Source organism: Notamacropus eugenii, chromosome 4 (assembly GCF_028372415.1).
Source record: "Notamacropus eugenii isolate mMacEug1 chromosome 4, mMacEug1.pri_v2, whole genome shotgun sequence".
Classification (NCBI taxonomy): Eukaryota; Metazoa; Chordata; class Mammalia; order Diprotodontia; family Macropodidae; genus Notamacropus; species Notamacropus eugenii.
The window spans coordinates 405,284,749-405,428,927 of record NC_092875.1 but is presented as its reverse complement, the minus strand read 5'-3'; the positions used below and the strand labels follow the sequence as shown (position 1 = coordinate 405,428,927).

Here is a 144,179-nt window from a genome sequence, read left to right as displayed (position 1 = left end):
TCAGATCTGAGGTTAAAGGTCATCTAATTTCAGAAAATCCCTCTATCCTCTGAGAGGCAGAGTAATGAGTGACAAATGAAATGTAAATGTATCCCCCAAGAATGGCAATAGTCTTGCTTTAATCCATAGTATTTCCTCCACAAATGCCACACCTTCAGGCTTTATCATTTCTTCAAGTTCTCCCTAAGGATAAAAATAAGGATTTTATAATTTCCAAATTTTCAAATTCATAACCTAGACTGTGTTTTATGTTTGGTGACAAAGAGAAAAAGAAATGAGAAGAATGTGGGTTATATCAGAATGCTCTTCATTCATACCAGGCATTATTTGTCTATTGATTGGAAGGAAGGAGCCATGGAAGAATACTCCTCAACAGTCCTTTGTGGTCATCTGCCTACATGCCCTACAAATGCCAAGCATTCTTTTTTGCAGATGCATCTGAGGACAACTTTGGTGTCTCCTTGTGGCCTGGAGGTGACCCTGGGTCTTCCAAGGCTAAGCCAGCAGGGCACAAGATCTGGCATGTCCTACCAAGCTGGAAAGGCTGGGAATACCAGCCTGGCAATGCACTGTGTTTGTTGTCCGCTCAGTTCAGACAGGTTTCAAACCAAAAGACAGATCCCCAGGTAAGAGATGGGTTTGGTCCAAAGAACTCCTAGAAGCATCTCCTAAGGTTTGTGGAGACCCCATGAGGGGAGAGAATAGCCAAATAAATGAAAACTTTTATCTTTTCAAGTACTGAATAACTTGAAGTACCAGAAGAGAGAAACGGGGAGTAGGCGTATCTAGACCTGAAATTTTGTTGGTGGAGGGAACTTCCCAGTGAGGAAACAACTTATTACAAAACAAGTGAACAGCTCTTTTGTAGTCTATTTTTCTATGAGGTATGCCTAAGGTATTGAGATTCTTGCCCAGAATCACACAGCAAATATGTAGCAAAGGGAGAGGACTAGGAGGCAGCTCAGTGGATGGTAGCTGCCTCTCATTTGAAATATTAACATTCATAAAATAGGATCCTTTTACATTTTCTACAGTTAAGGGAGAAGAAACAGAAGAATGAAGAGGGGATTGGAGGAAAGGAAAGAGGATGAGAAACAGAAAGCTATTATACCTATCTCCAGTTAAGATCTAACCTGAAACTAATTAACCCTGTCCCACTGGAAATTGTTAATTATATCACAGGTTAGCATCTTAGTTTTCTCTCTCATAAATGACAGCATGTTGCCAGAAAACTTGAACATTACTGACTCGTTTCTTTTTACCTCCCGAATCCCACCAATAAAACCCCTTTCTGTCAATGTGACCTGCTTTACCCAGATTAAGGAAATATCTGGCTAATTTGGCATAGGCTCAGGAGCACATTATTAACTAATGGCTTTTGGAGCTCTGCTGGGTTTGGGTTTAGCTTTGTTTGGGAAAAGTCATGATAGTTTACAATTCCGAGGAATGAAAGGATTAGTGAGTTCTAACTTGGCTAGAGGTAGAATCTCCCACCCTCATGGACACTCATGAACCTAGTGCCAGAATAAACCAGGTAAACTAAAAGCACTTCCCTGAACCCAATCCTCCTTTAACCCAGGCTCTCATTGACATTCAACCACTGCTACCTGGATACTGGATGCCTTTAAGTGTCTAGACTTGAGGTACCAAGTCAATGAGGGCAAACCAAAAATCCAGACCTAGAAAGGGGAAAGTGAACCCTACTCCTGCATTGAAAGGATATCACAAGTGAAAACTAGTAAAGCAAAGGAATCCTCTAAGACTATATTCGTAACAGTTGGGAGGCCCTGCTCCCCAGCTCTGCTTGTACTGGTTTACGTTTTCTTTGTATGATGCACAGACATGCGTACGAATGAATAGCTTTCTAATTAATAGAATTATATTTTGTCTTTTTTTACTTTTATGGTTAAATCTTCCTAATAACATTATAAGTTAAAAACAAAGCCTAGAGGACCTAAAAATAATATCGTGTGTATTGAAAAAAATTTAAATTGCAACTCACTACCATTAGATATACCTGTGGCATGAAACAGGTAAAGAAAGAACTGTTAAAGATTTAATTTTCTTTAAAATATAACTTGCAGATATTTTGCACAAACAAAATCAATGCACCTAAGATAAGAAGGGAAGTGGGGAAAACACCTTTTTATCAGTTTTCTCAGAAAAGGGTTTGGTATCTAAGACACAGAGACAACTAACAGAAATAAAGACCAAAAACCATTTCCCAATAGATAAGTGACTAAAAGGATGTGAATAAGCAGTTCTCAAAAGATGAATTGCAAATAATTTGTAACCACATAAGAGAATGTTCCAGATGGCTAACAATAATACAAACAAAAATCAAAGTAACCCTGAGTTTACACCCAGTAAATAGGGAAAGATGTCAAAAGATGGAAATAGTGTTAGAAGGGTTGTGGAAAGACAGACAAACTAATGCATTGTTGGTAGAATTGTGGATTGGTACAACTATTCTAGAAAACAATTATGTAAATAATGTGGCTGTTATAATTATCATATTCAAATATCTCACATCTAGGCCCCTGAGTGGTCAATGATAAAAAGAAAGGTTCTACGTACAGCAAACTATTTATAGCATACTTTTTTTAGTAGCAAAGAACAGGAAATAAAGAACCCACGGATCGTAGAATGGCTAAACAAATTGTGGCATATGAACATAATGGAATTTTACTGGGCTACAAGCCATGATGATTGAGACAGCTAGGTAATGCAGTGGGACCAGAGTCAGGAAGATCTATGTTCAAATCTGGCCTCAGACACTTACTAGCTGTATGATCCTGGGCAAGTCACTTAACCCTGCTTGCCTCAGTTTTTCATCTACATAATGAGATGGCGAAGGAAATGGCAAACCATCCCAACATCTTTGTCAGGAATACCCGGATGGGGTCATAAAGAGTAAAACAAAACTGAAAACAACAGAACAACAGGAAGTCACATTTGATTGTATTGCCCAGCGAGGAAATTCTCTTACCAATGGAGAGCAGCATCTTCTCTGGAAAGTTGCCTTAATATTGGAAAGGGTAAAGGGGAGGGAAATTAACATTTACTAAACATCTACTATGTGTCAGGCACTGTGCCAACCACTTTATAAATATGATGTCATCTGATATTTCTTAATTGTCCAAGGTTCACACACAGCCAGTATATGTCATAGAAGGGACTTGAACCCAGGCTTTCCTGCATTAGATACTAGCATTACATCTATTACATCATCAACATTTATCACTTTTAAATTTACAATGTATTTTCTGGAAAGTTCTAGATCATGTGACCAACAAGACAGAGGACTAGACATTTTCTCTGATACTCATGACTTCTTAAACCTCTCAAAATAGGGATTATGGTTCAGAGATAAAGAAATTTCATCTCCACAGTCTAGGACAACAAGAGCCTAAATAAGATTAAAAAAAAAAAAACAGCAGAGAAGGCCAGTAACTTCCTCCCCCACTTCCCACCATGTTTCAAGCAGTAAAGTTGCACAAACCAACTGAAGGCCTTGCAAAAGATTTGAACTTCATTCCCACCTTACCTCCATGTCCCAGTGCTAATAAGATCCAAAACAGCAGAAACTTACTCAGGTTTTAATAGCAATATAGTGCTTTAAGTGCCAGAAAACTGAGAAACTTAGGAAAGAGGCAGGAAACATGCCAGGGGGCACAGTGGGCACTCTACTAAGCTTGAGGGAAAGTGTTCAGCTTCCAGCTAGGACCAATATTGTCCCCCTAGAAATCACTTGGAATAGAGACCTCAACTGGTGAACTATGAATTGCCCAGTAAGGGAGAAGACTGAGGCATTTTGAGATACAGCCCCCAGGGAAAATGCTATTATGGGGGAGGGGAGACTCAGAAAGTGAGCAACTGCAGAAAATAAGGGGAGGTGGAGAGAGACTAAAATTACTAAAGAACTCAAGAGAAAGACTTTGAGCATAAGCAGATAGACCAACAAAGAAGTCATTAACAGCAGGAGAAAGTAGATGTACAGATCTAAGAGCATCTGTTCAACCTTCTATGAATAAAATAAAAGTAAATAGATGCCGAGGAGAGTATGGAACCATCTAGTATGCTGTTCCTGAATGGTTTAATAGAGAAATAAGAATTGTGAGAACAAAAATCTGTGTCCTGCACAACAGAAATAATCGGCAGAACGGGAAGACTCAGGTTGGCAAGTCTCACCAAAGAAACAAAAGAAAAGATGATTGACTGGGAATGTAAATACGTGGAAGTGAAGGACAATCTGGAAGAAGAGAAGAAAAAAGCGTCAGAAAAGAGAGTGCTGCCCAGATTTGTTGGAGGCAAAGTGCCATCAAAGACTCTATGCCAGGTCAAGAACAGAGACTCCTAGATGGCAAACTAGAGAAATTACCCACCTGGATAATGAAGCAGTATTATTCCCCTCCTGGAATTTTTAGTGCTTTTCTTAGTGGTTATATATGTGTTATAAAAAAAAACACTGATGTGGAAAATGTAGATAATGGTGGGTTTTTTATTCTGCTTGCTGCTTATGTCCTGCTCAATTTTGTGCTCTTTCCAAGGAGTTCAAACAGAAACAGATATGAAAATAACACTGAGAAATTAAGACACTTCAGGTAATTAATTGTATTCCTAATTTTAATTTTAAATCGAATTCCTAGTCTTAGACAATTTTTACACTTGTAAGTCTCCTTGGTGAACATCATTTGAAATACTAAGCATCCAACAATAAAAAAGGGATGTAAATATGCGAATGGAAAAAAAAAATGCTCTCCATACAAGCAAAATATAATGATCGCAAAGACAAATGACATGGGGACAGCTTAAGGATAAGAGGTCTACCAGAACAACACAAGTCAAAAAAACCTAAACGCCATAATTAAGAAGTTATATAAGAAAAATACCCAGAACTTCTGAACACAGAAAACAAATTTCCAATCTAAAATATTCATCAACTACCTCCAGAAAAAAATAGGGGTTTCAACTTCCAAGATACATCATAACTGAATTTAATTCCATTGAAAAACAACAAAATCTGTTTGCCTTCTCAATGAGGGGGATGGAGAGGGAGAGTGTGAGAGAACTTGGAACTCAAAATTGTAAAAATAAAATGAAGGTTAAAAATTGTGTTTGCATGCAACTGGAAAAAATATTTAAAATTTTTTTTTTAAAAAAGAAAAGCAATAGAATCTGAAAGCAACCAGGAGAAAGATCTTCAAATATACAAGAAAGAAAATTCAAATAATACACTGTATTTTCCACACAACAAGTCTGACTTAGGTAGTAAAGGTATTGTTATTTCCATTTTATAGATGAGGAAACCACTGTGGTTCTAAAGGAATTTAGTAGGGCAGATAAGACACTTAAGTAAATATCTCTAAGATGGGGCTATACATGGTCAGCACCAGATTAATAATGCACTGTCAGTACTCTGAGTGTGCAAAGGGAAGGATCACTTCTGGCTGGGGTGATCAAAGAAGGCAATGTTTGAACTGAGCCTTGAAGAATGGACAGCATTTTGATAAAGAGATTGATTTGAAAAGGAGGGAAGAAAGGGGGGAAAGTATGGTCACAAAAGCAGAGAAGCACCGAAAATGTTCAAGGAATGGCAAAATAGTTCAGATTTAAATAAATGTAAATAATCCATCATTCCATCAATTTACTCCAGGTCTGCCCAGGATGGGCAGGCCAGATATCAACAGGCATGCTTCCTAACCAGTCTTGAATTGCCCTAAACATCCATCCAGAAGCATTAGCAGAAGCTGTCCACTTTCTGTCAAGCATTTGGAGAATTTTATAAATAAGAGTGTCTAAAGTCTAAAAAGCTTTTAGCTCCCTCTGGGCTGAGGTCCCTTTGACTTAAGAAATCTTCAACTCAAAGTATTTCCCCTCTGAGGCATGGAAATATGCTGTATCATGTGCTCAAAGACAAATCGCAATCAAACACAATGACTGTACCCCTCATTTAGACATATTATCTCTAATAATAAAAAAAAATTAGGATTTTTAACTGCTTCCTTTTCTACAGTGGCATCCCTTTATAATGCTGGTGTTAAAAGACAAGATTGTTATAAAGGACTCTGTGAATGCACTGTTTCAGGAGACATACAAGTTATAATTTAACTACACTTTAAGAAAGAAACTGTTTACCTTGTGACCATCTCGTTTTAATCGTACAGTCCTTTTCTTCAATGTATAGAGAGGTATGGTGGAAGAAATGAGACATAGTAGATTGAGAGTTGGTTCCATACCCAGGAAGACTATGGTTAAAACTCATCTTCTGAAACATCCTGGCTATCAGACCCTGGGTAGCCCACTTGACCTCCCTCTGTAATACTCTAGGACTAAATTGCAGAGAGGGAGCTTCCTCACCTGGAAAGTCTTTATAGCAATGGAATCTAAGGCCTAATCCCTATCTCTTCTATTTAAAGGCTTGTATGTACTCAGATATATTGATGAATCTTTAAGTATTTAAGGACTTATTATGTTCCAGGCTCTGCTAAATTCTAGAGACACAAAGAGAAAAGTAAAATATAGTCCCTGCCCTCAAGGGATTTATATTCTAACATGTTGTTTGTCCATTTTTGAAGAGGACCAATGACATCATGGGGTGTTGTCTTGACTTATGGGTGAATCGGATTTAAGTGAGACAGAGTTGTACAGCCATCAGACTGACTCTTTCTTCCAGTCATCGAAGTCCAATGACAAGACAAAAGCCAGGACCACTGGCAATGCTTCAGGATGCAGTGGATGACTGTTGTCTTCAATACCTAACCAAGTTCTAAGTGTTCTGTGTTGCTGCTTCAGCCTTGAGGCTTCATGACTGTTGGAACAAATTGTTCTCACAATTATTCTAATAAGAAAGACAACACATGTGTGTTTGTATGTACGTAAATATGTATATGAATACACATAATAAATACATAGGCTTAGAGACAAGACCTGTGATCCGCTAGCACAGGGAATACGCTGGAAGGGACTTTCTTTGACAATGCAAGTCAACATCTGTTGGGGTCCCCTAGACCATTTTTGGGGTACCCTAAACCCCCAACCCAAGGCTCTTGTCCTGTGACCAATGAATGAGGCGGGAGGCAGGATGGTGATCAACTCCGTTTATTCCAGCTAGCCCACATGCATATATAGACTAAATTACATAAACATTCCTAAGCATATACGTTGAACCTATCATCTAACATTTTTCCTTATATGGGTGTCTTCTTCACCGAGCATCTGGGACTACACTCAGAACTGCCACGCTGCCAACGAGGACGAGATCCTTCCTCCTAGCACCACCTAGTTCCACCCTTACCGACAAGCCCCTAGTTTACCTAGGCAGGCTCTCGGTGTAGCGTCCTGCAATGGGCAGGGGTTGGCTCTAACTTGTCCCGTTACAAACATCTCCTCTGAATCTTACAGTCTTTAAAGAAAAATGAAGGGTGAAATGACTTGCCCAGGGTCACACAGGCTAAGGTATGAGGGGCTAGTCTTAAACATAGGTCTTCCTGAATCTGAAGCTGGCTCTCTATCCATTAAATCAAAATACCTTTACAGGATATATACAAAAAGAATGTAAATTAGTTTGAGGTACCCTTGTGCACAAATGGATAAGATAATAGAGAGGGGACCTCAGAAGTAATGTTGCCCAACTCCTAAATTTTACAAATAAGGAAATTAAGACCCCAAGAGGCTAAGTAATTTATCCCAGGTCATACAAATAGTAAACATTACAGGTAGCCAACATCAGAGGTAAGATTTGAACCTATTTCCCCAGATTGTAGAGCCAGTATTCTATCCAACGTGCCACAGTGCTTCTGGTTGAGATGCATAGAACCAAAGAATTAAAAAGTCAAGGCTGGTGATACTAAGTAATGATCTGTAGAGAGGAAAAGTAAGAGGATTTTTAAGCAGGGAAGGATCCAACCCCTTCATTTTACTCTACAGCTCAGAGAATTATAGTAATTTATCCAAATTTACACAGCTAGCCAGTGGCAGTGCCGGGATTTGAACCTATGTCTTCTGATTCCAAATCTATTCTTTCTCCTCTGATCAATTAGTCAAGAAACATTTATTAAGGATCCACTATGTGCTAGGCACCGTGGTAAGTGCTAAGGATATAAAAAGAGGCAAAAGAGGTCCCTGGCCCCAAGAAGCTTACAATCTAATGAGTACAACAACGTTTGCACATATACAAAGAAGCTACATACAGAATAAACAGAAAATCTCAAAAAATTAAGAGGGGTTGGGAAAGGTTTACTATAGAAAGCAAGATTTTAGTTGGGATTTAAAGGAAGCCAGAGAGGTCAGCAGTCAGAGTGAAGGAGGAAGAGCATTCCAGGCATGGGACGGAGAGAATGTTCATGAAGAGGCAGGAGACTCAGTAATTTTCTGAAGGCCCTCTCACAAGGACTCTGTATTCCCTTCCTGACAAGGCTGTATTACCATAGAGAGGACCTGGCTCTTTTCTGGGTAGTCTGTGGGGGGGGGGACTGTAATTTTAGAAAGGACAAAAAGTAGCATTTCAGTCTGATGCCCAGAAAGCTGTCTAGTGTCCTGACCTTGTGGGAATTTGCCCAGTGGGCTCCGTGGAGGAAGTCCTACCCTGGGGCAGTGGAGGAGGAGTGGGGGAGGGGGGGAATTGGCTGGCTTGGAGGATCTATGCATGCCTTTTGATTTCTAAAAGTTATCTTGCCTAATGCCAATGGGAAACTTCCCTTTAATTGCTTGGATTTCGTTACTCGCTGACATTTCAGTGCTTAAAAACCTTAGGCTCTCTAAATTCTGGAAGGAAAAGTTGCATTGGCTCATCATCTGGTAACAACTATGAACTGTATTAAAATATGCTCCAAACTAACTGGTCTGGTCTTTTAACTACTACTATGTACAACTTCTGTGCTCCTTAACTAGCTTCCTTTGTGCATGCCCTGTATTTTCACATGCAATAGAATTCTGAAAGTGATCAATCAGTCTAACTTCCTGTTTAGTTTATTTATGTGCATATAAAATTGCTCTTTGGAAATATCAGGCAGGGTAAGACTTTTAGGACTTTTCCCTGATAAACCTAAAAAAGAATAGAGCTTTTATGTGAAATGAATCAACTATTTCCCTTTGCGGCTTTGACAGTTTAAAATGTACATGGCCACAAGGGAAAGCTTTAAATAGCACAACCTTGCACATCTGTCTCTGCTGGGACAGTTAAACATGAATGATGGGGTTTGTCTCCACATGCTTGAAAGTGAGAACCCCCATGTCTTCTGAAATGTTTTTCTGAATATTTGCATTGCTAAATGGTTGGGGGAGTTTTAATGCTTTTAAACAGAACCCAAGAAGAGTTAAAAATAAGATAAATGGATGCACAGCCTATTTTCAAGAGTTCAAATTTGAGTCTTGCCCTCATATTTTTTCCAGGCTATCAGTTCTGCAAAGGACATAAATTGAAACAAAGACCCTATACAATCTAACCTAAATGCTAGACGACAGAGTATATATTTGGCCTTCTATGAAAAAATTATTCCAGGCTGTTATATAATTAACAAAATGAATTGATCAAAAGCAGAATAGCCATTAACTGAAGGATGAATTCACCTAACAAGGATCTACAGAGCCAGTATGTATCAGAGAGAGAACTTGGATCCTCAATCTTCCTAAAACCAAAGCCAACCTGCTAACCACTAAGCCACATCCCCTCTCACGAAATCATATGGTCTGTGAAAAGCTGGATACCTACTCACTTTAGACAGGGATTATTTACTGCCTGGAAAGGAGAGAGGAAGGGGGAGGGGAATACTACCAAAAATTCTGAAATCCCAAGCTACAAATGGTTCAGACTCTTAAAAAATAAAATCATCAATCCATTAGGATGATTGAGAAGTTTATAGAGAAACTTTGCAATGGAGCAAAATTTTAAAAGTGCACTGTACCAACATTTTAAAAGAGATGGAAAGAGCTAAAAACAGAATCAGCAAACCAGTGAGGAGACACTGTCATTGTGAATGAGGCTGTCAAGATTTAAAACCCCTCTCAACAAGGGCGAAAAATGTCATGCAAGACATTCCACAGGGATCTAGGCAGACACTTCCCTTGGTATCCTCTTCCATAGTCTTTCCTGACTAGCAGATTTTAGTGAGGATATATATTATTTAAATTTTGTTTCTGCTGGGTTTTTTGTTTGTTTGTTTGTTTTAGATAAGGAAAATTCACAGCAGTGGAAAACCACCACATTCATCACTTTAGAAGTGCTTTAAAAAAACCACAACTTTCAGCTGTGTGTGGATACAGAAAAGTATATTACTGCATTTATCTCATCATGGCATTTATTTTCAGATGTTTCAACACTCTGAGTTTTAATATAGTATATTGTTCCTGAGGTATATATATCCAATAGCATATGGCAATTTTTTAAAAAGTGCTTCTTCATTGGTCACGCAGCATTACTGTTTTTTTCTGTTCATTGTCTGACTGTTGAGAACCTTGATTTAAGAACCCCGAGTCTGAGCTGGGTTGGAATTTTGTCTAACCAACCAGGGTAGTCCCAGCCCTGAATGCCCAGGAATACAAATGGGGCAATGTTTGTCGAGTCTAGTAGCTCAGCCATCTCTGCTCATAAAGAAATGCTCCAATTGTCCCTTCAGGGCAAAAATTGCCACGATGACCCATAAAACAATCAGTCGTCCATTGACTGTTATAAATAGACTTTAATACACAACCAGCTGCCTGAGAGAGTTTATAACATAGCTGACCAAAGAAACAGTGGAGAAGGGAAATGGGACAGAGATCCCACTCCAGCAGCCTATCCTGACAATGTGTGAGCCAGGCTGCCTGAAATAAAGGACAATACACACAGATTCCTTCTATTCGCTATGTGGGCAACTCTAAATTCAAGCTCAATTAAATTAAGTTCAAGCTAAAATGCAGGGAGAAGACAATGTGGCTCACATATGGGCATTTTCAGTGGATGGCATGGCATTTATTTTCATAGGTTTAAATGTTTCATTCTAACTAGTATACTGTGAGAGGAAACTTGGCATAATAAATTGAGAGCCAGCCTCCAGCCAAGAAGACGGGTTGAAGTACAGCCACTAACATTTCAAGGCTGTGTGATCCTGGGCAAAAAAGTTTAGCCTCTCAGCGTCCTAGGCAAATCTCTAGGACTATATGTTTCTGAGAAGAGGATGACCTGCTTTGGTAGATGGAGTTTCCTCACCCAGGATTTCCCTATGTCAATGAAATCTCAAATTCAGTGCCAGTCCTTATGTAAACTGTACCAGGTGCTTGAAGGGAAAAAGGGAGGTCAATTCCTTGACCTCAAGGAATTTACAATTTAGTTAGCTCAGGAATGTCCTTACATAGAATGTCTCTTAACTCTAGTGTATAAAACTCACTGCCTGTAACACTCCCCAATTAAACCAGATTAAAATCTAACTGGGAAATGTTTAATACAATTTTTAAAATACATATAGATATAAATACCAATATATATCAATAAACTATAAATAGATAATATTAATTTATAATTTTCTAAGTCAGTATGCAGCCTCATGAGGATTCATTTCTATTTGAGTTTGATATCATTGGTGTAGTAGATAGATTGCTGGCTTTGAAGTATGGAAAATTTGAGTTCAAATCCTGCCACAGACATTGTGTAACTCTGGACAAGTCACTTATCATCGCTGAGCCTTAGGTTCCTCATCTATAAAATGGGAATAATAAAACGCTATCTAAATGTTAGCTAATACTACTATAGGAATTGTGCCTTTGTTCCAGTCTGAACCAATATTTTCTAGTGTAGGATAACAAGTGGCCAATCAGAGTACTCCACTAGTATCCTCCTGATATGGAGAGAAAAGTGAGGAAGACCTCCAGAGCAAAGTAGACCCCATGTAGTGAACTTATAGGAGGACATGGACAAGTCGTACAGGATCAACAAGCAGAGATAGGTCGCTGCTTTGCTGTGATCTGCATTGCTAAAGGGGACATCCACATAGATAAGATCCCAGAGCCACCAGGGTATTTAAGTACATGTGCTAGTCATAAATATTCCTGGTCAGAGCATGTGTGGTACTAACTATTCCCACTAACAATTTGACTTTCTATCCTATTTCTACATGCTTGGAGTCAGATTCCAAACTCAGATAATACCAGTAGACACTCAGATACAATCTCAGATAAGACCATCTCCTCAAATGCCATGCATTTTAACCACAGCGATAAGAACTGGTCTAGTTTCTTTTCTCTGTCTTCTCTTTCTCATTTCCTGTTCTGGTCTCCATTATCTCTTTCCAAATTGCCTCTCTCTCCCCATTCTCTTCTATCCCTTCTGATTGCTTTCCACCCTCCAAAAGCCTGCCCTGAGTTCTAAACAGCTTACATTACCACAGCTGGAAACCCTGAGGCAAGGTAGTGAGCATCTGAAAAGTCTGACTGGGTGTGACACAGTGCAAAGGCTGGATCACAGAGCTGCCCTGTGTCCTCTCTGGCCCTGAGCTAACAGTCAGCACGGCAGCAGATAACTGAGTTCTGCCAGCTAAAAGGGCACTTAGAGCCTTTCATGACCATCCATAAAGTTGAATGTGGGAGAGCCACAACTAAAGGGAAATGTGAACACTGGTCCCAAAAAAGTCTGAGGGGAGTATGCATATACTCAGGGTCCCTCCAACCAAACTGTTCCCCCGGCATGTCCCAATTAAAGGTGTTATTTGAAGGGTGGAGATGGTATGTAGAGGAAGACACGGCATCAAATTGTAAATTTTTTTTACAGGCTACTGGGTTTAAGTGACTTGCCCAGCATCGCACAGCTAGTTAAGTGTCAAGTACCTGAGGCCAGATGTGAATGCAAGTCCTCCTCACTCCAGGGCTGGTGCTCTATGCACCGTACCACCTAGAAGCCCCCTCCTTTGGGGGGTAGGGGGGAAAGCAAGCAAAGTATAATTTAAAATTTTCATTTGTGATTTAGAATTAAAAACACCCAGAACATTCTAATTTTCCATGTTAATATGCAATATTATAAACAGCAGAACATTCATCTCCAGAGTAAACTGTGCTTTGGGAAGGAGCAGTAGATACAAGCAAAACAATTCCAGAAGTAATCATGTAGCCAGACAGCTTTTTATCAAAACCTTTCCAAAAATATTGATTATGGAGTCAGGCCACAGGAATTAATTTCTGATTCAGAAGATTTGGGTTATATAAAGACTTTGAAAATTCTCCGTCATAGATTGAGACCTGGAAGAAAACCTAGAGAACATCTAGTCCAATTTCCTCATTTTACAAAGGAGGAAACTGAGGCTCCAGAGGTAAAGTGATTTATTCAAGGTCACATAGACAATAAGCGGGGAAAGGCAGAATTGGAAACCTAGCTTTTCCTATCTCAGCACTAGCACTGTCTCTGAACGGCCTCTATTATAAAATAGACTTGAAAATGATAGCCCATTTCAAAAGAGAGTGATTGAATTATTTTGGCTGAGACTTGGCTCAAGGAGAAAGGATGCCTAAATAGGATGGTCTGAGGAGAAGAAAGTAAGTAACCAGCTTTCTAGTCATCCATCAAATATTTATGTATCATGGGTCAATCTTTGTGCCAAGTGCTGGACATACCAAGCAAAAGCAAAAGTAGCCACTGCCCTCCAGGACCTTATAGTCTAATGGAGAGACAATATGTAGATAAAGGCCACACAAGATACTTTCAGAGTTGATAGAACACAGTTTTATAGAAGAGAAAATACAGTTTGTTCAGGGAGATCAAGAAAAGTCTAGAAAGTAGCATTGATGAGTTTTGAAGGAACCTGAGGATTCTAAGAGACTGAGATGAGAAGGGTAAACATACATTCCCTCTGTTAATTATATCCTATTTATCTGCTGTGTAGTTTACTTTGTGTATATTTTTTTGCATATAGTCTCCCGGCAGGATGGTAAGCTCTTTGAGGGAAGGGACTCATTGTCTTCTGCCTCTTTTTGTATCTCCACAGTGCTTGGCTTCAGGGAAGATATTTAATAAATATTGATTGAGGCATCCAGGACAACCAGTGCAAAGCCACAAAAACCAGAGACAGAGTGTGTGAGAAACAACAAACAGACTAGTACAGGAAATTGTAGAGTGAGTAGAGAGAAGTAATGAATAGTAAGAAGGGAAAGATAAGAAGGGACTAGGTTGCAAAGAATTTAAAATACGTAAAAAAGGATGCATTTGATCCTCTGTGCTGGGTTTCTGTTGTTTTTCAGGCCTGTCTGACTCTCATGACCCTGGAAACTGAGGCAAAGAGGGTTCAGTAATTTGCCCAGGGTCACACAACTAGTAAGTGTCTGAGGCCAGATTTGAACACAGAAAGATGAGTCTTCTTGAATCCAGGACCCAGCACTCTATCCCCTGCAACACCTAACTGCCCCTTACTCTAGGAGATTACTGAGTAAGGATATGATATGGGCAGACCTACACTTTAGCAAAATGACTTTTGGTAACTACATGAAACATGGATTGAAATGGGAATAGACTTAGGGTAGGGAGGGAGGTCCAATTGCAAAGCTATTATAAGTTCAAGCAAGAGGAGATGAGAGTTTGAACTTTGATGGTGACTGTAAGTGGAGAAAAGGTAATATATGTGGAGATTGTGGAGAAATTAATAATGAAATTTGGCAATTAATTGGGTACTATGAGTGAACATGAGTTGAGGATGACACTGAAGTTGCAAACCTGGGTGACTAGAAGGATGGTGCTAACCCTCAATAGTAACAGGGAAGTAATCTGTGGTGGGTGGAGATAATAAATTCTGCTTTGCACATTTTGAGTTTGAGATGCCTACAGGTAACTACTTCAAAATACCAGTATCACCTACTGGAATGAAGTTCAGCAGTGATAACAGGACATGAATATGTAGATATGGAATCATTTGCAGAGATGAGAACTGAACCCAAGGGAGCTGATGAGATCATAATAATAGATGAGGGGCCAAGGCAAAGCCCTAGGAAGATGCCCATACTTAGTGGGAGTGACGAGTAAAAATCCAACAAAGGACCCTGAAAAAGAGTCATCAGACAGGTAGGAGGAGAATCAGAAAAGGCTAGAGAGGAGATATATCCAGAAGGAAAGGTGGTCAATAGCAATGCTACCAAGAGGTCCAGAAGGGTTAGAATTTGAGAAAAGGTCAGTCAGTGTGGCAATCAGAAGACTACTTAAGTATCTCTGCCATCATAAAAGTGTTTTTGGACATCTAAGGATATAGCCTTTTCAAAATACTAAATAGGCATAAAAAAAGGCATCCTCTACTAGCATTTTTTATTTTTATTTTTTAGCATTTAGAACTTATCATATGGAGAATAGATCTATTATAATCTGCTAGTGGAAAGGGAAGAATCACAGAATGCTAGAGATGAACATAAAGAAGAGGTTTAGACTGCAATTATCCCTTCCACATCAAAACGTTGCCCATTGTGGTTTTGATATATCTCGGCTCAGCATAACAAAGTAATTAGGAATTCTTGGAAAGTTTTGCAGAAGCTGCAGATGACACCCAAACGCCAGCAGATGACATAGAGCAAATGCCAGCAGATGACATAGAGCCTACCAAATACTCTACCCAAATTTTACAACAAGTTACTATAAATACCCCATAAATGAAAAAGAAAAAATTCAGACTTCTGTAGTATAGAGGACCAAAAAGTTTTACGCAGATTTGCCAGGTCATGGGGGCTTTATGCTCCAACTCCCATGGTGTATAAGGGATAAATGTAGGTGATTTCCAAGACCCTGTCAAGCTCTAAGTCTATGATCCTGAGGTATGATCCTTAGACATGATCTAGTCTAACTTTTTCGTTTTATAAATGAGGGAACTGAAGCCTGGAGAGGTGAAGTCAGGCAACTAGTGGCAAAGCCAGGTCTTCTGAACCTAAGTCCAGAGTTTATTCAACTCATAGATGGTAGACACAGCATCTACCAGGCTCCCCACCATGCAGAATAACCTAATTTTTTTCCCCAAAAGGCAAAATACTTGTTCCCCAGATCTGATTGGTCTGTAGACACTAAGGGCCAAGTCACTGAAAAAGCCTCTCAATAACCTAAGGAAATAAAAGGGGGCAGCCCACAAGATGTCAGTGCCCTTCCAACTTGGCCCAGCCATGTAAATCACCACATCCAACAGAATCTACAGGGCAGGTGCATTTCTGTACTCCCTGAACCAGCCCTGTGTCATTACTGATGATCCTTTTTCATGCTAGGAAACATCAGAATACCAGAAGACAGAGAAAGCACAGTTTTTAGACACTTCTATATTTCTAATGATGCCAAATGTTGGCAAGTCATGGAATTTCACAGTATGAGGAGAATTAAAATGACAGATGTCTCAAAAAGCAATGGGAAGTTAAATAGTAGGCGCAGGCAATAGCAACATATCCCCAAATATGACTTGTATGCCAGACATACATAATGGCATTGAGACTATAACTAGAAAAGCAAACAGGCTAAGTGTGCAGTAAGGAGGAGGGAACAATGAACTAAGTGGGCTACTGTGGTACTCGTAAGATACTAAAAAAAAAAAAATTATAAAAAATAACAAGAAAGCCTCCAATACACTGCACATAATTATAGAAAAATAAGAGCAAGAGTCATGCAAAATAATCTTCACTGAGAGGAACATGCATATGACAATTAGCCCATGGATCTTTCAAAGTATCGCATGGCCTTTTTGCATTCAGTCTTTCTTGTGAAGTGGAGAGAATTTCTAGTTTTACCCACTCTGCAGGGATATTATATGGACATAAGCCAATGTGTGGGAAATGCTTTAAGCCTCTAAGAAACAAAGAAGGTTCATTGCAAAGCCAAGACTGTATTAACTAAAAATAGCACTCAATGACTGGTAATCAAACTGTGGTCTTCTTCCCCCTTAGTATGTTAATAAGATTACCAAGATGGCTTTCCTAAAGCTGTAAATACCTTAAGAAAAGGAGTCGAAGTGACCTGGAGTAACATTGTTCTTTCTATTTTCTTTCATGTGGAAAGAAAAATAGGTTTGTAACTTTCACATGAACGTTTAACAAATAAACCTTGGGTTGTGAAATCACACAGGAACCTAAATTAGACTTCATCTTAACTTGTTTTTCAGAAACATAATTGTCTGATTCAGACAATTCATTGTAAGTGAATACTCTTATGAACCAAGAGACTCTTCTGAACTAATATAAACATTACTGTGAAGTCCATTTTGAAAAAAATAAAAAGCATGCTACAGATGTACAAATACCCTTGTTTTTTGCTATCCTTCCTGGAGAAGTCAAATGGAAAGAGATGAATTTTGCATCCTGCACTGTGGCAGAGATGTCAGTTGGCATCAAGCTCCTGTGTCCTTCAGTTTACAAACCCAGGGTCCTATGAAGTTTTTAAGGTCCCTACTCCATATGCATTCAGGGATCAGGTCAACTCCCAGGCACTTACTTCTCAGTCCTTACTCCCTAGAGTTGTTCAGTTGAAGTAATTAGCAAACCTTTCTCAGTCCAGGACTATGGGTAGGATGCTACCATAAAGTATTATTTATTAGTATTTCAATTGCTCTCTCAGACTATTCATTTATCTTTGGAACCTCCAAAATAGTAGACAATTAATAAATGTTTGTTGAATTATCTTTGGTACCTACTTAATAAAACAAGAAGGGAAAGAAAAAAAATTTCTAAATAAAATTGCTATTTTGGGGATCTTTTTAAGATTATAATGCTGAGGGTAGTTCCCTGGCATTTACCTGACCAAAAAACCAGCTGGTTTTATAGCTTTCCAAAGGGGAGTTCTTACCTGGGATAAAGTGGAAACTAACCTAATCAGTCTAAATTATTTCCTCTAACCTTAAGTTTCTTAAGTTCTCCTATATTTTTTTAAATCATTGATAGTGATAAATATTACTGCATCCAAAAAAAAAGACATTAACTGATAGCAAAAGCAAGAAAACAATACACCCGATGACTAATCAATTTCAATGCAAAGAACAAAACTCAGCATCATGTAATTACAATGACCAAGGCTGGTCACAAAGAAAAGATAAGAAAGTGCACTTCTCTCTCTTCTTTGCAGAGTGGAGGACTGTGGATATGAAACATTGCATATGCTATCAGATTGCATTGATATATTGTTTAGTTTTGCTGAACTGCTTGGGTTTTTTTCTTTTTATTCTTTGTTACGAGGAGCAGCTTTCTGGGCAGAGAAGAGGGAAAGATATATTTAGAAATTAAGACGAAGCAAAAATAAGAGATATCCATAAAATTTTAAAATAAAAAAAGCAAAGCAAATTACAATGGAGGGATGGAGAGAAGATTACCCTATATAGAGGGTCAGCCCTGGAATTAGGAAAGTGTAGGACACAAATTCTGCCCCTAAAGAACATTTATTAAGTCAAATCACTTAGCATACCAACACCCCCACCTCCAGTCCCAGGCAATTCATTCATACTAAATTATATCATCTGTGAAAGGAATTCCTTCTGGCAGTCTTCTACAGTGAAGAGATAATTGGACAAAATGACAAAAGGCACATACACTCACACACCTTGATTAACTAGAGCTCAAATGGCATCTTTAGTTAACCAGATACTGGGTTTTGTTTTTCTATACCAAACACTAACAAAAAATGGAAAACCATAAGAAAACATTATTTCAAGAATGTATTCCAAAAGAACGGGACAACTAGGTGGCACAGTGGATAGAGTGCTGGGCCTGGAATCAGGAAGACTCCTCTTTCTGAGTTCAAATCTGACCTCATGTACTTACTAGCTGTATGACCCTAGGCAAATCACTCAACCCTGTTTCCCTCATTTTCCTCATCTGTAAAGAGAGCTGGAGAAGGAAATGGCAAACCACTTTCTTTATCAAGAAAACCCCAAACGGACTCATGGAGAGTTTGATACAACTGAAATGATTCAACAAGAAAAATTCCAAAATAACAATTCTCTAGTTATTTCTGTCACCGTCTATACTTAGTATTATACAATCATAACTGATGTCCAGAGTCACAAATCAGAAGTCAAAAGGCATTGCAGAAACAAAGAAGAAGAAGAAGGAAGAGGAGAAGGAGGAGAAGGAGAAGGAGGAGAAGGAGGAGAAGAAAAAGGAAGAAGAAGGAGGAGGAGAAGGAGAAGAAGTAGGAGGAAAAGGAAGAGAAGGAGGAGAACGAGGCGGAGAAGAAGGAGACGAAGAAGGAGAAGGAAAAGAAGGAGGAGGAGGAGGAAGAAGAGGGAGGAGAATACTCACTAAAGGCAAGAAAGTAGCCTGGCATTCTAGAAAGATTTTTCAACAAAGGTTGAAATGAAAAGAATTTTCTGGGTAACCTTTAGTTATTGCCACATTTTCCTAAGAATTCCAGTCATTTTTTCCTTAGTGCTCTCAATTCTACAGAATTAAACCAATTATTCTAAAAATGAAAGTAGCATTAGAATGATCAAGCATTTCAAGGATTAGCATTAGGACCTCAGAGTCTTAATCTCTTCCCAGTAGAGCAGAAATATAGGAATTGAATTATTGGGTAAATTCAGTTGAGCAGGACAGGGACCTCATCTAAGGTCTGACTACTTACTTCTGTACAGGTTTGAGATAGATTGAAAAAAGAGGTCATTGGAGTTCAAGAAGTTAAGAGTACAGAGTAAATGAAGCTACAAGTAAGGAACCCCAAGAATCAAAGAGTTTTCCACTTGCTTTGGAAAAGACATGGAGCCATGAACCAAACTTACTGGGGAGGAGAGAGGGAGACAGATTTATAGATGACAGCAACAAGGACCTAAACAGGATAGAGTGAACCCTAGACAAAGAGAGGCAGATGCTAAATGATAATGGCTAGTTCTGAAAGAGCCAATTATGCCACACTTCCCTCACTGACTTTATGTGTAGGGGGACAGGGAGTGAAGTGGGGAAATGATGAGATGAATAACCAGTCTTGGAGAGGATTCTAAGATATGTGATGTCTTCAGGTGAAGTCTGTTTCAACAAACACCAGAAGATAGAAAGAATCTGAATCATATAGATCTGAAAGGAAAGTCTCTGAGAATGCAAAGATAAGAGAAGGCAGAGGGTTTGAGGACTAAGCTCACTTTGGGAGTGGAGGAGAGGTCTGATGGCAGCAACCCAAATGGTATTGCCAGCAGTCCAATAAGGCAGCTTGCCTAAGTGGGGGATAGAGGAAAGGTAAATAGATAGAACTCTTCAGTTAATTTTTGGCAGCTTTTAATGAGGTCCTTTATCCATTCATCCTTTGCAATGCCTCCGAAATCTGTCTTTCCATTTCTATTCCCACTGCCATCACTCTCATCCAAGCCCTCATCACTTCACACCTGAATCATTTTGCAACAGACTCCTACATGTCTGTAGTCACTCTCCCTCATCCAAATCATCCTACTCACTGACTGGCAGACTAAGCTTTCTCAGACAGCACTTTCACCATAGCATTGTTCTACTTAAGAATCCAGAAGAATTTCCCAGTGTTGATGAGAAGTCATAACAAATGTAGCAGCAAATTATAAGAATTTAGAAGTGGAAGAGACCCTTAGGTCACCTAGAGTAACCCAGCGATGGACCTGAAATCAGCAAAACCTGAATTCAAATCCCACCTTTGACATTAGCTAAAAGACCATAAACAAACCATTTAATTTCTCTGACCTTTCTTTCTTCCTCAGTAAAATGAAGATTACCCATATAGTACTTACCTGAGACTAGTATTGTGTCATTCAAATAAGAATGTACAAAGGCATTTTGAAAATTTGAAAGCCTAGGAATGTTGTGGCCCACCCAAAGAGACAAGCAGTTTGCCACCCAGGTAGTAAGTTATCAAGTCTTCTGACTCCCGTTCCCTATTTCAAAGCCACAACATTACTAATACCTTAATTGTTAGGGCTACATCTAGCCTTCACTACCTTCTACCCCATTTTCTAACACCATGAGAGTAGGGGATAGGCAACAGATTCTACCAAATGGCTCCATTATATTTTCCATTATTCTAATCATGCTAAAACATCCTTCAATACCTCATCCATTAATGAGGTCATAACAGCCTCTGGAAAAAAGGTTGAGGGATGTCCAGCTTAGATCTCTCTTTAAGAGATGCTCTTCCAAGGAAGCCTTAGTATTATGTTATCAGTTCTTATTTATTTTAAACCACAAGCAAGAAGTCTAATTGAGAGTATATTGTGACTTGGAAAAGAGAACTCTGTAATTATTTATCAAACTTTATAAAATCTGTTTACCATCCCAATTAATTTATAATGGTTTATAATTAGTCCCTAGCCATTAGAGGTTTGAAAGTTCCCTGTTAGTGCAACCTTTATGAAATATGATATTGACTACAGAAAATTAAACTATTTCATTTATTTCCAATCAGTTTTTTAAAACTCTGAAAACAAACAAATTCTTTTTTTGTTTTGTTTTGTTTCTTTTTGCTGGTATTAAAGATGTCCTTCATACCTGACTTTATCCAAAATGAATGTTTTAAAAGCCTTGATAGAACATATACCAGTTCAGGAGCAGCAGTCTTCTTGGGACTAGTCACATTTTTTCAGTGCCTTACTAAAAAGTCCACTTAAGGAAAAAAAGGAAGAAAATGATGAGCTACTAAATGGTATCCATGCATACCAATGGAATTAGAGGTGAAACTTTCCAATTGTATGAGGTTGGATAAAGCCTCACTGCTTAGCCTGCACCTGCATAGCATTCTGGGCCTGCTTGTTTTTGAGAAAATGGATCTCAGAGATCAGTGTTTTGCATAGATAATGGTTTTTAATGCACTACGCTGTTTGATAAAGGGGGAATACACCAATGGCTGCTAATTATATAGATCTGTTATTTATCCCACTTCTCTAATATAGGTGAATCAAAAAGATGTGAGGAGGCTCAAAATTTCATTCATTCACAGACTTTGGTAAACTCTAGGCCATAAACATTAAAACAGAAAAAAAATACATACATATATATATATATATATATATATATATATATATATATATATACGTATGTATGTATATATACATATACACACATATACATATATCATAGATATATATATATATACATATATATATATCCTTTTTCTTAGCAACATAGAATTCTCTGTCCCAGCCCCTTCTATCTGTCCATTACATATCGAGTAACTTTTTCTATATATGCCATGAAAATGGAACTGAGAAATATATGTTTTTCTAGGTACCATAGCTCATTTCTTTAAAAAAAAGCATCGTTCTACTAGAAAATGAAAGCTAGGTTCAAATCTCACCTTTGACACTTTGTATTTATAACTTTGAGCAAGTCACTTAACTCTGTCTGCCTCAGTTTTCTCAGCTATAAAATGAGTTGGAAGGAAATGTCAGGGCCAGCGTTCTTTCCCTTGTACCATACTTGGTCCTGTGAACACTATAACAAATCAGCCCACTGTTCTACATCTGCCTCCCTCATTAAGATGTAAGCTTCTTAAGGTCAAAGGCTAAGTGGGTCCCAATATAGGACCTGGTAGACAGTAAGTGGTCACTATATGCTTATGGATTAAAAACAATGTTTATAAACTCAACGTCTTTGTAAGAACTGAGTCAACACAATCATCACTTTGCTTGTGTAGACAAGTGTCCAAGTAGAAGACTCTTGCTTCCTTCATATTTCTTTCATATTTTCCTTCTATTCCTTCTGAAAGCCTAACTCCTACAAGGCTTAAAGTGACCATCTCTCCTGTCTCAAAGTGGAGAATACTTGATTCATAATTCCATACAGTGCCCCCCACCCTACGCTCCAAAAAAGAAAAAAAAATCTTAAAAAACACCAGAGTCTTCCTATTTCCTTTATTAGCCAGTTCCTTTCCAATGGCATCTGCTCCTTGTGGGTAGAGACAGAGTTGTTGTTTATGAAACAGCCCAGGGCCATGCACCAATTGACTCACCCTAAGTGCTCTGTATATAGAGAGTCCTTTATTATCCCTATTATAGACTGAAGAGGGCCTCTGGCCTCAGTTTTAACAAGGAGTCCTGGGGCCAAGTGGGGAGACTAGAGCCTGAAGTGGGAACAAGGTATGAGTAATATAGGAAGGCCAGATTTGTAACCCCCAAATGACTTGTCCAGGGTTACATGGCCATTACATGTCAGAGGATCTGAATTCGGGGTTTTCTGACTTAGAAGAGGCAGGGACCTGTACTCCTAGCCATCTTCTTTCCCTCTTAAGTACATACCGGATAACTCTTCCTATTTGTGCATTAAAACAGAACTGAGGGACATACACAGAGAGCAGGAAGTATTGAAATGAGTTCTACATTCAGACATAGTAAGCCTGGTTCAAGGATACAGAAGTCAGAGATCGGTCTAACTGGTAAAAGTCCTTCATCATGGAAAAATGAGATTACTATAGAAACTCTTTTCAGCTAAGGCTATTTAAGGTCCCTATCTTTTGCCAAGTCCTTCCCCTGCCCCAATTTTTTATTCTTACCACTGTGCCCTCAGATAGCAAAAGAGGGGAAACTCCTCTGCCCAACATTTAGAAGAAATCAAGCCAGAGCAGTCCTCAGCTGATTCTGGGGGCCAGAGTTGTGTCCTCCAACACAGTTCAGAGGCAGCCACGATCTTCTGCCACTATGTTAATCGACAGATGGATGTTTACTTTTCGGGTACCATCCAGGATCATTGTACAGAGAGAACTAAATTTGGAAGCAGTTCAGTTCTCAGTCCAGGTTCTTAGAACAAGAAAGTAGCTGTTGCCAGCTTTGGAAGAGCAAGAGGAGAAAGGAAGGTTAGGAAGCCAAAAGGGGTCCTTACCAGGTAAGGTAATGTAAGCAGATCCTAGAGGTCTATTTAAAAAAAAAGACTTTTAGGATTACCAATATAGTAGTGAAGGGGGAGAAGACCATCCTAGAAGAGAGCAGTCTCATGACATCTATAGAGGCCTTTAGCCTAGCTCTGATTCAGAGTCATTCAAGAACCCCAATTATCACAGGCCTTCCTTGGGAGGAAAAGTCATCAGGGAAGAAGGAAGAATGCACTACTCCCTAGGGACAAAGGGCAGGGCTTTCAGACCTGGAGAAAGTTAGGGCTGGGACTTTGAGACTAGCCCAGTCTGAGCAATCATTTTTTAATTGAGCAGCAGATTAGTTAGAAGCCACGTATGAAACAAATCTGTATTATATAATATAAACGCATGGAGTCAGGGGGTGGGGAGTTAGGTCTGTGAATTTACTGGTATAGATAGCACTAAAATTCCCACCCTAGGGCTTGTGGTTCCAATTGGTGAGAAAATTCAGCCTGTCTAGCCAGACCCCAGAGTACCAGGCTGCACTCCCAGTCATTTTACCAGTCATACCACTTTATCCATTTGTTGGTGGATACAACATAGTTGTAGCTGGTTAAGCCTGGGCATGTTCCCTTGGCACTGGTAGATATTGAAGATGTAGGGTGTTTTAATCACACTTGTCCCAGAAGATCTGGTGGAGGCTCACCATCAGGTCCACCCATTCACAGGGCTTCATCTCTGAGACCAGAGGGGAGTCAGTATCTAAGGTTATATCAACCAATGGGTGGGCATCCTTCTTCACTTGTTCTCCCTTTGCAAGAAGAGGGCTTTCTGCATGAGCCAAGTGCAGAAGAGAAGGTTGCATAAGGGCAAAGCAGTGACCATTCCTACCCACCTTCCCACCTCTTACTAAGAACTGTAATCCAACCAGTACTATTTCCAATTCCTGAAAAGGACATGTCAGCCAATTGCCCCATGACAGTACTCACTATCCCTATGATTTCCCAGAATAAAAGACTGTTCTCCAGATACCACTGCTCAATTAGATGGAGTATAAATGTTGGTTTCTAGTGGGTAAAGACCATCTCTCTCTCTCTCTCTCTCTCTCTCTCTCTCTCTGTCTCTGTGTCTCTCTGTCTCTGTGTCTCTCTCTGTCTCTGTGTATCTCTCTGTCTCTGTCTGTCTCTCTGTCTCTGTCTCATCTCTCTCTCTGTCTCTCTCACTGCATTTGTATTCCCAGAGCTCAGCACTGGGCCTGGCACATAGCAAGGGCTTAATGAATGTTCTGTCACTCATACACTCCTTGACTTCACATGTATAATCTATAGCAAATCATTTGCCTTCTCAAAGAGAGGGGAGGAGCAGGAAACAGGAAGAGACTTTGGAACTCAAAAATTTTTTTAAATTAATGTTAAAAAAATTTACATGTAATTGGGAAATATTTAAAGAAATAAATACAAATAATTTTTAAAAATAACTAGCATACACTTCCAATGAGGAAACTCCCTCGACTGAAATATCCAGTGACTTAGGATGCAGAAAGTTGCCTGAGGGCCCTGAGAATCTAAGTGAACTTGTCCAGGATCACATGGACAATCTTCGTCAGAGCCAGAATCTGAACCCAAATCTTCCCACCTTGGAAGGCTCTATCTACTCCTCCACAACACTTATTATGTATATGACATGGAGTTTAATCGAGATTGGGAATCAGTGGTATTTAACTAAAATTCCATGTCCTTGAACATCTACAGGTAGAGCAACTGAGTCTCAGAGAAGATATCTCCTCAGGCTCAAAGTTCGTGGGTAACTGAGCTGGTATGAAGATTCCTGGTCCATAAATCTACACCATCATACTATTCTCTTTCATTTGGCCTTCTGCCTAAGGGGTTCTACATAGAGTAACCTCAAAGAAGGCTTAGTCGAAGGCCGGATTTCCCTAGAAGGAGAGGACATTTTCTCCCCTACCTGTTATTTTTACCAGGGATACTTTGATCCCTTACTCAATGCCAGGAGGCCTAGGGCTATAGCCCTACATAGCCTTTACCCTTATTCATTTGTTGTTGAATACAACTGTTGTCACTGGCTAAGTTTAGGCATGTTTCTTGGCCCTGGAAGATATTAAAAGTTTGGGGTATTACAAATAATAATTATATGTAATACATAAAATACATATGTAATACATAAAAACTTGTCCCAGAAGGTCTGGTTCACCATTGGCTCCACCTGTTCACAAGGTTTCTTCTAGACTAGCATGTGCTAGTACATGGGCCAATGGCTGGGCAGACTTCTTCACTTGCTTTTCCTTTGCAAGAGGAGAACTTTCTTCTTGAGCCAAGTGGATATAGAAGGTTGCATGGGGGCAAAGTTGTGACTATTAGTACTATTTCTCCTTGGCCTCAGGTGGATCAATAACCTATGAAACTGCTATCAATAACTTTAGTTGATGGTAGCTACCTCTCCCCCAGGACTCCGACTCCTCCAGAAGTTTGGGCACTAGCTGCATCCAATAATACAGGGCACAGGTGATGTCTAATACCACCTCAGAGATCATGATTCCAGAAGAAAGGAAGGCATGGAAAGGACCAAGGGGAATAATTCTTTATGCCTTCAGGGGTTCTTAAACTCCATAGTAAAGTGAGTATTAGTTAGCAGCCTAATCCTCTCTAGCAGCTAGGTGGCACAGGGGATAGAGTGCCCAGCCTAGAGTCAGGAAAACTCCTCTTCTTGAGCTCAAATCTGGTCTCTCAGACATTTACCAGCTGTGTGACCCTGGGCAAGTCACTGAACCCTGGTTGCCTCGGTTTCCATCTGTAAAAAAGCTGGAAAAGGAAACAGCAAACCACTTCAGTATCTTTGCCAAGAAAACTCCAAATGGGGTCACAAAGAGTCAGATACCACTGAAAAACATCAAAGCTTTAGAAGCTCACCTCCCAGCACATATCAATTCATTGCTTACAGATTCTTATACTGAGTACATTACATAGTAAATGCTTAATAAGTGTCTGAAAAAAGAAATGAACAGTTAGTTCAAGTACACATGATGAACTAGAATCGAGAGAGAGAGGGGAAAGAGAAATATAGAGGGTTAAATAAGTCATTGCCCCTGCCCTCCTGTGTCCTCAGTCATTCTCTGAAGCTTTCATCAGTTCCCACAGGAATACAGGCTTCTGGAGGGCAGGGACTGTTGAGTTTTTGTGTATTCATTACCCCAGCTGAGCACCAGTACAAAGCAGTCACTTGAACTTCTTGAATTAATTTCTTGAAATAAATGCTTGGGTAACTGTTGACACAGCATATTTGAGAAAAAGAGGCAGCAGGTCCTCCCACTGTATCTTAGTGATTTTCTCCTTCCCCTGAATCTTTACACTAACTGAAAGAAACAAATTAGTACTCCTGGTCACATATGCCCATTTCTGAACCACCCTTTGCACCTCTCCTAAGTCAAAAATGTATAAACAGCTTCTCACCTCTCCCCCTCCCCTTTTGTCACTTGTCTTCACTGTCATAGGAAAATCCTGGCTGCCGTCGGTCAGAAAAGCAGCACTAGGGAGAGGTAAGGTTGGACTAGGGGGCTGTCCAAAGTCAGAGGCATCTGTCAAACTCAACAGCATATACCAGAATCCTAGAGCCAAGAGTTCAGTCACGGGACAAAAACTGCTCTTCCCCCACTTCCCCATGATTCTCCCTCAAGTGAAAATCTCCCCCCATCTATTGATGTTTGAATACATCCAATTAGCCGATTCTCCTCTTCATTTGACACCTGCATATTGAGAATGCTTATAATTCTTATGGGATTCAAATGAATTTCTTCACTGCTTCCAGCCCCTCTCTGCATTCTGAGGATTGGGGGTTAGGGAAAGGTGGAAGAAGTAATTGATCCCAGGTTGCAGCCCCTTGCTACTAAATCCTGGCTACCAGATTTTATTACTCTAGGACCTCCTTTTGCCTTTTTCAGTCACACCTTCCTTCACCCCTCAGTGATGTAACAAATCAGTAGATTGAACTGACTTTCACATTTTTTTTTTTGTTTTTAACCTAATGGTTTATATAACCTCTTTCCCTATTACGGGCTGTCAACCCATCAGCACTTTGCACTATTCCTGGCACCTAGCAGTGGCTTAATAAATACTTATTTGTTTATTTCTAGAGATTGGCAAAGTGATAAATGATGCTTATATTTTCTCTCTTCTCCTTACCTTTCACCTCCTTCCATCACCCCCACTCCCAAGGATCACTTTGCATATTTAAAAAAAAGACCATCAAACTACTTTACCCATTCCAAGAGACTTGCTTGGTTAAGCAAAAGTATATACCATGTGGAATAAAGAAAATCAGAATTAGTGTCTAGAGCAATGGGTTCCACCCTTTTTTTGAGGATGAATTCTCCTTTTTAACACTAAAAAACATTAGTACCTCACATAATAGTTGCATTTTCAGTATGTGCTAATTGAGAAAAAAAAACAGTGACAAAAAAATAACAAGAATTCTGTAATGCTTTTAAATGAATTAATATTTTATTAATCAACCTCTATATATATGAAAAATCAATAATACATGTGTGTGATTCATATTATTCATGCAGTCCAGAAAATGTATGATTAAGTATTTGTCATGCTAAATCAGACTATATACTTTGTAGCAGGCAAAAAAAAAACCCATAAAAATGCTTGGTACACATATTAATTCCCTGTCCCCTTGCAGGAATTCTTTCCCCTTCCTCCCTGACTTTCTATTTTCACAGTTCCTTAAGTTCTCCAAACTGGGGACCATTGCTCCATAACAGGGCCTGAGTTTTATATCTTAGTCCTGAATTTAAATCTCAGTTCTGTCTATACTAGCTGTGTAACCCTGGATAGGTCATTTAAGCTCACTGGTACTCTGCTGAATCATTTTAAAAGTTAAAGGGTTGAATTAAATGATCTCTGAGTTCCCTTTCAGATCCTATGAACATTTTAGTTTTCTATATAACTGAAACCCAAAAACAATATCTGACATTCTTCTAATTCTCTCTGGAGACCCCTGAATGTTCCCAAGATCCTTACATGAGGTCTTCAAGATCAAAGCTATTTCCATAAAAATATCAAGATGTCTTCATTTCTAATACAGTAAATATCAATAGTTTTAACCCAATAAACAAAAATTTTGGGGGGCAGAATCTTCAATTTTTAAGAGTATAAAAGTTACCTGAAATCAAAATATTTAAGAACTATGACTTTCTGAGACTTTTAGAATCAGAGGTGTAAACCTGATTAATAATCCAGAATGGTAACTTTACAAGAATTCAAGTCATTCCCCAGTTGATAAATGGTCAAAGTATATGAACAGGCAGTTTTCAGAGAAAGAAATTAAAGCTATCTATAGTCATATTGAAAAATGCTCTGCATCACTATTGATTAGAGAGATACAAACCAAAACACCTCTGTGGTATCACATCACACCTATCAGATTGGCTAACATGACAAAATAGAAAAATGATAAATATTGGCAAAGATGTGGGAAAGTTGAAACACTAATTCATTGTTGGTGGAGGTGTGAGATGATCTAACTGTTCTGCAGAGCAATTTGGAACTACGCCCAAAGGGCTATAAAAATGTGCATACGCTTTGATCCAGCAATATTACTTCTACTATTGTATCCCAAAGAGATCATAAAAATGGGAAAAGAAGTCACACGTACAAAAACATTCATAGCAGCTCTTTTTGTGGTGGCCAAGAACTGGAAATCAAGAGCATGCCCATCAACTGAGGAATGGCTGAACAAGTTGTGGTATATAAATGTAGTAGAATATTATTTTCTGTAAGAAATGTGTTCATCCTTTGTTGCCAAAGAAGACCATGCCATCAGAGAAATGACAAATGACTTTGTTCTTGACTTTGATTTTTTAAAGGAGGAAGGGCTGTGCAGGTCACCAGCCTCACTTCTCCTCCAGAGCTACCTGAGTCCAGTGACCAGATATTCATCAGGATGATTGGATATGACCCAGGATGAAGCAACTGGGGTTAAGTGACTTGCCAAGTCACACAGCTGGTGAGTGTCAAGTGTCTGAGGTGAGATTTGAACTCAGGTTGCCTGACTCCTGCAGTGGTGCTCTATCCACTGCACCACCTAGATGCCCCACTATAAGAAATGGTGGACAGTCGGACTTTAGAAAAACCTGGAAAGATTTATGTGAACTGATGCTGAGTGAAGTGAGCAGACCCAAGAGAATGCTGTACACAGTAACAACCACAGTGTGCAAGGACTGACTTTGAATAAGAGCCCTTCTCGGTAATGCAGGGACCTAAAACAACTCCAAAAGATTCATGTTGGAAAAAGCCACCCACAACCAGGGAAAGAACCATGGAGTCTAAATGGAGAATGAAGCAGACTCTTTTCTTTTTGTTGTTGTGTTGTTTGGCTTTTGTTTCTCATGGTTTCTCCCATTAGTCATAATTTTTCTATACAACATGACTAATGTGAACATATATTTAATAGGAATGTACATGTAGAACCTATATCAGATTGAAAGTTGTCTTGAAGAGGGAGGGGGGAGAGAAGGTGAGAAAATTTAAAACTTATGGAAGTGAATGTTGAAAACTAAAAATGAAAAAGAATAATAAAAAATCCAGAATGGTAAGGAAATTTTTTTTATTTAGTCTTCAAAAAAAGACTTTCTCAATGAAATCTGAAAAACTATTTAATGTTAAATCTCAAATATATAAATAATTAACTGATCTACACTATACATGGAAACTATACAATGGAATGCAAATGCATTCACTTGAAAAGTGCTTATGGAGAGAATATGTCAGATCCAACTTGGGAGAGTGGAGGGAAGGAAGGGTATGAGGAGGGAAACTAACACAGGCTCTGTCTCATTCCTTTTTGTTCCCTCCAGTTGCTGGAATTAAATTCATTAAGTACTTGTTGAGTAATTGATTGATTTTAAGTGCTTCAGAACTATACATTCTTGAAACGCAGCCTATCTGCAGAATTCTTGAAAAAAAATTACACGATAAAAGAGTAAAGTTCAGTCCAGGAAACTTCCTGAGTCAGGAAGTTACCAGAGGGAATATCCATATAAGGAAAGTTACCAGAGCTTAGGGTTCATGCTTTCAACATTCTTATGTTTTGTCTGAGGGAGAGAAACATTTTAGGTCATCAAAAGTAAAGAACAAAGAAACACAAGAGAAACCAACATTGTTCTTTTCACGTTACCACTAGATAGGAAACTATTATAAGCACATTATATATGTAAGGATATCTAACCAGTAAGATATAATATAAGGAATGCTTCATTTGCAAATGAATCTATCCTAACAATTACTTTTTTTCCTAAAAGATGAATTAATAACACATTTATGGTAGGCATAGAATGAGGCTTATTTCTTCCCATTAAAAACAATACAGGAACATGTCAAAAAACTAAGCAAATAAATACTTCAAAAATAATAAGCAGCACATTCTGTCATTAGAAATGCTTTCTAGGCATAAATGAACGTGGCAACTTTTTGAGGTTTTATTTACCTCGTAAGAGGCTGCTTGTTGTAGTGATAGAGAGCTAAACACTAAGGCAAGGCGACCTAGCATCAGATACAGTCTCTATCACATACTGGCTCTGTCACCCTGAGCAAGTCACTCAACCTTCAGCCTTCTGAGAGGCAATTCCCCAGACTCTGAGCTGCCTTACATTGGAGGAGATACCCCCTTACGTTGGTTAATAGAATTTCCTTACTATATAGTTTTGGATACCTGTGAAATTTCAATTTTGGTCCCAATCATTGTCCTAATTGAATAGATGGAGAAACTGAGGTAGAGAGGTGTAGTGACTTGTTGGAGTATGGGAATGAGCCAGCTCAGACCTCAGATTAGAAGTCAGTTCTCCCAGCCTCAAATGCCTTCCTGTACTTTGATTAGACCACATTTGCATGTCAAGGCAATTGCTTGTAGTTTAAATTTCTCATAAATCATGAATTCTAAAGCTAAACAGGAAGAGAAAAAGGCCTAAGGTGACTTCAAAAACAAAAGCAAATCCATCTGCTTTAACTAGAAAAAAAATTCTCATTTCCAGTAGAGTTTAGGATTTCTTTGTGCTGAGGCTGGGTCTTTTTTTCACCTGGTCTCCCAAGGCTCCCACAAATGGCTGTCTCCTCCCCTCCAGAACATGAGAGTGTTTCTAGTCAATGGGAGTGGATCATAACCCTCTGGAATCTTTTATTTTTTTTGTTTTTCTGTGAGCTTGTGGGAGCTCAACCAAACTTGGGGAGGGAATATGAGAGAACTTGCTTTTTTTTTTAATTTGTGGAATAAAACAAACATGTCCATAACATAGTATAATAAAAAAGATGATTGCACATGAAACTACAAATCTATTATGTACAATTTGCTATTCCTTTTAAAAAATATAATAAAGTTGTGGTATAAATTTCTTTCTTCCTTTATTTCTTCCCTCTCCCCTCCTGCACCCTAGAGATGGCTACCACTACTTGATCTATTGGCCTATTTCCAAAAATGATCAGGGAAAAAGAAAAGGAGCTTCTATGTTCTAAAACGTTTATAGCAGCTTTCTTTGTGGTGGCAAAGAACTGGAAATTTCAGGAATGGCCATTAATTGGAGAATGGCTGAACAAGTTGTGGTATATGATTGTGATAGAATACTACTATAGTATAGAAAACATGACAATTTTTAAAACAGGGCTTTCCTTTTTACTTGCCATAGTTTATTTCAGCACTCTCAGTCAGGTGAGAGGCTGTGGGGAGGCAGGAGTGGGGGTAGAGGATAATGAATGCAAAGTGGTTTAATGTCTGGAATCTCCCTCCAATTCCTCATCAAAAGGATTTCAGCAACAGTACTAGCAATGATGACATTTCTGTAGGGCCTAAAAGTTCACAACAGGCTTTCTTTGCAACAGTCGCATGAGAATGAAGTTTAAAATATTATTTCTCTCATTTTATACATGCAGTCCAAATCAAGAGAACCCATTTAGCCCTAATGTATTTATCAGGTGAGAATATATCTCAACTGTTCACTAGGTAGGTGACAGCAAGGTCTAGACACCTCCCTAGGAAGTCAGTTCAGATTGGCTGAGGGATTTGGTCATGCCCTCTGGGGCCTATATGAACTATCTGGAACCTGAGATTCAAGCTTCTGCCAGCACACAGTAGTTTTGGAGCAAATGCTGAGTCAGAATCAGAGTCAGAGTGTTCCTGTATTCCTGCCAAACTCCTGAGAAGGAATCATTTGGGGGTAGAGGGGAAGGGAGGAGAGAAAACTGAGCCTCAGCCTTCTCATCCCCACACTGCTTTGGTTGGAGGACTTGGATTTCCTGGAAGCATCCCTGAGGCATCAGCAACTGGCCACTGTATCTTCATAAGAAGCCAAGGAGAGATTGGATGAGATGAGGGAAGGCAGCTTGATGAATCTCCAAAGAGCCCAGCAGAAAAGCTATTCCAGGTCTATTTTTCCCACAGAGAGATAAACAAGGACTTCTGGCAACCAGAGACATTGAGTTATCACTTTGCCACATGTTCTCACTAAGCTTGAGCCCACTTTCCCCTAGATTCTGTATGTACAAATGGAAGAGTATGTCACCGATTTGACACAGGGAGTAGAGTTTGTACTAGTTGTTTTGACTATGCTACCTTAATAAAAATCCTTTTCTAAATACTAAGTCTGACTGCTAATTAATACTAACAGATAATCACGGGGCAAAGCAAACTGGTTGAAGTATGGAAGCTATTGAATTAGAAAAACAACTCCCCAACCCCTCAAGGCTAACCCTAGAGCCCTCAGAGGATGGCATAGCCTTGCTCTGGGGACCTACTCAACAGCATATTAGGAGTGAAGGTCATAGCTGTAAAGTCTAAAGATGACAAAACTGATGTTTGGAAAAGCCAAGGGTCTGTTCACAGTCATAGCTCTAGGAAGAACCAGAAGTGGGAATACAGCTTAGATGTCCTGATCCCAAGTCCGGAATTAGATCAAAATGTAGAGATGGAAGATATCTCAGAGATCATGTAACCCAACCCCTTCATTTTTACAGATAAGTAAACCAAGCCTAAGGAGGTTAAGTGATTTCCCCAAAGTCTCACAAGTGGTAAGTATCAGAGGTGACATTTGAACCAAGGTCCCATGACTCAGGAGCCAGCTTTGCAATGTGCACATGGGAAATGAGACCTTTCTGCAATATTGCTCTGAATAAGGCCCCTTAGATAATATCACAAAAGAAGTTTGCCTTTCCAACTTACAACTTAGCAGTTGCTGTTATGGTGGTGTCTTCAGCTTTTCACATTTACATTTTACAAAACTATCTAAAAATGAATCATGCAAACTAGCAAGGCCAGTTAGGGACTGCTTCCTATAGTAAATATTTTTTGTATGATTCACACGACTTACAAAATTTCAATAAAGTGCCAAAAAAAAAGATTATGCATTAACAACTGCTCTGTCACATAAGGCTGAGCAAAATGATCACTGATTTACTTTGCAAAGGCTTATGGCTTTATACATTGCCACTACAGTACCTTCTGTTGAAGCATCTGCAACATTTTGTGCAGTTTACAAGAAATTTGGCAAAAATGTGCCACAAAATCCCCTAAGACCTTGCAAAGTTTGGCACTGCCTTTATTCATGATATAGACGGTACAAGCTACTTCAGAAGACTTTCTCAAAAGGACATACCTTTCGCTGTACCTTATATAAAGAATGAAGTAATGGTTTTTATTTTTAGGTACCAAATGTTGCCTGTACATTCTGCAATCTACTGTAAGTAGAAGAGAAAGATTGAAGAGATGGTTCCTTTTCAAGTAATTATGGAAAGTGTTGTTCATTTTTTTCAAGTGGCATGTTGGCACTTTGGAAAGAGAAGTAACAGGCTAAGGAGCTATTTAACTATTTCACCCAAATCTACCTTCCCTCCAACAGAATTTAGGACTCTCAGAAACATGGGTAGTCAATACATTATAATACTTTGCATTTGTGCTTTAGATTTTACAAATACTTATAAACTGTTATTTCATTTTATTTCATTTATATCATTTCTTTATAGTCATTTATTTATTCATCAAACATTTTTAAGCTTTTCCTACATCCTAGGTGGTAGTATAAGGGTTAGTGCAATGATAAATGTGATGGATTGTAGGAGTGATCCAAGATTGAGGCATGGTAGGGTGCAATCGGTGATATGATAAGGGTACTCAAGAGAAGAGGAGAATGTAGAGTTGAATTGGTTCACCAAAGGGTCAAAATGGAGAAAAGAGGAGAAAGTGGCTAGTAAAGGGTGATAACGAGAGAAGGAAAGAGACAGAGAGAGACAGAGAGAGAGAGATCCAAAAGTCCTTTCCCCTTGACTTTCCCCTCCTCCAACTTTTCCTTTTTTCTCTTCATAGTGTCCAGGACACAGCTTCCTGGGGGGCTCTAGATCCTCCCACTACACAGATTGATCACCTGCCCACCATCCCTACCAAATGTAAATATAATAAGCTGAAGACACTACCTTAATTGTGTAGTTATAAACTAGCAGAGTGAGCGCATTTGCAGGGTTATTTAGGAGGTTTATTCAAAGCAAAATTGCTGAAAGGTTTTATTTGACTCCAGCTTTCACTCCAAGAGTTCCTCAAAGGAGTTGGCAAAATTCCAGGCCAGGAAACATGGCTACGAGTCCCTCAAGGCTACAAAAGGTGAAGTTCATGTCCTCCATGTGCAGCGGAAGTAACCAAATTTTTAAAAAAGACTTTCTGGAGAGATGTTATGGAGTTTCAACAAGATCTTTTGGGACACCCACTGCAGGGTAATGTTGCCCTCATGGGCTAGAAAGATGTTCACTTCTGATACTGACCTTATGGGTAGAGCTGGAGACCATTCCAGCCACAGTGGGAGAACTCATCCCAGATTAGTTGAAATTTATATAAATTGACTACAAGAGTCAGAGTCCCGGGGAAGTGCCTCAAGATTGTTGCTGTTTGTGAGAGCTGCACTGCAGGAGAAGTAGTAGACCTCATCTCAACCTATGAGATCAGTCAGTGATTGCAGGTGAAAAAGGTGAACACTGGCCTGATTGTGGACATAGAAATACTAACCGTATCTGCCCCACAGTATCAGGAACCAAAGCCTGCTGAATAAGAAAGCTTTTACTGCCTGAAAGATGGTGGCAGTCAAGGCCCTGAGCTGTATGTCCTGGTCAGCAGAGTGTTACAGCCCTCCTGGCTGCAGCCTCTCCTTTGACCAATGAAATATCCAGTAAAAGTCCCAAGGCTGTGTACTTTTGTAACTGTTCAGTGATTTTTGTGATTCCATTTGGGCTTTTCTTGGCAAAGACATGGAGTGTTTCCCATTTCCTTCTCCAGCTCTTTGGACAGATGAGGAAACTGAGGCAAACAGGGTTAAGCAACTTGCCCAGGGTTACACAGCTTGTAAATGTCTGAGGTCAGATTTGAACTCATCTTCCTGACTCCAGAGCTGGCGCTTTATCCACTTTGATACTTAACTGCCTTAAAGCTGTGTATAGGGCACCACAGTCAACCAGTTCCGTATCCAGGACTACTTTGTGAAGAAAATACTCAGCTCCATGTCAGAGCTGAAGATTCTAGACATACCTGTATCAGTTCAGAACTTGTTTTTGGAGAAGAAAGATCTAAAGAGCATGAATTCCTCCAAGCTCAGGGTCCCTTTGCCTGGTCCTTGAGCATCCACCTTCTTGTTGTACCTAAAATATTCAGAACCCAGTGCATGTAAAGTGCTTTATAGTTTACAATGTGCTTTCATAGAAGCTCTATAGTCTGATCTCCTAGGAAGGAGGACTTTATAGAAGGGCCTGAGAAGGGATGCTATTTGCTTAATGGGAGTCTCTTGACTCCCAATCTTCTCTCTCCTATCCCATGCAGTATTTCCACTACCCTTCAAAGGGGAAAAGGGAGAGGGGTTTTTGCCTTTTATTCAATAATATTAAGACCATTCTTAATGGGAAAAAAAGAAACCTCCCTACTTCTATTGAGGATTCCATTATCCTTTTAGTCATCCAAGTTCACAACTTCAGCAATCTTAATCTAGTCACTCTTTCTCTCTCCCCATAGTCAGTAAATTGTAAAGCTTTGTTTCCTCATTCAACCCCCATATCTCTGGCATCTGTGTCCAAGGTGACTCAATCCCTTATCACCTTTCACCCATACTCAATCAATAAACATTTATGAAGCACCTACTATGTGCCAGGCACTATGCTAAGTACTCTACTTTTGCAAAAGCATTCTATCTGATTTTCCAATCCAATTCTGATCCAAACTCCAGATAGCTTTCAAAATAATTTTCCCAAAGCACAGATCTAACCATATCATTTCCCTGCTCAAGAATCTTCAACTGCTTCCTATTGCTTCTAAGATAAAATACAAATCCCTCATCCTCATTTCCCCTCAAATTATTTTGTAATTACATTTCTGTTTAAATGTCATATTCCTCTAGTGAAATGTAAATTACTTCAAGGGAAAGGCTGTCTTTCACTCACATTGGAGGAAGCAAGGTGCAGTGGAAAAATGAACTGGGGTCGTGGGACCCAAGTTCAAATTTTGACTCAGCTATTTGTTGCCTCTATGACCTTGGGAAAGTTACTTCATTTTCCTGGGCTTTGGTCTCCTCTTCTACAAAATGTAGGGACTGGGCTAGATGGATTTTAAGATCTCTTCCAACTCAAAAGTCTATGATCCCCATCACCTTGAACATAGTAGATGCTTACTGAATTGAATCTGATGTTGAACACTTCCACTAAAGACTGTTAGGGATCATCTCTGATCCAGTCCTACAATATACAGATGAGGAAAGAAATTGAAACTCAGGTCAAGTAAGAAAAATGCACTTAAAAATTAACTATGTTTCCTTCATTTTTTTATGCTTACACGATCATTTTCCATTTTACGAGTTTAGTTCTCATTAGTGTGAAGTGTTCACAGGTACTTGAATTTGAACTATTCAAAGTTATAATTGTGTAAGATGTATCCATTGATTTCAACCCAATGGAAATATGCAATGTAAACTCAAATCATTTCATCACTTCAAGGGATTCATTACTCACACTAATTAGGACCTAGTTGTAATGCGTTTTGAAAGCTAATGTATTATACATAGCAACATGGACAAACACTCATGCATATATATAATAAGTCTATTATCTATATAAATGGATCCCAATGTCATAAAGGCTGATTTAATCATCAGCTTCTTCATGATGATTTTGCTTTGATAAAAGATAAATTATGTCACTTGTCAATTGGTCATTACCTTGGGTTACTTTTAATGGAAAGAGAATTTTTGTAGACTTAGAGGACAAACACCCAGTTTCCAATGCCCCTTCTGCCATTTTTTTTAGCTACAGAGCTGCAGGTAATGGGGGGTTTCTTTTGACTCCATGCTGACCAATAGCCAGCTAGGCTGGGTAACTGCTGTGATCTACTCTGCATACTAAAATTGCTATTACATCACTACAAAACTAACTAGCTAAAATATGGTCCCCAGAAAGTACTCTTCATTGTAGGAACTACAGAGCAGTTGCAGGTGAGAAAAATGCCCCAGTCAATAGACAGAGAAGGGAAGCCCATAATGCTTCTTGACTTGCCTTTCATTAGAGCTCAAAATATATCTCCCTAACTACATCAACCCTCTGCCCATCAAAGTCCCAACTAACTGGATTCCTTTTAGCTAAAACATCATGAGTTGATAAGCACAGTTGAGTTAATAACAAATAGCCTTTTATTGACACGTGTTCTGTAAGAGGCAATCTAGAATGCCTACATAAATTTGGTTAGGTTAGGCCAGCAGTGGTGGGGAACCTGTGGCCTCCAAACATCGAAGAACAAATCCCCTTAACAAAAGAATTTGTTCGATAAAACTTGGACTCACAGGGCTACACTTGAGGACCTAGAGGACCACATGTGGCCTTGAGGCTGCAGGTTTCCTACCCTGGTAGGGATTTCCTCTGCCTTGCTTTTCTTCTATGTTAGAAGGGATAAGAGAAAGTTTGGTGCAGTGGAGAGGCAGCTTGCCTCACAGCCGTGAAGACCTGCTTAAGTCTCATCTGTCTCATAGTAGCTGTATTACCCTAAGCAAGTCTTCTCATATCATTGCTCGTATTGAGAGCAGCTTTCTACAGTCTCCAGACTCCAAGAAAATTATAAATGTCCTTGGATTGGGGATGTGTTGGAGCCAGTTTGTTAAATTTTCAGCGTGAGCATTTACACCTCAGAAATCAGCAAATGCTATGAACAAAAGTTTCATTTATTGTTTGGTTGATTTGCTAGACTTAAGAAAATGAGGCAGGGAAAATGCTAATTATGTGGATTAGATCTAAAACGGTGTCTTGTATACTTTTTTCCCCAGAGAGACAATTATTAAAACATTTATCAGTACATCCTTGCCTATATTGGGACTTTCCTCTCTCTACACTGAGGATGTTGTTCATGGTTTGAGCCTCAGATGAAAGGCATTTAATACAAAATATTACTACTATTATTGGCAATAGCCTGCTTTCATTTTCAACAGTATGAGGGGAAGAAAGGGGGGAGAAGAGAGACCTACAGAAAGAAAGACAGAGACAGAGGGAAATATTAGAGATTGATGTTTTTTCAAGTAACAGGAAAAATGGCAAATTAGGTAAGATTTTGTAAAAACAAATATATTCTTATTCAAATGATGCACTCAGCCGAACTCACTGAGATAACTTCCTTCTAGTTGGTTCTTGGGGCAAATTATCTAAGCTAATTCTTTCTACAATAGTTTCTTCAACTCTCCTCACGGGACTGAGGCAAAAAATACAATTTTAAAAACTGAATCCCCATATATGAAGAACACCATACAAAATAAAGAGCTTTCATACACACATTTGCATCTATGTGTGTATATATACATATATGCACACATACATGCACATGCATGTATTGTGTGTATACATATACACATATCTACCAGTGTGCATATATGTTCATTCATACATATATCTGAATGTATGTACAAAAAACTTTTTAATTTAGAAAAATAGGGGTGGAACCAAGATGGCAGAGTAAAAGCAGGGACTTGCTTGAACTCTCCCCCAAATACCTGTAAAAAAAGACTCCAAACAAATTCTAGAGTTACAGAACCCACAAAATGTCAGAGCGAAACAAACCTCTAGGCCAAAACAACCTGGAAGGTCGACAGGAGGGGTATATTGCGTTCAGGGCTGGGTGCACAGTCCATCTGCTGTGTCAGCACAGACAGAGTCAGAGCAGGCCTCAGGGGACTGAATCACTGGCAGCTGAGGCAGTTTCTAGACTTCTCAGGGGATTAAGTAGCTGATACAAAATCCCTAAAGCCTGAGACAGTATGCCTACCCCCACAGGTCCTACCTTGACAAAGAGTTAAAATGTCAAGCGTTTGGCTGGGAAGATGAACAAACAGCCTAAAAAATTCAGACTATAGAATCTTACTCTGATGACAAAGAATTTCACAACATAAAACCAGAAGAGAACAACAAAGTCAAAGCTCCTACATCAAAAGCCTGTAAGAAAAATATGAATTGGTCTCAGGTCATGGAAGAGCTCAAAAAGCATTTTGAAAATCAAATAAGAGTAGTAGAGGAAAAATTGGGAAGAGAAATGAGAGTGATGAAAGAAAATCATGAAAAAAAAATACTGAAGAAAATAACACCTTAAAAAATAAACTAACCCAAATGGCAAAAGAGATCCAAAAAGCCAACAAGGAGAGGAATGCCTTAAAAAGCAGAATTGGCCAAATGGAAAAGGTGCTTCAAAAGCTCACTGAAGAAAATAATTTCATATAAATTAGAATGGTGGAAATGGAAGCTAATGATTTTATGAGAAATCAAGAAATTATGAACCAGAACCAAAAGAATGGAAAAATAGAAGACAATGTGAAATATCTCATTGGAAAAACCACTGACTTGAAAAATAGATCCAGGAGAGATAATATAAATAATATAAAATATAAGTAATGTAAAAATTATTGGACTACCTGAAAGCCATGATCAAAAAAAGAGCCTGCACATTATCTTTCATGAAATTATCAAGGAAAACTGCCCTGATCTCCTAGAACCAGAGGGTAAAATAGAAATTGAAAGAATGTACCAATCGCTTCTTGAAAGAAATCCCAAACTCCTAGGAATATTGTACTCAAATTCCAGAGTTCCCAGGTCAAGAAGAAAATATTACAAGTAGCCAGAAAAAAATTAGAGTAATGTGGAAACACAATCAGGATAACACAAAATCTACCAGTTTCTACATTAAGGGATTGATGGGTTTGGATTATTATATTCTGGAGGTCAGAGGAGTTAGCATTAAAACCAAGAATCACCTACCCAGCAAAACTGAGTATAATCCTTCAGAGGAAAAAATGGATATTCAATGAAATAAAGGACTTTTAATCATTCTTGATGAAAAGATCAATTTCAAATACAAGAATCAAGAGAAGCATGAAAAGGTAAACAGGAAAGATAAGTCATAAGAGACTTATTAAAGTTAAACTGTTTACATTCCTACATGGAAAAATTGTATTTATAACTCATGAGACTTTCCTTGGTATTAGGGTAGTTGGAAGAGATAGATAGATGATAGATAGATAGATAGATAGATAGATAGATAGACAGACAGACAGATAGATACGTAGGTTAGTAGGTAGATAGAGAGCACAGGGTGACTTGAATATGAAGGGATGATATCTAAAAAATAAAATTAAAAAGTGAGAGGAATATACTGGGAGAAGGAGAAAGGGAGAAATAGAATGGTGTAAATTATCTCACATAAAAGAGGCAAGAAAAAGGTTTCACAATGGAGGAGAAGAAGGGGGAGGTGAGAAGGAATGAGTAAATCTTACTCTCTTCGAATTTGGCTTAAGGAGGGAATAATATACATACTCAATTGGGTATCTTATTGTATAGGAAAGTAAGGGAGAAGGGGATAAGGTGGGGGAGGAAGGGATGATAGAAGGGAGGGCAGATTTTAGGAGGGGTAGTTAGAAGCAAACACTTTTGAAAAGGACAAGATTAAAGGAGAAAATAAAATAAGTGGGGTGTGGGATAGAATGGAGAGAAATATAGTTAGTCTTTTACACCATGACTATTATGGAAGAGTTTTGAATAACTTCACATGTATAATCTATATTGAATTGCTTGCCTTCTCAATGAGAGGGACTGGGGAGGGAGGAAGCAAGAGAACTTGGAACTCAAAGTTTTAAAAACAAATGTAAAAAAATTGTTTTAACATACAATTGGGAAATAAGATATACAAACAATGGGGTATAAAAATCTATCTTGCCCTACAAGAAAGTAAGGGAGAAGGGGATAAGAGGGGGCTGTGTAATAAGAGGGAAGGCAGACTGAGGGAAAGGGTAATCATAATGCATGCCATCTTGGGGTGGGGGAAGGGAGAGATGGGGAGAAAATTTGGAACTACAAATCTTGTAGAAATGAATGTTGAAAACTAAAAATTAATTAATATTTTTTTTTAATTTAGAGAACTAGTAAAACACATCAAATTTTCATCTCAATCATTGCCAGGATCCATACCTGATAGGAAGCTGGTAGGAAAAAATTAAGAAGCCTTTCTCAATCAAGACTGAAAAACATTATTAGCTGGGTTTAGAATTGGATAAAGGCTAAACACTCTTTCCAGAAGAGTATGTCAGCTTCAGAAATGTGTTTCAGAGCCACAGGGAAAGACTGGAGATACAGTCTTTTAGAGGTCCATCATGAATCTTCCCATACCCTCTATATACGGAGCAGGAGTCAAGGAGAGCCTATGGTCTTTTCTTGGAAAGTTGTAATGATTTGTTCATCCCTAGTTATAAAACAACAGGCTGGGCCTAGAGGTTCTCTGAAGTCCCTTCCAGCTAGTTTTCCTTCTTGGATCCTCTTAGACTCCAAGCAACCTTGAATTTGGAGTCAGAGAAATTAAGTTCAGATGTACTTTCTTTGTGTTGTGTTTCAAATCATCACCTCTCTGACCCTCAGTTTCTTCATCTGTAAAATTTAAGGTATTGAATTTAAATAATCTCTAATTTTCTTGTAGTTCTTAATTCTTTGATCCTGTGCTCTAAAACAGAGTGGCTAACTTTCAGGCATGTGTCCTATTTCCCAACTGAACTCCTTCAGATAAGATAAACTATTCCTGGGAATAATCACAGACAATTCAGTCCCATGCAGCGTTTTCATAATTCAAATTTCATAAGGTAGATTTCACAAGGTTGTGAAATAGGAATGCATGAATTTATATTTCACATTGCACATCAAGGGATGTAGTTTATGAATGGGTTAATAACAGAACAAAAGATCAGATTACAACAATCCAGAATTTTTTGGATCAAGAGTACTTGGCGGGGCAAGGAAGGGGGGGAGGGGGTTGGGGAGAGATGATCGCATAGTTTAAGTTTCTGAACTGGTTTTTGAGCCTACATCCAAATCTGAAATACTGACTGTCCAGGCAATTCATTAAATAATAATACAAGGCTCCAATCTAACACTCCATTTTCATTCACACTTTCCCATCCTCTGCAACAAGCCTAGAATGTAAGACATCAGTGGAATTTAGACCTCCGACCTCCTGAATATGCAAGATGAGCCCCATTTGAAAGAGCTGTACTCTCTAACTTCAGGATTGCTTTTGTTGTGTTTGGTATAATGAAACTGCTAAAGTAAGATTGTTCAGATGCCTTCCTCAACCACTGCTCCAGAGATCACCCCATAAACAGCTCAAGTTGAAGAATGCACAATTAGTGATAAAAGAAAATAAGATTGAATCTATATCTAGTTATTATTTTAAATCAATTAATTACTTAAGTCCACTTGAATTGTAGTCTTTTATATCTTCAAAATGTTACTTTTCCATTTTAAAATGTAATCTTTTTGATGGTCTTTTTCTTATGTTTAGAGCAATGACAAATGTTCAATGACTGAGCAAGGCACTGTGGTAGGTGGAACAGGACAGGGATTGGCCAACAAGAATCCACTCTTTAGAAACACATCCAGCATGATGTGATTCCAACAGGAACATGGGCACATGCAAGCAGAGTTTCCAGTCTAATTATCAGGCAAAAAAGAAAAAAAAAGAGAAGCCTTTTGATTGTCAGCTGACCCAGAACTGTGCATACACGATCCAGCCAAAGGGTTTTTCCTGTTCTGCCTGGCTGGAGTTTGAGCAAGATGAGCTACCCCGGGTTGGAGGAGAAGGGGACTTGAGATCTCTGTTGCCCTGAGAACGTGGGCAGCATTCATGCTCTCAAAGCTCAGGTGGACTATATCTCTCCCCAGAGTTCCAGAGGATCCTGAGAGGCTTGGGTATTTTTTTATTTATTGCCACTGGTTCAAGCACTTACTGGCTGTGTTAGAGGGCCAGTGAGTAGCATCCCAGTTCCATTTTACCTCTTAATGTCAATTAGCTTTTACAAAAGCATATTTACCTCAAAGACAGAAACAAACCAAGCATACAAATATTTCCCTCTCCTGTGCCTCATAGGCATACCCTCGGCTATACCACCTTGGTCCCTGGAGGAGTTGGCACAAAGCTTAGTTCATTTCTTACATAGTACTGGTCCCACAAAGTTCATGTTCAGATGAAGTATGATTTCCAGATAAGGCTGTGTCTAAACTACCATTGGCCTACAGTCCTAAAGATCACTCTCAGTGGTCACTTCCTGATCCTCAGGATTTCAATTTTACACTGGTCATAAAACCTGGACTTTGGAACCCTAGGATTCCTTTCATTATTCACATTCCATAATCTGATTTCTGTCCCCACCATGCTACTGAAACCACTCTCTCTAAAATCAACCAACCTTGTAACTGCCTAATCTAAAAGTCAAATCTTCTGTCCTAAAACTTGAGCTCTAGTCTACAATCTTTGTTGGTCATTCAGTTGTTTCAGTGGTGTCCAACTCTTCATGATGCCATTTGGGGTTTTCTTGGCAAAGGTACTGGAGTGGTTTGTCATTTCCTTCTCCAACCTATTTTACAGATGAGGAATTGAGGCAAACAGGGTTGTGACCTGCCCAGGGTCATATAGCTGATAAGTATCAGAAGGCAGATTTGCACTCAGGAAGAAGCAGTCTTCCTGACTTCAGACTCAGCACTCCATCTACTGAGCCACCTCACATCCTGTCTTATATTCTACTCCATTCTCATTTGTTCCCATTTCCAGGAAGGAGCCTCATTCCATTAATCATTCCCTCTCTCATCTTCAAGCTCTCCTTCACTGACCCTATCCCTCCTGCTCCAATACCCCGAGGCGGCTAAGTGGCTAAGTTTCCCCATACATAATAGCAAGGTTGTTGTGAGGATCAAATGAGATAATGTTTGTAAAGCACTCAGAATTGTAAGCGCTTAATAAATGCTTATTCCCTTCCCTTCACCCTTCTTTTTTTTTTACATTTATAATATTTTATTTTTTCCCAATTACACGTTAAAACAATTTTTAAACTTTTTCTTAAGTTTTACATTCCAAATTCTATCCCTCCCCCTTCCTTGAGATAGAAAGCAATCCAATATAGGTATACATGTGCAATCATGTAAAATATTTCCATATTAGTCAGTCCTCATCTTCCTTGACCACTCTGAAACATCCGACTTTGTTTATTGCATCACCCTCCTTGATACTTTCTGGTCCCTGGGTTTCCATGACAGTCTTCTTTCTTGGTTCTTCTATCTGTCTTACTGATCCTTCTCAATTCCCCTCCTACATTTTAGGTCTGGGTGTTCCCCAAGGTTTTCTCCTAGAGTATCTCATATCTTCTCACTTTCTCTTTGGGTAACGAGCAGTTGTGATGTCTGCAATCATCCCCTCTAAGAAGACCCTTCCCTGTTCTGTATCCAGGACTGACCTCTCTCATGAGCTCTATTCCTAAATTTCCACTGACTTCTATTCATCTAGATATGCTCACAATTCCTCAAATTTAATATATTCCAAAGGAATTAATCTTTCCCCCTAGACTTTTCATGTACTGGAAAGAGAGTGCGTTCCAGTTTTTGGTGGGATGTCTTGCAATATATGCTACTGCTGTGGTATATATTCATTTCTAAAAGCTTATTCAGCTTGACTGATTGATATCACCTGATAACCTTGGAGGGAATAAATCAATCAGGGTGCATGAGCTACATAGAGTATTGGATCGACACCCTCAAACACCCCAGGGCCAGCCCTAAAATGCTGAGGGGAGATGTAGTAGCTGAGCTGTAGGGAGCCAACCTAGCCTGTAAGTGTGAGTAGAGGTTGGAAGCCTCTATTCACGGCATGAGTTTATGATGTGAAAAGTGAGGCAGATGTTGAGATATTTGGGAGTCTCTCTTGAACATAGATTGGTGAAGTAACAATGAATTGGTGATGGGGAGAAGGGACCCAGGAGGGGAATTATGGTTCTTTTTTATTTTAGACAAGAGTTATCTTTTTGATTGACTTAATGATGGGTAAAAAGAAATAGATCTGATGTTGGTATCAGAGTTGCAATAATGAAACTCCTCATCCCTTATTCGAGTTACTATATTATTGAACCTAAATGTATAAAGCCCTAGTGGAGTTGAATAGAACTGGGTACCAATCTTATCTAGGAGTTGAAAAGCAGCATGATAAAGTGAAAAGAGAACATACAGGCTTTTAAGTCAAACGAACAGTGTTCAAATCCCAGCCTTTACACTGATCACCTGTATGATCTTGCACAAGTTACTATGTGGGTCTCAGTTTCCTCATCCTGGGGTTGCAGGTGTTGGATTAGATGATCTCTAAGATGACCTTTATGTTCTCAACCCATGATCCTGAGATAAGTATTACCTAATGTGCCAAGATGCTGTGAAGCATAAAAGTACAAGACATATCCCTTGCTCAGTGGAATTTTCAGTCTAATTAAGGACATAAAAGAATTAGTAAACAAAACAGCAATGTATATACAAATATCTCCATATTACAGTTTTATAACAAAGACTTCAATTGCATGGTGCAAACAAGTACAGAATAGAAATTATATAAAAAGATATTCATTAATGATACCCCCAAAATGCCAAAGGATTTAGAAAAGAAATTACAGTGGGCTGAAGTCATCAACAAAGACTTCAAGGAAGACCTGAATCTTGAGCTAGGCTTTGAAGGATGGGCATAATGTGGATACTGGGGAGAAGACATCCCCAATTAGAAGAACATGAACAAGGCACCTTTCTAGATGTTAGTCTAGGAGATTGTTTGCAAGTGTAGTTACTGACAATGACTTTTTTTTTGCCATGGAATCTTAACTTTTTTGTATGTGTCATTGAGCCCTTTTGCAATCTGGTAAAATCTATGGAGCTCTTTTTTAGAATATTCTTAACTGCATACATAAGATTACAAAGGAAACCAACTATACTGAAATAAAGATGTAATTTCTCTCCTCCCCCTGTCCAAGTCCATGGACTCCCTGAAATTTACCCCTGGAGAGGAATCTGCCATACACTTAAGTGCCCCCCCTTTTCTGATTTTTTCTGCCCTGCCCAACTTGAGATATGTACCATTTATTAGAACATAACACCCATAGATACTTGAAAAAAATCAAGAATTGCTTGTGTTGGCAGTCACAGGAAAATTATTGATTCAGCCAGTCTAAATGACTGATTTTGTTTGTTTGTTAGCTTGCTTGTATTTTTATAAAAGTGGATGAAAGAAAAGTGAAAGAACATGATACTTTATGTAAGGAAAAAAAGTAAATTTGCAAATGGAAATTTATAAATGACTGAGAAGAGAAACAAAGGTGTTAGAGAGAGAAAAAAATGAGTTTGTCTGATGTAGGCTATTTCTTCATTTTTCTTTTGGCTTAAACATGACAGGTACATATTATTTTTCAGATGTCAAACTGAGCCAGGACTAATGTTTCCTTCTTTTTTGAGTGTTGACAATTAAATTTCAAGGCTTAAAGTTTAATAAAAAGTGAATATCATAAAATAAGAAACTCCATTTCACCAATAGAGTTTTCCAAAGTTGTTGTTTGTCCTTCATTCTTGTAGAGGACAATGACATTAGGAAAGTGATGCCATTCATGACTTGCAAGCGAATTGGATTTAAGTGAGGCAGGGGACGGTGCAAAGTCGCCAGTCTTACTTTGTCTTCTGAAGCCGTCTGGGTCTCGGGGCCAGGTGTACATCAGGACAACTGGAGATAACCCCGGATGACTGGAAATAGCTTCAGATGACTTTTTTTCCAAAGTAAGGAATTAAGGAATACGTTTTTGGCCTGCAATTATTGATGATGTCTAGCAAATCCTTTTTGTTTTAACCTTCTCCTGTTCAGTTATTTTGAGGTATCAGTCATCTCCACTGGACCTCACCCAACAGAGGTCCAAAGGGGTTACAGCACTGACAAGATAGCAGTGACAGAGCTGATCTTCAAGGATATGGAAACACTCATGAAAACACTCTTTTTTTAGGCTTTCAAACTTTCCTTTAGGATTGAAAATTTCTTTATTGGAATTAGTCCAAAATTTATTTGTGGGGGGGGGGATAAATTATGATTAGCATTCCTTAGCTGCTTTTGAGTTATAAACATTGTTCGAGGAAAGGGAGGGCTGATTTTTTCTAATTCTAAAAAGTTCTAGTCCTGTTGATTTCATTTATTCATTCAACAAGAATGTATTAAGCAACTTCTAGGTGGTAGGTATTGTATTAGGCACAAAGGCAAAAATGAAACAGTTTTTGCCATCAAGTAGCTTATTATACTCTTTTGGGGAGGAAGTGGTAACACACAGACATACACACACACACTACAAAATAAGAAATAGTGAAAAAAGTGAAGATAAATGACATTTCTTTTCTTTAAAGGGATAGCAGATCTGAGTTTATCTCCAAAAATTGCAATTAACCTTTTCATAAGTACATTGCACTCTTTCTCTATTTTTTGTTATTCTAACTTTAGCAAAATAGTTAACCTGATGTCCTGAAAATGATGCTGTTTACTTTAGCATCCTATGTGTATGCAAAGTAATTTCCAGGCAAAGGGTACTCATAATGGGAAGGGAAGAGGGGTGTCAAAATTTGCTTCCAGTTGGAGGTAGCCCTCAAGCCAAGCTCTTGGTTTCTCATATCCTTGCAATCATCTAAAAAAGAAGCTGAACTTTGAAATCTTAAACTTAGCGTGAACTGAACTTGGATGTGTGATACTCTGCAAAACTGGGAAATGGAAGAAAAAAAAAGGAATAATTGAAACTCAAAAGTTCATCAATATTTGAGTATATCACATACCCTTTAGGAAAATGGATATGGGGTGTGTATTTTCAGTTTTAGTGAAAACATATCAATGTCTGCTTATGTGTCCCTAATCATTTTTAATCCTGTTTGAATTGATTGGGTGGTTCAAATACAAATTTATTAATAAGATGAAGAAAAAAAGAAGTAATAATATTTACAGTATCTACCTGTGCATGGTTGTTCTAAATAAGGTATTCTGTAGACCCTAATATGTCAGACAGAATGGAGTCATTATTATAGGGTTAATAGGACCAAAGATGTAAGATTGAAAGGGACCTATAAAAATCCTCTATTTCATGCTGCTCATTTTATAAATAAAGCAGTAGAAGTTCTGTGAAAGGTGACTTGCCAGGATTGGACTCCAAGTCTTCTGACTACAAGTCCCATGCTCTTTCCACTGTACTTTACTGACTATTATAATTCAAGTTTCCATTGATTTAGAAATTAGCCATGGATCCCTAAATATTTCCCACAGGATAAGTTAGTGAAGAAAAGGAGAAGGAAGGGGCCTTCAAGTAAGGAGAAAAAGGGAAGTTGTGACTCTGAACAGATGTTCCATCACTGGCATGAGTGACAGCTCCATTATGTGACAGACTAGATGTGAAGCGAGAAGGCTAGGGTGCCCCTTCTCTTTAGCCAGACCATATGATGATTAGAGACTGTATCATGAATAGAAGAACAGAGCTGCACATATGCCTGAAATATAAGTGAAAGGCATTAGGCCCACAAGTAGCAGGAAGGGAAAGATATAAGCCTCCTAGGTCTTCTGTCTCTAAGACAATCAAAAATCTAAGAAATGTCATGAGCCCTTTCCTTTTCAATACATGTTTTTTGTTTAATGAGAGAAAGGAGGGGGTAAAGGAATATTGTTTTATAAAAGTGGGATGACAATTGTAAGCTAGTCACATTTCCCATGCTTATACTGTAAATGCTTTTTAATTTTTTTACTTTTTCCATTACACAAGTTTCATTTCCATAGTCCTTAATAGTTGAAAACAAGGAAACAAACAACTCCCAAATCTACTAATCTACTAATATTCTAAGTGAATAAAAAGCATTCATTTAAGTACTTACTACATGCCAAGCACTATGCTAAACATTGGTCATACAAATGGAAAAAAAAGCAATCTCTGCCTTTTCCCCGCCTTTAATTGGGGAGTTATATGCCATTATATTCAGGGAGGATGGGAGAGCTCTGAGGTCCTAAGAGTGCAGTTATGAGTCACATGGCAATGTCCCAGATTCCTTAGGATGTACTGGGGTGTCTACTTTACGGGATTGGCCCACCACCAATTGGGGAGAAGTGTAGTGAAGATTGTAGAGGAGATTCTGAATTCCCTCTACCAAGCATGGGAATGGGAGGATGGTGGGGAAATTTTGTAAAGAAGTAGTAAATCCAAAGGGCAGCAAGGTAGCCTGGTGTATAGAGTCAGTAAGACCTGAAGTCAGTAAGACCTTAATTCAAATATGACCTCAGAAATTTATTAGCCATGTGACCCTGGGTAAGTCACAACCCTGTTTGCCTCTGTTCCTCATATGTAAAATCACCTGGAGAAGGAAATGGCAAACCACTCTAGTATCTTTCCTAGGTAAACACCAAAATACAGTCACATAGAGTCAGACACGATGGAAAAACAAGAAATAAACATAAAAGTATCTAAGACCTCATTTGATTCAGGTAAGATTAAAAAAAAAAAACTATTACTATAATCATGGGAAACTCTGAGCTCCATATCCAATGCTCTGGAAATTGAACTGTACCTTTACCAATGAACACAACTGGTTCGTTCTTACATAATAATGCAATATATCACTGAACTCACTTGTGTTGGGGCAGCTAGCTGGTGCTGTAGATAAAGACTAGGTCTGGAGCCAGGAAGATGTGAATTCAAATTCAGCCAGACAGTAGTAGACAGTAGTAGCTGTGAGACCCTGAGCAAAGTCACTTAACACTGTTTACCTCAGTTTCCTCCTTTGTAAAATGAGCTGGAGAAGGAAATGGTAAACCACTTCAGTATCTTTGCCAAGAAAACCCTAAATGGGATCATGGAGAGTCAGACACAACTGAACAACATTCACATGTGTTTCATTAATCTAAGGACCAAAAGTTGTAAATCACTTTACAATGTTATACACCAAAGTCCTCCGTATATTAACAACTTTATTTGCAATTCTATGTAACACAATAGCCTTGGTGTGTTTTTCTATCATTGGGAGCATTTCTACATTGACTAATGTCATTTTCTTCTAATTAGCCGCAGCACAAACTTGCACAGAATGTTTCCTCTTATCAGCCTATGCCACTTTTATAGTAACAAAGGATTTATCTGCTTTGAAGCACAGAGAGTAAAAGGAGTGGGGGTTGAATAATTCAGTCTAAGCCTTCCTAGGTTATCATATTTTGTCAACTGACTCAGAACACTCTGTCCACTAAACTATCAAACCTGACGGTTGCTTTTTTGGTATTGTCAGTAAATCTGCACGATGGCCGTAATGGTTTGCAACAATCTCCTGCATTTTGTAGTTGTTTTCAGAATTATACTTTCATAGTATTTACTTAATTTCACAGAAATTACTTCTCTCTTCCATTTAGTCAGAAAGTGAAAACGATGACATTTCTTTTGTTTGAAGAGATAGTAGATCTGAATTTAACTATTTTCAAAAATTGTAATTAACCTTCTTTTCAGAACCATGTTGCCCTTTTTCTCTGTTCTTTGTTATTCTAACTTTAGCAAAACAGTTTACCGGATGTCCTGAAAATGATGCTGTTTACTTCAGCATCCTATGCATATGGAGACCAGACACATTTGGTATAGCAGTAAGAATATAGCTCACACACAGGTACACACACACACACACACAATTAGTGATTTTGCTGCTACTAGATATGCATAATAATAATTGACATATAAATCCTGCTAGTTTCACCTAGCTTTTGTTCTCACCCCTAACATTATCTACATGCCAAATGAAGAAACTCGTAGAGTGAAGAGTTGAGCCTGTAATTCTAGGCTCTCACACAGCTCTTGGGTGGGGGTGGGCAGTTGTGGAGCTGTTAGAGGAGGGAAGTAGAGTTTCCAAAGTGTCTTTGAGATCCTTAGGTTCACTTGAGGATGTAATGAAATTTAAAAGTATCTTTTTCTTGTAATTCCAAGTCAAAGAGTTTTTGGATTCCAAGTATTTCCAATCAACCCTCAACTAGGCATTTAAAAGAACAGAGGATTTTACTTAGGGCATTCTTCTGGTTTTCGTTGGATCACTGAATGGATGTGGTTGCTCCTGGCACACAAAGAGCTTTAGCTTGTCCTGGTCAGGGAGAGGCTTTTAAGCTATAGCACTTCAGGAAGTTAAGCAGAATGCAGTAGATAGCCCTAAAGAGCTAAAGCCAAATAGAGGGCATCTCAGTGACCATAAGATCACCAAAGGTGCCCAGCAAAAAGCATTCTATCAAAATCAGAGGTATGACACAGCTATGAGGTTCCTCCTATCCTGCTCATAGATGTCAGTTGCTTCTTGCTTTTAATAATTCAAAGATTTCTACAGAAAATACTGTGACATTACCAGATAATATCAGAAGCTCTGAAGGTTTGAGTCATGCCTTGGTCGCTGAGATTCTTGGTGTGTGCCATTTCTGACATATACCTTGACCACATATTCCCTCTATGCATGTTTCTTATTTATGCATGCTTTTTGTGTTTGTGTACCTAATTAAACAAGTAGAGTGACAACTTATGGGAGAATGTACTCCATGTATCTACAAGGGGATATTTCCTGTCACCTAATTTGTTATACTATTTGATTAAAAGTCTTTTGTCTTAAACTAATGTGTTTGCTAGATGTTAATTTAAAAGTAAATAAATTAGTAGGGTTTTATTAGCTATAGATTTGAATGTGTGTTGACCAGTAAAATGTCTCAAATTTGAGGTAACTTTTTTGAAGGTCTATGTGTAAGGTAGGACCCAAATGCTCTGTATACAAGTAAGACATATAACATTAATTAATCTTCCTCATTCGTGGACATAACTTCCTCTGTGAATAAGAAGAACATGATCCTGAATTTATCAATTTAAGATTGAAAATTACTTCTATTTCCTAGTCAATATTGGGCTACCACTAGAATTCAGATGAAACAAGCATAGTAGAAGGTCAAAGTTTTATGTGGTCGTAATTTCATAGTTGACTAACATACTAACCTAAAGAGAGCTTGACATTCTGGCATTTATATAGGACTACATTATCAATTTCTGCTTAAAGTGGTAGTATGTGAGAGGATTACTCAAATATTTTTATTAAAATACTTTATTTAAATTTTTTACCACTTTGCTAATGTTTAGTTAGCCCAAGTCAATATAGTTGATATTAATATGCTTCTTAAAAATATTTTTTAAAAAATCAATCTGTAGAAATTTCATCTAAAATTAGAGTTTTAAGGAAAATGCCTAAATATATCTCTTTTTTTCTGGCAAGAAACTGGTATAGATCAGGGATGAGACTATATATTTAAAACTACTGATTTTTAAGGCATAATCCCAAAGTCCTTTTTTTGGTTTCTTGATCTATGATTGCTCTGTTGTGATTTTTGTTTCTGCTATAAATTATCAGTTGTGGTATTTATAGGAGGCTTTAAGTACATTTGAGGATCAAAGTATTTATCTTCTACTCTTATTACCTTTCATTTCTTTGGGAGAACTTTAGTTTAGTTAATCCTAAAATCCATGGTGATTTAAAGTTGGATTCTCATGCCTATATTACTTGCCTATAATACAAAGTACAATTCCCAAACACAAAATGCTGGAATAATTTTGCATTTTAGCTATAAAATAGGCAAATCCCAAGGAGCCTTAATCAATTTGGTTACTCTCTTTAGAAAATAATATAATATATAATGAAACCATAGTGTATTATTTTATATCTCTTTATTAATTTTAAGAAACTTGAATTATAATGACATTTCTTCTCTATATATAAAGCTGCCATGTAATCTACAAATATTTTGTATTCTCTTTTTTATGTTTCCCCAATGTGTATCTTTTTATTTAAATAAGTATATCTCCTGTAATTGTGTATTTCACATATCATATCACTGATTTAAAACAGTATCAGCCTAAAAAATTCTAATTCACACACAGGAAAAATATACAAAGTATCTTAGTATTTTACACTCTCGTAATATCATGAATTAACTAAAATAACTAATTTATTCAACAAATATTTATTAAGTGCCTATGTGCTAGGAAAACTTGAAAAGGGGTAAAAACACTTTTTAGTTGTGGGAGATGATGAGGAAACAAGACCAGAGAAACCAAATAGATGCTCAAATTCAGTAAGATGCATTTAATTTTTTTAAAAATTACCCTAAATTACATTTTTTTAAAAAGGGTTAGAATAAGATAAAGCTCCATTTTTGTCCTAAAGTACATTGCATTGTATTTAAAAATAAATCAAGTTTGACTAGACTTGAAACATCCCAACCTAATTTCGTATCTCCTGTCCTTAAGTATTTTATAATAATAGTAGTTGCCATTTATGTTCTACTTTAAGATTAGTAAAGTGACAATAACATACAGTCCGTCATTTGAATCCTCACAGAAATCCTGTGAGGTAAGTATTACAAATATCATTACTATACCCCTTTGCAAGATGAGGAATCAGAGGTTCAGAGGCTAAATAACTTGTCCATGGTCCCACAATCTAGCAAGTGCCGGAGGCAGAAATCAAATCCAGGTCCTTCTTCACTCAAAAGTCTAGCACTCTTTCCCACACATGCCTTGATGACTCAACAGAAACTGTCAAAACTTATTTTGGTCTTAACCTATGGTTTCACAGTTTTAGGGAATTCCTTGGTAAAGAAATTCCCTCTGCCACTAGAGATAAGTCCTACAATATATAGTCTTAGTTGCCTGGGGCACTAAAGGGTTAAGTGATTTGTCTAGAGTAACATACTCAACACGAATCAGAAAAGGGACTTGAAACCCAGTTATGACTCAAAGGTTGGCTTTTCATCCACTATCCAGAGGTTCTTAACCTGGGGTCTGTGAAATTGGGTTTTTATAAAAATACTTTGACAAATGTATTTCAATATATTTGGTCTCTTTTGTACTTCTACAGGTTTTATTTTATACCTGTGAATTAAAAAATAAAATCATTCTGAGAAGAGGTCCATAAGCTTCACCAGACTGCCAAAGAGGAAGGAAGCATATGTGCCAGGTGCACTGATCCTCAAAACAACACTAGGTGCTATTATTACTTCCTTGTTACAGTTGAAGGGACTGAAGCAAAAAGAAAGTGAGTGACTTACCCAGGGTCACATAGCTAGTAAGTGTTGGAAGCTGCATTTGAACTGAGAGCTTCCTGACTCTGGCCCAACACTCTCTCCATTCTGCCATCTAGGTGCCCAAAGAGCTTCATGACAAGGGTGAGGGGGAGTTAAGAACCCTGAGCAATGCCATGCTGCCAACATAATAAGTAAGCCTATTTTCTTTGTCTCCTCTTTCCCCATAGTCCAAATGTATATAAAAAAAAGAAAATAACCAAATAATTTTCATACCTATCCATTATTAAGAACCAGGCACATTATTATATACCAGGCACTGTGCTAAACTCTGGGGATGCAAAAAGAGACAAAAGCCAATCCCTGCCATCAAGGAGTTCACAATCTAATGGGAGAAACCACACACATACATACACACACACACACATACACACACACACATACACACACACACTATTCAGGATAAATAGGAAATAATTAACAGAAGAAAGATTCTAAAATTAAGACAGGCTGGGAAAGTCTTCCTGTAAAAGATGGGATTTTAGGTGGGAAAGGAAGCCAGGAAAGTCAAAATGGAAAATCATTTTCTAAGAATAATTTCTCTTCACACTGGAGGTTCTAATGCTTGAGGGATAAAAAGCAACTAGATCCTCTGATATTTAAAGACATTTGTCTCTAGGCTTTCTTTCCAGACTTAACATACATTACTCCCCTTCACATATTCTATGGTCCAGCCAAAGAAGCCTACCTGCTGCTCCTCCTTCATGGCATTCCATCTCCCATCCCTTTGCTTTTGTACAGGCTGTTGCCCATGCCTACAGTGCACTCCATCCTCACTTCAGCATCTTAGCTTCCTCCAAAGTTAGGTCAAGCACTAATACCTGTATGAGACTTTTCTTAAACCCCTAAATTAGTGCTACTTTCCATAAATTTTTTATCATATATATTTTGTTTTTACAAATATGTACATATGCACACATACACTGTATGTATATGTGTGCATAAAATTTGTTGTTTTCTCATATAAAATATATAAGCTGCTACAGGGGTTTTTTGGTATTTATATCCCCAATGACTAAAACAGTGCCTGGCACACAGCAGATGCTTAATAATTGCTTATCTCTTGTATCAGATTTCTCTTTTGTCCTATGCCAACTAAAAATGTTAGGGTTTGTTTGTCTTTTTTTTTTAACCAAAGGTAGTAACAGGAAATAGCTGATAGCTAAAACAGAACATAGATTGACTTTCCTTTCTTTCCCTCCATTCCCAAGGACATTATTGTACTTCATATTTGGCAGCCCTATTTGATAGAATTAAAAAAAAAAAATCCCAAAACCCAACAACAAGAAAACACTGATCTTGTGAGAGTCTCCCTGATAAATGATTAATTTTTAAAAGGGCATTTTCACATCTCACCATTTTATAAGTGTTTAAAGCAACTACCAGCAGCCTCCGATTAAAAGAAAAATATTCCATCTATATGAACTAAGAAATAACCTACCAGTGCATTACAAAACCTTTCCATCCCAAAGACATTAATACACGTACATGTCAAGAAAATGCACCTGTACTAAATTAGATCTACAAATGAAACTATAAAATTAAGTGTGATTGAAGTGATTCCCAGAAGGAACATGTGGAAGTACTGATTTGGAAAGCATAGGGCTGAGAGTTATAGAAACTGCCACAGTGTAAATGAAATAACAGCCAGGCTGGTATCCTAATGTGCATAAAAATGAACAACAATAAAGATAGTGAAAATGGTAATTACGTTTCAATTTTTCATGCCCCACCTCGTTCCCCTAACAGAAGTAACTGAAAAGAATGGTGTCTTTCCCACTACATTAAAAACCAAGTTGAGGTGTCTACTGCAATAGAGTAACTTGAAATGTGATACATGCCCTTCTAGTAATATAAGGGAGAGCACAATAGGATTAAAATAGTAGCTTCAGCCTTAGACATTTTGAGGTCTGGGTAACTACTGTAACAATTCCATATAGTTTAATTCAAATGAAACTCCCTTTTCAAAACAATAAGATGAATTTAACATATGGCAGATGGGAACACCCTTTTCAGCCACGGACTTCTTTTTTTCTCCCTTTCTTTTTTTTATCTGATTCTCAGTGTGTGGAGGCATAATGAAGAACAGGATATTTGCATAAGAGGTTAAGGGGAAAATGACGAAAACCATGAGCTGGGTTTAGTAATTTCAGCTGTCTTTCGTTTTAGGAGAGGACCAGCTAGAGAAGGAGGGAAGGCGGGGGTGGTGAAGGAGAATGCAGCTGATTGGTGGTTTGACTTAACACCACTCGGCTTCATTCTGTACCCAAGTTTCAGCTTGGGCGGATGCATAGACAGGCTAGGGGAAGCTGTTTTGCTTTGAAATCTGTTTCACTTAACGCTACTCCAGGAAAACTTCAAATCTTACGATACCTTTTAAAGGACAGTTACTTTATTTAGTTTTTATAAGTGTACTGGTATATGTCTTAAGTAGATAAATTTAAAACTTGTAAAAACCTTAAAAAAAAGTTAGTGAAAAAATGAATCGTAAACTTAAAAAGGTAAGGTGTCTCAATTAGGGAAGACTAAGTAAACACCAGTGTGTGGCCTCGATGTCACAATGAACAGAGTTGCATAATTATAGCCCAAATATGGACAGCACAGAAGGAAACTCGGAGGGTTAATCCTGGAATTAAAGACTACAAACGTTTGACAGATTTTATTACCTGGACTGCTCATTACTTTCAAAATTTACACTTCAAAACTTTCAAAATAATCTTTTAGTAGTCAAGGCAATAATGTAAAATCAAGATCTATTTTGCGTCCCTTTTTCAGGACCGCAGGGCAGTAATTACCCTCCTCCTCCAGTAACAGACTAGAAAGGGGGCCTTTGCTCATAACTTCTGCAGTCCGCACTGTAACATTTGCGAAAGAAAACAGAGTTAGTATGCGGACAGCTCAGGCTCCTGGCTACATTTGTAATAAGATAAGGCCGAGTACGTTACTCCCTCTCCTCTTCCCATGTGATAGATCATCCTTTCTGTATATGAAAGTTTGCTCGCTGTTTTGCAAAATAAACCCGGAGATTGTTCTTGCCCTCGGGAAGGGCTATCATCTATAAGGCAAAGCACAGACTAGCTCGTCCCACAGAAAGAAGGAAGAGTAGAAAAAAACGAGACACAGAGAATCCCTTTGTGGCACTAGAAAGGTTGAAGATAATTAACATTTAAATAGTGCTTTTCATCCCCAAACACCTTATCGAAGAGAATCGCTCAGGGAATGAAGCCATTTGAAACACATCATTGGGGAAATACCAGCAGCTAGCCCTATACCAGCAGCTAGCCCTACACCACCACCCACACTGCGATTTCTGGCTCTCGCTTTCCCCAGGAAGACTTCATAATTAAGGAAGGGTGTTGCTGGTTTGTTTGTTTTTAACCTATAAAGGAAAATGGCGAGGGTATGGGAGGGTTAAATTGTAGAGTTGGATGGGGGCAATCGCATTGAGCTCCTTAGTGTCGGCTTCCTATTCCCTAGTCCAGCATTTATCCAATACTGGAATACGCACCCAGAGAAACAGCCAGCAAAAGTAATGCCCCAGCCCCTCCTGGAAGTTTCACGGCTTTCCCTCCGCGGGGAAAGAAACCTCAAATCAGGAACTTCAGAACGTAAGCCGCCTGTGGCCTGGTTATTAAGTGAGCTTTTATTTTTTGTCTTTATTCCTTTAAGGAGGATACAATGTATCGAAAGCTGTCCTCCTGGACTCTGAATCAGTCCTTACCTGCGCAGCCTTTACCTGCGCCCAAGGAGAACTCTCATTGGCCCCCACGCACACCGGGGAAGCCTCGCTAGGGGACAGCAGGCCCTTTTTGTTTTTTAATCAGCTCTTTCCTCCAGTCTTGCCCTATCTGCGGCCACGTCCCCACCGTGCTAATTATTTATTTCTGGACACCGGAGAGTTGTCCTGAGCAAGTTCCAAACAGCGGTGCCGGACTGCCGGGGAGGAGAAGCCGTGCCTGCGCTCCTCCCGCGGGCGCGGCCAAGACTGACCACCTGCAGCGGGAGGGAGGCCGGGCCGCGGAGCGCCCACCGGACAGCGGCTCCAGGCCCGCCGCGGGAGCGCCGCGGACCGGGCTACCTACGGCGTCTCCTCCCACCAACCTGCAGGCGGCTGCCCTTCCCGCACTCCCGCCGCCTACCGCTAGGGGCGTCACGGCACATTCGCCTCCTTCTCCTCCTCCTCCTGCACGCTCCCCCTCCCCCCCTTTCTAGGCTTCTAACGCTACTCCGATGGACCAACCGCAGCTCTCCGCCCCGCCCCCAGCTCGGGCCGCCCCCCCGCCCCCTCCCGGAGTCCCGCTTGCGTCGTCCCCCACGTCGTTGGCGTAGCCTCCGCTACGCTCCCGGGGCTCGGCGGCCCTCGCTCCGCACACCTCCCGCCCCCAGCGGGCCCCGGGCCCCTCCTCCCCGCTCCTGGCCCGCCCCTCCCCTGCGCGAGGACAGAGCGAATGTAGCCCGCGAGAGAAAATGGCGGCGGCGGCGGGGAATCGCACCTCGTCGTCGGGATTGCCGGGCTCCGCGGCGGCGGCGGCCAGCCCCGAAGCGGGCGGCGGGCTCCTGCGGGACGCGGGCAGCGGGGGCCGCGAGCGGGCGGACTGGCGGCGGAGGCCGCTGCGCCAAGTGCGGAGCGTGGAGCTGGAGCCGCCGCTCTTCCCCGCCTCCCCGCCGCCCTCCCCGGAGCCCGGGGACCCTGCACCGCCGGGGCCGCCGGCCGCGGCGGGGGGCGCCTTCCAGCCCGCAGCGCCCCCGCCGCCGCCGCCCCCCGCTCCCCTCGCCCTCGGCGCCTGCCAGTCCCGAGAGCCGTCGCCGCCGCCGGACAGCGGCGCCCCGAGCCCGGCGGGAGCCGATCCCGGGGACCGGAGGGCGGCCCCGAGCGAGCAGCCGCCCGCAGCCGCCGGTGCCCCCGCGAGGTAAGGAGCCGCCACCCCGGGCGCGCCGCCGAGCGCCTGCCTGCCCCCAGCCCGGCCGGGCTCCGGGCGCTCCCCGAATGAATGAACTCGGGGGCAGCGGGTGGGGGAGAGCGTCCGCAGCCGCTGGGAGGCTGCAGGAGAGTCCGCTAGGGACCGGGCTCTTCCCGGGCTGGCTTCCCCCCAGCCCCTCCACCTTCCCTCCGGCTCCCCGGTGTTGGGCGGGTCCCGAAGCCCACCTTTGGGAAGGGAGCGAGGGACGGGCTCGAGCTGGGGGGCGGGGGGGCGGTGTTATTGTTTGGAAACGTGGGAGACACCGGAGCTGTCTCTGCTCGGATCTGGTTGCGGAAATAGTTGAGAAGAAGGGTGTACACCAGTCCCTTGCCCTGTGTAGACTGGTAGGTTTCCGTATGTAGGGGGAAGTGGATCGGCCTGGGAGGTTGCCCCTTGGTAGACTTTGAGCTGGACCGATGATCCGGGAGGTTGCCCCGCGTAGACTGCCAGGTTGTTCAGCTCGGAGGTTGCCCCGTGTCTGTAGACCCGAGGCTTGCCCTGTGTAGACTGGTGGACCCGGAGTTGTGGGAGAGTGAGCTAGACGTTTGCCCGGACAGCCGGTCCGAGGGGACGGGAATAGGGGTGGGGGCCCTGGACTCCCCGTGTTTGCCGAGGGGGTGGGGAAGCAGCTGCGGAGGAGAAGATGCCCCAGGGGCCGGGTGTCCCGAGGACTCGTGGGCTTGATGCGGAGGCTGCGGGCGCCCCGGGGAGCCTGGACCGGAGCGGAGCTGCCTGGGCTGCTGCTGGGGGTGGGGGCGCGGGAGGTCCGGCCGCGGTGACTAGAAGCTAGTGGGCAGGAGCGAGGTCCGGGGCCAGCGGCTGTGTGTGTGGTGGAGGAGGAGGAGGCGAGATCCCGCCGGCCCGGGTCAGGCCGGTGCGCTGTGGGACAGACAAGCTGCTGTCCTGGAGCCGGGATCTTCCGCGCCGCCTGGCTGCAGCTTGCCCAGGAGGAGCCCGGGGTCTGCAGCAGGTAACCGGGAGGTTTGGGTGCTGACTGGATGTCTTTTCTGCTTGGGAGAATGTCGAGTGCAGGTCATAGCTGGTGGAGGCCAGTGAGCTGCAAACTCAGGGTGCCACAGTGTGTGGGCTCACGCTGAAGTACTCTTTGGGCCTAGAATGCTTTGAACTGGTAGCTGTGGCTTGTGTTTGAGATGTCTTTGAAGTTTGAATTTACTTGGGTGGCTAAAGATCTTAGACCGGATGTGTCAGCCATTCGGTTTCCAAGCCATCCAACCCGTTAACTGCCACCACAATCCTCTCACCTCTGGGTGAGAGTGGGGCGCACTTTGCATAGCTTCAGCTCACCCCAGCTGCAAACGCTGCCACCTTACGAAATTCCAGTAGCAACAGCATGATATACTGTTTAAAATCTCAAATTCTTTTCACTTCCGCTCAAAGAACAGTGTGACTAAGAAAAATGATTAAGTTTTCCTTGACTTTTATTTAGTGACAACTCTAAAATACTCTTTTAAAGGAAATCATTAAATGTGAGTTGACTTGAAAAATTCAGCGCTGAGAAACTGCAGAACACGAATTGTTGAGAAGTTAGTGTTTTGAATTTTTTTTTTTAACGTTGTGGCATTGCACCGATTCTCCAGTAGGATGTCCTGATGCCTATTTAAACACCCACATATATAATTTTGATTTGTGTGTGTAAGCCTCTTAAATGAAAATCACTTCTCCAAGGAGTTTTCCTAGTTCTGATTTGTGGCTAGGATGATTTGACATAATTTTGCTGTGGGCTTGGTTGATTTCATTTATTTATAGCTGCAGTGTTATGACAAATCCTTAACTTAAAAAACATTTTAAAATACATTTAGAAATACTGATAAGTCCCTCAAGACATAATGAAAACAGAGGAGCCTTTAACTAGGTTTTTGCATAAACATCTTGTGTAAATGTATAACAACTTCTGCAGAGTACTGATTGTTATACTTAATATTTAATCTCCTTTGTGTAGTTTCCATTGGAGTTTAGACTAAATCATTAACTGGGAACAATATTTTTTTGTTGAAGTAAATTGTATTTAGGGTTAGAATTTTGAATTTTGTCGTCCAGAAATTAATTTTAATTTTTCTGTTCTGATAGAGATTTATAGCAATAAGGACACAAGCTTTACATGGCTGTCAGACATTTGAGATAAATTAATACCTGAACTTATTAGGCCACAGTTAGTATGTTAACACTTGTCAGATGTTTGGAAGTAGATAAGAGCAAACAGAGTAGAAATAACATGCACAAAAATGTTGATTAGCTAAAGACTAAGCTTTCCTCAGATCATGGCTTTAGAGCTGAAAGGGATTTAGAGATCGTTTAGTCCTACTCTTTCATTTTACAAATGAGGAAACCATAGCCTAGAAAAGTCATGACTTTCCCAAAGTCACACTGCTGGTAAGTAGCCTAGCCAGGGCTTGAACCATGGCTATTTTCAGAATACAGGCACTGAACAATTCATTCTTTCTCCTGTTTTGTAACCTGGATGTTTTCCTTTTGGTTGTAAACTAAAAATTGTACAAAATATATAATAGTGCATATCAAAATATTTTCTTGAAAATTTAATTGAATTCCCATTGGAGACATATTTTGTATGTTAGAATGAAAGAAAAAACATGTATAGTATATGAAAGTGGAAGGGAAAAATAATCTGCAAGGGCAATTAGGTACTTGGGGTAAACAGTTCAGTCACTTTAATTAGAATAGGTTTGTCAAGGTCATAACCATTCGTGAAGAATTTTGTGTAAATTATTTAATATTTCCCAGTTTATTTAACATATTCAAAGATTTCATAAGTACTTTGACACTGTGACTTAAATAAGATCGTCACAAGTTTTTTTTTCATTTCCCCTTATCTTGATGTCTTAGTTTAACCTTTCTTAATGTAAGTAGTAAAAGCTTGCTTTTAATGACACTTTACCTTCTCCTTTCCAGTAGTAATTTAAATTCTGCAAAGTCTCAGATTTTAAAAATCTGCTAAAACATTAATAATAAGAAAACTAAACATATGAAGAGAAGACTTACAAGACTTTGGTAGAGTAATGAAGGCATAAAAGCTAGTTTTAAGTGTTTTGTTGTTTTTAGGAGTATTTCCAAATATGTCTGAATTCCTTGAGCCCCAGGTAGTTGAGTTATTTCTGTGTTTTGAGTACAGCTTTTAGCTTTTTGATATAGAAAGTGTAATAAGCATATTTGCACTGTGTCGTATTACAGGTGCATTGTAGCTTTTTATATTTCTTATCCTTATGTTTCTAAAATGTCAGTGAAAGTTCCGTGCCTATAAATTTTGTCCAAGGGATTGGTAAATTATTCTTTAAGTCACAAAATTAAAGGGCTTTTTCTTTAGTTACTTAGTGCCTTTGAAGAAAAATTACAATGTTACCACTCTTCATTGAACAGGCAATTGTGAGTTTAGTGGATGTAAGGATTCTATCCTATTCTGACATCTTAAACCACCCACCCAAACTATCAATTTGGTAACCCCATGAAAGAATAAAATATGCTGTACCTTTTAGTTTTTGTCTAATCTAAAGAGATTTATTTTAGACTGCTTTCATAACTCTTGTATTCTTCAGCATGTATATCTTTTGTTTCTCTGCTTTTATTTAGAAAGGTAGCTAAACATTGCCATGATTGTTAACATACTTATAGGCATATCATATCGTTAGGAAATTGCTCAAAGAAATAATGAAATCATTATTTTACTAAAATTTTTGTGGGTGGCATTTATAAACTATAATACTAAAAGTGGGTAACTGCAGAAGTTAGAATTAAATTAATCAAAATGTATGGTTGTAAAATGTTTTAGCTTCTATTTTAAATTAAGACAATAACCGTAGTCACTAAAGACAGTTTATTGTAATGCTGAAAGAGAAAAATCAGGGGCAGAAATTGTTGCCAACTTTTGTTTTCTTTTCATATCTGATTTTGGCAAGGGTGACTGGTTAACCAGCATTCCTTAATGTATGATTTCTAATACACTATAATAACTCCATTTTGTTAGATACAAAAAACAGGAAGTAGTACTGTTCATTGATATTCTTTCAAGGCTTCATTACCACCCACAACCATAGTCTGTATTTTTTTAAAGTTTTCTCTGTATAACTTTTTTGACGATTAATAAAGGATACTAAAATAGGGTAAGAAAGGAGTCCTCCTCTGATTATATCTAGATCAATAAAACTAGCTGCAGCTTGCTCCTTTGGGGCCTGCTGATCAGTCTGTAGCACTTAGTTGTATTCATTCCAGAATCTGAAATGGAGAGAGGTGCTGATGCAGTAATGATGAATGGTTTGCTAGGAAGAAAAATATGGAGTTCCCATAAGGGATAGTGCCTTGAAGGAGAAAAAAGTAACGGTTAAATGCTGTACTGCTTTTTTGGGGGTGCTGAAGGGGTAAGTTGTCTTTTGAGGTAGAATTCTGAATCCTGATCAAATATGACTTTTTGCACTTATACTATGCTTACTTGTTTATATTTAAGATGTTTTCCTTAAACTTGGATATTTTCCTTTCCTTGATAACTGACTTATGGTGATCTGACTTTTGATTAAACTAATTTTAACTCCAGTAAAACAGAATCTCTTTGAAAAGAAATGAAATATTAAAAAGAGGACCAAAGTTTGTTTGCCCTTGCAAAAAAGTGACAGTTATAGAGAAAATTTTATTGGCCAGAATTGTTTTAATTCTTGTATAGCAGCATAATGAGATCAGCTAGATGCTCTCCTCACTTTGCTGAAGCATAAGGGAACACAGCTGTAATTTAAAGAATGTTAATTGAGAACATGCTCAAGAAAATGTTCATATAGCATTTGTCCTCTGGAATTAAAGTGGTTTATACAATAATATTTTTACAAGATGGCAAATACAATGTTTTAATTTTTGTGCTGAGATACCTTTCTCCCTTAAAATAGATCATTAAGTTGGTGATATTTGATATAATTTTCTAAAGACTAATTAGTAGATTGGCCCTTAAAAACATAGCTCCCTGGAACTTGCATATAAAATGTGCTTTGTGCCATAACCTGGACACACATGTGATAATAACATTAGAGATATTGCCTAATGTGTAAGCAAAACATAAGGGTGGGAAAATGGGTTGTTCTGTATAGATTATAGTGTTAGACTACAAGGAAAGCAAAATTACTAAATTGGTGTTAAGGTAATGCATATTGTTACTCATGGAGAATCTTAATGAGATCTCCAAACCATAGTTGCTTTTTTTGATTAAAGTCAACAGTAAATTATATTTACAGCTGAGTAGGTGTGTAAACCACTGGAGCCCTAGCATAACTGAGATGTTGCATTTTTTATTTGGGAAGATTCCATGTAGCCTTCAAGGTTAGCATGACACAGGGTATGTTGTTGTGAAGTTTATTCCTCTTTCTCTTTGTTTCTTTTGAATATTAGTGTTTCCTTCTTTTTTGGAGCGGGGGAACAGGGGAATAATCTCTCTTGTCATTGCCTAGGTCAGGATGTGTGCTACATTTCCAGTTTAGAGAGTTGGCAGAAGACTCAAGGTACTGATTAGTTTCAAATTGCCCCTGCCTACACACTTTGAGCAGTACCCACAGGATTACAAGTTTGGGCATGATATTCTCTTGCAAGAGAAAATCAAAATGGGGGTGTAGAAAGCAAGAAATAAGGATGAAATTCAATATGCCAACACTGGCTTTTAAGCACAGTTTTTATTACTAATAGCAATTCTTTTTGCTAATACAACAATGTAAGGAAATCTACAACATGCTCTAGTTTGCATGTGTGTGTGTGTTCGTCCTTCGTTGCCAAAGAATACCATGCCATCAGAGAAATAATGACATGACTTGCACTTGACTTTGTTTTGAGGGAGGGAGGGCTGTGCACGTCACCAGCCTCACTTCTCATTAAGGAAGAAATACTTGAGATTATTAATACTGTATAACATATTATATATGGTTGACTTGGTGCTTTATGATGGTAAGAAGTGCTCTAATGTTAGGATGTTTATGTCCCTTGGAATATAAAGTGAAATGATTTGATTGACTATATTGAGATAGCTGAACATTGTGGCAAGGGGGATAGGGTCTTTTGATTAAAAGCCACTAGAGAGGTACTTTTGAATGCACATTTCCTTCCCATTTCTCTAACTTTTGGAAGTGAGACCATTAGATCCCTTTAAGACCAGGTTGCTTATTGCAGCTGACATCCTTGCTTTCCTTCTTATTCAGTACTTGATCTGTACCCTTCATTGTCAACAAGACTTAGAAGACTGAGGTTTATGCTTACAGAAATAGACTACCATTAAGATTTTCTTTGTTACCAGAATAATTTATATGATACATTGCCAGATAAACGTCCAAATAATGTCCTTTAATTTGGTTTACCTAAGTGGTTAGCTTAGAATTTGTTTAAACTGAAGACCCTTAAAATTTTATTATGACTCATTTGGCTATAAACTGATTAAGACATTGAACTTCTTGAAGGGAAATACTGTATCTTTTTGTGACTTTTCATAAGTGTTTTATGCAGGTGCAATCCTGTGTCTCCAAATGTTAATATGTGTTGAAACTTAAGCAATTATTGGTAGTAGATAGAAGGGTGTTCACGTGTGTATGCATTGTGCCTGCATATAAACAAATTAAAATAGTGTAATCCTTTGAAATGGGTCCTGTCTTGATATCGTATGACTTCTCATCATCTGCTGTTCTTGTCTGTGTTTATATGGGGTAGGGAGAGAGTGCTGAATCTAGAGTTGGCAAAACCTGAAGTCATATTCTGCCTTAGTCACTTACTAGGCAAGTTGCTACACGTGGTGAACCTCATCTTTAAGAGGGGGATGATGATAGCACCTACCTGTCACAACTGTTGTGAGGATCAAATGAGATAAAACGTATAAAGCACTTTACAAGTCTTAAAGCGACATATAAATGTTACCAATTTTGTGGTTACATTTAGAAAGATTTGGAGTCAGAAGACTGGATTGAAGTCCATCCTACTCTCATTTACTGCCTGTGTCATTTTGAGCAAGTCATTTAACCTCTTTTGTATCTCAGCTTCCTTCTCTATAAAGGGTCAGACTAGATATGATTTTTAAGACCTTTTGAAATTTTAAACATCATATGATCCTGGTAATAAGATAGAATGAGTCCTTTGAATTTGAATATCTCAATATTTCCAGGACATGTAATTTCATTGGTATGAGTACTCCTTCCACCAATGCAAATGAGGCCACTCTGTAAGTTAGTTGTCTTTGAAAGTAAACATGGCTGAAAAATTCACCACCACCTTGTTAAGTCTCTCTAAACATAGCTGGGTTGATCTTAGAACCACAGACAAGTAGACCATCCCTGAGCCCATACTCAAGCCTTTCCAGCTTGGCAGAAGTAGCCTGAATTTGCTCTCACTCAGCTAGTAGAGCCTTTAAGATTGGAGGGTTACTTCTATGAAATACTCTTCTGAACAGAAACATTTAATTTCTATAAAAAAGTGTTTCATAGTTCAAGTTTTCACTGATTCATTCTAGTCTTTCTTAGATTAAATTAATGAAAAGTCTTGAACTTGGACTTAGAAACTTATTTTTTCCAACTCCTCTACTAAAATAGCAGTATCAGTGGGGAAATCACAACTCCAATTTCATTTTTCCTATCTGATAAATGGTGATTGTATAGGATCTAACAAGATAATTTATGGGAAATTGCGTTTGAGAATTTTACAGGAAGGTGGCAGTTATTCACAGTAGAGCAAATGTTGCGGACACAGGTTTCCTCCATTTTGATTTAAGAGAATTGTCCCCACCTTCCTTCCTCTCCTCAAAAATGAGGCATTTTTGGTTCATCTTTGAGTAGATGCTAGGTTTTTATTGGTATTTCTAAACACTTAGAAAAATGTTATTTCAGTGCTGAAGTTTTAAAAATGATACCAAATCTGACATTCTTTTCACTAAAACTCAAATTCTTAAAAAGCAAAGCAGTGGCAGAGAAACCTATGTTAAATACAAGATTCTTCTGATACTTTTAGTAATACCCTTTTGTGGAATCTAAGCTCTTGTATTGAATTCTGCTCTTCAGTAGGTGGTGTTTAACTGTTGGGTACAGAAATACTGTAGCTCTTATTAGTGTCAGACTATATTGGCCACCCTCTATATACCCTTTACAAAGACAAAAATACTTGTAAAAATTATCCATTTAGAGTGTAACATGTTGGAAGCTTTATTGTTTTGATACATTGTACCTTTTTTTGCCTCTTTTCTGTTGGAGTATTGGCCACAGAGACATCATGGCTACAGTAATGGTTCTGCAGGCTTGGCTGTTTGGGGAGGTAACTATTTAGGTCCAAGTCTTAACTCCTCTTTTACTGATACATTACTTTTGTTTCACAAAGCAAATGAATCACAGCACAAATAACTGAATATGCTGCATTTTGTATAACAAACTGATTTCAAAATTTTAAATGTGGTATGTCAGAAACCTAATACTATGTATATTGCACAATGGCCTTTTTATATGGACTTAGGTTAAAATATACTAGTTAGGGAATTAAATTTACAATCTGGTGACTACTTAAACATTACAAGGTTTCAAGGTGCATTGATCCTTCTCTTAAAACATGTATTATTTCATTATCCATCACCCTGTTTCCCCTCCTAAACCTAAAGCTACTTTTCTGAAGGGAGCAGAATGGAAAGGAAATATACCATAATAACAAGGTACTTCCAGTTACCAGGAATGCTAATACATTATCTGACACACTAAACAGTATTCATTAAATTTCTGCTATATAAGGTTGAGCTGTTTTCTAACCCTTAAGATAATAATACATTGTGATATGTTTCAAGCAGTTGCACTTTCTCTGGTGTGGGTATTTCACTAATGAAAGACATAACTCCCAGAAACCTTACTGTGCACTTAAGTAATATGCAATCAGCACCCATTTTCTTTTCTGTTTTTCTTCTTTTCTTGAGTTTTTGTGACTGAAAATGTTACCTAATGGCCAACTTTGTGGTGATGATTATTTTTGAACTCAGCCATACACAAAGATAAAAAAGAGTGTTTTTGAATCTGTGTTGGCATAGAACTACACCAGAATTCTCTCTTTGCATAGCCTTTTAAAACCCAGGGTTACCATCCTGTCAGGAGATGGCATTGGAGTAGGTCTTTTAGGGAATCTTTTGTTCAGTAATATGTAACTACTAATAAAAAAAACATAATTGAAAAAGATTTAATGAGGAAGTCAGACATTAGGTTTTGAGAAAATTTAAAAAGTTCAGTGGAATCCTAAGTTTTGTAAATTTTTATAAAGCAAATGATAGCTTTATTTCTGAGATAAATTCAGAGAAAATATTTTTTGGAACCTAGCAAATTATTGGTTGCTGCTAGGATTTGTATACTTCTGAGAAAATTGAAGCCATTTCTTGTGAATTCCCTCATCTCTCCTACTTCATACCTTGAATTTTTTTTTTTTTTTGCCTATTCTCTCTCTCTTTACTTTTGTTGATCTGAGGAAGATGTGTCTCTTCTTTTCAAGGCCAAAACTTCTACCTATTCCTTGAGCCCCACCTCTCCTTGTCTTCTGCAGAAGCTTGCTTGTTTTTACCAGTTTCTTCATCTTCCATTTCTTTGCTCTCTCTCCTCTTCAATTTCCTCTGACCTCCTGCTCCTCCCTTTGCCTTCTTCTCTTTCCTGGCTCCTTCCCTGCTGTCTATAAGCATGTCCAGGTCTCCAATATCCTCAAAACTTTAACTTGACTTTGACAGTCTTTTATCCTCTGTAAAGTGGATAAAGTGCTAGACCCTGGAGTCAGAAAGACCTGCTTTCAGATTCTACCTCCAACATTACCTGTGTGACCATAGATCAAACCATTTCATCTCTCTAAGCCTCAGCTTTCTCACTTGAAAATGTTGGATTTCCTCTGAGTTCCCTTTCAGAGTTAAATCTATGATCTTATCCCACAAAACTGGGCTCTCCAAGATTATTGAGAATTCTTTAATTGCTAAATTCAATGAAGAGTCTTATCTCAGTCCTCATCTTGTTTTAACATTAGCAAAGAGTATATTATTACTGTAGAAGGCCATATTCATTATATTAGTGTCAGTTGGTCAACAAATGGATCTCTTCTGCCTGGCATCCTTGAATGCCCATCTCGTTCAGCCTCCAACCTTTTCTTTCATTCTTCTTTGCTGTATCTTCCATCTCCTGCCCCCTTGATATGGATAGCTTGCATTTATTACAGTTCTTGAAGTTCCTTCATTTGGTCCTCATAATAACTAGGAAGTAGGTGCTATTTTTATCCCTTTTACAGATGAGCAAACTGAGGTTCACAGAAATTAAGAAATGCCCATAGTGACATAGCCATAAGTTTCTGAGGCAGAATTTAAACATATCTTGTAAATCCCAAATCTGTATAATACTTTCATCTTCTGAAGTCCGGGACCATGCTGTCAGCTTCTTACTTGGACATTTTCTCTTGGAATTCCTCCCACAGAAATCTCAAACACAAAACAGAATAAATACCTTCCCCACTTAAACTTGTTCTTCTTACTGTTGAGGCCATCACCATCTTCTTAGTTATTCATAACTTTAGAGTAACCCTTGACTCTCTTCCTCTTCCCCATATTTTATCAATTGCCTGGGAGAGTCTATCTTTATAACATCTCTCTCATTCATCAATTTCTGCCCTCATAGCTGCCTATTAATTCCAACATTCTAGAGTATCCCAAAAACCTGCTTTAAGCAAACTGAGTCTTTTGGGACATTATGTACAATAACCTAATTGTTCTTCCTCCTAGTCTGTTTAATCTCTCCTCCATGCAGCTCCCCAGATAATTTGACGAAGGTACAGGCCACACACTCCATTTCTCATACATTTCATACAAACTCCTCTGCCTAGAATTTAGCATCTTTACCACAGACTGTCTACCACTTACCTTCTACCCTTACTCCATATTATGGCCCTTCATAAACTGGCCTACTGGCCTATTGAACTTGACATTCTATCAGTCACCTCCACACATTTGCACAAGTTGTTGCCTATACCTGGAATATATTCCGTCGTTCTTTGTACCCTTTGGAAGTTGTTCTTTAAGGGTCAGCTCCTTGATACTTTCAGTTGATAGTGTCCAATTTCCCATGTATTTTATTATTTATTTTATTATATATTATATTTGTTTGTGTCCATGGTCTGCCTCCCCACCTCCAGTAGAATGTGAACTCTAAAAGGGCAGGAACTGTTTTTGTCTTTGTACCTTCAGTCCCTCTCATAATTTATACATATCATAGGCACTTAATGAATGGGAGGGAGAGAATAAACATTTATATAGTGCCTACTGTGTGCCAGACACTGTGCTAAGAGTTTTACAAATATCTCATTTGGTCATCATAACAATCTTACAAAGGAGATACTATTAGTATCCCCATTTTACAGCTAAGGAAACTGAGGCAAACTGAGGTTAAGTGACTGCCCAGGGTTACACAGCTTAGTAACTGTGTATCTGAGACTGGATTTGAGCTCAGATCTTACTGACTGTAGGCCCAGTGCTGTATCCACTGTGCCACCAGTTAATAACTTTAGCTACTATCTATAAAGACATAGGAAAAATGTCTACTGCTTACAAGAGGATGATGAGTTGTTGCATGCTAGGTTCTATATATCTATATGGAACAGACTTTACTGAGAGTCAGCCTCCTCATTGTCAGAGATGATAGAACATCTGTCTGTGTAGTGAATAGTTAATCCTGAAGAAAAGTCTGATTTCTAGTTGTCATTTTATGAAACCTCTTGAGGAAATGAACGAGCAGTGTAGTAAACCAATACCAAGTTCTGATTATGGTTAAATGTCAAGAGACAATGTTGGTAACATATTTGCATCCTCGAGAAGAATAAATAAGACAAGCCTAGCTTACTCTTTACTTCATTATACTATCATGAGTATTTTAAAAATACATTTGGGAATTATTTGATATGTACATTTCCATCATGAATCATTTCTTGAGAGTAATTCAACAATATAGAAAACATTTTAAAATGGAATATTTTCATTTTCTGCATTTAGTTAATAGTGGGCATGGAATTAGGCATTTTTCAATTTATCACACTTAAAATTATCTGGCCATTTCTTAAAAGCATGTTGCCAAACATGTCATGCTTTCTATAGTAAACTGAGAATACAATGCTAGATATGACAGATATTTAGTAAATTATTTTTAAAGTTTTTGATGGATTTATCCTGATCCATTTATACTGTGGTCTAAAGCATGTATCCTCTAGAAATTTGACTCACATTTGGAGTAGAATCTGATAGGGGAACAGAGCAAGGAGAACTGGACCATAGGAGGATCGAATCCCTCATATTGACATCATTCTCAGTATTTAGTCCATAGTACAGGTTCCTTGTTTACTGATGGCAGAATCTGTGGCCATTAAAAGTTTGTGAGAGCAGTGTAAAATTAAATTTTCCTATCCATTTCCACTACCAGTAGAGGGTTTTCTGGAGGATTTAAATAGTAGGAAAGGCATGAAAAACAAAACCCTCACTGCTGGGCTCAGGTCCAGCAAGGCAATTTTGCCATCATATAGGGAAAGTTTATATTCAAGGACATCTTTCTTTTCTCTCAGGTACTTCCTGGGCCAAAATTCTCTGATAACAAATAAAACAGTTAATGTCCAAAATCATCTCATCATTGAATTCAGTAGCCTGCTGTGTAACATGATCAAAAGTACATAGTGTGGTATGATGACATTTAATATTATATCCTTGATGAAGATAAATGCATACTGAGAATTTGTAGGTCTTATATTGTAATTATTTAATATCAGTACAGTAAAAGTTTAACTTCAGGAATATTTCTTATTCTAAGCCAAAATGACATGTTTAATTGTGTGTGTGTGTGTGTGTGTGTGTGTGTGTGTGTGTACTTTACTATAAGACTGCTTTTGGTTCTTAGGTTAGAGTGTCTTTCTGCAACTTAAAAGCAATAAAGCACTTTTGATGGATCTACTGTGTACAGAGTTCTGTTATGGTATGTAAAGTTTCAGTGTGATATTTTTTTCCCCAGGGTTTGATTTTTTAAAAAATGTCTTGTAATAGGTAATGTAGTACTTGAAATTTTATATATAGTCAAATCTATCTGCTCATTATCCACTTAGGATTATCTATGGCAAACAAAACCCCAGACTTAACTGTTAAATAATATCCTAGTGAGTTTACTCCCCCTTCAACCACATGAATTGGTATATATTTGGGGAAGGAAAATGTAGTGTGTTAAGTATTATTCTTTGAGTTTTTCTGTATTGAAAGTGGTGTTAGGCAAAAACACTAACTTTTTTGGTTAAGATTTGTAGTAAGATTTTGATTGACATATTTATAAGAGTCCTGAACTGCAAAATGAAGTGGTTGTATTTGATAACCTTGGAGGTCTTTTTGAGCTTTAAACATTTGACCCTGCACGTATAATGGTCTTATGATACTTCATCTTGCCCACACTACTTAAATAATGTTCCTTTTAAAATTTGTCCAGGCCTGTGCCTCCTACATTTTTAAAGCATTGCTTTTTACCAATCTCCTTCATGTAATAGAACCTTTGCTGTTTAAAAGAAGAAAAGATCAATCAATTATCATTTGTTAATTACTACATACTTAGGGATGTGTTAGCTGTGCTACAAAAAATTGGTGTTGAGACCCTGAGCAACTGTGAATTCCAGAGATTAGAACCATCAGGTAAAGAGGCAGACATGGGGACAGCTGTAAGTTGTATTTTGAGTCAGGTGAGTACTACAGATTAAAAATATTCACAGGTTAAAGTCAAGCAATGAATTCTATACCAGCAAGGTCTGGGAGAAAAATAGGGCTTCTTCCTTCAAGACACTACTAATCTAAAGCAAGGGTCTCTCAACTTGATAGTATACCCCACCAGTTAAAAAAATGTGTCCCCCTTTAAGTTGTCTCCAAGCTAAAAATATCTTCAGTGGAGGATCCTCATGCATTATTTTGATGCTATCCACTATACTCTTTATATGTGGTCTAACTGGGGCAGAATGTAGTGGAATGATCACTTCTCTACACCCTAGAGACAGTGCTTCACTTAAAAATACATATATATGTATATATAAATATGTATATTTAAATATATGCATATATACACATACATATATTTTTAATTTAGCAATCATCATAAGCAAATGTAAAGATTTCAGTATGTGAAGAACGAGAATTATAAGAGGAACTTGTTACTTATAATTTAAAAAATATATATATTAAATTTAACAAGATAGTGACAGTTTCACTATTTGAATTAGCAGCAATGTTTTTGTTTTCTTCTCTCATTGCATCATAAGATGACATTGACTTTGGCTATATTCTTGAATCATTGAGGCCAAGTATAAAGGCATTTATCCCTATTAAATTTCATCTGATTAATGGAGTCCTTGACATATATAGCAGGCATTTAAATGATTTTCATTCACCCCTTCCCCCATTTTCTAGCCCCTTAGGAACACTTTAGAGCCTCCATCTGTCATCCAGGTTTTTAGCTATCTTTCTGTCATATGCAAATTTGATAAGTACCATCTCTGCCTTTAACATTTTTGTTATTGACCTGGGCAAACAGAACTGAGCACGGATTCATGAGATAATTAATGCTGATTAAATCAAATAGTTAAAATGATAGCTTGGTTGGGGCCAAGAGAGGTGATCAATGAAGGATCTGAAGGTCTTGAATACAAAGCTGAGGATTTGTATTTGTACTGGGGTTGTATAAGTCCAAATTCAAATCCTTCAGTCTCATATTCAAGACTCTTCACAATTTAGTGACTGAAAGTGGGTATTAAGGAATGTGAAGTTTGTAATAAACCTGAAAAAAAGCATCTTTGTCAATCTAATTTTAAATTACAGAAAAAAAATCAAATCTTTAAAGACTTAATGGCTCATTTCAAAAGTAGATAAAATAATAGTGTCTGTTATTTGGGTAAGAACAAACTAAAGGAAGAGAGTAAATTTTTAAAATTATTATATAAAATCAAAAATAATTCTTGCAGGGAAGGAATTTAACTTTATGATGTGGGAAACAACACATAGGAGAGTAATGGGCCTCGAGTAGGCGTTTTGATTTGGGAAAATTACAGAAACTGGAAAGAATCATTTGGAGCTAGATAAATACATTATTATGAGGAGTAATGTCAGCTGATTTGTTGATTGTGATAATAATATTAACAGTGATGTTAGTAACATTTATGTATCACTTACTATACATGCCAGGCCCTGTGCTAAAGCACTTTACAATTGTCTCATTTGATTCTCACAACAACCCTGGGAAGCAAGTATTATTATAGTCCCCATTTTACAGTTGAGAAAACTTGAGGCAAACAGGTTAAATGACTTGTCCAGGATTACATAGGTAGTAAATATCTGAGACTGGATTTGAACATAGTTCTTCCTGACTCCAAGCCCAGTGCTCTATCCACTGTGCCACCTAGCTGCCTAATTATAATTCAAAACCTGGAAGGTAGTGGGTGATATATAACGGACAGCAAAGTGATTGATGAGATGCCATGACAACAGAATGAAGCATGGCTGGATGGGGTCCTCGATATAGTACATTACTGGATTGATCACTAGTTAAGGTATTGAGAAAGAGTGCCATTTGAGATATATATCATATTCTTGTGTTCTTCTGTCCCAGGTGTGGTGGACCTTTTACTTGTATTCAAGTGAAAATAGAAGTGGATTCCCAGCATGTTCCTGTGATCTTCCATGTTTATGCTCTATTGATAGAGCTAGTATTGATCAAAAGGCTAGGAAGAATTTTTGACTCTTGAAAGATGATACTGGGTCAGGTCAGGACAGATATGGCCCCAACCAGTATTGCTGGAGTGACTCCGTAGCAGAGGATCATCCTGTTCAAGAGAGGCAGTAGTCTCCCATGGAGTCACAGTTTAACTGATTCTGGTGTGATCTTTGAGCCCTTGGGGATCAGAGAAGGGAAGCTCCAGAGAGGAATGAATTCTCCAGTCGACTTCTACAAATGGGAGAGAAGTTAACTTGTGACTTAAGCTGTGGGCAGGGCAATTCTTTGAGTCAAGAGAAGTGTGATAAATCTGGAAAAAAATTAACCTGCTCTTTTCATAACCCAGGAGCCTTTGGCCTAAGTCTTACTTTTTTAATTTTTCATTTGGTCATAGAGCTAGAAAAGACCTGGAAGGCCATTGAGTCAAACCCCCTCAATGTCTAGATAAAGAGTCTGAGGCCCAGGGAGATTAAGTCTCCAGACAGCAGAGGTCCTCTGACGGCCCAAAGGCCCTGGCTGTGTCTTAGCACTGAAGACCTGCCATTAGGACCTGTCCCCATCGACGTTGCTGAGAGCCTTCTTAGAAGGGGTAGTAGCCCCTGGGTCACACTTAATATTGCCAGGAAAAATCTCAGACCTGCATGTTTCATAGATCAGCAGGAGAAAGAAATAAAGAAGCGTAGAGCTTGGCTTTCTCTTGTGAATATAGAAAGATAATATTTCTTATGCTGATAGAAAGACTTTAACATTTATGTGACTATAACTCTGGAACCTCAGCTTCCATGCTGCCTTGGGAAATTGTTGAACTGGGAGGATTTCCGAATCGGAATTTGGGAGGCATTCCCTGATAGAAATGTTAGATGAAATATTGAAGACAATACTTCATATGTTTTATGGGACAAATAGGCTTTTTTTGGATAGGCCTGGGAACTTAACCTTCATTAATTAATAATGTTTCTTTGAAAGCATGGACTCTTCATATACTTGGAGATTGCATGTATTTTTATTACTACTCAGATTAGGTAAGATCTAATGTGGGAGTGGAGAGCAAAATTCCCCAGATCCAAACTCTCCTCCCCTTACATATATATGACACCAGTTTCACTACTTAAAAATTAATTGAGGTTAATAAAATTTTTCATCTAAAATGTAAATGCCCCTCCCGAAGTCTTAAGTCTGTAAGAATTATTGTAGTCAGATGAAAACCCTCTCCAGGTTGTGATGATTACTCCTTTATTTTTCTTTGCATTCCTCAGTTCATAGTACTTCTTAAACATTCTCCACAAATGCCAAAGTTCTACTCATTGAACAACTAATTTATGCTTATGGATGGAATCAGTAAAAATAATCCAAAATAACAAAGTTATAAAATAATTTGTATTGATCTTTAGAATAGGTTGTGATTTTTAAAATAGATTTGTCTTCCTAAATATGTAAACCTATTTTGTTTAGAATTGTAGTACTCTGCATTCCCAAAGCAAATACCTACTACTAATAAAGGAAAAACCTCCTCATAAGTGAATTGGGTGATAATGGGAAGTCAGCCTAAGGTTAAAAAGTTTATCCTCTGCTGAATAAGTGATCCCTGAGGTCTGAGGCCTTGACTTAATTTTCTTTTTTGTAATATGCAAATATTTTAATGTTATATATTACAGTTGTTTGTGTTTATTTTATCCTTACTCTAGTGTTGTATAACTAGAATGCTACAGTCTTGGAAGCATTAAAATAGAGTAGCATTCAGAAGTTCATTCAGTTACCAAGATAAGAAGTGATCCTTGTCCTTACAAAACTTAGTTCTATTCAAAGGACCCTGATTTTTTTCTTTCTTTTTTTAAAAAAAGATTTAATTTTAGGGTTCCCTAAGTTTTTGAGTTCCAAATTTTCTCCTCCTCCCTCCTCTGCCCCCTTCCTAAGACAGCATGCAATCTGACCTAGGCTCTAGATCTAATATATTCACCTTAAACATACTTTCACATTAGTCATGATGTGAAGAAGACTTATAACCAATGGAATGAAAGAAAGAAGAAACAAAATAAAAAAGAGAGGGAGTAAATAGTATGTTTTGTTCTACATTCAGATTTTGTAATTCTTTGTATGTGGATAGCATTTTTCATCATGAACCTTTTGGAGTTATCGTAGAATCTTGCATTTTGGAGAAGAGCCAAGTCTATAAAGTTAGTCATCGCACAGTGTGGTTTTAACTATGTGCAATTTCTCCTGAATGCTCACTTCACTCAGCATCACTTCATATAAGTCTTTCCAGGTTATTCTGAAGTCTGTCTGCTCATCATTTCTTATAGCACAATAGTATTCAATTACATTCATATACCACAACTTGTTTTGCCATTCCCCAACTGATGGACATCCTCTCAGTTTCCTGCTCTTTACCATCACAAAAAGAGCTGCTATAAATATTTTTGTGTATATATATGTTCTTTTCCCATGTGTGTGATCTCTTTGGGATATAGCCCTAGGAGTGATATTAGAACCTTGGTTTTAAAATAGCCTATATGATAAATGCAAAGTAAAGGTCCAAGCAGAGTGCTTTGAGAAATGAGAGGAGCAACGATCAACTCCAGGACTGGGAAAAGGGAGGGCTAAGGATGTAGAGCAAGGGCAGTTAGGCCTTGAAGAGTAGGAGGAAGGAACTCCTGTAGTTCAGATTGGTTGTTGAAGAAGTTGGTGCAAGGAAAGACCGTTTGTGAGTGATAATGTAAGCAAGTGAGAGCAGGATAAGAATGGTGTATGGAGAGGAGTCTGGTTTGATTGGACTAGTATGTGAGAGGAAGTAGTACAAAATAAACCTAGAAAATTACATTGCAGCTACATTGTAGAGAGTCTGGATTGTCAGCTTCAAGAGTTAATATTTTTTTGGTGGGAGGCACCGATGGTTTTTGATAAGAGTAGTGACATGTGAAAGCAGTACATTAGGAAGATGATGTGGACAACAGTGGTATGGAGCATGAATGGAAAAAGGAAGAGACTGGAGGAAGGAAGATATTATAGCAGTTTAAGATAAAGGTATTGAAGACCTCAACAAGGGTGATGTCAGTAACTGGAAAAAATAAAGGAAAATAAAGGCATTAGGTGAAGACATAAACTTTTGGCAAAGCTGGGAGTGAGAAGTAATGCTGGTGACAGAATCAGAGTTTAAAAAGATCTCACTAGGCCAGAGCAATGGGTCAAATCTAATAATAAAACTTTTAATAGGGATAAATGCAAATTTCTGCATTCGGATTTTAAAAAATCAACTGCAGAGGTGTAACATGGGGAAGTCACAGCTACATTTTAAATGTTAGCATACATTTGTTAAGTGATTATTATGTACCAGGTACTAGGTACTGTATTTGCTAGATAAGAGAAATACAAAGACAAAAATGAAACTCCCTGCCCTCAGGGAGCCTACTTGGGAGCTGTGGGTTAAGGGTTGGTGAGAACAGCATGTAGACCAATAATTCAAAGTAATTTCAACACTAATGACTTGTAGGGGTGGGGAGAGTGCTCCAGAAGGGTCTCATGTACAGTAGGAGGTAGCAACTGAGCTATACTTTGAAGGAAGAAGTTATAAGGGACAGAAATGAGGAGTTAGTTCATTCCAGATATATGAGGGTATAGGCTACTTGTAGCCATGAAGGTGGGAGATGGAGTGTCACATATGGGGAACAGTCTTGCTGGAATAGTTGGGTATGGGCTTGGGGTGGGGGAGAATAAAATGAAATGGGAAAAATAAATGAAATTCAGAGTCATGGAAGACTGCAAATCTAGGACAAGGATTTTGTTTTATCATGTAGGTAATAGAGATCCTCCACTGAAGAATTTAAAAATAAAAGTCCTGTGGGAAATGATTTAAGAGCATGTTATCAAGTGTCTCTTGCCTCTCAGGAGTTGTGTAACATTCTTCATTGTTTGAATTCTGTGATTTTGATTGATATATTACTCATGGTTAAGTCTTCCAAAATTATTCATTTTACATTATACTATAAATTGTTTGATTCTCCTCACTTCACTTTGCATCGGTTCATACAAGTCTCCCCGTTTTCTCTGAAAATTGCCTCTCCTATAACTTTTCATAGCACAGTAGTAATAATCCATTCCATTCATATACCACAATTTGTTGAGATGTTCTCTAAATAATAGTCACCCTCTTAGTTTCCAGGTTTTTAGCCACTGAAAAAATGGGGTGTTATAAATATTTTTATGTATAAAGGACGTCTTCCTCTTTCATTGTTCTTTTTGGAGATATAGGCTTAGTAATGGTATAGTATCTTTAAAAGCTTTATATTTGTACAATTTCACAAATTTGGAGTTCCAAATTGTTTTTTAGAATAGGTAGGCCAGCAATGAGTCTATCAGTGTGATTCTTTTCCAGCAATCCCTCCAGCATTTGTCCTTGTCTGATGGGTGTGAGGTAGAAGCTCAGGGTCACCTAAATTTGCATTTCTTTAATTGTTAATGATTTGGAACTGTTTTTTTTTTCCTTATGGCTAGCAATATCCTGGATTTATTTTCTTGAGGATTGCTTATTTTTATCCTTTAACATTTGTTACTTGGGAAATAAAAGCTAGTAGTTATCAATTTCATCTGCATGGGTAGAAAGAAAAAAAATCATATCTTCTGATAACACAATACTTTCCCTGATTATATCTCTAAAAGATGGGCATTAGTTTTTGGACAGGGTGCTATATGCTATATCAAGTCTTTATTTCTCTCATTGAATTTGTATTAACATTTAATAACAATCAGAAAATTAGTGGAGTATCCTTGTGTGGATGCTTCTCATTTCATCCCAAAGGTTTACTTTATATGAAGCTAATGTCCTTTGGAACTCTTCACGTATAAAATAGGGTGTGGAATTTATTTTTAAATAAAGCAATAGTCTCTTGGTGAACAAGAGTAATTATGTGTAATTTTCTCTCTTTGCAAGTTTCAACAAAGGTCCCTAGAAGATATTTGTATTTAGATGGGTGGAAATAATCAGTGAAATAGGCATTGATGCAAAATAGAGCTACAAGGAAATTGAAAATTACACGGATTTAGAGGGGATGATTGAGGAAGCTGAAAACTTGGGTCAGGAACTGTTGCAGTCCTGAGCTGTCGCAGGGAATGCATAGTCATCGAGACCTGTTGGGAAGTTTACAGTTTAATCTTAGACAGTTCCAAGGAATTTTGTAGGATATTCCTCAAAATCAGGTTGGAAATTCAGAGACCTTCACTGGTCATTAGTGTTGGTACTTTAATGTTCTGTCTTTTACTATACATACATATTAAATAAATACATCTCGAGTGGTCTCACAGCTACAGTGGAGATATTTGGGCAGACATTTGGAGGTGCTAGGCAGGCAGCACTGTGACTGGATTTGGAGACCATCTGAATAGAGGTGAAGATTGAAGTTATGGAAATGGATGTGATTGCCAACAGAGATCATGGCAGGAGGGAACAGGCTGAGGACAGCCTTTAGGGATGGACACACACACACTCTCTCTTAAAGAAGTGTGAAATAAGAGACTAAGGAGTCATCTTAGAAGTTGGAGAACCAGGAATTTAGCAAAGAGTCTAAAGTCACTGGATTAGAGTATATGGAGGATAGTAAACTATAAAAAGAATGGAATTCTGGGAAAAGTTGAAGTTATGAAGGACTTTGAATACCAAAGAATTTTACATTTCATTCCGTAAGTCAGAGATGTCATACTCCCAGCCTGTAAAGCTCAAAAGTGCAGGCCGAACCAGATTAATAAGTAATTGGGGAGTGCTTAATAAAATAAGAATAAACTGTAACAATTTTAGTTTGAGACTTTTCTAAGTCAGTATGCTGCCTTTAAGGATCCCTTTCTAGTTAAGTTGTCACCTCTGCTCTAGGCTCTAATTACCACTTATATTTATTGAACAGGAAAATGACACTTAAAAGGTCACTTGGGTTTCTGTGTGGAAAATGGGCTAGAGGAGGGAAATAATTTGAGAGACAGAGACAGAACTGGCATGCTATTATAGTAGTCCAAGCTTGAGGTGATGGCCTGTATTAGAGTAGTGGCAGTCAGAGAAGTGGGGTGGTGAGGGAGAGATATTGAAAAAGGTAGAATCTTGCCAAGATAGCACCAGACTAATTCAATGCTGATAATGCACTAATGTGCGTAGATTTTAATAGTTTATAATATGTTACTATTAATACATTTTAAAAGTTTTTTTAACATGAAAAATTAAAGACTACTAGATATCCATAACTGTATTGTGCTTAACTTTAGCATATGAATCAATAAATCAATAATTTGATGGCTGATGTGTTTTTAACAGATACTGAGAGTGATTTAAATGAATTTGACTTTTACTTAAAATTTGAATTTTTAAAATCTCTAAGAGAACAGAGTTGTTTTGATTTGGTTCTGTAAAACAGGTTTGGAGTTGATTATCTCCAAGATGTCTTCACTTCAGAACATTCCATAATTTTAGAAAACTCAAAATTCTTAGCTCTCTGTTTTTGGCATCTTTACCACTTTTAGTACCATATGTAAAGTTATAATATGTCTTAAAAAGATAAGTCTTATGATTAAATAATTTGGACAACTAGAAACTTTGTGATTATTATTTATCATTTGATGTCACATAAAGGTAAATATTCTTTTCCATGATACTTGAACATTTAATTAAGTTAGAATGTGAAGTATTATAATTAAGTTTAAAATAGAAATTTTAATCCTTTTCCCTACTGAGTTTCTCTACTACTTGAACAATAAGCTCAACTATGTAGGACCTGTATAGAAACTGGAAAATGTTTAATTAAATTAAAAGCTAATCTGATTTTTAGAATAACATTTTATTCCATAGATTTCATAATTTAGGAAAAAATTTTCATTTTATTAAACTTACAGTTTAAATATTTTCCATACAACTACCCAGCAGAAATCATATATATTCTGTGGCAAAATTATAGGTGCATAGAAGTTTAGTGCCTTAAGAAAATTCACAGATTATAATCTATTCCATTTTTCTTATTTTATAGACTGAGGAAATGGAGACCCAGAAAGATTGAGTTGCCTTAGGCCAGCTGGCTAATTAGGGGCAGAGACTGAACTTACTTTTCTTTTCTCCCAGAATCCTGGACTTTTTCACTGATTCCTCATTGTCTCTCTGTGGCCAGTGGAGGTAGTCATTCCTAGAGTCATGCTTAAATACTCATACTGTTTCTAAATTTTTGAAATATTTACACTTAATCCTTGCTATTTGTCAGAAATCTGTTGGAAGTAGTTTTATTTTTGCACTCTTTAGATTTTTTTTTTCCCAACTAAATTGTTTATTTAGAAAATAGAAATGACTTGACTACTCATCCTCTTTATTCCACCCCTAGCACCTTCCTCAAGAATAAATGATTGTTGACCAAAACCCTCCATGCTTTTTGGTGTGTAACACTGCGTGAAAAAGGCATGTTGGTAAAGTATGCTTTAGTAATAATAACAAAGCATCTAACATTTATGCACTGTTTCAGTGTTTTACAAAAGACTTTATATGCATCTTACTAGATCCTAGCAACAAGCTGTGAAATAGGTGCTAATTCTATTATCCCCATTTTACAAATAAAAAAATAGCTAAGAAGTAGCCATGGCCCTAACGCAGGAGGGAGGGGAGGAAGATTGTCTATGGCTGTGGGACATTGTATATGATGTCAGATTTTTGTGATGTGTTGATTGGTTTTCCCAGATGTTTTTTCTTCCTCTTTTTAAAAAATTCTTTATTATGAACAATGAATCTCAGGACTCGAAGAGTTACGGGGGGATACCTAGTCAGTATAAAGACAAATATATTTAAACATCTATTTTTAAAAAGAAAAGTAGTCAGAGGTGGGATGTCAACTAAAGATCTTGCCTGAGATACATATACAAATGACATTTAAAAATACTTTAAGATTTTTAAAAGTGCTTTTTATGCATATTTCATTTGGTTCTTAAAACAATCCTGTGAGATTGGTATTTAACAGGTATTCTCCTTTTTCAGATAGGACTGAAGTTAGGAGACTTGCCTATGGCCACAGAGCATGGTTATGTTAGAGACATCAGGGCATATTAGAGTGCCGCATTTGGAGCCAGAAAAACCAGCTTCAGATCCTGCTTCAGATACTAGCTCTTTGACCCTGAATCAGTTTCTTAGTCTTCCTTGGCCTCACTTCTTCATCTGTATGAGAGGGTTGTACTAGATGGCCCCTAAGGACCCTTGTGATCCCAAACCAATGATCCTAAGTGTCAGAGACAGCAACTGAATCCAGTTCTTAACTGACTGCACATTCTGCATTTTCAGTGAGTCAAAAAGCATTAACCAGACCTCCTGTGAACTAGGTTATATGCTGTGTTATAAATATAGACAAAGGCAAAAAAGAAAAAAAATAGTTCCTGCTCTCAAGGAGCTCACAGTCTAAGAGGTAGAGACTATGCAAACCAAGTAAGTACAAAACAGGATATATACAGGGTAAATTGGAAATAATCCACAGAGTAAAGGGACTAAGATTAAGGAGGACTAGGAAAGGCTTCTTGTGGGAATTGGAACTGTAGCGGAGACTACTATGTCACAGGTTGTGTGTCTTCTATACTTTTTATATGTGTTTTGCTCAGGGCAGAAGAATGGCATTTATGTTTGTATCTCAATAACAACTTACATGTTTACCAAGGAAAAAGAAAAAATTTATAATACTAATAAACATATTTATAAAATTGTAGGTAGTTCTTTACTTCTGAAAAACTAATAATTATTTTTAAAAATTTAAAACCCAGTTCTGACAATGTGTTTGAAATATTTACCATAAATAAAATATTTCAAATCTTAGTGATTCATGAAGAACTACCAAATTACTAAGGCAAATTTATGCTTCCTTTTTCAAATCTACTTAGATACACAAAATCAGAGCTAGAAAGGACCTTTGATTTCATCCCTAGATTTTAGAGTTGAAGAAACTGAGAACAGAGATAACTGTAAGATTTTTTCTTGCCCCTAAATATTTATTGAAACCATAGATTTTTTTTTCTTTTATCCCATGGAACATTCTGATGTTAGAGGTGAAAGTATTAACTGTTTATTCCTTCACTACGTCCTTGATAGTTGAAAAAGAATTTAGAAGCATTTTGAAAACAAACAGGACTTTGTTCTAGTCCCCTTCCTTTATTGTTGTATATCCTTAATTTTTGGAAACAGGTAAACAAGGAAAAGGATGCTAATTTTTATAGTACTCAGCTAAATATGTGTTTCCTCTAAGTGATGTTCTTCCTGTCCTATCTGATAAATCCTACATTGTAGGGAGTTAAACTGAGATTTCGCTGAGTCTTTAACAAATGGTGAAAAGTTTTCTTTGCAATCAACAAATACGTTAGAACTTTAGGAGTTATAATAACTAATTATTAGGAATTATAGGAGTGGAGGGTGGAATTCAGTATAAGCTAAAATCTGGGTCTTATGTAAAGATGTTAAATTAGTAAAGTACTGATGGGACCTCATTATGAAGCATTTTCACCAAAAAGATAGTCCAATGATTTATAACCAGAGGACATTATATTGAGTCTCTAGTGAGTGTTTTTTTGATTGCATTCTTCCTCAACTGAATTGTGACCTTATGGCTTCATTTTATAGATAAATCTTGAGAAGTTTAGCAGTTGTAGTAGAGTGTTTTTATCTGAAGATGCATGTAGGAAACATTTTTTAAATTATATTTTTTCATTGAATATTTCCAATTACATTTTCAGTTTTGACGTTCACTTTTGAAAAATTTTGAGTTCTAAATTATTTTTCTTTCTCCCACCCCTCCCACACCCATTGAGAAGGCAAGCAATATATAAGTTATACGTATGAAATCATATAAAATATAATGCCATATTAGCCATGTTGCCACACACACATAAAGTGAAAAAAGTATGCTTCTCCCTGCACTCAAAGTTTATTAGTTCTCTCTCTAGAGGTGGGTAACATTTTTCATCATGGGTCCTTTGAAATTATCTTGGTTCCTTGTCTTGATCGGAGCAACTAAACCTTTCACAGCTGATTATCCTTACAATATTGCTGTTACTTAATGGAGATTTTTCTCCTGCATCTGGCTCACTTCACTTTGCATCAGTTCATGTAACTCTTTTCAAGTTTTTCTTAAAAACCATTTTGCTTATCGTTTCTTATAGCCTAATGGTATTCCTTCACAGTCATAAATCACAGTTTGTTTAACCATTCCCCAGTTGGTGGCCATCCCCCCAATTTCCAGTTCTTTGCCTCCATAAAAAGAGCTGTTAGAAATATTTTTGTACAAATACGTCCTTTTCCTTTTTTGGGGGCGAGAACAGTTGGGGATAAGGAACTAATAAATGTCTGAGGCCAGATTTGAGCTCAGGTCCTCCTGACTTCAGGGCTGGTGCTCTATCCACTACACCACTTAACTGCCCCTCCATTTCCCTTTTCTGTAATCTCCAAAGAGGTCTACTAGTGATCTTACTGGGTCAAAAGGGATGTACAGTTTTATAGCCCTTTGGGTATATTTCCAAATTGTCTGCAAGAATGGTTGAATCAGTTCACAACTCTACCAGCTGTTTATTAGTGCCCTTATTTTTCTACATCTCCTCCAGCATTTGTCCTTTTCCTTTTCTGTCATATAATCCAGTCTGACAGGTGTGATATAGTACCTCAGAGATGTTTTAATTTGCATTTCTCTAATCAGTAGTTATTTCGAACATTTTTATGTGATTATTGATGATAGTTTTGATATTTATTCATCTGAAACCTGTCTATTCATATCCTTTGACCATTTATCAATTGGGGAATGACTCTTATTTTTATAAAATTGGCTCAGTTCCCTATATATTTGAGAAATGAGACCTCTATCAGCTAAACTTATGGTAAAAAAAATTTTTCCCCAGTTTCCTGCTTTCCTTCTAGTTTTGACTGCATTAGTTTTAGTTATGCAAAAAAAATTAAGCAATGTAAGGGAAGAAGAGCAGATGAATTTGAGATTAGTAGAAGTAAATATTTTATGACCAAATTTTGTTTTTCTCTGTGGCTTGAAAGCAAAAATTTTTTTAAAAAGAAGAGCTGTATTTGAATATGTGATATATTCTGAATTCCACACCTTTTCACCTCTCCATCAATCCTAAGCTCCCTGCTGGTTTTAAGATAGCCAATTTAAATTAAAGGAATGAATACCATAATATAGAGATACAAAATCAAATCTCTTTATTTTTCTATCTCTCCCTTTTGGTATTATTGAACCAAACACAGTTGTGTGCTCTATTGTAGATGCACTCTATGGTAGAAGTTACCGTCTAACGTGTTTCTGTAGACTACTATATGACATCCTGGTTTTACTAGTGGAATGATAACTCACCCTGCATAACAACTACCATTCTCTTTGCAGTGAAGGAAAAAGAATAGCTTGCTTGTTATACTTTTCAATATACAAAGTCAAGTATTTTTCTCGTAGTAGCCCTGTGAGATACAGAAGTATTATCTCTATTTCACCAGTGAGGCTACTTTAGTTGCAGAGAGGTTAAGTGCCTTTCCCAGGATAAGCAGAAGACAGAATGCATTTTTGACCAATGTAAACTGAGTGCCCTTTACACTCACTCTAGAGCCAGCTCTCCCTGTTTTATGGTCCATGTTTCTTCAGACTTTGCAGTGGAAGGAGTGCTAGCTTAGAGTCAAAGGGTCTGTATTCAAGTTCTGAATTTGCCATTTCTTGCAGGACCTTAGGAAAGTCATTCTTCCTGTGGGCCTCAGTTTCCTCCTCTGTTAAATAAAAGGATTGGACTGACTTTAAGGCCTTTTTCATCTCTGTGACTAGGGAATATTCTAACTTGGACTTGTTGGGGTTCTTGGATTTGTTTTATTTTGTCATTAGGGTGTAAAAAAGCAAGAAAATAATCTCTTCTCCATGGCAGTCATTAAGTTTCTTGACTTCTAAGCAGAAAGTATTGCAAGGTATAGTTCAAAGGTTGGTCACAGGCAGAAATTAATTATTAGTAAATGAGTCAGTTTTTAATCCCTCTCCTTTACTGAATTTGTTTCATACAAAGTTACATATAGGGGGAGTGATTATGTGTCTGAAGTCTACTGAGCATCCGAATAGATCTTGTATTGAGGCCAAAGCCCTGTCCTAAGCACCATGTGAGAGAGAGAGTACAAGACACTGCCATCAAGAAATTTGAAGTCTAGTTAAATAGAGATAATATCTGCACATAAAAACAACATGGTAAGGTGGACACCATACAGAGTAAGCACTTAATAAATGCTTTATCAGTGTGTGGCACAGAGAGGGCTCATATAGGGGCTAACAGTAGCAGCCGCTCCTGGGACTATCAGCCCACAGATTAAATGTCTGTAAGTCACATACTTGAGCTTCTGGGAGCCAATATGGCAGAGTGATCTGTAAATGCTATCTCCCTCCTCTTGTTGACTTTGAAAAACCCAGAGAATATTTCCCCAGGAAAAATCCTGGAATAGTGGGATCAACCGAAGGGGTAAACATTCTCTTAGCTTGAGAGACTAAGAAAATCACAAAGGGGAGGTCCCTTTTGCTGTGGCTGAAGAGTACCAGTGCAAGACCAGAGCTGTCCCAGACAGCCTCACTTCAGCAAATCGGGAGAAGATCCTGAGCCCCAGGTGAGTGGAACCCCTAATTGTCAACACCAGGACCCCAGGCAAGCCTTAGCACAGCCAGGGGAATTGGGAAGACACTAGCGCAGACAGGGGATCACCAACTGCTGAGCCTGCCTGTGCTCTAGCTCAGGAGAGAAGACCTTCCGTAGCCAGACCACTTCTCCACTGCACCTCACACAGCAAGCTCCAAGGTAACTCCAGGGAAACTCAGAAAGACTTCACCTGATGCCTCTGTTTTGGCACACCAGCCAGCTTAGCACCAGGTATGCTGCAACATTCTCACTTCTAGCTGAGAGAATCAGAGGCCACAATACACAAAGCCTCCAGTTATAAGCACAAGAACTGTGGGAAAGAGACTCCTGTGCCCCAGAAACAGAGATCCACTTGAAAAGCCAGGAAAAAAAGGCAGTCATCATGAGCAGGAAACAAACCAGAAAGGAAAAGACCATAGAATCTTACTATGAGGAGAAGGACCAAAACACGAACACCAAAGAAGTAAGCATTTGAAACTGTACTCCATCTGAAACCTCAGAAGGGAATATGAACTGGTCTCAAGTCCAAAGAGCATTCTTGGGAAAACGCAAGAAGAATTTTAAAAGCCAAATTAGAAAGGTAGAAGAAAAATTGACCATTGATTTTAAAAGCATGACAAAAGAATTTACTGAAGAGTACGGCTCCTTTAAAAGGAAAATTGGACAAATTGAAAAGGAAGTACAAAACCTAACTGGAGAAAATAACTCCATTAAAGGAATAATTGGGCAAATGTAAAAGGATATGCAAAAATTCACTGAAGAAAACAATCTATTAAAAATTAGAATTGGGCAAGTAGAAGATAATGACTATGAGACATCAAGAATCAGTCAAACAGAGTCTAAAGGATGAAAAAATAGGGGGTGGAGCCAAGATTGTGGAGTAGAAAGACACACATACTCTAACTCTTCCCCCCACAGCTTACAAAATACCTGTAGAAAATGACTCTCAACAAATTCTAGAGCAGGAGAAGCCACTAAATGACAGAATGAAAGAGATTTCCAGCCCACGGTAGCCTGGAAGGCCAACAGGAAAAGTCTGTCATATGGGGCATGGAGTGGAGCGCAGCCCAGCCTTGGCTGCACGGCACAGGGAGGAACAGCACCGGAACAGGCCTTGGGGACAGAATCCTCAGCAACAACGGCGTTCTCAGATCCCTCAACCCACAAACGCCAAAGGCAGCTTCAGAGGTTAGTGAGAAAGCTTTTTCACCTTAGTGATAAGGGAACAGGGTCCTCCACTAACCCCAGCCCCAGGCAGCAGCAGCAGCAGTGTCCATTTGTGGAGCCCTTGGCCTAAAGCCCCTGGGGGAATTGAGCAGCTGATCTGAATCTCAGACCTGAGAGCTGCCCTGGGGTGCGGAGGAACACTGGCATACTGGAGCTGGAGACAGTTGTGGAGAGGGAATTCAACTCACAGATCCTGGTCAGAAAAGCTTGTGGTTGCTCCCAGATCAGAGCACAGGCCACAAGAGGAGTAAACTCCTCTCACTTGATTGTGCCACTTTGGAGCAACTGAGAACTTAGAGGTCCCTAGAGTATACCCTGTGCTTGACAAAGGACTCAACAGTCAAGTGACGGGCTGGGGAAATGCCCCAAAAGGGGAAAAAGAAATAAGACTATAGAACCTTATTTTCTTGATGAACAGGCGTTTTATTCCATCCTTTTGGATAAGGACAAACAAAACATACCGTAAGAGGAAGACATCAAAATCAAAGCTTCTACATCCAAAATCTCCAAAAATATATATATATTATATATATATATGCAATGGTCTCAGGTCATGGAAGAGCTCAAAAAGGATTTTGAAAATCAAGTAGGAGAGGTGGAGGAAAATTGGGAAGAGAAATGAGAGCAATGCAAGAAAATCATGAAAAATGAGTCAACAGCTTGCTAAAGGAGACCCAAAAAATTGCTGAAGAAAATAAACAACTTTAAAAATAGACTAACCCAAATGGCAAAAGAGATACAATAAGCCATCGAGGAGAACACTTTAAAAAGCTGAATTGGCCACATGGAAAAGTAAGTTCAAAAGGTCACTGAAGAAAATAGTTCTTTAAAAATTAGAATGGAGCAGATAGAAGTTAATGACTTTATGAGAAACCAAGAAATTACAAAACAAAATCAAACGAATGGAAAAATAGAAGACAAATGTGAACTGTCTCATTGGAAAAACAACTGACCTGGAAAATAGAAGCAGGAGAGATAATTTAAAATTTATTGGTTTACCTGAATACCATGATCAAAAAAGAGCCTAGACTTCATCTTTCAAGAAATAATCAAGGAAAGCTGCCCTGATATTCTAGACCTAGAGGGTAAAATAGAAATGGAAAGAATTCACTAATTACCTCCTGAAAGAGATCCCAAAAGGAGAACTCCTAGGAATATTATAGCCAAATTCCAGAGTTCTCAGGTCAAGGAGAGAATGTTACAAACAGCCAGAAAGAAACAATTCAAGTATTGTGGAAATACAATCAGGATAACACAGGATTTAGGAGCTTCTACACTAAGGGATCAGACTTGGAATATGATATTCCAGAGTTCAAAGGAGATGGTATTACAACTGAGAATCACCTGCCCAGCAAAACTGAATATAATACTTCAGGGGAAAAAGTGGAATTTCAGTGAAATAGAGGACTTCAAGCATTCTTATTGAAAAGACCAGAGCTGAATAGAAAATTTGACTTTAAAATATGAGAATCAAGAGAAACATGAAAAGGTAAACAGAAAAGAGAAGCCCTAAGGAACTCAAAAAATTTGAATTATTTACATTCCTACATGGAAAGATGTTATTTGTAACTTATGAGACCTTTTTCAGTATTAGGGTAGTTAGAGGAATATGTATATATGTAGATGTGTATATGTACATGGGTGTATGTGTATATATGTATATATGTGTGTATATATATACATATGTGCATGTGTGTATATACATAGATTGAGAGCACAGGGTGAGCTGGAAGGGAGAATACCTAAAAAAAATAAAATTTACTGTTGAATGAAATGTTCTAGGAGTAAGAAACAGGGAGAGGTAGAATGTACCAAATCATCTCATATAAAAGAGGGAAGAAAGAGCTTTTACATTGGAGGGTAAGAGGGGGAAGATGAAAGGAAATAATTGAGCCTTACTCTCATGGAATTTGGCTTAAGGAGGGAATAAGACACTCAATTGGATATGGAAATCTATTTTACCCTGCAGGAAGGCAAGGGGGAAGGTGATAAGAGAGGGAAGATAATAGAAGGGACAGCAAATTGGGGAAAGGGATAATCAGAAGCAAGCACTATTGTGGGAGGACAGGTCAAGGTAGAGAATGGAATAAATGAAGGGCAGGATAGGACAAAGGGAAATGTGGTTCGTCTTTTATAACATTACTATTATGGAAGTGCTTTGTATTGTTACACATGTATGACCTATATTGAATTGCTTGTTTTCTCAATGAGGGTAGGTGGGGAAGGAAGGAGAGAATATGGAACTTAAAGCTTTAAGTGAATGTTGAAAATTGTTTTGGCATATAACTGGAAATTAAGCTATACAGGCAATGGAGTATATAAGTCCATTTTGCCCTACAGGAAAATGGAAGGAGAGGGGGATGGAAGAAGAGGGGGGAATAATAAGAGGGAGGACAGACTAGAGGAACAGGTGGATGGGGTGCATGCTATCCTAGGGTGGGGGGTGGAGAGAAAATTTTGAATTCAGTTTCCTGTGGAAGTGAATGCTAAGAACTGAAAAATAAATAAATTATATATTTTTTTTTAAATGGGAAAGGGTCCCACATGTACAAAAATATTTATAACAGCTCTCTTTTTGGTGGCCATGAACTGTAAATTGAGGGGATGTCCATCAATTGGGGAATGGCTGAACAAGTTGTGGTATATGAATGTAATGGAATACTGTTGTGCTATAAGAAATGATGAACAGGAAGACTTCAGAGAGGCCTGGAAGGACTTATATGAACTGATGCTGAGTGAAAGGAGCAGAACCAGGAGAACATTGTACACAGTAAAAACCACAGTGTACGAGGAATTTTTCTGGTAGACTTATTTAGTCCTTCACAGCAATGCTAGGACCTAAAACATTCTCAAAGGATTCTTGAGGCAAAGTGCCATCCACATCCAGAGAAAGACCTATGGAATTGGAACACACAATGAAGCAGAATATTTTCTCTTGTGTTATGTTTTGGGTTTTTTTTGGTTTGGTTTTTCTCATGTTTTTTCCCATTCATTTTTATTCTTCTGTGCAACATGACTAATGTGACAGTGTGTTTAATAAGAATATATGTGTAGAACCCATGTAAGATTGCATGCCATCTCAGGAAGGGAGGAAAGAGAGAGGAGGAGAAAATCTAAGACTTAAGGAAGTGATTGTAGAAAACTGAAAACAAATACATTTTTTAAAAAATTGGGTGTTTACTTGGCAGAGTGTATAAAGACTTTTGTCTTATTTTTAATGTAAAGCTGAGGGCAGAACCAGTGATAGTAGAAATCAACAAAAATGGTCTGTCCTGCCTGGAACTATGAAAAAGACTTCATGAAGAGAACATTTATCAGTCAGTAGCACTGATTATGGGGTTGAAATATTCTGGTTAGGAGCTGGAAGGTAATTTGTGGGGAAAAAAAAAAAAAAGAAGAGTTGGTTTAGAATAGGATAAAGATCTTTCATTAGTTTCTGTCATGGCCATCTAGTTTCCTTGTCTTTGATTACAGCTTAAACAATATTCTTAAAATCAGATTTCCCAAATACTTCAAACTGGGAGGAGATTGTATTGTGAGGGTAGATTTTCAGTCATACACTTAGGACTTCCTGTTGGGTTTGTATTTGAGCAATTATCTATTTTTTGTGACATCATAACATCAACATTAAAAAATAATAAGGCCTTTACATTTTTTTTGGTTAGAAAGATCTCAGGGTATAGTCTCCCCAACAGAATCTTCAGAATGATAGAATATTCCTCACTTGAGGGCCCATTATCCTATTTAATAATTGTATTACTTGGTAAATTGAGGTTCTTAATATGTACGTTGTATGTGATCTATACAAGAATATAGTTTTATAATGCTGAGGGAATTGCATCATTCCATAAATTACTCTGTTCAAATTTTATAAGGTATTGTAATGTCTCTACAATGTATACTAAATGTGAATCTTGTTGAATGTCACTTTTGAATGACTACAACCTGGTCTAATTTTTTCTTTAATTCAGTTTAATAACAAATTCATTTCTAATGACAGGTAATTTTTCCACTTACTTCCCCCCTCCATAATTTTTGGGATGTTTCCTAAATTTTATATAGTCTGTATATCGCCAAGTCAAAATTCACAGCACCAATGGCAGCTATGAATATGCTGGCATAGTTCAAAATTGCAAAGTATAACATACTTTCCATATGGAAGGCAGAAGAAAAACACTTATTGAGATAGCAGAAAGCCAGATCCATCATAGTAACCAAGAAGTCAATACACATTAGCACTGCAGGGGACAACACAATTCCCAAGTCTTCCCCCTTCCTCCACAACCACTCACAATACTAGCGATGCCTGCCTGTGCCCTCTCTTCTCTGCCCTAACTGCTCTCACCAACTTCCTCCCAGCTGTGTTCCACCTTTCTTGTTCCACTTGTTCATCAAGCTCCTCCCACCACATGTAACTTAGGCTTCCATGTGATTTAAGCAGGTCACATGGGCCTGTTAATGGATGGGAAAGAACTTCAAATTAAGCAAATATATTAACAATATATTTTATTATATGTTTAACTTTCCATAACCATCATTAGATCTTTGGATTCTTGCATCTTTGAATAAGAACATCCCCATACCTTCACTTCCTTCCCTCCATTACTGAAATTACTTATCCATTGGTATATTTCATATAATCACAGGTCTGGTCTGCTTTATGCTTTCAGTTCTTCCAACCAGAAAACTACCCAATTCATGCTAATTACCATTTTTCATTTTCTGCTCAGTAAATTAAGCTTCTGCTGTCACATCTTCTGTGTCATTAGTGTCAGATTTGTTACTTGGTCTTGGGAAACAAACAAGTCATTATAGAACCGCTGACATAAATGTTCTATCTTTGGTCTGCTTATCTCTTTCTATTTTTGTCTACAAGTGCTACAGGTATTGACTGTTTCAAAACTGTGTCTGTTCTTACCTTCCCTCCTTTTTCTCCTTGACTGCTTATCTTCTCCCCTCCTGTCTCCCACAGAATTGCTGTAATCTTCCAGGATTTTTACTTCCTTACTAATTACCACATTTGATCCCTTCCATTTTTTAATCCTTTTTCATTCATCAGTTCTAATAGTTTCTGTATTTTTGCATGGTCACTTTTTTGGGAATATTTCTGGTGCAATATTTTCCCTTAATTTTCTTTTTTATTATGAACTTGGCAAATACCAACAAGCATGAACATTCCTTTATATGAAGAATAGAAAAATAAGATTGTATATGAAACTACAAATCTATTATATACAACTTTTTAAAGTATTTGTTAAATCTAACATGGTATACACTTCCCTTCTTGTCCCTTTCCCCTTCTGAACTTCCTTCTCCTGTTTTTTAAATTCTCGTCTTCCTCTTCTCTCCCAAAAATATCTTTCATGACTCATATTTGCATTGATCAGACTTTGTAAGCCTTTCAGAATTGTTTTCCTATATAGTATTATAGCCATTGTCTTAGTTTTTCTTCTTCTCTCTGACTTTCAGCTAATTCTGCTGTGGCTTTCATTAGAGAGCTTCCTTCTTTGAGATTTTTACTTCAAATTCAGTTCTTAAAGTTAATCTCAGAAGTTGGTTTTATGTCACCTGTGGCTCTATTATTTACCTCATAAGAATCCTGTCAGCAGCACATTTTAGGATCTATTTTCCACACATAAACATATTATGTATTTATTTCCACATCCATCTCATCTTCAAAATAGCAGCCATTTGTGTTCTGCTGCCTTCTTTGGTCCCGCCTACCCTTCCATTGGAAATGTGCTACATCTTGCTTGCACTTGCCATGCATTGCTTTTTACATGACTTTCTGTTTTCAACTTGAAATTCTCATTCATGACTCATAATCGTATAATATAACTAGGTAATTATTGGTGTTAAAGGATGAAGTTCTGAAGTTTGGTATTATAAGAATCAAATAATTTCCCAAGCTGTTTTTCCATTTCCCAGTCCCTAGCCCTCCACCCCCAGCTCATTATCAATGTGTTCATCCATTTATGTGCAGTGCACTACAGTACTCAGATCTGATTCTATTAGTCCCCAAATGAATAACCTTCAGGATACCTCTAGGATAAAATTAAATCCTTCACAGTTTGGTTCTCATCTACTTTTTGAGATAGTGTAAATGCATTCTACATTACAGACAAACTGACCTGTTAATTTTGTATCCTGAGCATTTTATAAAAATGTGCTTGGTTGTTCTTTGCATATGGAAGCATCCTTGTTTAAGTTCATAATTTTTCAAATGAAGAGAAAAATGCTGCATAATAAAATGCACAAAAAAGTGACTATACAAAATTAACCAAGAATGCTTAATGCGTTTTGAATTGGATATAGTGAAATCTATAGCATATGGATTTTACCAATGATTTGTTAATAAGCTTCTGTGAAGTAGCTGTTGTATTCTTTATTCAGTCTCTTTAGATCACTCAAAAGGCAAATAATAACAATAATAATAAGAGCTAACATTTACATAGCACCTACTATGTGCCAGGCACTGTGCTAAGCACTGGGGATACAAAAAGAAACAGAAGACAGTCCCTGCCCTTAAGAACCTTGCAGTCTAATGTAGGAGATGATATGGAAACAAATATGGACAAAGCAAGCCACATAACAGGATAAGTAGAAATGAAGTAATAGAGGGAAGGCACTAAATTAGAGGGGTTGGGGAAGGCTTCCTGTATAAGGTGGGATTTTAGTTGGGACTTAGAGGAAGCCAGGAAGGTTAGTAGTGGAAGTGGAGGAGAGAGAGGGTTCCAAATATGGGGGCAACCAGAGATTATACCCAGAGCTGAGAGATGGAGTGTCCTTTTGGTGGAACAGTCAGGAGGGCAGGTTCACTGAATCAGAATACACAGTTGGGAGTAAAGTAAAAGAAAACTGGAAAGGTAGGAGGGGGCTGAGTTATTAAGGGCTTTGAATGTCAAACAGAACATTATGTAATTTGTTCCTGGAGGCAATAGGAAGCCACTGGAGTTTAGGAAACATAGGAACTGGAATCAGAATTAGGAAAGATTATTGAACTCATATGTAGCACTTATATTCTGTTCATTGGTGATTAATCATATGCTGTTTTAAGGTAGTCTCTATACTGTTATTTTGTTATTTAACCCTAATATTTTGATAACATGTAGTGTGTCCTCAGCCATATTTGATAGAAGTTTGACCTTTGAAGTCAGGAAGATCTACATTCTAGTCCTACCTCTGTGACACATAGTAGCTACATACCAGGAAGAAGTTATTTAACCATTTGAGTTGGCAAAGAATTAGAAACTGAAGAGATACCATTAACTCAAAAAGAGCTGCATAGAGTTGAACATATGGGAACTATCCCTCTTCCTTTTATCTTTTTAGGATATAGACCTAAAAACAGTTTTGCTGAGTGTATAAATTTAATTGCTTTTTGAGCATAAGTTGCAAATCGATTTCTAGAATGGTTTAGACCAGTTCACAATTCCATCAACAGCACATTCAAATACCTATTTTTCCATAACACCTTCAAATGCACATTTATGATTTTCCATTTTTGTGAACTTAGTCAATTTGATGGACTTAAGATGGTACCTCAGCATTGTTTAAATTTTTATTTTTCTAGTTACTAGTAGATTTAAACTTTTTTTATATGGCTTTTGATAGCCTGGATTTCTTCTGAAAACTTGATATCCTTTGACTAGTTATCAATTGAAGAATGTGGCTCTTAGTCTTATAAATTTGACTCAATTACCTTCATATCTTAGAAATTAGTTCTTTATTAGACAAATTATATATATATATATATATATATATATATATATATCAGAGATTGTTTTACACATTTTTCTTCCCTTCTGATTTTTAGCTGTGCTGATTTTATCTTTGCAAAAACTTTTTAATTTTATGTAATCAAAATCATCCATTTTTCTTCTTGTGAACCTCTCTTTCTCTTGTTTGGTCTTTTCCCCATCCGTAGATCCAACAAATAATTTTTTCCTTGCCCCAATTAATTTGCTTAAGATACCACCTTCTATATTTGAGTCATATATCCATTTGGAGCTTATGTTGATGGATCCAGTGAGATGTTGGCCTATATGTTTCTGCCAGATTACTTTCCAGTTTTTCCAACAGTTTTTGTTGAATAGTAAATTCTTGTCCCAATAGCTGGAATCAATTCTAGATTACTATGTTTACCTTTTTCTGTATATTGTGTGCATAAGCGGTTCCACCAAATAAACTCTAGCTTTCTTATTTGGTACAAAATTATTTTCATGATGACAGCTTCATAATACAGTTTGATTCTATTCTATACCCCACTGGTATTCTATACCCCATTCTCATTTTTTTCGATTACCTTGATATTCTTGTCTTTTGGTTACTCAGATGAATTTTGTGTTGTAACCAGTTTTTTAAAAATCTATATATGTTGAATTATTTCAGAATGAAAGTTTATCAGAATCAAGTTATTTTAGAGATAAAAGAAAATGTGATATATCAAGGGAAATTAATTGGGAAATTAATTGAGAGAGCTATAGATACAAAGATTCTTGTAATTTAAAAATCTAGAAGCATTTTTTTTCCTACTGAAGTAACATTCAGTCTTTTTCTTGCTTTCTTGCTGAGGATAAAGAAAGCAGTGGTAAATAAGTCATATTTAATGAAATGGAAATAAGGTTATTTTAAAATGATTGCTTATATAATTATTTTGGTATATACTTACATTTTTCTCTTTCAGAGGAATTTTATCTTAGTGGTGTATCCTATATTCAAGGTCACTTGATCCAGATCCAGATCAGTGTAGTTTAATTGGTGATCCACATTGGATGTAAGCTCTGTTGTTAAGAATACTTGATTAAGGAGAACTTCTCCCTACCTTGATAATATTAGATGAGCCTTTTGTAGCATTAGAAATATTATAGTCATGCACCAGAAATTTTTTTTATAAATAGAGTATTATAGGCATTATATCACCTCTAGATCAGTTTCTCTCTCATTCTCAGTTCTATTATATGTCCAGGTATATCCTTAATTGGTGAGGAAAACTAGTTGGTGTTGTCGTGGGTATCTGTCATCCTTCCTTCCATATTATGAAATATTAGATAATACATTTTAGTGCTTAAAGGGGAACCATTCAAGAACTCATTTACTTATGAAGTTGTGGAAATAATTAGAGAAATAACTTAAAAACACCTAAATCCACTAGACATTAGAGAAGTAGTCATTCAGTTTTTAACAGTAGTAACATTTTACCAGTGTTTTCTTCCTTTAGATTAATTAATTATAAATTCAAAAAAGCATGTAAAGATAAAAGGAGGAAAACTCATTCTTTCCAGTCTAAATAGGACAATAGGAATAGGACAAAGATCAAGACTAAATTAGCTGCATAACACAATTTTTATAGTTTCTAATGTTAATCTGTCTGTGGAAAGAAGCTTTTTTTAATTGTATAGAATTTTTAAAATTTAATGCTTAAATTAAAAACACCTCTCTTGTTTGGCTCTTTAAAAATTGTTACCAGAGAAAAATAATCATGTAGACTATTGATTTTGTTGTCTTTTTTTTTTGATAAGTGCAGCTAACTTGCCTATAACCAAAAAAATTTATTCCAAGTCCTTTATGAATTTGAAGGTGTTACTTAGATCAAATTAAGGAGTTTTTCAAATAGTATTTTGTCATAAATACCCCAAACAGGGAAAATTTTATTTTGTTTTCATGATTTGCTTTTTTCTCATCTAACAACAGATGAACTAGTCATTCAGCCTATTCAGATACGTTTTATTCCCTGGCAAATAGGGAAGATTAACTATGAAAAAAAGTAGAATTGTGTATATATTTGCAAAACTTAGCCTGTTTTAATGTGTCATTGGGTAACTGGGTGGTAACTAGCATGCTCAGCCTGCAGTCAGAATCTCTCTCAATTCAAATCTTTTCTCAGATAACTTATTAGCTGTGTGACCCTGGAAAAGTCACTCTAAACCTGTTAGTTTCACTTTCTTCATCTGTCAAGTAGTAGAACTCAAAAGTATCTCAAATAGAAGAAAATGGCAAACTATTCTGGTATCTTTGCCAAGAAAACCCCAAATGGAGTCACAGTGAGACATGACTGAAACTGAGCAACTAAAAACATGTCAGGTATGTTAAAAATCTATCCAGAAATTTAATCAGTTTTGATCACTAAAAATCATAGAAATCCACAAGAAACCTAAAATTCATTTAGTGCAACCCCTCAGTTTTACAGGTGAGGAACTAATCCCAGATAGAGTAATGATTTTCACAAAAGGCAATAATTTATTGCAGGGCTGGAACAAACTAAAACCTAGCCCTCTCGTTAGTCTCAGGTGTAGGTCTTTTTCACAGGCAATATTTGACATGTGAAATCTTTTTTTTTTTTTTTTTATTAAATATGCATTGTTGTTAAAGCACTGGCCGGGATGAAGTTACAGATATTTTGAAGTCTTTGTTACTAAAGGATTTAATTCTCATGCTTTAAAATTAATATATGTCCTACCTACCATGGAGCTATTTGTAGGATAAAAGGAAATAATCTATGTGAAAGAGTTGTGCAGAGTTTAGAGTGCTTTGTAAATTTAAGGTATCATCTTTTCCTCCCTGCCATAGTTTCTGAAGCAGTGACCAGGCTAGATAGGAACATGATAGAGTGACTCTACTTTATCTCAGTCTTCTGGCACATTAATATTTTCTCATTCGAGTAATATTTGTCTAAGATGTAGATGCTTAGGTCATAATTCATAGCTCATAGGATTTGTATCTAGCACCTTAATGATCATCTAGTTGAACCCCTCTCCCCCTTCATTTTTTAAGTAAGGCAGATCCCAGAAAGGCTGTCCAAAGCTACATAAGGAGAAAGTAGCAGAGCCAGACCTCAACTCAAGGCCATGTAAACTGTACAAGGGATAAGGAAAAATTCTGGAGACTTGCATGTCTATCAAATGTGTTTAAATTTATCATAAACAGTAGAATTCTAGTAGAAAGGATATGTAAAAACATTGAGTCAAATCCCCTAATCTTTAAATGAAGAAATGGAGACCCAGAGAAATTTAGTGATTCTCCAGTGTGTTCCATGGCCTTATACGGGAAATTGTCAGGTCTTGTTTCTACTCCACAATGTATCTCACATTTGTCAGCCACCACCCTATTGTGGCAGTTTCCTCACAGGTTTCCTAGCTTCTGATGTCTCTGCCCTGCAATTCATCCTCCCCACAATTGCACAGATAATCTTTCTGTGGGATCTCATCACTCTCCTACTCAAGAACCTTCAATGAGTCCTGGTTACATTTAGAATAAATCATGATCTCCTTGGCTTTCCAGACTTCTTGTTGCACATTATTCTTCTTCACGTATTCATTAGGTTTCAGCCAAACTGGCCAGCCTATTTTTCCTGTTCTGCCCACTTAATACTCTGACCTCTCAGCCTTTGCAGACTGTTCCCCATGGCTGAAAATGTACATATATTATCTTGTCACCTTTGTAATGTATAATCCCTGGCTTCATTCCAAGCTTAAGCAGTTTTGCTGTATTCTGTCAGAAGCCTTTTCTGAAGCTTCTGGTTGTTAGTGTTCTCTCTTTTCTCTACACAGTATATGTTTGTTTGTCTACATGCGTACATACATATATATACACATATATACATATACATATGTATATATGTATATATACTCATGTATTTGTGGCCCCTTCTATGTACCTCACAGAAAATAGAAACTCCTTGAGTACAAGAACTTTTTTTTCTTGGTGTCTCTTGCACATAGAAGGTGTTTAATAAATGCTTGTTGAATTGAATAGATTAGTTTGGATTAGACTCCAGGTCTCCTGATTCCTGGAGTGGAGTTCTTTCTTTCCATCCTATCACTGTTAAAAAGAACTAGCACACTAGAAAGTGTCCAGAATCTATAATTTTTTTTTCCTGCAGCTTCAGGTGCTTATTTGTGTATTCTTTGCCATCTTCTACAACTTCATCACACATCCATACCACTGATTCAAACCCTATTGAACAAGGTCATCATTCTCTTGACAGACTGGTAAAGTCTGTGGATCCCTTTTCAGAATATTTTTAAATGTGTAAAATAAAATGCATAGGATTACAAAGGAAACTAGTTATATTGGGATAAAGTCTATACATAGGAAGGCTGATGATGTACTCTCTTGTATCATGTACTATAATTCCAGTAATTTTCACATAGGGAAAAGAACGAAAGGTGTTTCGAGATACTTACAACAGCTGTAATGTGTTAAACACTCCTTTTGGTTTGTTGTCTACATTCATACATTTCATTTAGAGGTTAGTGAAAATAGAAGTGTAACTTTTTTTCATCCAAGTTTTATCCACAGTCTTTGGAGGTCCATGGACTCCAGGTTAAGAACCTTTGCTATAGACCTTCATTCATCAGTGACACATTTGGTCTTGTAAATATTGGTACAGTATTATGAAATATTCTGAGAATGAAGAAGACCACAAATTTTGAGGCAAGAGAAGTAACATATGCTACATGTTTGACATTTCATTCAGTACTGTAGAGGATAAAATGTCTCCATCATTGAACTTTTCTTATTCCTTATTCAACCTTTTTCCTGGCCTATCAAATATATTCTATTGGGAAATACTTGTCTAGACTGCTAAAGTATGTTATGTAGAGGATTTAAAGCCCACCTATAAAATCCAGAGAATACAAAGTACTATGACTTGATTCTCCAAATTTTGTGAAACAATAGTTCCCTAACGATTTAGCATTACCTATTTTCTTTTACTGCTGTTTAAACTGTTTGTAAAACATAAAAGCATTATTAAAAGATGGTTCGAGTAATATTATGTTTATCTCATACACATAGACAAGTGACATAATGCTGTCATTGTGAACTAAATATGACTTTAAAATGTAATCAAATTATACCCCCAAATTATACCCATTTTTGGGTTTCCCCCAAAATCTCTCTCAAGCTATGGTGATTTTATTTATCTTGATACTCTAGAAACTTTAAAGAATACTAAATAGAATAGGAAAACTGTTGAATATGCTACCAGGGAAAATGTGGCTTTAAAATATATATAATATGCATACGTATTATGAAATAAGGTCTGAATATTTCACTAGATGAGTTGGCTTATTTTCTCCTTGTATACGCCTGTGAGCGGTTTGTTATTTGAATGTCACCAACTAGAATAAAGTATTATATAATTGCAAACGGTTCAGTGCTTTGCTTCTTTTGTCCTGCTGCCAGTTCACACTTAGGCAGTGCTTTAAAACTGATTTCCTCACAGACAATCCTATGAAGCAAGTAGTGTGTTATCCCCATTTTAGAGGAGAAGATAGTCCCAGAGAGGTTGTGACGTGTTTCATAGTAACCTAACTGATAAATGTCTCGAACTCCTGACGCCCAGGTCTCATGTTCTTTCTGCTCTGCTATGTTGCCTTTTAATACTCAAGTTAAAGAATTAAGTGTTTCTGTTTGACTTAAAACTTAACTTCCCTTAATCAGATAAGTGATTGGAAGCAACAGTACATAGTGAGCATTGGACATATAAGTACAGATATTTGCATAGATTTTGCCTCTGACAGATTAATTAACTGCATGACCATGAATAACCAACTATCCCATTAAGAAAATTTTTCTGTAAAATAGGGAACGATGGTATAGACTTAACTGGCCTGGGATGATTATGTGTAAAGTGTCATTTAAGTGTCGTAACTCATTTGGCTGCAAATCTTTTGATAAAAGGCATTTTCATCTTTTGACCTTTTATACATTTTCACTGTCTACTTTAGATTGTTTCCTGCCTAAGTTAGTAAGATTTAGAACTAAAAAAGAACCTTCAGGTTCATCAAGGCCTCACTTCTTGATAAGAGACTAAATGATTTTTATAAATGACTTGATAAACATAGTGCTAGATTAGACTACCAGGATTAATTTTGTACACAACCATCCATCTTCAGTCATTTTTCACTCTCCCTCTCATGCCTAGAATGCCTTCCTGGCTCCCTTCGAGACTCAGCTCACATCCTCCTACCTTCTACATATAGCAGGCCTTTACCACTTTCTCCCACTGCTAGTATTTCATCTTCCATTACCTCTCCAGGGCTTTTCTTTGTAACCCCAGAGTTTAGCACAGTGCCTGCCCCATAAAACACTCAGTAAATAGTGCTTTCCATTTACCATTCCATCATAATCACAAAATTTACTTAAATAGTAACAGTTTTCAAGATTTTCTGCTTCATAGCTCTAAACAACAGGGTAGTCAAGATATATGCATTTTATGCCTGGAAAGTATCATCAGAAATAAAATGTTATTTTTTTCTATTTTAGTCGAGATATGGAGAATAAAGAAACTCTCAAGGGATTGCAGAAAATGGATGACCGCCCAGAAGAACGAATGATCAGGGAAAAACTCAAGGCCACATGTATGCCAGCCTGGAAACATGAATGGCTGGAAAGGAGGAGTAGGAGAGGCCCTATGGTAAGAAGAAAAACTTACCTGTGTGCAAATGGAAAATTAAGCACGTTGTAGGCCATTTTTTTATAGTTAGATTATCATTATGGTTAGATTTGTGGTAATTTTTTTTTTTACAAAATAAAGGAACTATTTAGGAAATTTTAACTGGAATAGTTTGTTGGTTGTTGATCAAATAACTTTCTGGCTGTAAATTAGAAACAACACTGCCCTCTAATGTCAGCATTTGAAATACTTTTGTTCATTAGAATCCATTTTTCTTTCCTTAATATAAGAAATTATTTTGTATTTTCTTTTTCTGGTTGTTTTTTTTTTCCAAATCATAATGGAGCTCTTTAATCTGAATTCCTAGAAATATCCACGTAGATGCTGGACCAATAGGTTCTTGAGAAACAGCTTGATGATGTGACTTAACAAATGCTTGCTGAATAGGAAAGGAAAATTAGTCTACTCTTAGCCATAATTAGTCTTTCTTAAAAGTTATGTGGATGCTATTTATTAATAATGGGAAAGCAAAATTTCACATGTATTTTTCATATTTTTATTTTTTTTTTTATTTTAAAACAAACACTGGGGAAAATATGTTGAAATTTGTCTTCAGTTGTATTTTCAAACTTAATAATATTTAAATGTTAACTACCTCACTAACCTTTTAGAAATGTGGATAGATGCCATGGGCACTGGCAAACTGGTAAAAGTTTAACAACTAACGTGGCCCAAAAAAAGTATGCACCATAAATTTAATCTTCATCATTAATATTTTCACCTTACTGAAGCTAGACAATCGAAAAAAGAAATCAAGCCCTAATTTGTAGCATTTGCAATTTCCAAGATGTAAATGCCCACCCTGAAAATTAAGTAATAGACAAGGCGAGCCTATCCCTAGACACAGGCCAGGGGCTCTTCCCCTTTTTATTGTCATGGCCCTCTTTGGCCGTCTGAAGCCTAGCAGCTTCCTTCTCAGAGGAATGTTTTTAAATGTGCAAAATAAAATATATAGTATTATGAAGAATACTGATTTTTTTATTATTATTTTATTTGTTTTCAGTGCTCTGCAATCACTTCCATACATCCCAGTTTTCTCCACTGCCTCCCCGTTTTTCCCTTTACCTCCCCCTCCCTCCCTAAGATGGCACACTTTTATATAGGTTCTACACATACATTACTACCAAATACTTTTTCAGCTTAGTCATGTTGCACAGAAGAACTAAAATGAATGGGAGAAATCACAAAACAAACCAAAGCATAATACAAAAGAAAATGATCTGCTTCATTCTGTAATCAAATTCCACAGTTCCTTCTCTGGATGTGGAATGCGTTTTGCCCCAAGAGACCATTGGGAATTATTTAAGTCCTTGCATTGCAACGAAGTACTAAGTCTACCAGAAAAACTCCTCGCACACTGTGGTTGTTGCTGTGCATAAAGCTCCCCTGGCTCTGCTCCCTTCAGTCAGCATCAGCCCATACAAGTCCCTCTAGACCTCTGAAGTCTTCCTGTTCATCATTTCTTACAGCACAATAGTATTCCATTACATTCATATACTACAATTTATTCAGCCATTCCCCAATTGATGGGCATCTCCTTGTTCTCCAGTTTTGGGCCACCACAAAGAGAGCTGCTCCAAATATCCTTGTACATGTGGGACCCCTTCCCATTTCCATGATCTCTTGGGGACACAGTCCTAGAAGCGGTATTGCTGGGTCAAAGGGTGTGCACATTTTTGTAGCCCTTTGGGCATAGAAGAACACCAATTATATTGAAATATAAGTATAAAAATGTTTTTTAAAGAAGCTTACGGATCCCAGATTAAGAACGCCAGGTGAATAGATAATTATTGATTTCATAATACTCAAATTCTGAAGGCAATATCAGTACTTACAAATTTAGTTTTTTAATGTCTCTCCTGATTATGCTAAAACAGAAATCCTTGTTAATTCTTCTGCCATCCCCCAACCCCAGTAATCTACAACTGTTTTCCCCTTGTAAGACTTAACTCTTTCCTTCTATCAAAAAAAAAAAAGTAAGAGTACCTCCCATTTTAACTCCTTTACTCCTTTCCCTGTTGAAATAAATGTGCAGAGTAATTTGTCTCATTTAAGTAAAATCATTTGAAGATTTCAACTTAGTCATAATTTTTTAAAAGCTAGTTTGTACTGAAAGACTTAGAAAAGGAAGCAGTGACACCTTCAGATAGTGAGGCAGCATAAATATAACATAGTCCACAGAGAGCTGATCTCAGAATTGGAAACCTGGATTCATCATGGCTTGGACACTGCTAACCAAGCCTGGCTGTAAGATCAGGCACCAGTTTGTGTTGAAAGGGAGATAGTCTTTACCCAGACAGAGCCCTTTCTAATGAAATCACAGGTCCAGTCCAAGAAAGAAAAAAAGTGAAGAGAAAGAAAGAAAGCAATGATTAATGGAAACCAACCTGTTAAATTAACTTTCTTTTCTTTTTCTTTTGATCAAGTCAACACATAGATATGGTACATCTTGATTTAACAATGTGTTTGGCAAGATCTTGTAAATGGAAAGAATACTGAATGTTGTTAGAGGATCTAGATTTAGAATTCCAGCTCTGCTCCTGGGTGTCAGTTTTCTTATCTGTAAAATGAGATTAGAGTAGATGAACAGTTATTGAAGTGTAGTTCAGGGACCATTTCTGAGGGTCTTTGAAGTCAAAACTATTTAAGACAAGATGTTTTCATTTCTATAATCCACATAAACAAAAGCTATTCAGAGTCAGCTTTTAAGAGCGGTCCTGAGACAAGTTTGAGAACTGTCAGACAGAATGATCTCCAAGATCATTTCCAATGCTTAGTACATTTCTAGGCATATAGAGGACACTTAATAAATGTTTATTGACTTGACCAATCCTGTGGTCCTAGAGCTACAGGTTGCATCATAAAATACTGATTTGGAAGGGACCTTTTTGTTCATCTAATAGAGCACCTTTTAAGATCAATCTCCTACAACATCCCTGACAAATCACCTGTTTAAACCATTTAAATCAAGAATTCTTCAGCTGGTTTGCATAATACAAAAGGTTAAGAACCTCTGACTTAAATGACAGTCCAATGGCATGTATTTGTAGCTCTTTGAACCACCATACCCAAATAATGTTAATAACTGTCAGTCAACAGAGAAACTCGTAATATCAAGCACCTTCTGTGTGCCAGGTAGCCTGCTGAATGCTGGGGATGCAGAGAAGACAAAAGTAACGAAGCATGTTTGGATTAAATATTTTAAAGGGAAAAAAATGTCACATGATAGAAACAAACTCCTGGTTTTTACAGTACTCTACTTAACTGTCTTGACTTTATATTAATTAATTTAGTATTTCTTGAGCATTTACCAGTATTGTATACTAAGTGTTAGGCTAGGGGAACAAAATAAATAAAAGCCTCCTCTTATCTTGTTGTACAAATTAACCTAGGCAGAATTGTCAGTACTAATTGCCTAATGTTTTTTGTTCTACATTTTAATCTTCATTTCCTAGGAAGAGATATTTATATGGTCTGTGTAATTCAAGAAAAGCAGTAGAGGCTCTAACATAATATCTAACTGCAAGAAACCATAAAAAAATGGGCTTTTTATATGACTGTTGGTAGAGTAAGTCTTTATAATCCATGGTATAGAAGTTTATTAAGTGCAATACAGAATTCCCATTTGTATAGAATTCTATCATTAAATCTGTGTCTTCCAGTTTTTGCTTCTCAGTTTCCCCTTTATTTTTTTTTAAGTAATCAAAATGTTTTGAATACTTTCTGTTTAGGTGGTAAAACCAATCCCTGTAAAAGGAGATGGCTCTGAAATCAACAAATTGACCCCAGAATCTCAAATCGAAGGGCATACCAATACTTCTTCACCTACTCCAAAAGGAAGGCGGAGTCCTTCTCCTGGTAGCTCTTCGTCTTCGTCTTCAAATCGTACTGTCAAATCAGAATCTCCTGGAGTAAGAAGAAAGAGAGTATCTCCAGTGCCTGTAAGTAAACATTTCACTAAACATTAAGTCTAGCAATCCAATATAGAATCCATATGGAATCATTCTTTATGAAATCATAATTATTATATTGAGAAATTAAAATTTGAGAAGAAAACTACATGTTGAAGATTATTTACACCTAAAACTCCTCTTGTAGTGAATTCTGCTAAGTATGTCATTGACAGAAATAATAAGGTTGTAAAGGAGGGCCAGATAAGATAAAATATCTCTCAAAGGAAAGCCTGGTGACTGTCCTTGTGACCCCATGGCTGGAGGTTGCTACAACTCTATTCCTGGACAACTTAGAAGTCATATTTCTATTTGTTGTATAAATGACTCCAAGTTCTAATATAAGTCTGTTTAAAAATAATTATCTTAATAAACGTTAGGGATTTTGTGTTCAGAATTCTGAAGCCATCATAAAAATTATAGTTTCTGTTATCATTGAAGTTAAGGGTGACAGTTAATTGATTTCATGACTGACCCCATTATCAAGGGATTGCCCAAAACTGTCAACATGGAGCCTTGTGAAGGGCAGACTGGAGAGGGGTGGGTGCAGGATCAGAATGTGTGGTGTGTTATACCATCTCTCAAACATCTTAGGTGAAATGCAGCTTAAAGTCAAATCAGTCCTGCCCTCACCCAGGAATAAGTAATAGTGGAGTGAGATTTTTAGTGAATGTTTTAAGTGAATACTGTTTCCTAATGTTATTATCACATGGGAGAAAATTGGAGGTAATAAATGAGTTTTGGAGAGTAGTAGGGCTTTTTCTTTTGTGAGTTTGGTGCCCAGTATTAAGAGGAGCTACATAAATTGAGAATTTTACATTAAAGTCAAGTCATTGCTTCCAACAGTGTAAACTTTATTTTTTATGTTTGTCATACAACCATAAAAACTGGCAGATGCTCAGAAGTAGGCTGCTTCACTGTGTTTTTTGTTTACTGTGTAGGTGAGGAAGTTCCATGGAATTTAGTGGTATGTAGCAAAGTGTAAGCTAATTGGACATGTTTCCAGAAGAGCTGCCCTGAGTATCTAGCTTAAAACCTTACTCATGAAAAATAAGTCTTACCCAGGTTCCACCACTAAAATACCTGCCATTCTGCCTGCGCGCACGCGTGTGTGTGTGTGTGTATGTGTGTGTGTGTGTGTGTGTGTGTGTGTGTGTGTTGTTTGGCCTACTGAGAGTTAAATTGTCCACTGTCAAATAGCATGTATCAGAGATGGTACTAGAACACAAGTTCCTGACTCTGAAGTCAATTCTGGACTTACTAGGCCATACCACCCTCCCTTGCGCTCTCTCTCCTTCCTTTCCTCCTTGCTACTTTCCCTGCCTTTTCTTTTTTCTTTTTCCTTTTATCTCCTTCTTCTTTTTCTCCCTCTTCTTCCCTCTGTTACACACAAACACACACACACACACACACACACACACACACCTTTTATTATTTTATCTTTAACTTATGTAGTAGTTGTGTTGGTCCTTCATTGCTGAAGAAGACCATGTCATCAGAGAGATGATGACATGACTCGCACTTGACTTTGTTTTGAGTGAGGGAGGGCTGTGCAGGTCACCAGCCTCACTCCTCCTCCAGAGCCGTCTGAATCCAGTGACCAGATATTCATAGTATTTTTTCCAGAAAGCTGTTTTTTTCATTTGTAGGTTTTTTTTAGGGGTTTTTTTGGTTTGTTGTTTTTGCAAAGTAATTTAATGATCAGGTGGTATGGTTTCCTACTACTAAAAGCTTTAATGACCTGATCATCACTTACCCAAATAACTTGGATATAAAACTCAGCTTTTATGAAATTTCAGTATTTCAGGCAAAAATGTATTTTGCATTACATTTTTTTTCACATTTGCTGTCTACTAGTTTGAGTAAATATGGCAGTGCTACTGTTTATAACCCCTCTTCTCTATAAAAGCTTCTTTCTTGAAAATTGAGAAATTAATAGAAATCAATGTTGTGAAGTTTCAGAGTGGGAGAATCACACCACCCCGGAGAGCTCCGTCCCCAGATGGTTTCTCCCCATATAGCCCTGAGGAAACAAATCGCCGAGTCAACAAAGTCATGCGAGCCAGGTTGTACTTACTGCAGCAGATAGGACCGAATTCTTTCCTAATTGGAGGAGACAGTCCAGACAATAAATACAGGGTGTTCATTGGGCCTCAGGTAAGAAGCATTTTCATTTTATTAATTCAGGTCAGCAGATATTTATGTGCTAGTAACCCTGTCATGCACTGGGAGTTCAAAACCAAATGACAGTGCTAAGTTTCTTAGTTTGTGATATTAACTTAAAGTTTTAACCTTCTTAAAATTAAATGATTCCCTGTCGTAACTAAATGCATTTCAAAATATGTCTTGCTAAATAAATGATTCCTTAAAGTAAGTGTTAACTACAAAGTTTTACAAAACAAATTTTGTTAACACATTCACTAAAATTAATTTGTTGATAACTTGTCTTGCCTTAATATTTGTAGTGAGTATGCTTAGGATTCACAACTACATGAATCCCTGTAATTTAAAAATAAATAAATATTAGTATTATAAATTTGGAATTATAAGAACTAAAATACTTACAGCAATGCTAAAAGTTACATTTGGAAATTCCATTAGAGCCCCAAACTTACCTGTGTATTTTTCTTAATATTTAGACCTGCAGCTGTGGGCGTGGAACATTTTGTATCCACCTGCTGTTCGTTATGCTCCGAGTATTTCAGCTGGAACCCTCAGATCCAATGTTGTGGAGGAAAACTTTGAAAAATTTTGAGGTATTTTAGAATGTTTCTTCTTGGTTGTTAGCAATTAAAAAAAAAACTCTCTAGGTGTTAAAACCAGGAAATTAATTCATATCTTGAGCATGATTTTGAAATAGTTCATAATCATTTTTAAGGTACAAAAGTACATTTCATTTAGTTACTGGTTGGACCATTGTATCCCCCGCGTTACATTTTTAGAAGCCATTTAATGGTTGTTTTGCTCCTTTCCTAAACAATTGTTATTCATTTTTAAATTTTAAATTAAACATATATTTACTTATAATCAGTCCCCTATTTCTTAATCTCTTGCATCAGTTTATTAATCTGCTAAAAGAAAATGAGGATTATCAGTTTTGAAACACCTAGAATCAGCACCTTTATGTATAAGAATGTGGCATGAATATCATTGTTCCTGTCTTTTTCCCAATGTTAGGTTGAGAGTTTGTTCCAGAAATATCACAGTAGGCGTAGCTCAAGGATCAAAGCTCCATCTCGTAGCACCATCCAGAAGTTTGTATCACGCATGTCAAACTCTCATACATTGTCATCATCCAATACTTCTACATCTAGTTCAGAAAACAGGTCAGTACTTTTGAAGGGATTACTTTGTGATTTTTAAGGGTATGTATATCAGTATCAATTTACTTGAAAATTATTCCTACTTGGAATCACTACACTTTGGGAGTGAGATAGTTTTAATCAAGAATAAAGCGTATTGACAATTGCAGTGTTTAAATGTGGAAATTTTCCCCTCAGATCATATTGAAAAATGGCAAATAAATGTCTGAATACAGTCCTCTGTGCAACACTTCAGAGCTTATAAATGCTTTCACATACTTTACCCCATTATAAGGTAGGAGGTATCATGGCACATACCTTATATCATTTGAATCTTCTAACAGCCTCCTAAAGTAGATAGGAAAAATGATATCTCCATTTGATAGATCAAGGTTCTTTTTAATTGTTTGGCTCTTTTTTTTTTTTTGCATCAGAACCCTTTATAGAATGATGTTTTGTTTTAAATGTATGAAATACATAGGATTATAAAAGAAGCCAATGGAACTGAAATAAAGGTGTATTTTTTTTCCCATCCAAGTTTTCAGGTTAAGATCCCTACAGAGTTCCCCAGGAGCATACTTAGTATTCATCATACAAGCATTTGTTAAGACCCTCTACCATGCACCAAATATTAAGTACAGACGTTAAAAAACAAAACAGGCCCTGCCCTCAATTGTGGGGAAATAGCACGTATCCAGAAAATTACAAGTACCTTTTGAGTGGGCCAGCGCTAGCACTTGGGGGCCGAGAAGAGAGAAGCCTTGAAAGAGGTGGAACCGCAGCTGAGCCTTGAAGGAAGCCATGGAGGGGTGACACACAGGCACAGGGATGAGTCCGTGAGTGTCCTGTGTGCCACACGGCAAGCAGGCTGACTTAGGGTTAGAATCAGGAGTTCATTTTGTGGCAGGTAGAGAAATGTTTTATAAGCCCAGTAGATAAAGAAGCGGTTCTCTAAAACTATTTTTGGTTATCAGTTAGCATGTTATCAACACATGCCACTTTTTATAGATGTTTTTGAAGAACCATATTATGTTACATTTTGCTAATGGGGACAAAAGTAATTTTTAGTTTTTTCCTAAGAGATTGGGAAAAATAGCTATTAATAAATAGTCTTAATAAATAAAATTTATATTAATGCTAATATAAAATAGCTGTTAATAAGAACCAGTTGCCATCCAAGTAGTCCATTCATATCCTCATTAGACTATGAGCTTCTTGAAAGCAGGAACTGTCTTGTATTTTTCTTTGTCTCCCCAGCACTTGGCACGGTACTTGACGCATGGGAGGCACTTATATAGTAGGTGTTTACTGACTAACTGACATGTTCTAAAAAGTCTCAAAGCAGAGTAGAAATAAAAGAGTTGATGTAAAGTAAGATTCTAGCCAAGTTAGGAAATAGCCTTATTGTAACAAAAGCAGAAGTATTCTTATTAGCTTACATTTACATAGGGTTTTTATGGTTTATGAAAAGCTGAAGAAACTGAGGCCCATTTTGGGGTTGCGAATTGCCCCAAGTTCCACAGCTAAATCACTTGTAGAATGAGGATCATAGCTCAATAACTGGAAAGGGATTAGAAGTGTTCTGGCCAGATCCTCTTACTATACAGATGCAAAAATGGGCCCAGAGAGACTCTCAAGAGTACAGGGACAGAATCCAGATTTGAACCCAGATCCTCTGACTCTTTTCTTTCTTTTCTGTAATCGTCTCTTACCACTAGAACTTAGACTTCATTCATATACCACACAACTTCATGTTTGGTGTTCATTGGCTTGTAGTCCCTCATTCTTCTGTAATCTTACTACAACCTTTTCATAGCCTTTTACTTTATTTTAGGGGGAAATACTGGGATGTGGCATAATGGGTAGAATATAGGACTTGTAGTCAGGAAGACCTGGGTCCAGATCCTCATTCTGATGCTCTCTCTGGCCCTAGGCAAGTCCTTTCATCTCTCTAAGCTAGTTTCCTCTGTATAGTGAGGCTTATCTTACCTGAGGCTCACCCAGCTCACAAGGGTGTTATGAGGCTCACAGGAGATAGTGCATACAAAAAACAGCTACATAAATGTCAAGGGTAATATTATGAAACCTAAAATCAAGAGGCCAAAAATAAAACAGGAAATGTGCTTTCAGGAGAGGAGAGGGAGTCATCCAAATACTAGTAAGAATCTGGGATTTTTTAAAGGTTATATTCAGGAGGGATAATAAATATATTGGTGGAACTGTCCTCTCCCACACTCCTTCCCTTGCCCTCTTCTCCCTTCCCCCACACTCCAAATGGAAAAGTTCTATATGGAGAAAGGTATTTGTCACTCATGCTCACGCATTCATGTCTAGATTACACCAGCAATTTGACTGGATTGGGCAATTTTATTTATATTTCTGCTCCTTCTGATTTTTTTGATATTTGCTTGTTTAAAAATTTCAGTTTGAATTAATTTTGTTTGCTGTTCTAGACTAATATTACATAAACTCTATCTGAATTTCTAGATTTATAATACTACTTGGTTTCCTTTAAATACCATTACTCTTTTTTGGTTTTCCAGCACGTTTGTACAAGTATACAGTTCAGGGTGAAAAAAGTGATTAAAGGCTAGTAAAATAGGAGAGAAACTGGCAGATGTTTTCATTTTGTAGTTTTTAATGTGATTCTGCTGACCTGTGTTTGCATGCTCACATGCACACACACACATCAGAAAGCTTTGTTTGTAGTCTCTTGAACCTAAACATTGGGCAGAACAACCTATGATAGCAGGCATAGAATATAAGGCAAGGATAGGTGCCCATGGGTGAAAATCTGACTGGACCAAGGAATCTGTAATTTGCAGGACTGGGTTTTTCTTTTAGATCTAACCTGCTCCTCCGGTCTTAGTCCTAGTCCCAGCACTTCCACAAATTCAGTATGATGTTGGTTGCTTGACATCTCTGGCTTTCATACTAGTTTTCCTTATGAAGAAATGTAGTAGACATGTCATTCCTCTACTCTTTTTTTCAGTGGTTCCCTTCTGTTCAGTAAGTAAAATTAAAGCTTCTTTCTTTCCTTGGCTTTCCCTCCATAATCTGCCACCAACTTTATCTCATGAGGCTGTCTTCCAAATACTCTGTGCTTCAGCCAAACCAAACTATTCTGCCCTAGTTCCTTCCACCTAGACTATTTTTCTTCTTCCATATGCCTGCTGAAATTCTACCCGTTCTTTAAAGCTCGATTCAAATGCTATCATATGAAATCTTTCATTATACACTTTTGGTAATGATGTTCTCCCTTGAACCAACAAAACACTTTTTCGGTACCTCTAATGAACTTATGTAATATTTCATATTCATATTATAGCCGTATCTGATTTTGTTTTCTACTTTTGCAAAAATATAATCTCCATAAGGATAGTTTTATATTGTGGAGGTGACCTTGAATGATCTGATTACAATATTTCTACAGTTTAATAGATGATCTCCAAAGCTTCCTGTGGCCAAAACAACTCTATTAATCTGTAGCCTCATCCACCTACTGATGAGCCTCCCTGAACTTGGAAGGCTTGTAGGAGCTTGTATTTCACTGGTATAGCCTCTGAGAACACAGGCTCATCTCAATGGTGAGACTTTAGAGTAGGTCATTAGTAGAGGACTTAATTTGCAGTACAAGCTTAGTAAATATTTAATTAATGGATTTATACTATGAGGGGCAAATACTCATATCTGAGGTTCCCTCTGACTCAGATATTATCAGCTCTTATCAGACCTAAGTGAGAGACTCCTTTTCCACTTTTGCCCTTCTGGCTTAGAAAGGGGGAGGGAACGTATCTGAGGTGCTGCTTTTCTCTAGAAGCAGGGTCAGATTTGCTGGGTTCTGGCTCTTCTCAGAGCTTAATCTATTTATTGGATGGAGTGATTTCTGCCTTAGGTGGGAAAATTCTCTGTATTGATGGATCCACTGTTCCAGGAGATGACTTTACCTGCTGTCTTTGAAGTGAAAGAAGAATGCATCTGATAACAGGCTTGATATGGAAAGAGCCTTGAACCTGCTGTTCACAGAGCTGACATTGATTCTTGACTTTACCAAGGTCCCCAGTAGCTCTAAATCTGATTTTGTATTCTATTAACTTGAAATGTTATTGCTTTATTGTTTATAGAAAAAATGTACTAGTAAGTTAACATTGTTTTTCGAAAGATGTCATGGTAAAAATGTGGAAAATAATTTGTTCTCAACTTGATTCTTGATCAACATCTTCAAACAGAGTTTATTCTTAGTAATTATGTCAGTATCATATATCTTAGTAATTATATCAATAAGGAGGACTATAGCCTGGTAATGAAAGTAGTTGATAGAGGAGTCATCAGGCAGGTTATTTAGACATTCAGGGTACAAGGCATCTCTGGAGGTGTGGGCTACAGATAAGTGACTGATGGTCACCAAGGAAGGGTGTTCACATACTAGGAGTTCTCCATATGATGATATCACAGATGCAAACCAAAAAAATTAGACTAGTATTAGGGTCACATTCAAAAATTTATGTAAATTTATAATAAAATAGCATGTTAATACAAGAAGCCTTAAAACTATCAGTTTTTTTACTGTGATTTACTGTTGAAATAGAAAAAGTACTGACATGTAATTATCTTAGGATTTTCATTAATCAAGTTATACATGGTCTAATAAAGTGGATATGTTAAAATTAATATTTATCAAACATTTTAATTAAAGTTGTGTAATGTTTTTGTTATTGATACCTGTTTCTCTCCTCCTCACCCTTTTTCTGTAGTATGAAGGATGAAGAGGAGCAGATGTGCCCCATTTGTTTATTAGGAATGCTTGACGAAGAGAGCCTTACAGTATGTGAAGATGGCTGTAGGAACAAGTTGCACCACCACTGCATGTCAATTTGTATGTTGCTGTTTTATTCATGCTCATCATAAATGTAATTAAATTATTCCATGATCTGTCCCAACTAATTTAGATTTTAACAAGACTCAGCCCTGTATGCATGTGTGTTCAAGTTAATCTAGTCCCTAGAAAAGACTTAAACTTGAAATGCTTTGGGTGCTTGCCACTAATCAGAATTTCTTGAAATTTGCAAAAAAGCAGGTAAAAAACTGGTTAATATAACTAACAGAATAACATTTAAGAACAGCATGGCATCAGAATAGTTTTGTCTCATCATTTTCTTGCTTTGTTAGCACCAGGTCTTTTAAGGCCCCTGTGTACTCATTCCCCTCAGTGAGGCAGGGAGCTCCCTCACGTCACTTCTGATCATCTCCTCAGTATAAGTTTTATAGCTGGTATATTGCACTCAGGTGCTCTTATATGCTTTTTTTAATTTACATTTTCCCAAGCTCTTATTTAAGGAATATTCTTTGGATAAGTTTTATTTTTATTTTTCAGGGGCAGAAGAATGTAGAAGAAATAGAGAGCCTCTGATATGCCCTCTGTGCAGGTCCAAGTGGCGGTCCCATGACTTCTACAGGTCAGAGTCTAATGAATGCCTCCTGAGAATTATTCAAAGATATAAATATTGTAAAACCAAATCTCTACTTTTTGGCAAACTCTATTAACATTTCAATTTTAGCCATGAGCTGCCAAGTCCTGTGGATTCCCCTTCTGTTCTCCGAGCTGCCCAGCAGCAAACTGGGCAGCAGCAGCAGAGAAGAAACCAGGACAGTCACTTTAACCTGACTCATTATGGAGTTCAGCAGATTCCTCCTGCCTATAAAGAGTTAGCTGAGCCATGGATTCAGGTAATCGTTCTCTTATTATAAAGTTTTCAGTAAGCATTTATTAAATACCTATTATGTTCTAGGTGGAAGTGACATAAAGAGGAAAAATAACAAACTCTGTCCTCAAGGAACTTACATTCTGCTGGGACTTCTGTGAGGTTTGGATTCGTTCAAAGGGCCACACTTGAGGACATAGAGGGCCATATGTGGCCTTAAGGCTACAGGTTCCCCACCCTTGTGCTAGGAATTTAACATTTTTTTTTGTGATTTTTCAGGGGAATAGTTGTCTCTATGACTTTTCATTTGAAATTTCACACACTCACATGCACATGCTACATGTTATTGTTTGACTTAAATTGTGCCTACCAGAACAAATATCTCATTGGAAATTGGTTTGGGTATCATTGCTAGTTACTCACATAACTAGCTAGAGAACAGTGTTCCCTTACCAAAGAGCTAGAGAGGGCCTCAGGTTATCTCGTCTAATTCATTATGCCTCGATGAGCCTCTTTTTTTATGTCTTTCTCAGAATAAAAGCAATACGACTTCCCTTGATAACTGATTGAGATATTTGACATTGCAGTCTAAAGTTTTCCTTATGTCTGAACTCACAGAATCATAAAAAGTGGGTGTCGGGAGGATCACCTAGTCCAACCTATACCCAGAAAGGAGTCCCTGAAGTTTTTATATAGCCTACTACCTCCACAGTCACAACCCATCCACTTTTAGATAGATCTAATTTAGGGGAGGTTTGCTTAATTTCGCCTCTTTGCAACTTCCACTGAGCACACCTGGTTCTACTTGGTCAAACATCATAACCTTAATTCTTCTCCCAGGGGGCAATCTCTCCTTCAAGCACTTGAACACTGTTAAGTGTTTTAGGTATTTAGCTCTTTTTAAATTAAAGGCCTCCATGTTCAGTGACATTTTCCCCATTTCTCTTCTTTAGCAAGATAAAGGATTGAATTGTAGAAAGCTTTAAAGCCTTTCTTGTCTTTTCCTAGTCTTGTTCTGATAGAATTACACTATTCTGCTAATTTTTATATTACTAGTTTTATGAGAAAGTGTGGGTTTCTTAGTTCTTAAACTTGATATATTTTTAAGAGCAAAGGAGTATGAGAGAGAAATTTTTATGTATACATATCCTTTGGTTACTAAAATATTAATGTCCCCTGTGACTACTTTGGGATGTATATTATTTAAGATGATACCTAACTCTTAAGTAGGAGTTATTGTGAATGAAATAGATAAGTAGAAATGCCTACAAATAGGTAGGGGAATGGTATTTGAATTCTCATAGTGTACTTGATGATATAATAGATAGTAATACTTAACCAAAGAGCCTTTTCTTCATGTTTTTCATAATCACATTCAGTTCATTTGTGTGTGTGTGTGTGTTTCTAATCTTATGTAGGTATTTGGCATGGAGCTAGTGGGCTGCTTATTTTCTCGAAACTGGAATATAAGAGAGATGGCCCTCCGGCGTCTTTCCCATGATGTTAGTGGTGCTCTGCTGTTGGCTAATGGGGAAAGCACTGGAAATTCTGGGAACAACAGTGGAAACAGCCCCAGTGCTGGCGCAGCAAGCGGGTCATCTCAGCCTGGGGTCTCAGGAGACATTGTTGCGGAAGCATGCTGCAGCGTGCTGTCCATGGTCTGTGCTGACCCTGTCTACAAAGTTTACGTTGCTGCTTTAGTGAGTACTTTTGTTCCTTATCACTTTCAATGCTTGTTACAGTACTTTTTATGTGTTTTGTTTTAATAGACAGTGCTCCTACTTGGAATTATGGTTTGATGTTTAACAGGATAAGTTGCCAGTGTGATACTAGGAAAATTCAAGTGTGTACATATTTTAATAATGCATCTGCATATCAATGATGAGACAAGCAAACTATGCTTTAGAATCAACATTTTTGCACCATATGAAGTCAGGAACAGTTTCCTGAAAACCTAAGACATTTCATTGGTATTCATACTTCAGCAGCAGTTGGATGGCACATCGTGCTGGGTACTAAGGGAAATCATCATCTTTACTCCTATTTGTATTGTACTTTCCTCAAAATATATTTAAAGAAGGATTAAATAAAATATATATCCTGCCCTTTGGAAGGGATCTTAGTGATTATCCAGTCCAACATCATATTTGTACAAATAAGAAAACTGAGGGCCAGAGACTCAACTTGTCCAGGGTTACACAGCAATTAAACATCTGAGGTGGGATTTGAAATCAGGTTTTCCTGACTTCCTGTCCAACATTCTGCCAGCTGCCCCACATTGCATGAGGCATGCAGTCTGGAGTAGTAGAGAGGATGTGAGCACGTGGTGCACAAGTGCTTGAGAGAATTACAAAGTGCTAGCGTATAAGGTAGAAAATATCTTGGAGTTAAGAAACGCTTCATGAAAGAGATGATTATTGGACTAGACCTTAAAATACAAATAGTTTTTAAAGTGCCTGGGGGGAGGATGGGGAGGTGGCACATTCCAGGTACTAAGAACAATATAACTAAAAGCTTAGAGACAGGACAGTATGAAATGCATTTTGGAGAGAGTGAGCTGTCCACTTTGTCTGGTGTTTTAGTACAAGTGGAGCAAAATAACATCAGAAATGGAAAAAGTCAGGTGTTGCCAAATTATGGTTGCCATATCTCTTTGTGAGATAGGTAGTGTGGTATTATCCACATTTTGCAAATGGGAAAACTGAGATTGTGTCTTGGACAACATTATGGAAGTGGCAAGTAATGGACTTAGAGGTCATAATGAAAGCTAGAATTTTTATTAATTGGTTAAGTTGGCATTTTGCTAACTGACATAATCTCAAGTTGAAAAGCGTTAAGAGCAAGAATCCATTTGCAAATCTATGTCATTACTTAGAGGCAGAAGTAGAAGTATGTATCTGGCACATATCAATGCACAGAGTGAGAGCGGCTTGAAGGATCGTAGATTTAGAGCTGGACAAGACCTTAGAGACTATCTCCTTTTGGTTTTTATTTGGACCATCACACTTAAGAATTATTTATAGATTGTTACACAATGTTTTCTCTGTAGATATTGATCTGTTGCAAATTTTTTTACAAAAGCATACTGCATTTTAAAAAATTAAAGTTGACTTTACAGAGAGAGTTGAAATGACTTTCTATTTGTTTTTCTTCTTTCTCCTAGAAAACATTAAGAGCCATGTTGGTGTATACTCCTTGCCATAGTTTGGCAGAAAGAATAAAACTTCAGAAACTTCTGAGGCCAGTTGTAGAAACCATATTAGTCAAATGTGCAGATGCCAATAGGTATGGTCACAGAATTTTTCAATGAATTTCTCAGATCTTCCAGTCATAGTTTCTTACAATTGTCATCAGTGACTTACAAATAATAGACACTTAAGTGTTTGTCAAATGAATGAATCTTTGAATATTGACCATTGAAGTAAAATATCACCAGATTAATGCTGGTGATCCAGAGACATTATTTCATTCACATAAAATTCTGTTGCTTGTCCATCTCAGTCTTTTGCAAACATTTTTAAAAATACATCACAGAAATCACATTTCTAGTCTAAGTATGTAATGATGAAACAGAGTTCACCATCTCTTCTTTAATGTACACATGGTCACTCCATTTTTCTGTTTCCCAAATTAGTTAAGTGAAAAGAATTTTTTTTTTTTAAATTAGGGAAGGAAAGCCCATGTCATGCCTTCCTTCCCTCACACTCTTAGATTATAGAGTATATGTTTTATTTATTCCAATGGGGGATGTGGAAATTAGGTGGATTTTGTTTAAGTTGTTGGGAAACTTGAGCTAGAAGAGACCTCAGGCTATCTAGTCCAATTTCCTCATTCTGTAGGTGAGGAAACTGAGGCCCAGGGAGATTCTGACATGCCTGTGGTCTCACACTCCAGAGTCAGCAGTAGACCATGTCAGTACAGTACCTGATGGAAGGAAAACTAGAGGAATTCAAAGAAAATTGTTTTATGACCACAGGGTAAAAAAAACACAACTAAAGCCCTTCCTCCCACCATCCCCCATACCTGTGGCAAATAAAAACTAGTAAAGCTACTTCAGTGTTTATACTCTATTAAAAAGAGATTATGTAACTGACATTCCTTATAGAAATTGATTGTAATGTTCATGATTGTTCCTCATAACTAGATTTTTAAAAAATACTTTGTGCCCTAAGGATATCACTTTTCATTAGAAATCTTTGTCATGAAATTTTATTAGAAATGACAGCCAGCTGCACAGCCATAAATCTATAGAATTTTTATGAAAAGCCCAAAATACATTATCATTATCTCTGCTACAGAAAAGATGTCTGGTTACTTGGGCCCAAATTAGAATCCTAGCAGAGAGCAGAGGGTTTTTCTTCTGTCCAGAGGAAAGTTCATTTTGGGTCTTTCACTAAACCAAAGCAGTGTTCCAGAGTTGCAAGTGTTTCAATCTCCCTTTTGATATCCTAGTAGATCCTAGTTGGCAGAATGAAAGAGATTCCAGGCAAGGCTAATTTACCCTGTTAAATAGACCTGGTACAAGTATCATGATCCCTGTTTTGCAGGTGAAGAGACTGAATCACATTTCTCATAGGCCCTGTACAGGACTAGCAAGAGACTGAGCCAGGATCGAAATGGATCTCTACCTTGGGATTCAGTAGAATTCTGTTTTCTGTAATGACAACTCCAGAGTTTTGAATGATAGTTTATCTGTTGACTTAAATGTATGAAAGAAAGAACAATGAAATGTTAGGTTGTGAGTGCATAAGTGCATTATTAGATGTGTTTTTTAAGTGAAGAAATTTATTTGAATTGAATTCTACCTCTACACTGCGAAGCTTCACGTGTAACACTTTGTTTGTGACAATTTTACTATGACTTTAGTTATAGAAACTAAATGTGCAACCGGCATTTTTCATTTTCCCCAAACATTTTAAAATTTTCATTGCTTTGCCTAGCATTGATATGGTTTTTCCCTTCTTTTTTTAGCCGCACAAGTCAGCTTTCAGTTTCAACTCTATTGGAGTTGTGCAAGGGCCAAGCAGGAGAACTGGCCGTCGGCAGAGAAATACTGAAATCAGGTATATAGCCTCAGACTTCATATTAACTCCATATGGTTTATTTTGCTCATTAATTCACTCATGGTGCCATTTTAATAGTGTTATCAATTTAATCTATCAAAATAGAAGAGTGGGCTGGGAAGTATTTTATTCATCCAGGAAGTTAAGTGATATTAATTAGAAATCTGAGTCTTTAAAAAAAAACTGCTAAAACCAATATTTAGTCAATGTATTTTATGTATGTATAATATACTAGCTAGCTTTTGATGTAGATTTTAATAACACTTTTCTGTTCCTCTTGTTTATAGGATCCATTGGTATTGGTGGTATTGATTATGTTTTAAATTGTATTCTTGGAAGCCAAACGGAATCAAGTAACTGGCAAGCACTATTGGGACGCCTTTGTCTTATAGACAGAATGTTGTTGGAGTTTCCTGCAGATTTTTATCCCCATATTGTCAGTGGAGAAGTTTTACAAGCTGATACTGTAATAGACAGGTACGCTTTGTTTAGAAATGTCATTACTTTTCTCCCTTAAAAATGAATGTTTTAAGCTTGTCCAGATGAGGTTCAGGAGATATATGTAGGTATGGCATAGGCAAGCTGGTTGGTATGTTTTTAAAATGTAAACATCTTTGTGATTTGAGGTAATTTCAAAAATGAGAAAAATTCCTCTAAAATAGAATTTTTCATACTAATGCAGTTAGAGTTTGTGTTTCTAAATACCCATATATAAGCTTCAAGTATAATTTTTTTTTTTAGGTATAAGAAGCTGCTGTCCCTCTTGAACTTTGCTTTGCAATTCATTGATAATTCCCACTCCATGGTTGGTAAGCTGTCCCGAAGAGTGTTTTTGAGTGCTGCAAGAATGGTTGCCAGAGTACCCCATGTGTTCTTAAAACTGTTGAAAATGTTGAGTGTTACAAGCTCTACTCATTACACAAGGATGCATCGTCGTTTGATGGCTATTGCAAATGAGATGGAAATTGCTGAAGCCATCCAGCTGGGCATAGAAGACTGTTTGGATTGCAGGCAGGATGACTTTTTGCAGCCATCTGCCCCAGATAACTCCCCAGAAACAACAGAAAACAATTCCCCTGAACACACAGTCCATTTAGAGAAAACTGGAAAATCTTTGTGTGATGCAAAATCAAGTGTCAGTCCAGAAGATATTTCCAATACATTGGCTGGCATTTCTGTAGGACTTCCTAGTTCAGTAACAATGGAGCAACCAAAGCCAGCCCTTCAGACAAAAGGTAGACCCCATAGTCAGTGTTTGAACTCTTCTTCATCCAATCATTCCCAGTTATTGTTCCCAACTTTGCCCTCCCCTCCTTCTACCCCATCTGTACCAGCTGGCTCTGTAGCAGATGTCTCTAAACACAAAACTCAGGGATTCATTCCCTGCAAAGTACCCACAGCTTCTCCACAAATGCAACGAAAATTTTCTCTACAGATTCTTAGAAACTGTTCTGAAATCAAAGAACCAGATAAACTTTCCCCAGTTTTTACACAGGCAAGACCTATACCTTCCAGTCACATACACAGGCCAAAGCCATCTCGACCCACTCCGGGAGATATGAGCAAGCAGGGAGAAGTCTCAAAAAATAGTATGACACTTGATCTGAACAATATCACACAATGTGATGGCAGCGTTGGCAATGGCAGCAGCAGTGGTGCTGTCATCCCAAGTGAGGAGACGGTATTCACACCAGTAGATGAGAAGTGCAGATTAGATGTCAATACAGAACTCAACTCCAGTATTGAGGACCTGCTTGAGGCTATGCCTACTAGTGATACAACAGTAACCTTCAAGTCAGAAGTTGCAGTCCTTTCTCCTGAAAGGGCTGAGAATGATGACACTTACAAAGACGATGTAAATCATAATCAGAAGTGCAAAGAAAAAATGGAAGCCGAAGAGGAGGAAGCATTGTCCATTGCCATGGCGATGTCTGCATCACAGGATGCCCTGCCAGTGGTTCCTCAGCTACAAGTTGAAAATGGAGAAGACATAATCATTATTCAGCAAGATGTGAGTATCTTTAGGAAAGGGTCCAGTGATGACTGGGTTTAATCACAGCTAAAGTTTGAAAAACCTATTTTCACCAGCTAAGAGCTATTACTAACATAGAAATAAAACTGAGAAGAGTATGTTTGACTCAAGATTTTTGCTTTCTTGTATATGTTTTGAAGGTAATATTTGACATTAGTGATCCTGTACTGTTTGAGTTTATTAATCTTGGATTAGATGAATTCAAAACTTAACAGGCAATGCCATCATGTCAGCAGTAATGTTAAAAAATTGAGATTTTCACCTGAACACTAAAATTTTCATTTTCAGACACCAGAGACTCTGCCAGGACATACCAAAGCAAAGCACCATTATAGAGAAGATGCCGAGTGGCTCAAAGGTCAGCAGATAGGCCTTGGAGCATTTTCTTCTTGTTATCAAGCTCAAGATGTAGGAACTGGAACTTTAATGGCTGTGAAACAGGTAAATACCAACGAACAGATATGAATGGATTATAACAGAGCACAAGGAAGCCATTCTGTCTGAATGTACTTTGATTTTTGCTCTTTTAGACTACAAAAGTAGATACTGTGATGTAAAGACAAGATATCAATTAAAACAAGTTTAAAAGTAGATAATAACCAGCTATCTAAAAATATTATCCTCTTATTCCTAATATTTGAAAGGATATTTTTAAAATAGCCTGAGGCTAACAGAATATAGTTCATATTAACCTGCATAACAAAGAACTACATAAAGATATTGTATGTTACCTACAAGTAGCATAGATGATACAATAGAGCACCGAGGATAGGGCATTTTTAAACTAGTGTTTTGATTAATATATTTCCATTAATAATGATGAGTGTGTAACTTAGCCTTTACTTTTTGGATTGGCATGGAAGCCAAATGATTAATAGGACTTCACTTTCATGTCATGTTAGACTTTTATAATGGATAAAACCACAGCCGCAATACCAAAGTTGGAATATCTAACATTGGTTTACATAACCACAGACAGATTTCTGTTCGGTTGTCCATGCTTGCTTCATTTGTTGTCGTTTGTCCTTTGTTCTCAAAGAGGACCAGGACATCAGAGAAATGATGACATGACTTGCAGCTGACTTTGATTTTACTGAGGGAGGGCTGTGCAAGGTCATCAACCTCACTTTCTCCTCCAGAGCCATCTGGGTCCAGTGGCCAGATATTCATCAGGATGACTGGAGATGGCCCAGGATGCAATCATGCTTCATTTAAAATCTTATATTGTAACTTTATCCTGATTTTCTCTTACTCGATATCCTTCAGTTTGTTATTAATATCTTAGCTGTTTCCAAATCTGGATTCTTATTGCTTACAAGCCCAGAAAGAGGTGCCTGTTTAATTGGGTTTGTGCAGCATAAAGGCCATTTTCATTCAGTATACATTTATTAAGCATCTGAGCATGTTGAGCTGTGTGTGTGTGTGATGCTGTTTGCTGATGTAAATTAATTCAGATTTTATTTTTAAATATTTTTAATAAGAAGCAAATTGGAGTACTTCAGAGTTGTTCTTGAACCAGATACTGTGTTTTAAACAGGTGACATATGTCAGGAATACATCTTCTGAGCAAGAGGAGGTAGTTGAAGCACTGAGAGAAGAGATCAGGATGATGAGTCACCTGAACCACCCTAACATCATCCGAATGTTGGGTGCTACATGTGAGAAGAGCAATTACAATCTTTTCATAGAGTGGATGGCAGGTAACCCTGGTGTTCGTGAACCATGTTAGGTACCTGGAGCTTAGTTTTAGCAAATACTTAAAGTTCATTAGATTTTTTAAAATATTACTTTTTCCTGTAAATTTGGATATTAAATGGTGGTTATTAAAATTTTAATGTTTTATACTTGTCCCTCATCAAGAGGTGGAGGCAACACTGAGTTCTGAGAGGTCAAACCAGTGGAGCATAACTTGTGAGCTTCTGCCCCATGGGAAAGGGTTTGAGTATGATTCCCATCCCTAGAAACTGTTTGCCAAGGACTCTTCTGTCAAAGTAAGAGAGGCTTGTTACGAGTAGGCTGGCTACTTGGTGATAAATTCTTTGGTCATTCTCTACAACAAAAAAATATACATGATAGCCCTAAGTTCTCTGTGGTCTCTCCACTTCTGCAGTAATGGTGTCGGAGTAGTGCAAAAAGGAGACAAAAGGTGCAAAGGATCACAGTCTCAAGTCCATTTCTAAACCTTAGCTTAACTGCTGATTCTCTGAATGTCAAATTGTTGTCCATTGACAACACACAGGGCACATGTAACCCCTCTAAGCTTCAGTTTTCTCATCTATAAAGTGTTGCACCTACTTCTCAAGCAAGGAAATAAGGCATCAAGTTTCCCTCTGAAATGGTTAAAATTAATGTCTCTGTACTTTTAAAAGGATAAAGAAACTTGGCCATTTGGGAAACCCAGTAGCAGATAAAGTTTGACAGTGTCTACCTGATTCTGATATGAGAGATGAGAGCAACGCTTTAGATTTTCAACTATTTTCATTTCTGACAAAGGATATGAACTTGATGTTTTAAATGTTAATATGTACTAAAATATTGATTGCTTAGATAACTGACGTATCACAAAGTTTTAGTTTTGTGTAAGATTTATAGTGGTTATGACTAGATCCATTTGTCTTACAGGAGGGTCTGTGGCTCATTTGCTAAGTAAATATGGAGCCTTCAAGGAATCAGTAGTTATTAACTACACTGAGCAGTTGCTTCGTGGTCTTTCTTACCTCCATGAGAATCAGATCATTCACAGAGATGTCAAAGGTAGGATTTTTTTTTTTATTTACCTGGTGGCAATTAGAAGACTTCACAGTGCAAATAAATGAATTTTTGAAAATAAATCTCCACTAATACTGACTTGTAAACTGAAATTGTGGGAATATATTTCTAGAAGTTACTTTTAAAACTAATATTACCATGCCCATTTAGAATTATTTGTTAGATAATGTTAGACATTCTTAAAATAAGTCTGATAAAATCATCTTCCATTGAGTTCATTTTTACTCATTTTAACTTTTATTTTATTGTTTTGAATTATTATTGCAAGTATTTCATTCATAAAGTACGTTAGTGCAGGGATTTTTAAAAACCAAATAAATATCTTTGGATCATTTCAGATTCTGCTGCAGTTGTAGGGTTATATTATGCATTTTGATTTGAAGTCCTCATGCTGATCTGGATAAAATGAACTTCAGTAGAGCCTTTTCTTAGGCTGATCACAAATCTGGATTTCTGGGAGGAAGTTTTATTGAAGTTTTAAGTGTGAATTCTAAGCAGTTTTCCTTTTATGTTTCCTTGAGTATTTATGCTTTTTTTCTATAGTATGTCATTCTACTTAGTTCTCTAGAATATAGATTTAACTTTAGGACAGACTTGAAAGGTCATGTCATCCAACCCTGTCATTTTTAAAGAAAACTGAAACCTAGGGGAGAAGTGATAAAGTGATTTTCCCAAGGCCACACAAACAGGACAAGAGCCAGGATATGAACCTACGTCTGTTTGACTCCAAATCCAGTATTTTTTTCTCCTATACTATTGCTGTTGCTCCTCCCCTTTTCACGTATGGAGACTGAAGTCTTTATTTGAAATAAACTGTGAGAGTGTGTGTCAATCTTACCCAGAAATATATCTGTGATAATCTGAGGGCCTCAGTTTGGTTTTTGGATCTTTTTGTATTTTTGCTTTTAGCAGAGAGTCACTTGTAATTTTTGCTTTGCCATTGACAGGTGCCAATTTGCTAATTGACAGCACAGGTCAGAGACTGAGAATTGCTGACTTTGGAGCTGCAGCTAGATTGGCATCAAAAGGAACAGGCGCTGGAGAATTTCAGGGACAGTTGTTGGGAACAATTGCATTTATGGCACCTGAGGTAGGAGGTGGCATCTAATTTGGTGTTTCTGTATAATAAGAAGCCAGAAATCCATCTCATAGGCATGTAACGTATGTCTTTGTTAGTCAGAAGAACAAGACCTGCCTTAAAATAGCAGTCCTCTGAATTCATGAAACTCTTAGATCTTATTTCTTATCCCTAACTTCATGTATTCATATAAAGAAATTATGACTAACAGGCTTTGTAAACCTAAAGTGCTATAAAATGTTAGCTATTTACAGTCTTATATTGTAGAAAACTTAGAGTGAATTGATATTTCTGGTGAGGAAAACAGGGGGTGACTTGCCACATAAAAGAAACAGGTCTACTAGAAGTAGACATGGAGGCCTTTAGGGAGCGTTTCTGAACTTAGGTTGTTCTGTCTCCGTGGCCCTTTTCCATGTCTTCCATGGTCTGCCATGGCAAAATGTTAGTTCTTAACTGATCTGAAGTGTTCACGCTACCAATTGTTTTCCAGCTAAACCATACCATTGGGGGAGCTCTAATTCTCTAACTATGTAAAAATCAAGGTGTTTTTTTTTAATTGGAAGGATCCTCAGATTATCTAGTTCAAGCCCCTTCTTTTACTAGGACACAGAGAATTAAAGAGAAATGGTCACAAAGGCTTCAAACCCAGGTCTTCCAAATGTAAAACCATGCTTTTTCTATAGCATATGGCATAGTACCATTACTATTCATTCCTTTTGGTTCTTAGATTAGGAACAAGAATATTTAACAATGGCTTAATCTTACATTCCTGGCACCTTTTTGTATTGTTTTGTTTTTGGCATTTTAGGTACTGAGAGGTCAGCAGTATGGTAGGAGTTGTGATGTGTGGAGTGTTGGCTGTGCTATTATAGAAATGACTTGTGCTAAACCACCTTGGAATGCAGAAAAACACTCTAATCATCTTGCTTTGATATTTAAGGTAAATAGAAAAGACAAGTGGCATTGTTTCCTGTATCCTTGCTAAACTACATGTGGGTGATCTCTTAGGAAGAGTGTCTTTAGGACTGGAGCTGTGTTTTAGTCTACATACTAATATTGGTATAGCAGGTATTCAATTACAGTTGCAAAAGTGATTCTAGAGAAAATGTAAAACACTAAAATTTACATTTGCTTAACTTTTTATGGGTTTTTATTAGATTTTGAAAGCCTACTTGCCAAAATTGACAGGAAACAAATTTTCAGAGGTTTCCTTTTCTTTTCAAGTTCCTGTCATGCCTTTTCTCTTCCTTCATCTTTCTGCTCCTTCCTGAGTAACCTCTGCCTGCACTCTGAACGGGCACTTTCTTTTTTCCTCCAGCACCCTTTTCTCAGAACTCGTTCTGTTTGTCATGGATCTTCAGTCATTCCCGCTGCCCTGGCTCCTTCCCATATTCCTACAGAAGTGCTCCAATCTCCCCAGTCCTTGAAGAACTTCATTTGATATTCAGGCACATCTAGACTGCAATTATATCTCTAAAGCATCTGGCCACAAAGCCCCAGCTATCTCACCTCCTCATCTCTTTTCAGTCCCTTGCAGTCTGGCTGCTGCCTCGGCTGCCCAACGTCTTCCATGATGTCTTCATTGCCAGATCCCAGAATCGTTTATCGTTTTTCATTACCCTTGTTTCAGCAGCATTTGACATTACTGACCTCTCCCTCCTTCTTTATGCTTTGTCTTCTTTGCTTCAGAAGCTCCACACACTCTTCTGGTCCACTTTTCCTCCTGTTCTTTTTCTGATTTGTTTGGCTCTTCTGCTTTTTAGAGACATGGGCTTACCTTGCATTAACAAAAATTGTGAAACAGATGGCCACAAATAAATTGCAAATCATGTCTTTTATAATTTTAAAGAGATATATCTATGAAATATTGTCTCTAGGAAACATTCACAGAAATGTAGTGATACTGGAACAAACCCAACAGTTCACAGAACCTCTAGTTACTAAGTACTGTGTTGTTTCTTTAAAAAGAAGAAATTGACAAGAAAACAACTTTGACACAATTAAGACTGAGTCATTTGAGATTCAACTTTAATTCCAGTAACTCAGATTTAAACTGAAGCTGGTTAAGTCCTCCTTAATAATTTCTCTTTAACACTTTGAATTAGAATTTTTGGTTTTTTTAATTGTATCAGTTTCATGTCTACTTCAAAATATTAAATAAGGCAATAAAGTAAGAGTTGTGACAGGCTAATTGATCATGTTAGATTTTCCTTCCTAATGCAAACCCAAAAGAGATCTGTTGAAAGCCACAGAGTATGAAGGAAGAAACCAACGGAAGAAGGTAGCCATATCTGACAAGTAAATAAGAGAAAAGCAGAGACAGAACTAAATAGTTTCTCCAGATGTTTGATACATCTGTCCGAGCAACTGCAAAGTAAGATCTGGAAGCTGTTGTCTTTCTGTCCTTGACAGTCTCAACCTGATAGAATAACATCCAATTGGAAAGGCCCTTTAGCTGCTTTGTAAAACATAGGAGTTGGGACCTCCTGAGTTCCTTCCCCCTTCTGTTGTCTTCCAACTTTCCATCCTAAGCAAGTATCCTTTGACATGGGATCCTATAACCTTTGCTTGAATTCATGTAGCTTTCACATGTATTGATGTCATTAAATAATGAATATCTCCCTCTAGATAGCAAAGGATGGATTTATAATAACCTCTAAAAATGTGGTGTTCCTTTTTCAGATTGCTAGTGCAACTACTGCTCCTTCAATACCCTCACATCTGTCTCCTGGTTTACGGGATGTGACTCTTCGTTGTTTAGAACTTCAACCTCAGGACAGACCTCCTTCAAGAGAGCTACTGAAGCATCCAGTCTTCCGTACTACCTGGTAGCCAGTTATATAAAATGATTTTTTTAAAACTGATAACTAGAGAGAAGAAAAAACTCTTGACAGTGCTTTTGAGCACAACCACGTGAATCATTCTACTGGCCTTGAATCCACCAAACAACAAAAAACTGAGGCCAGTGGAGGACCCTTACCGAAGTATGTGATTGACAAATCAAGATCTGTACCTAAGCTCAGTATGCAAAATTCCACAACTTGTGCAGAAACTGTAAACTGTGCCTTTCAAAGAACTGGCCCTAGGTGAACAGGAAAGCAATTAAGTCTGCATATAACTAGTAGCAGATGCATAATTTTATTTTTTTTGGAGCACTTTTTCAGCAATATTAGCAGCTGAGGGGCTCAGGTTCTATTTTAATATTGCAATTACTCTTTCCATTTCACATTGTGATCATGAGCAGGGGATTCTGCAATTCCGTTCAGGTTTTTTGTTTTTGCTTTGGTCACTGGCTATAAAGAAATCACTATCTTCCTCTTTTAGACCTGAGTAGGCACTACTTGGGTAGTGTTTTTTTAAAAAAAAAAAAACCTTTTTTTAAAGAATTCATGCTTCCATTGTGAACCCACAATTAGCCTTCATTTTTTTAAGTGGGCAGTTGTGGGTCATTGTGCATTTTTACTGTTGGCCCATTCATTTCGTTTTGATTTGGTTTGTTTTTTTTTTTTTTTAAGAGTTATGGTTCCGTATTTTCATTTTGTTTCTATTTTTGTTTAACATTCAGGGACAGGTGATCTTTTCAAACCACAAAATAATAATAAGACAGGAACTTTAGAATCAAGTGTAAAATAGATCTCATTGAATATCTTGCTATTGGGTTTTCTTTTTAAATTGGAATATAACAATGCTACTACCTTCATTCATTGAATCAGTCATCTGGGTTTTGCTCATGCAGTTTATATAAAAAGAAAATGAAAATCAACTCTTTCACTTGGCTTATGATCAAGATCCAGGTTATCTAGTATTTGTTGAGCCTTTATTTTATCAATTTCCTCTGGCAAAGTGTAGAAAATTTCATACCAAATTAAGTCTTACTCTTTAAGTATAATAAAAATTCATTCACTCACCTCTGATAACATTTTAACTGCTGTTTTTCCTTCTGCCATACATCATTTATTCACAGTCAATCTGGCTAATGGATAATTGAATAGAAATTATACCTTATTTTCACCTTTTTCTAAATAAAGGTGTTTTTAAGAAATTTATCTTGAACTTGAAAAAATGTTCAAATATAAGAGTGAAGAATATCACTTACACTATTTCCTTGGGTTTTGCACAATTTCCTAATGGTTTTAGAGGCAGGATTTTGAATCTGATGCATGTGATCCTGAAGGAACATGGCGGCTGTTCTTGGGCTTTTATGGATGAGTCTTTTCAATCAAGTACTGATTAAGTATTCAATATCATTTTTCATGTAAATCTTAACTCTTCAGAAGCCAGTTGGATTGTCAGAGTGGAACAGAATTGGTCATTCTCAAAGACTCAGGATAAACTAAATAAGCTATGCAGTACATTAAAAATGTACAACGCTGATCGGAAGTTTACAGGAATGTGCGCAATTTCTTAAGAAATTGTGAACGTGTTTCTTAGGGAAATTTTACATTCCTTTGTTTTAGAAGATTGGCGATCTTTGAAGAGTTAGAGAAAAGAACCAACAGCAGCGGTGCTGAAATGTGAATTTGGTAGCTTTGGCTGTCATGTACTTGACTTTCTTCTTTCTTTTTTGGACCACTTAGGATTCTCACAGTTCTAATAAGGTCGTTTCCAGGCCTCTCATGGGCAAGCTTTAAAGGGTGCACTCTTGCCGTTTTATGTACTGGAAGATCAGTTGTCAGATCAAGCTTTTCTGACAAATGTAAACTGTATAAACTGATGAACCTCAGCTAATCAGTATTACTTTGTAGATCACCGTGCCTACCACATTTCAAACTCAGACTGCCTCTAGATGTCAAGATGCATTTTGTTTGAGTTTGTTTGCATTTCCCTCAGCTTGCTGGTAATTGTGGTGTTTGTTCTGTGTGCGTGCTTGTGCGTGTGTGTGTATGTATGCATGTGTGTTTTTAAATGCAGATGTGATGTAATATTCTTATTTTCTTTGGATCAAAGCTGGACTGAAAATTGTATTGTGTAATTATTTTGTGTTCTTAATGTTATTTGGTACTTAAGTTGTAAATAGCGTCTACTGCTGTTTATTCCAGTTTCTACTACCTCAGGTGTCCTATAGATTTTCTTCTACCAAAGTTCACTTTCACAATGAAATTATATTTGCTATGTGACTATGATTCCTAAGACTTCCAGGGCTTAAGGGCTAACTTCTATTAGCACCTTACTGTGCAAGCAAATGTTACAAAAATCTCTGGGTTAAGAATTTGGCTTAAATGTATCCTTTTGTTATTTTAAATATATCAAGATATTTTAATTAAAAGTTTTTACCCCATTGAACCAATTTTATAGTATTTGTACCTATTTTGGTGTTTTGTCTTTATAGTAAATAAAAGTTTTTGAACAAAGGTTACTTGTTTTTAAAATAAGTTGTGTTTTATCTCAACAGTAATGTTGCTTCCTAAAATATTTCATATTTAGATATTAATAACTGTTATAAGCCTTTGCTCGAGGCTGTTCCTTTTGGCAGATGACATAGATTATATTTACTGCTCTATTCATGCCTTGAAAATGTCTAGTTTCTTCATCCAAAAGATGAATTCCAAAAGGTAACAAATCTCAGTAGATAGAATCATAGTAAAACCTCATAACTAAAAATTAGAATTATAGACTCTTAAGAATTGGAAGGGACTTAAGGGGTGATTTTTAGGTCAAACTTGTACTTGAGTTCAAGATCCTCTGTACAGCAACAGAACTAAGCTTCCTTCTGAGGTAATGGCAAAATATTAATGAACTCACCTTTTAGTCCAGCCTTTAAACAAGCTCTAAAACTCACCAAAGTATAGTTATCTGATCTACGACTTTCCATCTTGTCCTTCAGAATAGGTTCACATTCTTATTTTCTCAAATTCACAGAGGTGAAAGGGTCACCTAGTCCAACTGGCAGTTTTGTCTTTCTACCTAGTTCTAGGTCCCAAGTCAAGGGAGGACTGAGAGAGGGGGCCTGTGCCTAAGGAGGGGAGGGGGCTAGCCCAAATTCCAGGGTGTGGAGCAAGTGCAGAAGCAAAAAAAAAAAAAAAAAGCCATGCATGGTTCAGACCTTAGGATCATATTGGGTATCAGTCACATCTTCCTACCCAGTCTAAAGCCTACAGAAGAATTACAAGGGCTGGAAATTCCAGACCAAAGTGAAGTCTGTTTCTCTTGTCATTCTGAACCAGCAGAGCTTTTCAGCTGACTGATAATGCCTACATCTACCAGCAGTCTCCTGCTCCTGCAAATGTGACAAATCTATAAACCTGTGCTCAGACCCCGACCTAGGTCAGAAATTTGCAGAATTCACACCAAGAGGGCAGCAATCAGACTTTCCCCTGGATCTATGGGAGCACTGAAAACTTGTAGCCATTGGCCTAAGATGTTCCTGACACCCTGAAATCACACCGTTCTCAATAACCAAGAAAGCAACATGAGTACCAACCCAGTTATTCCTTCCAGAAGTGCCCAGAACCCAGCCCTACCTGACAAAGGCCAAAGGCAGGAAGTAGGCTGGAAGAATGAGCAAACATACAAACATCCCACTGTGAAAAGCTATTCGCAAACCCAGAAGAAAATGGCTCCCAAAACAGTTACAATTAAAGTCTCAGACAAAAATAGCATGGGTACAAGTTCCAGAATTCCTGAAAGAGATCAGAAAGAGGATTTTTTGTTGTTTTTTTTCTTAGTTTAAAGCGTTGTTATAAATAAGAACAGGCAGCTAGGTGGTGCAGTGAACAGAGCACCAGTGCAGGAGTCAGGAGGACCTGAGTTCAGATCTTACCTCAGACACTTGACACTCACCAACTGTGTGACTTTGGGCAAGTCACTCAACCCCAGTTGCCTCATCCTAGGTCATCTCCAGTCATTCTGATGAATATCTGGATTCACATGGCTCTGGGGGAGAAGTGAGGCTGATGACCTGCACAGCCCTCCCTCACTCAAAACAAAGTCAAGTGCAAGTTATGTCATTATTTCTCTGATGGCATGGTCTTCTTCAGCAACAAGGGACGAACACATAAATAAAAACACTAAAGGCAAAAATTGAAAAAGAAATGAGAGCTATAGAATACATTGGCAAGTGAATTTAATAGCTTAGCATAAAAGGTTTACAAACCTTGCCCAAGCAACAAGCTTCCTGAAAATCAGAATTTAACAAACAGAAGCTAATGACTCCATAAAACAGCAAGAAGTATTTTTAACTGCTAAATATTTTCCCAATTTCACGGAAAAGCAATTTTAATATCTTTTTTTTTCAAATTTTGAGTTCCAAATTCTCTCCCTCCTTTCTCTCCCCCTATTGAGAAGTCAAACAATTTCACATAGATCATACATGTGTAGTCATGCAAAATGCATTTCCATGTAAGTCATGCTGTGAAAAACAAAATCAAGTAAAGAAAAAGTAGTTTCAATCTGTATCCCAGCTCCACTAGTTCTTTCTCTGGAAATGGATAGCACCTTTCACCGTAAGTCCTTCAGAATTGTCTTGGATCATTGTATTAACAATAATAAATATTGAAGTCAAACGATTAAAAAAATGAGGGAAGAAACAAGGCATGTCTCGTAGTAGAAGCAATTGACTTAGCAAATCTGAGAATCATCAAACTATCTGAAAGCCGTTACCCAAAAAAAAAGAGCCCAGACATATTTCAAGAAATCACAAAAATCTCCTAAAAACCACAGGGCCAAATGGGAAGAGAAAGACGGGGAAGGGAATGAGCAATTTTGAAGTACCTACCGTGTTCCAGGCACTGTGGTAAGTGCTTTTTATAAACAGGACCTCATCTGATCCTCACAACAATGCTGAGAGGTAGGTGCTAACTGTTATTTTCCTTTTACAGTTGAGAAAACTTAGGTAAACAAGGTTAAGTGACTTGACCAGGATCATACAGCTGATAAGTGTCTGAGGTCAGATTTGCATTCAGGTCTTTCTCACTCTAGGCCTGGTACTTGATCTGTTGCACCACCTAGCTTCTTACAGAAATAGAATACACCAGTCATCCTTTGAAAAAGAAAAGAACTCCCAGGAACCTTTTAATTCACTGAAATAAAGGAGAGTGTCACTTTGGTTTTGGCCAAAGGATTTTTAGTTAAGTTCAGAGAGAAGCAAAGGAACTTTTTCCTCCGAAGAATTGGTAAAAATTAGTTACCTCCACTGCTTATTAAATTGTTAGATTAATGGTTTTATTAAAACGCCAAGTTTAGATTGGCTGGGGGCAGCTAGGTGGTACTATGGATAGAACACACTGGACCTAAGTTCAAATCCGGCCTCAGACACACTAGCCATGTGAAGCTGGGCAAGTCTCTTTAACTCTGATTCGCTCTTCTCCCCATGCCCCCAAAAAAGTTAGATGAGCTGAATATATGTAGAAAATACACTATCCTGCTAATAATGCATGATATAATACTGTCATGGATACTAGTGAACTTGAGTATAACATGCACAAGTTCACTCTTGTAATGTTAAAGGATTTGAAGATCTTCCCTGCCCCTTAATAGGCCCATGTGACCTGCTTTGAGCTTTAGCTTAGCCCATAACTTGCTTTACATGGAGCTGATGGTGGTAGGAGCTTGCCGAATGGGTAGAGCAGGAAGGGTGCAGCTGAGAGAGAGGTAGAGCTGAGAGAGAAAGAGAGGAGGCAGAGCAGAGCAGCTAGTGTGAGAGGAGTGATTTTGCCTAAGGGAGGTTGTTTGTGGGGAGGCCTGACAGGGGATGGTGGTCCTCCCTCTATCAGTAATGTGTATAAACTTCGTTGTTACCATGGTGAAATTGGCTTTCTAGTACCTGAATAAATATTTTGGTTTTGTCTTTGAGGAAGAGTTAATATTTTTCGAATTTACCTAGCAATACGCCTACATATCCGTAGCAGCTGCTGTGGGTATCACATTGGTGGTACAGCTCTTTAAATTAAAGTAACATAATATAGCCCTAATTGAAAAGTGACTAATTAGCACTTCCATAGATCTGCAACTTCATACTTACTAAAAATTTTCTGCTTTATTCTGAAGTATTCCATATTCATGTTTATTTTCTTTTAAAATTTTTATTTTGAACTTGATTACTAACAAATACTTCTGTATGCAAAGAATTATGAATATATCCACTTTAAGTGAATACTAAATTTAACAAGGTAGTAGTAAGATTGCTCTGTTTATGAGTCCTAAACTTTTGGGGGTTATTCCCTTGTATTTTTTAATGTTTTATTTGGCTTTTTAAAAAATCTGTCACTTTTTGTATCACAAACTCACTGCTCTTTTTCCAAGAGTTGACCCCCCCCAACTTTGTAATATATTATTAAATGAAACATCAACCTATTGGCCATAGCTAAAAATATGTTATTCATTTTACATCCTTTCTGCCAGGACAGGACAGTCAGAACACATTCTTTATCATCCTCCCCTAATGTCATTATTGTTTCTGCATCAGAACAAGTGCTCTGGAATCTTTTAAAGTTGTTTTCCTTACTCTTATGCTATAAGTGAGCAGGATGCTTTCAGAAAAACTTAGACTTATATGAACTGGTGCAAAGTGAAGTAAGCAGAACCAGGAGAACAGTACATATAGGAATAGCAAATATTATACAGTAATTAACTGGGAATAACTTATTCTCAGCAATACAATGATCCAAAACAATTTTGAAGGACCTGTGATGAAAAATGCTATCCACCTCCAGAGAAAGAATTGATGGGAGACTGAAAGCAGATTGAAGCATATTGGGTTTTTTAAATTTAATTTCCGGGGTCTTTTTTTTTTTGGCTTGTGTTTTTATCACAACATGACTAATAGAAATATATTTTGTATGACTGTACATGTATGGCCTATATCCAATTACCTCCCTTCTCAATGAGGGGGGTGGGGCAGGTGGGAAAGAACTTGGAACTCAAAATTTTTAAAAACATTAAAAATTTTTGCATGGAATTGGAAAAAAATGTTTTAAAAAAAGTTTCTTTTACATCACTGTGGTCGTTGTGTAAATGATTCTGATTCTTCTCTTTGACCTCTTCATTGATTTTACAGGTCTTACTAAATTCTCCCAATGAAGACTTCAGGTACCTCTTGTGTCACCACAACATTTTATTATTCTTACATCACAATTTATTCAGTGATTCCCCAGTTGACAGACGCTGTCTTTGCTTCCATTTCTTTGCTACAGGAAACAATTTGGCAGCTAGGTGGTGCAGTGGACAGAGCACCAGTACAGGAGTCAGGAGGACCTGAGTTCAAATTTCACCTCAGACACTTGACACTCACTAGCTGTGTGACCTTGGGCAAGTCACTTAACCCCAGTTGTGCCTCACCCTGGGTCATCTCCAGTCATCCTGATGAATATCTGGTCACTGGATTCAGATGGCTCTGGAGGAGAAGTGAGGCTGGTGACCTGCACAGCCCTCCCTCACTCAAAACAAAGTCAAGTGCCAGTCATGTCATCATTTCTCTGATGGCTTGGTCTTCAGGATTGAAGGATGAACACACACAAGAAACAATGCTGCTACATTTTTACTTGTATGCAAGATTAGTTTCAATGTAGAGTGGAACAAAGAGGAAATTTTTGGTTAATGTATTTGTTCCTTTGAAGTAATAGGTGCATGGAATAAGAAACTATAAACAGAAGAGCATTGTTGCATGAGAGACAAAGCTGAGAAATATTTTTAGACACAGGGGAAGATAAAGATCGTCATCTTATACCAGGTGAAAGGAAGCAAGTCTTTGAGCCAAACTACCCATCCATCTGTCAATTTAGCCATTAAGCTGATAGCTTGTGAACCATTTTCCATCAAATTTTCTTGGTTGTGCATAGAGAATCACATTGCATGAGCACTCAATGAAGTATGAGAATAGGCAGAGTTGAATACTATAGTCAAATCGTCACAAAGCATCATTATTTATGTGATAACTAAGTAGCAGAGAGGATAGAGTGTTGGAATTAGGAAGACCTGGGCTTGAATCCTGCCTCATATACTTAGCTGTGTGAAGCTGGGGAAGTCACTTAAGTCTCTCAGCCCTCAGTTTCCTCATCTGTAAAGTGGGGATAATAATAGCACCCACCTGACAGGGTGGTTTTGAGGATCAAATGATAAAATATGTAAAAACACTTCACCAACCTTAAACTGTTATATAAACGCTAGCTCTTGTTTTTTTCTATTTACCTGCTGTCTATAGAACACTGCTGAGAGGAGGGGAAGAAAGAGAAATAGAAATTTAATACAAATATAAATTTAATAAGACACAGGCTCTAACTACCTTCATGGAACTTCAAAGTTGTAGTGGGCTGGGGGACAAATAAGTAAATATAAAAGTGTATTAGAGATTGCAGAATTGTGATGGAACATGTGGGGAAAATTTTTAAAACAAAAAGTTAATATGACAAAGATACAAAAATAGATATTCCCTAATTCTTGCTAAAAAAAAAAACAAACCCAGTGTGCTATCATTAACCTCCCATTTTGCATATTTTTTTTAAAAAATTTACTTATCTGTATACATGTATTGCTTCAGAGAACTTGGCAACTGACAGGATTATAGAATGTGAGAAAGAAGCAAGTGTCCAACACTCCTTCAAGATGACAAAGCCTGGGGGCTCTCAGTTCTGGCAGGTGAGATTTTGCTTCAGCTCTCCCAGAACTGGACCTTCATGGCACTTCAGGGCTGTTTCCAAATCGTGCCAGTTAGGGCCACCTCCCATTACACTTTCAAACTTCGTGTTAGAATTAGACTTAAAATCAGACATTAGAATATAAGCTCCTTGAGGTCAGAGAATGCCTTATTTAAATTTGTATTCCCAGTGCCTAGTACATAATAAGTACTTATTTATGTTTTCACATTCATTACACTGTTTTAAAAGTTGGAAATAAGGAAAAAGGCAGATTTCTCCCCTCATCAAACAAGAGACAAGTATCAGATGAGCTTAGTTTATTATTATTTTTTTGTTTTTATTAAATCTAAGGATATACCTGATGTAATTTTTTAAAATTCTCTTTCATTTTTAGGCCCACGTTCTCTCCTTGCTGTGTTCCCCTCTCTACCCTCCCCGATAAGAAAGGATGGAGAATAGAACCCATTAAAATCATGCGTAGTCAAGAAAAAAGGAATGCCTACAGTGGCCATGTCATAGACATAAGCACATACGTGTGTACACGCACACACATATACACACAGTTATATATAATGTATACATGTATGTGTGTATATATCTCATGTTAATCTACAGAAACTATGTAGCATGTTTCATCATAAGTCCTCTGGAATGTGGTTGTTCATTGTGCTGGTCAGAGTTCTTCAGTCTTTTAAAGCTGCCTCTGCAGTATTGTTACTGTGTGAATTAGTCTTCTGGTTCTGTTCACTTTTCAATTTTTGTTATTCATTTCAGTTGTGTCCAACTCTTTGTGACCCCATTTGGGGTTTTCTTGGCAAAGATTCTGGAGTGGTTCGTCATTTCCTCCTCTAGCACATTTTACAGATGAGGAAATTGAGGAAAACAGGGTTAAGTGACTTGCCAGGGTCTGAGGTGTCTGAGGACAGATTCAAACTCTAGAATATGAGTCTTCCTGACTCCAGGCCTGGCACTGTGTGCCGTATGGCACCACCTAGCTGCCCTGATGCAATTTGTCTTCATGAGTCACCCAGGTCCACCTTCCTCTGTTGCTCCCTGGGTGACTTTGGACCAGTCACTTAACCTTTCCAGCTCTAATTCTATGATCCTGTGATCTCACTGAGCCCCATTTTCCCTATCTGTAAAAAGACCAGAAGGCTTCTAATTTCCTTCATCTTTTTGTGTGTCAACAATCTGATTAAACCTACAGACCCCTTCCCAGAATAATGTGGGGGGTTTTTAATGTATAAAGTAAAAATCCACAGGATTACAAAGAAAACTTATTAAATGCAGCTATCAAAATGTTCTGTTAAAAGACAAAATAAGTTCATGGACCTCAGGTTAAAAAGCCTTGCTCTAAATCTGTGCTTCTATATAATTTAGGTTGTCTTGATTTTCTTTCTTTTCCTTTGTCCTTTTCAAAACAAAGTTTTGATACTTCAAAAAATGATGGACATCTTCAAAAATCTTCCTATATGGAGAAAAATTAGGAAAATAGAGCTGCATTTGAGAAATTCATCTTATTTTCACGGAACTCCCTCTGAATTTTTAAATTTCTTTTGAATGTACTAATATAGTATGGTATAGGGGGAGAAAGCTAATAGGCCCTGGGGATCAAAGGTGAGCCAAGAAATATGTTGTCCCACTCACTACTATAAATCACATCAGGCTGTTTATTTAGGCAAATAATAGACACAGAACCATGTGCTATTTCTTCCACACAGTCACTCCAAGACCCCAGGCTCCCTGAATTTTAGGATACACAACATGCAGCCACACAGATGTCATGAAAACCTTCGCCAGTCAGGAGGCACACAGGCATGGTTTGGGGCTATCTGCCCTGGCTCAGGCAGCATAAGCAAAACATGCTGGGTGCAGACTTCTTAAACAAGTGTTTTTGGTGTGGACCTGGCATAGGGAACTCCATCCACTGACACCGATCATCTACTTTTTTGTAATGTATAGTCTCATTGAGTCTGGGGCACTGAGAGTTTAAGTCATTTACTGTCAGAAGCCAAACTTAAACCCAGGTCTCCCTGGCTTTGGAGTCTTTCTACCCCATATTCTATGCCACCTTTCTATAGTGACTTCTGATGTGCTTACCCTGAGGTACCTGGCAGGTGGCCATAACTCCACCCTGGGGCTGTCAGAATCTCTCTTTGCCACCTTATAGTTGCCTAATCAGCATGCAGAGGCAAAGGCTAAGGTAGCCTTATCAACCAACCCCAGGGTCCCAACAGCAATCTTTCCTGAGAAACCACCAGCTTATACCAGCACTTAGCCCAGTGCCCAGCTCAGAGCAGGCACATCCCATCTAAGAATGGCCAATATTTAGCAGGAAAATCCCCAAACAAAGTCTCTCTCCAAACCTTAACTCCATAACTACTCTCCACCTGGTGCCTCTTCACCCCTTTTTACCTGATGTTCCTTGCCTCAAAAAGTCTCTCGTCTGTGAATATGTGCTGAATAAACTCCATGACTTACTTCAACTATATCTTGCCTCTGTGGTTCACTTTGTACCACTGCCAGAGTCACCTCCCAAGCATCCCCCTTACCACTAGCCAATTATCTTCTGCATCAAGAAATGCCCTGGCCATGAACCATTGATGAGGGCTGAACCTACATCTCTCCCAATCCCTTCTACCCCAACAGGGGCTGAGGGCAAGAGTCTCATGCCCCAAATGGAGGGAGCCCTTTCCACTCTGACCAGCACCCAGGTTGAGACCAAAACCTTGCCCTGAATCTCTCTTACCCCTGACGTATAAGCAGAGTCCCAAAGGCCTGCCAAAGCAATACTCACCCTCCTAGCTGTTCCCGTAGGATGCCCTAGACCTATCAGCCTTTGCCAGGACTGGGTCTAACCTCCCTGCAGTTGCACTCACACCTCCCACCATTCTTCTTAGGAATCATAGAGATTAATGTCTGGGAGAATAAGCCCACATTCCAGAGAGGCAGATTTTCCATTTGTCTGTCATCAGCACTTAGCACAATGCTTGGCACAAGCAGACATTCAATAAATGTGTACTGATCAAATGATATCCAGAATGCAACTAGGGGCCTGCTCTGAACCTCATGTCCTCATTAGCAGAGGCAGTAGAAGCAGAACTCTCTCATTTTATATCACAAGGTTCAGAAATCTATCAGTCCATTTATAGAACCAGAGAGTAGCCCAGTAACATAAGGTTTGACCCACTGTGGAAAGAGCATCAAATGCCCTGGTGCTCAGGTTTTAGCCTAGCAAAACTCGAGCACACATACTATTTCAGACTGGGAAACAAACAAATACAATTCTAATCTGGAAAATAGTCTTTGAGCACTGCCCTGGAGTCTGGAGGACCTGAGTTCAAAACCTGTCTCAGACACTTATTAACTGTGTGACTCTGAGTAAATCACTTAACCCAGATTGCCTAAAAAGAAAAAACCTAGTCTGTCCAAAGGATGGACAAATGACACAAACTGGGTCCCCATCTTCCCTACAAAAGGGTATGTCTGTTTCATTCCTTAATCTATTTCAAAGAATTGATTAGGAACAAATGACTTCCACTATCCCTTTCAAATTTTGTCTTCTATTTGAGAGGCATATTTAGAAATAAGTGGTTGGATTGCTATAGGGGGAAAAGCACTTAACATGGGGTCTATGAACTTAAAATATTTTTATAATTGCATTTCAATATAATTGTTTTATCTCTAATTCTATGCATTTTATTTTATGTATCTGAAAATATTACACTAAGAAACAATCCATTGATTTCACCAGACTGCCAGAGGAGTCTATCACGCACACACTCACACTCACACACACACAGTCTAGGGGGTTCTGTGAAGGATTAATACAACCAATCTTCAGTTCTCTGTCGATCTCAGGCGTTATCACAGGTTTATTATTTCTCTTAGAGACAATAGATAAGAAGCCCCTTTAAAGCCACTACTGCTTTGCAAGTATAATCTCTTTTGATCCTCGTAACAACCTTGGAAGGTAGGTTTCTATTATGACCCCCATTTTACAGTTGAGGAAACTGAGGCAAACAAAGGTTAAATGACTTGCTCAGGGCCACACAGCTAGTAAAAGTATCTGAGGTCAGACTTGAACTCAGGTCATCCAAACTCCAGACCCAGTGCTCCATGCACTGTGCCACATCTCGAATGGATGTTCTATCACTGGCATGGCTGACAGCTCCATTGTGTGATGAACTAGGCAGGGAAAGACAACTCTGTTGCTCCTTATTTTCAGGAGGATCATTTGATTGTTTTACAAGAGGAGGGAGAAAAAAGGTAAGAGATAAAGTTGAGAGCAAGTGGATGTTTTTAGTAGAAGGATCCTGAGTTGTAGAGGAGTTAGATGTGCAGAAGAAAAGATAACAGCAACCGAAAATTTGGGATCTCATAGCCCTCCTGCTGGGTAGACTGGGAGCTAGTGCCCCCTGCTGCTGCTCTTCCTGTGAAAAAGCAGT

General features: G+C 37.8%; 1 protein-coding gene across 2 annotated transcripts; it reads left to right on the top strand.

Moving 5' to 3' along the window:
- The first annotated feature begins 59,678 nt into the window (after positions 1-59,678).
- Positions 59,679-133,512, top strand: MAP3K1 (mitogen-activated protein kinase kinase kinase 1). 2 transcript variants are annotated; one of them, XM_072605595.1, is made up of 20 exons: positions 59,679-60,141; positions 104,076-104,226; positions 107,997-108,206; positions 110,172-110,372; positions 110,855-110,971; positions 111,393-111,541; positions 116,272-116,393; positions 116,892-116,973; positions 117,076-117,244; positions 118,638-118,919; positions 120,383-120,504; positions 122,191-122,282; positions 122,570-122,759; positions 123,024-124,293; positions 124,603-124,755; positions 125,852-126,014; positions 126,937-127,068; positions 128,031-128,173; positions 128,970-129,101; positions 130,844-133,512. In XM_072605595.1, the coding sequence occupies exons 1-20, from the start codon at positions 59,699-59,701 to the stop codon at positions 130,991-130,993; spliced, it is 4,473 nt and encodes a 1,490-aa protein (XP_072461696.1). In that variant the 5' UTR covers positions 59,679-59,698; the 3' UTR covers positions 130,994-133,512. The 2 variants fall into 2 exon arrangements, with proteins under 2 accessions (XP_072461696.1, XP_072461697.1); XM_072605596.1 differs by lacking the exon at positions 59,679-60,141 and adding an exon at positions 60,435-60,536.
- Positions 133,513-144,179: the final 10,667 nt, after the last annotated feature.

What these genes read in the sequence shown, in the direction of transcription:
- MAP3K1 (XM_072605595.1), top strand. Translation starts at nt 59,699, where the DNA reads ATGGCGGCGGCGGCGGGGAATCGCACCTCGTCGTCGGGATTGCCGGGC. An exon ending in ACATCTAGTTCAGAAAACAG is followed by an intron (nt 111,542 to 116,271) that starts GTCAGTACTTTT and finishes CTTTTTCTGTAG; the next exon opens with TATGAAGGATGAAGAGGAGC. An exon ending in TTGCATTTATGGCACCTGAG is followed by an intron (nt 128,174 to 128,969) that starts GTAGGAGGTGGC and finishes TTGGCATTTTAG; the next exon opens with GTACTGAGAGGTCAGCAGTA.